Source organism: Furipterus horrens, unplaced genomic scaffold, assembly GCF_987537825.1.
Source record: "Furipterus horrens unplaced genomic scaffold, mFurHor1.1.pri manual_scaffold_3, whole genome shotgun sequence".
Classification (NCBI taxonomy): Eukaryota; Metazoa; Chordata; class Mammalia; order Chiroptera; family Furipteridae; genus Furipterus; species Furipterus horrens.
The window spans coordinates 57,708,168-57,852,346 of NW_028327173.1; the positions used below are offsets into that span (position 1 = coordinate 57,708,168).

Consider the following 144,179-nt stretch of genomic DNA (forward strand, 5'->3'; position numbering starts at 1 on the left):
TACTGCTTCAATTTCACTAGTTGTTATTGGTCTCTTCAGGCTTTCTGCTTCTTCTTGATTCAGTTTTGGAAGAATATATGTTTCCAGGCATTTGTCCATTTCCTCTAGCTTGTCAAATTTCTTGCCATACAGTTGTTCGTAATAATTTCTTACAATTCTCTGTATTTCTGTGGTATCGGTTGTGATTTCTCCTCTTTCGTTTCTGATTTTATTTATTTTGGCCCTCTCTCTTTTTTTCTTGATGAGCCTGGTTAATGGCTTCTCAATTTTGTTTATCTTTTCAAAGAACCAGCTCCTACTTATGTTGATCTTTTGAGTTGTTAGTTTAGTCTCTATGTTATTTAATTGTGCTCTAATCTTGATGATTTCCTTCCTTCTACGTGCTCTGGGCTTTGCTTGTTGTTCTTCCTCTAGTTCTGTAGCTGTAGGGTTAAATTTTTTATTAGAGATTCTTCTAGCTTTTTTAGGTAGGCCTGTATTGCTATGAACTTTCCTCTCAGGACTGCCTTCGCCGTATCCCATAGGTTTTGGGTTGTTGTATATTCATTATCATTAGTTTCCAGAAACTTTCTGATTTCTTCCTTGATGTCATTGTTAGCCCATTTATTATTTAATAGCATGTTATTCATTCTCCATGAGTTTGAATGTTTTTGAGTTTTTTCCTTGAGGTTGATTTTCAGTTTTAAGCCATTGTGATCTGGGAAGATGCTTGATATAATTTCAATTTTCTTGAATTTGTTGAGGCTTGTTTTGTGTCCTACCATGTGGTCTATCTTTGAAAATGTTCCATGTGCACTTGAGAAGAATGTATATTTTGCTTCTTTGGGGTGAAAAGTTCTATATATATCGACTAAGTCCTTTTGATCTAGAGTGTTGTTCAGTGCCTCAGTATCTTTGGTGTTTCTCTGCTTCGAAGATCTGTCCATTGTTGACAATGGGGTGTTAAAGTCCCCTACTATGAATGTGTTGCTGTCTATATCTTTCTTGGAGTCTTTCAAAATTTTTCTTACATATTTGGGTGCTCCTCAGTTGGGTGCATATATATTTATAAGGGTTATATCTTCTTGATGGATTTTTCCCTTAAGTATTATGAAATGTCCTTCTTTGTCTCTTTTTGTGGCCTTTGTTGTGAAATCTGTTTTGTATGATATAAGTGTTGCTACCTCAGCTTTTTTTTCATGTACATTTGCTTGAAATACTTTTTTCCATCCCTTCACTTTCAGTCTGTGTAGATCTTTTGTTCTAAGGTAGGTCTCTTGTAGACAGCATATATGTGGGTCATTCTTTCGAATCCATTCAGCTACCCTATGTCTTTTGATTGGAGCATTTAATCCATTTACATTTAAGGTTATTACTGATAAGTACTTATTCATTGTCATTTTCCCCCTTTGTACTCGTGTTTTTCTCTGTCTCTGTTTCTTCATCTTATTAAAAGCAGACCCTTTAGCATCTCTTGCAATGCTGGTTTGGTGGAGATGTATTCTTTTAGCCTTCTTTTGTCTTGGAAACTCCTTATTTCACCTTCCATTTTGAATGAGAGCCTTGCTGGGTAGAGGATTCTTGGTTGTAGGCCTTTGTTTTTCGTTGCTTGAAATATATTTTTGCCATTCCCTTCTGGCTTGTAGTGTTTCTGCTGAGAAATCTGATGATAGCCTTATTGGAGCTCCCTTGTATGTTATTAGTTGTTCCTCTCTTGCTGCTTTTAGGATTCTCTCTTTGTCTTTGAATGTTGCCATTTTAATTATGATGTGTCTTGAAATGGGCCTGTTGGGGTTCATCTTCATTGGGACCCTCTGTGCTTCCTGGACTTACGTGACTCTTTCTCTCCTCATGGTAGGGAAGATTTCAGTCAGTTTTTCAAAGAGGTTTTCTATCACTTGCTCTTCTTCTTCTCCTTCTAGAATTCCTATGATATGGATAGGATTACGTTTCATGTTGTCCTGCAGCTGTCTTAGAACATCTTCAGTCTTGTTCAGTCTTTTTTCATTTTGTTGAACTGTCTGTGAGTTTTTGTCTACATTTTCCTCCAGCTCGCTGATCCGATCTTCTGCTCCCTCTAGCCTGTTTTTAATTCCTTGTACTGTGTTCTTCAATTCAGAGATCATATTCTTCATTTCCTCCTGGCTCTTATTGATAGATTCTATGGCCTTTTTCATGCTGGTGTAATTCTCAGCAAGTTCCTTGTTGTTTCCCTGGAGTTCTTTGTAGTTTCCGCTGAGCTCATTGAGCTTCTCCATAATCCATGTTTTGAATTCCATATCTGATTGTTTGCTCCCCTCTATTTCATTTAGCACTCTTTCTGGGGATTCTACCTTTCCTTTCGATGGGGGGTTGTTTCTCTGTCTCCCCATTTTTGTGACTCCTATTGTTCGTTGGTGCTTCTTAGAATGATCTGCACTTCCTGGATCTGCCCCGTGTGGCATCAGATCCTGTACCAGTCTGGGCCTAGGCAGCCTGTTGGAGACTTCCAGGGATATACTGCCTTTGTCTGTCTTCTTTAGTTGTTAATCTATTCAATCTGTAATTAGTCGTCAGGTTTAAGGACCGTGCGTTTGGCAGCTTAATTCCTGTAGGCAGGGCTTTTGCTTCCCCTCAGGCTGATGCCACTTGGAGGGGAATGGTCTGCCTGCAGTACTATGGATGAGTGAGCACTGGGACCTGGTTGGCTGCTCCCCCAGTTCTCACCTCAAAGCCACCGAGCCAAACTCTCCCCAAGTGTCTTCAGTCTTCTCTGCCTTCCTTCTGCTTGAGCCCAGGGTAAGTGGGGGCCAAAATATTTTCATATGTGATCCACTTAAGAGCTCTTTTTCTCCAGCTGTTTCTCTCCGGCTAGCAAGAAACCCTGTGGCTTTTCGCTTTTCACAGCTGATACTACTTTACTTTCCACTCTGTTGCTGTAGGCTGGGAAGCCCAGCTGTGGGTTTAGGCCCTGCCCTTCTCAGGGGGAACCCCCAGCTGCTGAGCTGTTTCTCAGTCCCTTCAGCTGCCACCCGTGGGAGCCCAGCCAGCCCTTCCGTGTCTCCACACTCCCTACCAGTCAAGTTGTGATGTAGCGGCCTTTTCTGTCTCTCCGTGGTTATAAGACTTCTTTTCAGCTAGTGTTCAGTTGGTTATTCCAGAAGATTTCTTCAAAATTAAGTTGTAAGTCCAGACTGGTCCTGGGAGGAGGTTAGTGTAGCTTCCACTTACTCCTCCGCCATCTTGGATCTCTCTTAATTTTTTTATTTTAAAGCAAATAAAACATTTTAAGGTAGGTTACAATACTCTCTTTATTTTAAAAGACTGAAAGAAAAGAAAGTAAAATATTTAACTGTGATGATCTTGAGGTGATGGAATTAAGGGTGACTATTGCTTTCATTTTTATACTTACTTTCCATTATTTAAAAATTTTTCTCCAAAAGCATATACTAAATTTATAGCCATAAAGTTATTTTATAATGATCCCTGTTTAAAATCATATTGCATTGAGCAAGAGAGGGGGCCATTGTCTTCAGAGGTTAATTTACTCATCCAAAGTCACACAGCCAGTATTGGTTCAACAGATTTGGACTGGTACCTGTTCAGATGTCAGGTGAGGTACTGGGCAGTGGACACAGACAGTTGGAGTACACTTCTCAGCCTCCCTTGCAGCTAGGTCTGTACACATGAGTAAGCCTCACCTAGGGAATGTGAGCAGTGTACTACCTTTTAGGGCACTTAGAATTCAGCTTCTTTTTCTTCCCAAGACAAGAATTAGAACATTGCTGGGACCCAGAAGCATCCTGTGTCTTTCCCAATGTTAACCTCTTCCCTCCCTTCCTTAAAGGTAATCAGTGACCTGATTTTGCAATAATCTTTTTTCTGGCTTTTTACATACTTCCCTCTGCATTCCTTAGCAATATGTTGGTTTGCTTGCTTTTGAGTATTACATGATTACATTCATACTTTCTTTTGTATTTTACTATCACTTAACATGTCTGTGAGATTTACCTATATTTTGCCTGGAATTGGAGTTCATTTTCATTGCAGAAAATGTATGAACACATATCATGTCCATTTTACCAATGATGGATATTTGGGTTGTCTCCAGATCTTACCATGGACAATGCTGCTGAGAAGATTCCTTTTTAAAAAATCCTCACTGAAGGATGTTGCTTACTGATTTCAGAGATAGAGGAAGGGGTCAGTGAGAGAGAGAGAGAGAGAGAGAGAGAGAGAGAGAGAAAGTGAGGCAGAGAAAGTGAGAGAAACATCAGTCAGTTGCCTCCTGTATGTGCCCCCACCAGGGATTGAACATGCAAACTAGGTATGTGTCCTGACCAGGAATTGAACCCTCAACCTTTTGGTGTATGAGATGACACTCTAACCAATTGAAACACCTGGCTAGGAAGTTTCTTGTTTATATCCCTTGGCACACATATGCACAAATTTCTTTAGGATAAACATCCAAAAGAGGATGGCTGTGTCTTGGGATGTGTACAAGTTTAATGATAAATTGTTTTCCAAAGTAATTATAATGACATTGTCAGGCATCTTATATAATGAACACAAAATAGTCTCTTACTGTGCTCTTAATTTTCATTTTCTTAATTACCACTGATAGTGAGCATCTTTTTATCAATATATGCTTATTGTTCATATGTGTCTTCTCTTATCTTTATATTGGGTTCTTTATTGTAGCTTTTTATATATTCTGGATATTACTTGATAAATGTGTTGCAAATATATCCTTAAAGTTACTAGCTTTTCTTCTATTTTCTCCATGTTATTTGTATATTAATAGAAACTTAATTTTTTTTTTCTTTTTCCCTGGGTGGAGAGAGAGGTTTGCACAACTGAACCTAATTTTTAATATAATCTAGTTTCTCAACCTTTTCTTTTGTGGTTTGGTCTTTTTGTGCCTTTAGAAATATTTACCTACCTTGAAGTGCAAAAGATACTTTACATTTTCTAAAAGTTTTTTAAGATTTAAACAATTTTCACTTAAAAAATTAAAATGTTGTGTGCTTTCCCTCCCAAGAGCATGCCCACGCCTTTGTTACTGCACAGGTGTACATCTCCTAAACTGTAAGCATCCTACAAGACTTGCAACCAGGGGAGCAATGGGAAGTCGTCGCAGCTTGTCCTGGGTTAACCCTCTGAACCCGTCTTCAAGGCCCCTTTTTCTCTGACTTCTCAGTGAGCCAAAGCAGCTCTGCCTAGGCTCATTTCTTTCCTGTAACATTTCTAGGGAGCGAAAGCAGACCCACCTAGGCTCTCCCCTGTTGCTTCTTCTATCCTAAGCCCTTCCTTGTTTCACTGTCCCAAGCTTTAATACACATAATCTCAAAATAAAAATAAAAATAAAAACTTTAACCGATGTAGGAATGTTTTTTCTGTAAGAAATAAGGCACAACTCCAGTTTCATTGTTTCAATCTGGATAACTAATTGTTTCAGTACCACTTATTAAACAGATCATCTTTGCTTGGTTGATCAGCAGTACCACCTCATGTACTTTGTCTTCTGGAAATCTTGGAGTTTGATAATGAACATTGAGGTGATTCCATCAGCTTTCAGCTTCAGGTTCAGACAACAGGAAACTTGAAGAGATGAAGGGTTGGGGGAAGAGGTGGGGCAGCAGGAGCAGCAGGTAGGAGGGTATGGGGTGGGGTCATCCAATGGGTATTTGTGATTGGAATCTAGCCCGAGCTGGAGCTCATGATGACTTAAAAAACAAACAAACCTGGAAGTCATGGTATCGAATAAAGAATTTCATTTTTTATTTAAAAAAGCTCCAGGAGTCAAAATTTAGTTTATCAAATCACCTTTAGGTTTTAAGCAATATTTAAAACTCATGGTCTCTAACAAAGAATTGTATTTTTGAGATATGAATGTTTTCATTTTAAAAAGTAGAAAACATCAAAATAAAATGTACTTCTTATTATATCAAAATCAAGTATTTACTGAGAATACTGAATATATATCACTGTTGTAGGCTCTGGGGTTACAGTTCTACCACCAAAGATCTTATGTTCTAATTATAAAAGATAAACAATACTTGTGGTAAAATATAGCTGTTTTTTTTTTGGATGATGGTAAACATGCAGAAAAAAAGTTGGGTAGAGAGTGACTGGTGGGGAAACACAAGTGCTATTTATTTTAGCTAGAGGGGTCAAAGAATGCATCTTTGGGAAGAGTGACGTTTGCTTTTACACCTCAGTGATGCAAACAGGGTGACCCTTGATAGAAGAGCCTTTAAAGAAAAAGAAATAGTGATTATAAAATTCCTGAGATGGGGACTTTTATTGAAAAGAATCAAAATATATTTAATTAAGATTCTAAATTTCTTAATCTATTTGGTAGTATGTTTCTGAATACAAGGGGGCCCCCCAAAAACCAGAATTATGTTATGGAGGACAGGCCCCTTGTAGTACAGGCTTCTCTTGCTAGGTAAGTTTTCTAGGAACCCATCTGCTTCAGTGTACTAGCTGGTGTTGTGAGAGGCTGCATTCAGCTGCAGTGAATTATTTTTGAAGACTCTGAACACATTTGCCATGATGGGTGATTTACTGGCACACCTGCCCACACTGTGCTGAGTGTTTAGCAGTTTTTTAAAAAGTATATTTTATTGATTATGTTGTTACAGTAGTTCCAATTTTTTCCCCTTTGCTCCCATCTGCCCAGTACCCAACTTCCCTCCAGCAGTCCCACCCTCCTTAGTTCATGTCCATAGGTCGTGCATATAAGTTCTTCAGCTTCACCCTTTCCTATATTATTCTTAACTTCCTCCTGTCTAGTTTGTATTTACCAATTATGCTTCTTAACCCCTGCACTATTTCCCCATTTCTCCCCTTGCCCTTTCCCAGCTGATGACCCTCCAAATGATTGCCATACCTATGATTCTGTTCCTATTCTGGTTTACTTAGTTGGATTTTGTTTTTATTTTTTAGATTCAGTTGTTGATAGTTGTGAGTCTGTTGTCATTTTAGTGTGCATAGTTTTGATCTTCTTTTTCTTAAGTAAGCCCCTTTGACATTTCAGATAACAATGGCTTGGTGATGGTGAACTCTTTTAGCTTAACCTTGTCTGGGAAGCACTTCATCTGCCCTTCCATTCTAAATGATGGCTTTGCTGGATAGAGTAATCTTGGTTGTAGGTCCTTGCTTTTCATTGCTTTGAATACTTCTCACCAGTCCCTTCTTGCCTGCAAAGTTTTTTTTTAGAAATCAGCTGATAGACTCAATGGAACTCCTTTGTAGATAACTCTGCTTTTTTCTTGCTGCTTTTAATATTCTCTTTTTATCTTTCACCTTTGGCATTTTAATTATGACATGTCTTGGTGTGATCCTCTTTGGGTCTAGCTTGTTTGGGACTCTCTATGCTTTCTGGACTTGTATGTTTATTTCCTTCTCCGAATTTGGGAAATTTTTCTTCGTCATTTTTTCATATAAACTTTCGATTTCTTGCTCTTTCTCTTCTCCTTCTGGCACCCTTATGATTCAGATGTTGGCGTGTTTAAAGTTGTCCCAGAGGTTCCTAAGCCTCTCCTCATTTTTTTCAATTCTTGTTTCCTCATTCTGTACTGGTTGACTGTTTTTTTCTTCCTTATGTTCCAAACCATTGATTTGAATCTCGGTTTCCTTCCCTTCACCATTGGTTTTGTGTGGATTTTTCTTCATTTCATTTAGCATAGCCTTCACTTCTTCCCGTATGTGTTTGCCTTACTCAAGCACATCTGTCAAGGCTGTGAGCATCTTTATCACCAGTGTTTTGAATTCTGTATCTGTTAGGTTGGCTATCTTTTCGTCTGTTAGGTTGGCTATGTCCTCGTCACTTAGTTCTCCCACTGGGACCTTGATTCAGTCTCTCTTTTGGGCCATACTTCTCTGTCCCCTTATCTTGACAGGGTCCTGTGTTTGCTTGCCTCTATGTCTTAGGTAGAGCTGTTGCTCCTGTTACGTTGTACGGGGATGGAGCCTTAGATATTCATCAGTACAGTGTGACCCATTTCACCACATTGTAGCGCCGTATGTGGGGGAAGGGTCTGAGAAGGAACAATGCTGCTTGCTCAGCACTCGCCACTTTTCCAGGCACTTCTCTCACTTTCATTTGGCACTAGCACTTCTCTAGCTGTTGCCCTGGCTCTTCTCAGAGTGGGTGAGTCTGTGGACGTTCTCAGACTCTGGGGGCTCTTTAAACAAATGGACTATGCTGAGAGACTGGCAGTTTCTTTCTCCATCTCAACTCCTACTGGTCTGCACAGTCAGAATCAATGAGGCTTTATTTTCCCTTGCGCTGGGACCATGTGGTCTGGAGCTGGAAGCACTCCTTAGGTGTCCCTCCTGACTTTTAAAAATGTGTGACTGCACTTTATGCTGACCTGCTGCTGCCGCCACCACCACACGTCCTCTCCACCCCAGCTCCACCCCTCCCACCTGTCTGGGTGAGTGTTTCTTCTTTATATCTTTGTTTGTTGGACTTACATGCAGCTTGATTTTCAGGAACTTTTGATTGTCTCTAGTTTTGAGGTAGTTGTATTCCTTCTTAGTTGTGGAGGGAGATGCAGCATGTCTCTCTATGCCTACATCTTGGCTGGAAGTGTTTAGCAGTTTTTGACCAAAAACAGCATGACCCCCATGCCCCATACTCCCTATTCACCTGATCTTGCCCTGAGCGACTTCTTTTTTGTTTCCCCGGGTGAAAAAACTCATCAAAGGGAAACATTTTGCCAATGTGGGAGAGGTGAAACAAAAAACAGCAGAAGCACTAAAAGGCATCAAAATTGACGAGTTCCAAAACTCTTTTGAGCAGTGGAAAAAATGTCCTGATAGGTGTATTGCTTCAAATGGAGAATATTTTGAAGTTGTCTGAAGTTTAAACATGTAGAAATAAATAAATAATTTTTAATAAATAAATTCTGTTTTGGGGGTGTCTCCTCTCATATACATCAGAAAGACAGAAGATAGTGTCAGAGAAAGTGAATGAGATTACAAAACATCAAGTGTTTTCTAGCTTTTTGGACTGCGGCTTTCATGAGCTATAGAGCCTCATTCAAGTTTCTTTTCAGGCTTATTTTCATTATTTATAGATGGAGAACACTTACCACATGTAATTCCTAACAGAATATGGTACTGTAGAAAAAAATGCTAGGTATGGACAAGTTGATATTAAAAGTTTACTTAGACATTTTAAATTATGTTAAGTTACAAATTTATTGGCCAGAGTGTTTCAAATGGAGATTTTTAAGGACATACGTTTTTATAGGTCCCAGGATATTGATTTATATATAGACAACCTTCCTACATATTCTTGAAATTTGGAAATGCTTACCTCCCTAAAACTAAAAATAAAATTACTGAAAATATTTACAGTGACCCCTCACTTATCAGAAGTATTAACATTCTAGACACCCCGTGATAGGTGAAAATCTGTGAAGTATGAACCTTACATTTATTTTAGTATTTATATATATTTTAAGGCTTTATAAACCCTTCCCACACACATATAAACCATCCCCAGTCCCTTATTAACCTTTCCCACTTCCTTATTAACCTTTTCCACACTTTCATAACCACTATTTATGTCCTTAAACATATTCTACACTTTTAAACCTACATAACTTTAACAGCATGCATATGCCGTACAGCAAAATCCCACCATATAGCGAAAAATCTGTGATAAATAATTAAATACAATATTTTTAAAAATCCTGTGATACAGTGAGGCTGCGATAAGTGAACAACGATATAGAGGGACTATTTACTGTACAAATTTTTAAAGAACATGTGTATATTTTGTGAATATAATCTATTTTGTAGCCATAGTTGCAAACTTTCCACCCCAAATAAGCCTTATATTATATAATTTTTCCTTATTAAATCTTTCAAAGCAGTTTTTTTCTGAACAGACTGTACTAATAATGATTATTAAAAAATATAGAACAATAATACAACTGCTAGTGAGCTTCTGATAAATAAATAGGAAGTAAACAGCTAGAAACAAAAAACTTGATTTTTAAGGATTAACCTCAATAATCTGTTTAAGGATGTGTGATTCCCATTTATTATCTGGAATACTTCTAGTACTTCTGGAGATCTCTGATTAGGAGCCACTAGCCTTTGTCTTTGCTTGGAATTTTGTTGACTGCTGTTGGGTGACCATGACTCTAGATGAGGTCTATCCTCTTGTGGTTGTACCAAATTTAATTCATTAATATGTATTATTTATTTACTTATTTATTTGTTTGTTTATTTGTAGTGTATTTTATTGATTATGTTGTTACAGCTATCCCAATTTTTTCCCTTTGTCCGTATCTGCCCAGTACCCACCTTCCCTTCAGCAATCCTCCCCTCCTTCGTTCATGTCCATGGGTCACACACATAAGTTCTTTGGCTTCACCCTTTCCTATACTCTTCTTAACATCTGCCTATTTTGTACCAACCAATTATGCTTCTTAATCCCTGCACCATTTACCCATTTCTCTCCCTTCCCAGTCCCAACTGAAAACCCTCCAAATCATCCCTATACCTATGATTCTGTTCCTGTTCTGGTTGTTTGCTTAGTTTTTTTTTTTTTTTTTTTTTTTTTTTTAGATTCAGTTCTTGATAGTTGTGTTTGTTGTCATTTTAGTGTTCATAGTTTTGGTCTTATTTTTCGTAAATAAGTCATTTTAACACTTCATATAATAATGACTTGGTGACGATGAACTCCTTTAGCTTTACCTTGTCTGGAAAGTACTTTATCTGCCCTTCCATTCTAAATGATAGCTTTGCTGGGTAGAGTAATCTTGGTTGTAGGTCCTTGCTTTTCATCACCTTGAATGCTTCTTGCCAGTCTCTTCTTGCCTGCAAATTTTCTTTTTAGAAATCAGCTGATAGTCTTATAGTCACCCCTTTGTAGAGATCTCTCTTCTTTTCTCTTGGTGCTTTTAAGATTCTCTCTTTATCCTGAACCATTGGTATATTTTAATTATGATGTGTCTTGGTGTGGTCCTCTTTGGGTCTAGCTTGTTTGGGACTCTCTGTGCTTCCTGGACTTGTATGTCTATTTCCTTTGCCAAATTAGAGAAGTTTTTCTTCATTATTTTTTCAACTAAGTTTTTGATTTCTTGCTCTTCCTCTTTTCCTCTGGCACCCCTATGATTCAGATGTTGGCATGTTTAAAGTTGTTCCAGAGGTTTCTAAGCCTCTCCTCATTTTTTTTCAATTCTTGTTTCCTCATTCTGTACTGGTTGACTGTTTTTTTTCTTCCTTGTGTTCCAAATCATTGATTTAAATCCTGGTTTTCTTCCCTTCACCATTGGTTTTATATGGATTTTTTTTGTTTCACTTAGCATAGCCTTCACTTCTTCCCTTATGCATTTGCCATGCTTAATCTTGTCTGTTAAGTCTATGAACATCATTATCACCGGTGTTTTGAACTCTTCATCTGTTAGGTTGGCTATGTCCTCATCACTTAGTTCTCCCACTGGAACCTTAATCTGCTCCCTCTTTTGGCCCATACTTCTCTGCCTCATCAACTTGACTGTCTCTTGTGTTTGCCTGTGTCTTAGGTAGAGCTGTTGCAACTGTTACATTGTAAGAGGCAGAACTTAGGTATTTGTCAGTATGGTGCGACTGACCCATTTCACAACATTGTGGTGCTGTATGTGAGGGAGGGGTGAACGGGAACATTGCTGCTTGCTCAGCACTCACCCCTTTTCCAGGCATTTCTCCCTCTCCTCATATGGCACTGGCATCCCTCTAGCTGTTGCCCTGGTTGTGGTTCCAGAGTGAGTCAGTTTGCAGATGTTCTAGGACTCTGGGGGGCCCGCCAAACATACGAGCTCTGCAAAGGGACTGGCAGTTTCTTCTGCTGCCCCAACCCCCACTGGTTTTCACAGTCAGAAGCAATGAGGCTTTATTTTCCCCCATGCTAGAGCTATGAGCTGCCAGGCCTGGTCTGAGGCTGGGATCGCTCCTCAGGTATCCTTCCTGACTTTTATCCTGTGTGACTGTGCTTTCTGCCAGCTGGATACAGCCACTGTCCTGCCACCACTGCCACCACACTGTGCCCACTCCACCCCAGCTCCACCCCTCCTACTTGTCTGTATAAATATTGCTTCTTTATCTTTCTTTGTTGGACTTCCTTGCAGTTTAATTTTCTGGTAGTTCTGGTTGTTTTTAGTTTTTAGGTAGTGGTATTCTTATTGTTGTGGAGCATGGCAAATCATGACTACCTATGCTCCTGTCTTGGCTGGTAGTGTTTCCAGGTAGTTTTTGATTTTTTCCTTGATCTCATAGTTAACTCATTATTTAATAACATGTTATTAGTCTCCATGTATTTGAATGTTTTTGAGTTTTTCCCTTCTGATTGATTTCTAGTTTCATAGCATTGTGGTCAGGAAGATGCTTGATATTATTTCAATTTTCTTGAATTTGTGAGGCTTGTTTTGTGTCATACCATGTGGTCTATCTTTGAAATTGTTCCATTTGTGTTTCAAAAGAATGTGTATTTTGCTTTGGGGCTAAATGTTCTGTATATATCAATTAAGTCCAATTGATTTAGGGTGTCATTCAGTTCCACAGTATTGTTGTTGATTCTTTGTTTGGAAGATCTATCCATTGTTGACAATGGGTGTTAAAATCCCCTATGATTAGTGTGGTGCTGTTGATATCTTTCTTGAAGTCCTCCAAGATTTTTCTTATATATTTAGGTGCTCTTATGTTGGGTGCATATATGTTTACAAAGGCTATATTCTCTTATTGGACTCCTCCCTTAAATATTATGTAGTAATCTTCTTTGTCTCCTGTTATGGCCTTTATTTTGAAGTCTATTTTGTCTGATATAAGTATTGCTATGCCAGTTTTTTTTTTATGTGTTTGCTTGAAATCTTTTTTCCATCCCTTTACTTTGAGTCTGTATAGATCTTTTTTTCTGAGGTGGGTCTGTTGTAGACAGGATATGTACAGGTCATGTTTTCTTATCCATTCAACTACCCTATGTCTTTTGTCTAGAGCATTTAATCCATTTCTATTTAAGGTTATTATTGATAGGTACTTACTTATTCATTGCCATTTCCCCCCTTTGTACCTGTGTTACTCTCTCTTTTTCTTTTTAAAATTATTTTAAAGTATATTTTGTTGATTATGGTATCACAGTTGTCCCATTTTTTTGCCCTTTGCCCCTCTTTATTGGGCACCTCCCTTCCCTCCAGCAATCCTCCCACCCCTTATCTCATGTCCATGGGTCGTGCATATAATTTCTTTGACTTTTCCATTTACTTTACTATTCTTCCTGTTTATTTGTACCTACAGGTTATGCCTCTTGATCCCTGCACCTTTTCCTCAATTCTCCCCCTTCCTGCTGATAACCCTCCATATGGTCTCCATATCTATAGTTCTGTTCTTGTTCTAGTCGTTTGCTTAGTTTGTCAGTTTGTTTTTTTAGGTTCATTTGTTGATAGTTGTGAGTTTGTTGTAATGTTTTCTTTATCTTCTTAAAGCAGTCTTTTCAGCATCTCTTGCAGTGCTGGTTTGGTGGAGATGTGCTCTTTTAACCTTTTAATTTTTATTTTTTAATTTAATTTAATTTTGTTAGGGAAGTTTCTTATTTTGCCTTGTTGGGTAGAGCAGCCTTGGTTGCAGGTCTTTGCTTTTCATTTATTGGAATATATCATTCTATTCCCTTCTGGCTTGTAGTGTTTATGTTGAGGAATCAGCTCATAGCCTTATCAGAACTCCTTTTTATGTTACTAGCTGTTCCTGCCTTGCTGCCTTTAAGATTCTCTCTTTGTCTTTAAATTTTGTCATTTTTATTATGATGTGTCTTGGAGTGGGCCTCTTTGGGTTCATTTTCATTGATGTGAGAAACAGTCACATTAAGACAGTGGGATACAGGACTTCAGCAGCAAAGCAAGGGGTTTATTCACGATTCTGCAGAAATGGGTGCACTGCCAGAAGCAGGCACACCATTGTCAAGACAGACAGGGTGCCCTCCCATGTTTTCCCATTGGCTGGGTTTTCCAGAGTTAGATTCTAAACACAAGGTGTCTAAAACTGATAGGTTCCAATGAGTCACTATGGTGGTCAGCTCCAGAGTCCAGGATATAGGTGAAATAACAATGCCCTCTGGTTAGGGATGGTTGCTGGGGAACAGAAAGTCCAGGAGATTTATGGCCCATGTTCCTGGAAAGTACTCAAGGGCGGGGGGACAGGGGGACCAGGTCTTAGCAGGTTGCCTCTGACAATAGAGAACTTCATGATCAGGTACATGGCCAGTGATGGATTTCTCTGTTTTTTAGCACAGGTGTTGGCTCAGGTCCTGTGAGACTGCAGGCCATGTTTGTTTCATGGTTGCCTAATTCTAGGTCCACAGGGCATGTAACTCTTGGGGCAGGTGACAGCTAGCTTGGGAGGGGTGCTTAGTAATTTTCTACTCTAATTTTGAGAGGCACTTTGTTCTTTTTATGCTTATCACATTGGGATCCTCTTTGCTTCCTGTACTTGTGAGACATTTTCTCTCCTCATGTTTGGGAAGTTTTCTGTCATTACTTTTTCAATCAGGTTTTCTATCCCTTGCTCCTCTTCTTCTCCTTCTGGTATCCCTGTGGTGTGTATATTATTGTGTTTCATGTTGTCCTGCACATCTCTTAAACTATCTTCGTTCTTTTTGAGTCTTTTTTTTTCTTTCTTTCTGCTATGTCTGGGTGTTTTTTTTCTACTTTGTCCTCGAACTTACTGATTTGATACTCTGCTTCATCTAGCCTGCTTATAATTTCTTCTAATGTATTCTTCATTTCTGATATTGTATTCTTCATTTCCTCCTGGCTCTTATTAATAGTTTCCATGCCCTTTTTCATACTGATATAGCTTTCATAGAGTTCCTTGTAGCTCTCACTGAGCCCCCTGAGCACCCTTATAACCATTATACTAAACTCTATGTCTGAAATATTGCTTGCCTCAATTTCATTTAGCATTCTTTTGGGGGATTTCTCCTTTCCTTTCAATTGAGGGTTGTGTCTTTGTCTCCCCATTTTAGACACCCCCCCCCCTGCAAATTAGATTAATCTTCTTTGATTCCCTGTTTTTGTGGGGCAGCCTTCTGTGGTAGGGGACCTATGGGACTCAGTGGTGCCATTTCCTTTATCTTCTGAGCTGGAGGCTCTTGTGATGCTCTTGGGATGCTCTTTATGCCATTTATGTGAGCTCTCTTGTAATTGGGTTTGGTTGTTGTTAGGTTATTTTTTTGTGGATTATTCCATCTGGCTGACTGACTTAGAGTCAGACCACCCACCACGTCTTGTATGCTGTCGTACAGTCGCTGCCAGAACAAAACAATACAATCAGGGAAACAAAACCTGCACCTGCAAAAATAACCCCCAACCACAACCACCCTATCAAATAGCAAATGAGCAAAGATTAATAAGGGTGGAAAGGGAATAAGAAGGAAAAAAGAAAGAAAAAATGATTATGAGACATCAAAGGAAAGAAAAGTGATTTTGAGAGGACAGATGGAGAAGAAATAATAAGAGTGAGGAATGGAAACTAGGCTAAAAGAGGGAAAGAATAAAATTTAAAACAAAAAGAAAACAAAAAAGAAATGGCAGGAGGAAGGCAAAATGGAGTAGGAGAGGGGAACAGTAAAATTTGAGATTTGAAATGCAAAAATAGTGAACCTCTAGGAATAAAATTGAAGAAATGCAATCCCAACCATCATATCAACAACCAAAGAACAAAGATTAATAAAGGTGGAGAGGGAATAAGGATATTATAAGAAAGGGAAAAAGAATGTGAGATGACCGACAAGAAAAATGGTTTTGAGAAGCTGGAGGTAGGAGAAATAATAAGAGTGCAGAATAGAAACAAGGCATAGAAAGGGAAAAAATAAAATTTAAAACAACAATAAGAAGAGGAAGGAGGAAGGCAAAATGGAGTAAGAGAAGGAAGGAGTGAAATATGAGATTTGAAATAAACTCAAGAAAAAGTGAAATAATAGAAACAAACTTGAAGAAAAAGAAAAAATTTTAAAAAGCTATGCAGGAGACCCTGGCTGGTGTGGCTCAGTGGACTGAGCATCAGCCTGCGAACCAAGTGTCGCTGGTTCAATTCCCAGTCAGGGCACATAACTAGGTTGCATGTCAGGTCCCCAGTTGGGGGCGCAAGAGATAGGCAACCACACAGTGATGTTTCTCTCCCTTTCTTTCTCCTTTCCCCTCTCTCTAAAAATAAATAAATAAACAAACAAATTAATTAATTAAAAAAAAAAGCTATGCAGGAGAAAAAAAATAATTAAAATAATGAAGAAGACCATGGTGGAATTTGTTTCAGCAGAGTCTAGTGTTTGCCACTGTTTTCTCTTTCTAGATCCACCCCTGGAAATGTCGGATGGTGTCCTAGTCTAGCTTTAGGCAGCTTGTTTGAGGCTACAAGCAATCCATAGTCTGTGGCTGTCTCCTTCAGGGTTGGCTAGTTCCCACTGTCTATCCTGCAGGCTTTCCATCAGCACAAGGCCCAGGAGTGGCTCATCTAATGTCCAAGAGCAATTCCAGTACCACCTCCATCTGCCTCCAGAGGGGACCTTTGGTGGGATCAGGAGGGTTAAATCCCCAGGTCACCCCCGGGGAGGCACTGTTCAGTCTTCAGGGAAGATGGTGGGAGTGTTTCCCTGCCCCCCCCCCCCCCCGGGCTACCCCCCCCCCCCCACGCCACCACACATCTTGGTCTGTCCCAGATTATTTTCAATAATGTAGTTTCTGATGAAATAGCTGCCCATTTCCTATGAGGGGCCAATCCGTGTAGAAAGGGCAGGTCTTTCCTGCTTGGTGCTGATGGCAATTCTATGTAAGAGCTGAGGCTGTGTAGGGCTCTGAATACCCCTTGCTGCATCAATTTCTAATCTCTGCTTTGCTGGTTTCAGTGGACCAGGGCCTGAGGAAGCAGCATAGCTTGTAGTGTCTGATAGAAGTTCAGAAAGGGCCCTTTTAGAGCTTCTTCTTTCCCCTGTGGATAAGCGCTGAGCAAAGGGATCCTGAGCTTGCAATCCCACAGGTGGGGATTGGGCATGCCTGCGTGGAAGGGGACCTGCATGGCTACAAGGAATCTCAGGCATTCAGCTCCTGGCTGTCCAGTCCCCAGCCTGTGGCTGTTACAGGAGACTCAGGACTGAACTCTCCACTCTGAGCAGCCCCCTGCTCATGAGTTATGCAGTCCCCTCACCATGCCACTTTCCATTCTTTCTGTGCAGCTGGAATCAGTGCGACCAAACTGCACTTTCACTCTGTTTTTTTCTTTGTTGGCAGATCCGCTGTGCGTGTGCACGAGCACAGGGTCCCTGCCCAGTCTCGCCTCAGCTCCCCTTTTAAAAGAGTCTTTATGTGGCTCCCACACTGCAGCACCGAGCCCTGGGCCGGGTCTCTCCACGCTCCACCTCCCCCCAAAGCGCAGTATCTCTCTCAGGGCCGTCCACAGCCTGCCAGTGTGATAGTTTTAGGAGATAGAGTTTCTCTCTGGAACTCTCCTGGTTGGTGCGTCAGCTGTGGTCGAATTTCTCGCTCTGTGTGTGTAGCCTGTCTGCCAGACTTTGTGTATCCTTCCAAGTCTCTCCTGATTAGGGTTGGTGGTGTCCCTGTGTGGGTCCAGGGCTGCACTCCAGGAGGGAAGGAAGCCACTAAGCTGGGTTTTCTGTCTGTTTTCTGCTCTGCTGCAGGTGCCTTGCACAGGGCATTTCCCCCTTAACTTATAAAATTCTCTTAACCGGATGGTGCAAAGCATCCTCTGTACTCCTTGGCTTCACAAATTCATGTCAGCTGAGATTCACTGATTGTTCAGGTCACTTGTCAGAAGAGCAGCTGAAAATCCGTGCTGGGTGCACAAGCAAGTGGGTTTAGGTTCCACCTGCTTGGCCGTCATCTTATAAATCCTCTGCAGTTCAGTTTAAAACTTGAAATGCCTATTTGCTAAGTAAATGTCAGGATTTGATTTAATGAGCAGATAAAAATGTGGTAATTAGCATAATCAATGGTTGAACATTTCTATTATACTTTAAAATAATTGGATTGTGTTTTTAACATTTCTCTTTTAACATATTTATTATTTAAACCAATTTTTCTTGATCTAAAATGTTTGAAATAAAATGTTCTGGCTATTATTTTGAATAATTAAATATATATCATATGTAGATAGCCCATTTTCAACATTTAAGAATACAATGAAATATGCCACATGAAAACTATTATCTAACAAAGAACACATATTTGATTCAGATAATACTATAGGATTTATGGTATGTCATTAATTCTCATCATGAACAGCTATTGTGCAATAATCACTAATATTTCTTAATTGTTTACTATGTGCTGGGTACTATACCACTTGATCTACAAATGTTATTTCATGTAACCATCATAATAACCATAAATTAATATCTTTAAGTAAAAAAATAACAAGCCAAGAGGGATTCAAAGATTTGCCTAAAATCATAGTCAGCTACTATTATATAATAGCAAGAATCAAGACTCTTAACCCAAAACACAGGCACTTAATATCCTGAACAACAGCTTCCCTGATTTATAACAGTTGTGGAAGCTATAGGAAATGGTAATGTCTCTGTATAACATTCCCTTGGCTGATTTTCCCCGTATATATGTATCCACCATTCCTGTTTGCTTTCTTGAATTTAAAGGAAAGTGAAAAACAGGATGCCCACTTAAAAATTCCATCTGGATCTTCAGGTTATATCTATACCACGTAAATCAACATTCTCTGCATTCTGTTTGATAGATACAAACTTCAGACCTTTCTCTGCTAAAATTACAGTAAAACTTGAATTATTTTATCTTAAATTACTGAGAGTATATTATAATCACCAGTTTTCAGATTCAAATCTTAATTTTAAAAACTTTCTGGATAAGTTCAATGTTCTAATTTTAACTACCAAATGTGGCAAAATATTTTTGGATAACATGTACTAGTATAATTTTTCCAATAAAAATGAGGAACAAAACGACAAAATATTTAGTATGTTTGAGAACCTATCTTTTGCATGTATTTTAAGTTAAAAATGGAACAGTCAGAGACAATAATATCATTTGCTAATGATTCTCAGGTCCTGACAATCTTTTGCTTTTCTCCTCAGCAAATGGGTAGTAGAGTGATTTCATATTTTTAATATGTAATATCTTTACTTTAGAATTTCTACCCTTATGTAAATTTTTTTTCTTACAGAAGTTAGATTTCTTTTTGTCTTTGCTATATCTTGACCTTAAAATCACTATGATTACCTTCAAAGACCTATTTAGGTTATTGTTTTCATTAAAAATATTTGTTTTAGTCTATGTACTATTTGGATACTATATAAAAGAAATTATTTGCCCAAATCTAAAAGAACCATGAAAAGCTTATATTCCAACTAATTATTATTTTCAGTTTTGTATAACAGTTCTTGAATGATTAAAATATGTGACTTTTGAATACAGCTGCTTTCTAAGTCCCATGCAGTCCTTCTGTATTTATGTTATTGTAGAAGAACTTATGTTAAATTAGCTTTCTGTTCTTGCTTCTTTACTGTTTTATTTATCATAACCTTGGAGATGCAGAATAATTTGGATTCCTTGCCAGACAGTTTCCTCCAAGTATCCGTGGATAATAATGTACAAAAAATACTGAGTATTAAGCCAGATACACAGCAGGTGCTCAATAAACACCTACTAATTACTGATTATTAACTTCATACTTCCCACTATATCACTTCACCTCCATTTCTTCTTCCTATTTTCTAGTTCTTAATTTCCAGTTATTCCTTAAAAAGTCTTTAAATTTCAGCTATTTAAGGGTTATTTCCTTGCCCACTTGCCATCTTCAGCTGTTTATTGTTGCCATGCAACTATAAAACATGTTATCTTTAGTTCCTGAGAAAACTGGAGACAATTTAGAAAATCCTGTTGTTTCCCCCCCCACTATTTATTGGATACATACATAACTGGGGTAGAGGATGGGAAGGGTGTTGAGTCGGGGGCGGAGGGCAGTGTGCACTTCTTTAGAACTAATGTTACATATTGTAATTAGAGGCCATACTTGCTGGGAAAAACAAGTTAGTAAATTTATCTTATGATTCATTTGATGACTACATGTTTTCTTATAAACAAGGTAATATTATTGCTTTTGGCAGACATATAAGGTTATATTAATTTAATCCTAGTATTTTTTTTAAACTCATGCATATTTGATTTTATAGTTGATACTTTTAGGCTGTTAGAAACACCAAATGCTACTGAGTGGAAATAATCTGGGTTGAACTGTACATCTAGATGTAAAGTGAATACACTATTTTGATTAATTGTAATGAATTCATTTATCTTAGGTAGTAACAAATGTCACTTTATTTATATATTTAGATTTTATTTATTTACTTTTAGAGAGAGGGATAGGGAAGGAGAGGGAGGGAAACATCAATGTGTGAGAGATACACATATTGGTTGTCTCTTGCTCCACCCCAAGCTCAGATGCATTTGTCCTGAATGGGAATTGCAGGCTGGTGCTCAATCCACTGAGCCACACCAGCCAGGGTCACTTTATTTTATCCAATCATATTTACTGATATCTGTTACATACCTAATGAGAATCTGGAGAAGATATTCAAGAGGAATATGGAACATGGTTTCTACTGTAGGGACTCAGACTGAGCCACTCTCAAGATGCACTTTTGTGGATTGTTTTGAGCTAAGGAAATCAAGACTGTGCAGGCTCAAAAGAAACTCCTCCCATCCCCCTTAACTACCTAGAAGAATTTGAATTAGGGGCCTTGCCCATACTAAGAAATTATTGGAGATAGCTATTTTTGACCCATCTATAGTGTATGGCAAACTTCTTAGCTCATAATGTCATATATACCTCAATTTCCTTTTGTCTTTGAACTTGTCATGTATGTGGGGTTCCCATGTGCACCTAAGTATTAAATTTGGTTTAATACTTGTTAATCTGCCTCTCATCTGTTTGATTATTAGACTAGCCGAAAGATCCCTGAGGGTAGAGGAAATTTTCTTCCTCCCTCATACTATCTAAGAACTGTGCGGTTAGGTAGACAATTTACCATATGTGAGAAAAGTCAGCATACTTGCAAATACAAAACTCTGTTGTAAGGGGAACTATTTCTAGTATAATAGATGTGCATTAGGAATTCAGGAAAACGAGGAATTGTGTAGACTGGTGTGCTCTATTTAGTGTTTTCTGGAGGCATCTGCTGCCTGGGCTATGTCAACAGAGACTACCCCCCACCCCCAACATCTGATTAACTTTAATGTTGAGTTTGGGTAGGTGATCTGAGGGAGGGAAGAGAATGAGGCCATTTTCATTTATGGGACCTGGCTCAAGAGTACAAATGGAGGCCCAGATACCATATCCTAACTATTGAAAACTAATTGCTTAAAAACAAACTGTCAAATAATATGTTCTGTTCTACTATTTTGACAAATTTATTTTTATAATCATCCAAAAGGCTAAGTTCAAATTTACAGTTTATCAGAGTTCCACACTGGAATGTAGACATGGAAAAAAACAGGTTCCTGCCTGCAGCTTACCCCATTCTTTCCCTACCCAGTTTTGTTCTGTCACTCTCCCTTTCCATCATGTCAAAAAGCTGCTCCTTGGCCACCTTCAGGGATAGGGTTGTGCACACCTGTGGTGCTTCTTGCCTGGACCCTGGAATAGCCTATGCAGTTTCTGGAACCAGACTTGGGGCCATCTGAGTAGGGAAATCCCAGATCCTAAGTATCTAGAGCATGATCTAGAAGGAAGGGCATGAGTTCTGGGTGGCCATGCCCCTTGACCCTGTGGACGCTGTACCTTGTAGGGCTGGAGCAGGCACACCTGTTGCTCATTTCTAATGGTAATATTGGGTCAGATTATGTTATGACTGTACCTTGACAACCACCTGCCTACCCCTTTATTAAACAATCACCAACTTTTCTTGAGTATGCCATCTGTTTCCTTCTATAACTATAGCTGATACAGCTGGTTCCTTAAATGAGATTTACAGTAAATGTGAACTTGATGTAGGTTTAGAGGGAAGCTCACTTTCTAGGTAAAGGAAAATAAGATTTAAAAATTGAAGGGAAAATAAAAAAGAAATTAAGGGCTATAGAATTTAATGTGCCTACCCTATGTCAATACTTTTGTCCTATTTATTTGATATTTTATTTGACACAGCTTATAGACATTCTTCTTTTGAAGTTATTTTTAATGTCACACTCCTTCATGTTCCCTCTTATTGTTTAGGTATTGATAATGTACCTGCCATGTACTCTATGATGACTCACTTCTATTCCTACTTTTCTTTAATCAAACTTCAGTAAACTTTTTATCCATACACTACATTGTGAAGTTATTTGGCTCTTACTTGATGGGAATGCATCATTTACTTGTTAGGTTTCCTCTACTCTTTTCTCATTTGCCCAAGACAATTAAGGTAATACTATCTGTTGCTATAATAATTATAAACACAAAGGCAAATTCAGGCCCTGAGGTCCTGTAACAGTATTCCATTTTCAGTGAGTATGAACCAGAATATATTTATATTATTTTTTAAGCCGCAGAAGCATAAAACACAAATATTTAAAACTTTCTCTAAAGAAAATAGGCTCCCCTCCCCTCTGCCAGTACATCTGCTAACCGTAATTTGAGAAACATGAATTTTCAGAACTGAATTGATGTGAGAGGTGAGGGAAAAAGGAAAAACTTAGTATGATGACAAAAAATGTTTGGTGTGGGCCACTGGTTATATGACCCTATTTACTGAAATCAGAAGTAAAAAAAGAAGAAGAAGAAGAAGACGCTTTCAGGAGAAAGGATGATTTTGTACAATCTCAATCTGAGTTCCACAGTAGATTCCCTTTCTGTTAGACTGAACTGCGGATATAAATTTGGAGTTCAACAACAAAAAAGCCGAGGTCAAGCACTGAAACCAAGAGAACAGATGCGCTCATTTGGGGAGAGCAGCATGCAAAAGAGAGAAGATGACCAAAGAACACTAGCCTTGAGGAACATAGTTCTTCAGAGGAGCAAAGCAGGGAGAGGTAAGGAAGTCAAAACAGAGGTCTGATTTAAGAATGAAATGGTTAGTGCAGTTTCAGATACTCTAAAAGGTGAAGTAAGATAAAGACTGAAAAGAGTGACTCATATATGGTGATTAGAGAGTGCTAACCAGAATAAGAGCAATTTCAGTGGCGTGTGGGGGCAAAGTCTGATCAAAGCGAGTCTAAGAGTAAAATGCTGCTAATAATTCAAGAAATGCTGCTAATAATTCAAGACTAGTTTGATTTGTTTTGAAAATGTAGCTAGAGGCAATTGCAGGAATGGAGGGCTTGAAAACAGTGCAGGAGATTTGGGCTTTTGACTCTCAATAAGGCATCAGGTGGGGAAAGACAAGAGTCAACAGGTACAATAGTTTAAAAATCGAGATCCACAAGGAGTGAATACAGATCAAGGGGCAAATAAAAAAAAGAGACTTCTTCCTAGTTTGGAGAAGGGAGGTGGGTGGAGTTACAGACAAAGGGTGGGGAATTAAGGGAGCTCACTCATCACACTGAATGGCAGTGACTTTCTCTGTAGGGCCCTCAGTCAGGGTCCACTGCAGAGACTTAGAAGGGCGGAAGTGGAGCAAATTACTTGGGAAGAGTACTGAACGTTTGGGAGAGAAAGCTTCCCGCGGTGGGGTGGTGGTGAGGGAAGATTACAGAGAGGTCTTGAGAGTATTTGAATATGAATTTAATCGCAAAGCTTTTCCTTCCGATTCTGCCCTGCAGGCGCGTAAGGTAGATGAAGTGAACTGAAATTCATATCCCCAATGGCTCCCCAAAAGCCAGCAAGTTCTAATTCTAAGACGTGTACGTAGTTCTGTCGCTTCAGCATCCCAAAGCTTTTAAGAAAATCGAACCATTTTTAAAAGAAAAGGGTGGGAGTTGAAGGGAGAAACCCGGAGATAAGATGCCGGAATGGGTACAACGTTTCTTCTCTCCGTATTCGTCCGGAAGGATGCCAGATGGACACTTAGGGTCCAGATGCAGCTCCTCCGGGTGGAGGAAAGTCCTGTCCGGGAGCCACCAGGCGGAAGCACCTCTGCCATTGGTCCAGCCGCCGCTTTCACCTGCGCGGAGCTCCAGGTCCACGAGTGCAAAGTCCCCTGAGCTGAGCCAAGAGGAAGCAGTAGGCAACTCGAGTGGATCCCTACCCTCTGCCAGGCAAGATGCCCCTGAGGGCATGGGTGAAGAAGAAAGTCAAGTCAAAGACCTACGCGCTGGTGGAGAGCGAGCAGGCGGGCGCGGATGGTGACAGCCTCCCGGAGCCCCCGGTTCCCAGACCCAGGGTGGTTTTCCACGCGCAGCTAGCTCACGGCAGTGCCACGGGCCGAGTGGAGAATTTCTCCAACATCCAGGAGCTCTACAACAAGATCGCAGACGTGTTCGAGATCTCGCCGTCCGAGGTAAGGGCCAGGTGCTCAGGCTCAGCCCGTTGCGCCCTTTCCCCTCTCTCCCACGCGCTCCGCTGGCGGAAATTGGCCCAGCTGGTTGAGCCCCACTTCGGACGTGGCCGGAGCCCAGGGCGGAGAGCGCCCAGGGTAAGGGAGAGAGGCTTATCGGGTAGGGGAAAGGTAAGTCCCAGGAGCTGAGAAAGTTGTTTTCCCCATGCTCCAAGATCCAGTGGCTTGGAATCCGGGTGATTTTTCTTTCTTACGCAAATGAGCATGCTTTAGCAGTCCCAGATTCTGTTGTTGGGGCCAAAGCGCCTTCCCGGAGACCAGATCTCGCTGAGCAGATGAGCACCCTCCGCTTCATCTGGACTTTACTCTCCTGCTTCCTCCTCAGAGGTGAGAGAGCCACGTTGAGCATCTCCCAGATTAAGGGGGTGGGGCGGGGTGGGGAGACCGAAGTGCCTTTCCGGGGATACCAAATGGAGGACCACTTTGCACCTATCTGTCTCTCATATGCGCCAATACCAGTAACCCTTTGGTGAATAAGTTTATTATACCAAAGGTGGATAACTTAGAGAGTTATAATTAAGTATATGGGGCTAGTTAACACAATTTTCAGGGGGGAAAATCAGCCCAAAATTTTACACCATCTCCTTACAAAGGGACCAAAGTTTGTCTTAATTAGGTTGAACTAAAGTTCAGATATCACCATGATTTCAAAAGCACTAGTTTATATGGACGTTTATGTGACCATTTCATTTACGTTTGTTTGCCCAAGTGAGCCGCAAAAGTAGGTGCGAGAAGTTAGCCCAAGAAAGCATTTTGTCCACATTTCAAAGAAAAAGGCAACATCTTGTTGCCCTGGACTCCCGAGTACAGGGAACTGACTTTGAGTAGCATGAGCAGCCTTTGGATGTCTGTTCTTTAATGTGGTTTATTTGGTCTGTTCAAGCGAAATTCAGGTCAATGCAAAATTCCGAGAGGAGATGAAAGAGAGCTTGAAGTGTAACCTTTTGTTTTTTCAGGGTTCCCAGGCACTGAGGGGGGTAAATCACAAACCTATTTTGTGAGTTATTTATATTGATATAGACTAGTAACAATAATACTTCATATTTGTAACAGGATGTTTCAATTCAAAAAGCACTTTCACAAGAATATGTTCTTTGATCTTCTCTAGGAAAGGTAGCTGGCAGGTGGTTCACTGGGTCCCTCAGGGGCAGAATTTGAAGACTGATAAACCTGGATGTGGAGCCAGGTTCTACCACTTACTGGCTGTGTGGCCTTGAACAAATTCAACTTCCTCAGTTTCAGCTAGATATGAAATAGAGATAAGAGCATCTGCTGTGAAGGGTGGTTGTAAAGTGTGAAGTTTATTTAGAAGCTGTAGGGATTCAGAGACAGTAGTCCCAAGATATGCCTCTGTGGTACACAGATTATTTTGAGCTAAACACAACCAACACCCTTCCAGCTCAACAGAAGCTTCAGTCTTCCTTTAACTGCCTAGAAGAACTTGAATTAGGTGGTTATTTTCTCTTGTTAATCTGTCTCGTGCCTATTTCATTGCTAGACCAGCAGAAAGAAACTTGAGGGTAGAGGAAAGTTTCATTCTCCCACAAATCCTATCAGATTGCATGGTATATGGTCAGAGCTTAACAAATTGTAATTAATCTTATTAATAGCTAACACTTAGGTTGAGGTACAAAGTGATTGGACCTTGATCATGTTCAATGTTTTCAGTTTTGAATAAACTGACTTGCAAGATAAAATTCCAAGATAATATAAATAATATAGAGTTGTCCTCTATCAAAGTTCATAAATTTTTATAACCATAATTATATATGAACATTAGTCTGTTTATACATATAACAAATATTAATACAAGTTTTCCATTTGGATTAAAAAGAGTTAAGTATATTCAGGGTAAAGTACTATTGGTTATGATACAATAGTATAGTATGTCATAAGTATCTCAACAACTTTGAGCAGAAGTCATTTATTAAAATAAAATGCACACCAGTGAGATCCCATTTCTTATCCCATTCCCTCCTCAAGAGGAATAGTGATGTAAGCTTTTGAAATGTCACTGGGAGCAAAACAAACAATTTCCCCTCTTAATAGGTTATATACAAGGTTAACTCAGAAGTCCTACCTTTTTTCTAAAGAGGTGGCTATAAAGATATAAATAGCACTGTATAAAGAACTCTACTGAGAAAATAAGGGCAGGACTTAGCCTGACCTGATGTCTGGTGCAGCTGATGGCTAGGTATGTAAGTCTACAGTGTTCTCATTCCATTCTTACCATAGAAGAGAGGCAAGGATTCTTTTCATTTTACAGTTGAGCTAAGTAAGCCTTTGAGCACCTTGTCTAGGGTCACTGGGTTGGTATGGGGCAGAGCTTGGATTTGAATCTATGTTTTCTGATTCCAAGTCCATTACATAGCAACTGTAAGATTCTTGGTAACTGTATTCAAATTCCAAATAAAAACCCAGAAAAGCTTCTGTTTTTGAACAAATGGTCTCTTCAATTAAAGCTTCAGACTTATTGCCTCAAAAAGATGCTGTTGTGAAACTGATAATTGTGGATATTACCTATTTCATGGCCCCTGAAGGAGGAAATGAAATGTATGAAACACTTGCAGGGTGCAGTATGTGATCATTACCTTGAAACAGATGGCCAAGTGTGCACAAATCCGTTACAGCTGACATTGTTTTTCCTAAACAATGAAATGAGCAATTCCATAAAAAGAAAAAACAAAGTAAATTAATCTTGTCTAAAAGAATAGTTAACTCATAATTGCAGGAGAAGTTTTATAAAAAGTTTAATATTATTTTTAAAAATATTCAGGTTATGTGAGTTGAATATTAATTTCTTGAGCCATAGTCATAAAATTTATTGAAGAAGCATTTTGAATCATAGACCATTGTAGTTATTTAGCAAGTGTTTGTGTCATGACATGTTTTCTATTATGGGAAAAGATTATAGCAAAAGATAACAGATTTAAAAGAGCTTTTTAATAAATCAGTTTTTCCTTTTGGTTTCCTTTTAATTTAATTGATTGAGGTAACACTGGTTAAAAAATTCTACAGGTTTCAGATGCAGAATTCTACAACACATCATCTGCACACTATATGTGTGTTCACCACCCCTAGTCAAGTCTTCCTCCACCTCCCATGCCCCCATGGCCCCCTACCCCTGGCCTGCCCATCAATACCCTGTTGTTCCTGTCCATGCGTTTTTCTTTTTTTTCTCTTTTTCTCAATTCCTATCCCTCCCTCAGGTCCCCCTATCCCCTAACAGCTGTCAGCCTGCTCTCTATCTGTGAGTCTCTCTCTATTTTGCTTGTTAGTTTATTGGATTCCACATATGAGTGAAAGCATATGGTATTTGTTTTTCTCTGACTGGCTTATTTCACTTAGCATAATGTTCTTTAGGTCCATCTGTGCTGTTGCAAAGGGTAAAATTTCCTTTTTTTTTATGGCCAAGAAGTATTGTGTTAATATACCACAGATTTTTTCCACTCATGTACTGATGGACACTTGGACTACTTCCAAATCTTGGCCATTATAAATAATGCTGCAGTGAACATAGGGGTACATATACTCTTTTGAACTACTGTTTCAGGTTTCTTCAGATACATTCCCAGAAATGGAATTGCTGGGTCGTAAGGCAGTTCTATTTTTAATTGTTGAGGTATCTCCATATTGCATTCCCATCAACAGTGTGTGAAGGGTCCCTTTTCTTCACATCCTCTCCGACACTTGTTGCTTATTGATTTGTTGGTGATAAGCATTCTGATAGGTGTGAGGTGATATCTCACTGTGGTTTTATTTACATTTCTCTGATGAGTGACATGGAGCCTCCTTTCATGTCTATTGGCCTTCTATATGTCCTCTGTGGAGAAGTATCTATTTAGGTCTTTTTTCCCTTTTTTATATGGATGGTTTGGGTTTTTATGATGTTGAGTTGTATAAGTTCTTAATAAATTTTGGATATTAACCCCTTATCAGATGTATTGGTGAATATGTTTTCCCATTAAGCGGGTTGTCTTTTCATGTTGTTGATGGTTTCCTTTGTTGTGCAAGACCTTTTTAGTTTGATGCAGTTTTGTTTATTTTTTTCTTTTGTTTCCCTTGCCCAAGGAGATATATAAAAAAATATTGTGACTTCTGGTTAAGATGGAGGTATAGGTAGACACATTTTGCTTCCTCTTACAACCATAGAAAGAATTACAATGAGATCTCAAAAACAAATAACAATAAGAAATGTCAGAAAATGGAGCTATATGAAAGTCCAACAACCAAAGATTTAAAGAAGCCACATTCATTCAGATGGGTAGGAGGGATGGAATTGCGGAGATGGGGAAGAGAGGTGGTGTGACTGGGACAGTCAGTGGTGGTGGTGGAATAGATAGTAGATAAAAATAGGGAGGGATATGCTGGAGGCGAGTGATCCCAGTACTAGGGCAAACCACATAGCTCAGGGTTCCAGTACCATGAAGATAAACCTCCATTACCTCTGGCTGTAAAAATCAGTGGGGGTTGGGTGGTGGAAGAAACTGCCAGGTTTTCACCACTGAAAGGGCCTGTGTGGTCTTAGCACATAAGCAATCCCCAGGGCAGTAACTGGAAGGGTGCTAATCATATATGGGAAGTGGGTGAAGTGACTGGAAATGGAGCAAGTGCCAGCAAATTGCCAGAACCCAGGTAGTGGCATTGTCTGCTCTCTGAGCCCCCCATCACAAACAAAACCACAAAACAGTGAAGTGGGTAGCCCTGTCCTGGCAATTACCTAAGACTCTGCCCCACATAATTTACATACAAGTCCTTTGCTACATATGCCATGTTACTAAGACAGGGACTAAAAGCAGCCCTACCTAATACACAGAAACAAACACAGGGAGGCTACCAAATTGAGGCGGCAAAGAAATATGGCTCAAATGAAAGAACAGAACAAAACCGTAGAAAAAACAGCTAAATGAAATGGACATAGCCAACCTATTAGATGCAGAGTTCAAAATGTTGATAATAGGATGCTCAGAGAACTCGCAGAATATGGCAATTAAAAAAAAAAGGAATAAATGAAGGTTACACAAGTGAAATAAAGAAAAATAAACAGGGAACCAACAGTGAAGTGAAGGAAGCTGGGATTGAAAACAATGATTTGGAACAAAAGGAAGAAATAAACATTCAACCTGATCAGAAAGAAGAAAGAAGAATGCAAAAAAATGAGAGGCTGAGGAACCTCTGGGACAATTTTAAATGCACCAACATCTGTATCATAGGGGTGCCAGAAGAAGAGGAACAGCAAGAAACTGAAAAATTATTTGAAAATATAATCAAAGAAAACATACCTAATTTGGCAAAGGAAATAGACATACAAGTCCAGGAAGCATAGAGAGTTTCAAACACGTTAGACCCAAGAGGACCACAATAAGACATATCATAATTAAAATGCCAAAATATAAAGATAAAAGAGAATCTTAAAATCAGCAAGACAAAAGCAGAGAGTTACCTACAAATGAGTTCCCATAAGGCTATCAGCTGATTTCTCAAAAGAGACGTTGCAGGCAAGAAGGGACTGGCAAAGCTATCATTTGGAATGGAAGGGCAGATATTGTGCTCCCCAGACAAGGTAAAGCTAAAGGAGTTCATCATCACCAAGCCATTATTATATGAAATGTTACAGGGACTTATCTAAGAAAAAGAAGATCAAGACTATGAACAATTAAAATGACAACAAACTCACAACTATCAACAACTGAATCTTAAAAAAAAAAAACCACACCCAAATAAGCAAACAACCACAGCAGGAACAGAATCATAGGTATGGAGATCATTTGGAGGGTTATCAACTGGGAGGAAGAAGGGGGAGAATGGAGGAAAATGGTGCAGGGATTAATGAACATAATTGGTAGGAACAAAATAGATAGGGGGATTTTAAGAATAGTATAGGAAAGGGAGAAGCCAAAGAACTTACATACATGACCCATGGACATGAACTAAGGAGGGGATTGCTGAAGAGAAGAGGGGTACTGGGTGGAGGGGGGAAAAGGGGAAAATTGGGACTATTATAACAGCTTAATCAATAAAGTCGTCGTCGGCAGCCGTCCGTCTCGAGAGACAATGGTGTAGCTTCTTAAGAGTCTATCTGCACCGCCGAGAATGGCTGTGCAGTCCAACTCGGGAGTGACACGGTATCTGTCTCCTCCCGTGTTGAATCGACATCTTGCGATGACGCTGGAGTGTCCTCTCCAGTGAAGCTGAAGCTACAGAGCCTGGGCGGGGTGATATGGAGGGTCTGCTGTTGCCCATGCAGCAGACCCCCCCCCCCTCTCTTCGCAGCTGAAGGATCCAAGGGAAAGATGGAGTCAATACAGCTTGGCTTCAGGTGCGCGGCAGGAGTTGCCGGTGTTGACTACAACGTCAAACCGCCTTAGGGACTCCGGCTCTGGATTTTCTGTCGGGGTTTACTCCCTTAGCCTTTCCCCTGAAGAGGTATGCCGCAAGGCAGCGGAGGTTTTTTGGAATCAGAGTTTTCCTTCTCTGATGAATCAATAAAGTATACTTAAAAATATTGCTATAAGAGATGCTCAAGATTTTACTTCCTACATTTTCTTCTGGGACTTTTATGGTTTCAAGTCTAACATTTAAATCTTTAATTCATTTTTCTTTAATCTATTTTGAGTTCATTCTTGTGTATAGTGAAAGAAGTTCATCTAGTTTTATTTATTTATTTTTGCTCATAACTGTCCAGTATTTCCAACACCATTTATTAAGTAGACTGTCTTTACCCCATTGTATGTTTTTGCCCCCTTTGTCAAATATTAATTGACCATAGTGGTGTGGGTTTATTTCTGGGTTCTCTATTCTGTTCCATTCAACTATATGTCTGTTTTATGCCTGTACCATGCTGTTTTGATTATTATGTTCTTGTATTACAGTTTGGCATCAGGTAGCATGATTCCTCTAATTTAGTTCTTTTTTTTTTTTCAAGATTTCTGTAGTTTTCAGGGTCTTTTGTGGTTCCATATAAATTTTTTGATTATTTGTTATAGTTCTGTGGGATATGCTATTGATATCTTGCTGGAATTGCGTTGAATCTATAGATTGCCTTGTGGACACTCCCTATCCATAAGCATGGTACATTCTTCTATCTCTTTGTATCTTCTTCAATTTTTTTCTTCAGTGTCTTAAAATTTTCTGAGTACAGTATAGGTCTTTTACATTCTTGGATAAATTTATTCCTAGGTATTTTATTCTTTTTGAAACAATTGTGAATGGGGTTGTTTTCTTAGTTTCTCTTTCTGATAGTCCATTATTGGTGTATAAAAATGTTACTGATTTCTGGATATTTATTACGTATCTTGCTACTTTACTGAATTCATTTATCAGTTCTAATAGTTCTTTTGGTGGAATCTTTAAGGTTCTCTGTATACAATATCATGCCACCTGCAACTAATGACAGTTTTACTTCTTCCTTTCTGATTTGAATGCCTTTTATATCTTCTTCTTGTCTGATCACTGTGGCTAGAACTTCCAGTACTGTATTGAATAAGAGCCGTGAGAGCAGACACTTCTGTCTTGTTCCTAATCTTAAGGGGAACATGTGTAGGTTTTACCCACTGAGTATGATGTTGGCTGTGGGTTTGTCATATATGGCCTTTATTATGTTTAAATATGTTCCCTCCATTCCCACTTTGCTAAGAGTTTTTATCATAAATGGGTGCTGGATTTTACCAATGCTTTTTCTGCATCTATTGATATGGTCATGTGGTTTTTATCCTTCATTTTGTTTATGTGGTGTATCACGTTTATTGATTTGCAGATATTGTACCAATTTTGCATTCTTTGAATAAATCCCAATTGTCATGGTGTATGATCTTTTAATGTAGTTCTGGATCTGGTTTTGCTAATTTTTTTTGATGATTTTAGCATCTATATTCATCAGGGATATTGGCCTGTAATTTTCTTTCTTTGTAGTGTCTTTACCTGTTTTTGAAATTAGGATAATGCTGGCTTTGTAAAATGAGCTTGGAAGTCTTCCCTCCCCTTACATTTTTTTTTTTTTTTGGAATAGTTTAAGAGGGATGGACGTTCATTCTTTTGTGAATGTTTGGTAAAATTCATCTGTGAAGTCACCTGATCCAGGACATATATTTGTTGGGAGTGTTTTGATTACTGCTTCAGTTTTACTCTTTGCAATCTGTCTATTCAGATTCTCTGATTCTTTCTATTTCAGTTTTAGAAGATTGTATGTTTCTAGGAATTTATCCATTTCTTCCAGATTGTACAATTTGTTGGCATATAGTTGTTCATAATATTTTCTTATAATTCCTTGTATTTCTTTGTATTAGTTGTTTTGTATTTATATAATTTACATGTTCAGAAACTGAAAACTCAAATTTAACTTGAGTTTAACTTGGTTATATAAAATAGTTCATTGAATAAATGGATCAAGCAAATACAGCCACTTTCTCAATGCATAAAGGCAGTCAAATGAAGCAGTGTACTTGGGAAGCAGAATAGGCAAGATGTATGATTGTAATTTCAAGCCCTATATTCAGCATAAAGTAATGCTATTATTTCTCTGCAAAACAAAATAGACCTTGCCTTCTCTTGTTACCTGCCCCCATCCCTTATGCTATTACCCCATTTCTCCCTTAGAGCAAAACTCAAAAGTTGCTGCCTTCAGTGAGATACATGCTGTATCTCATCTCCCTGTTCAAAACTCTCCAATAGCTCCCCATCTCACATAGAACAAAAAGCCAAAATCTGATGATGGGCTATAGGCACTGTTCCCTCTCTGGCATCATTGTTCCTTCTGCTCCAGCCAGTCTCCTGGCTATTCCTTGAACTCTGGGGCCTAAGGGCTTTGGCACTGGCTGTAGTCTCACCAGAACCTCTTCCTGCACATTGCTCTTCCTTTATGTCTGCTCAAACGTCATCTTTTCAGTGAGGCTGGCACTGATCATCCCATTTAAAGTTACAACATCCCTGTTTCCTTTCTCACTGAATGTTTCTCCATGGCACACTAACACCCTATATATATTTAACCTATCTATTTTGTTTATTGTCTTTCTTCCCCCATGTACTATAATATAAGCTCCATAAAGACAGGATTTTGTCTGTTTTGTTTATATATGTGGCCCCAACGGCCTAGAACTATACCTGAGGCATAGATGGAGCTCAAAAAGTATTTGTTGAATAAAAGAACCCTCATAAACACAGTACCTAAAATCCTGTAGCTTTAGCACAAAGCTTTAGTACTGGTTACAATACCAGTATCTTATGTAGGTGTTAATATTGTAGTGTGAGGAAAGAGAGGAGTCTGTAATGGGGGTTGGAGTGAGCAGCATTATGAGCATCTTGAAGCAGGAGGAGGAGTAAGGGGATAAAGTGTGGAGCCTGGGAAGCTAAGTGAGAGGCATTTGTATCGAATGCATGGATTTCTACAAATTCCATAAATTATGAATTTGGGGGCTGTGTCTGCAAGCAACATTGCTTCTGAGATGAATTACAGTGTATGGAGAGCTGCCTTGTGAAGCTTCCCAGAAGTTGCTTCCTTTTCTCAACTTGCTGGCACCAGCACTGAGCTCTCGTGAAAGTCAATATTCTGTATTTATGTGGCACTTCTGGAGAACATAAACTGCACTGCAGACTTTACCATTTCCCAGCAAAGCAGAGACTTGGCAGGTGAAACTGTGTCTTTTTACTTTATAATGGGAAATCTTGGAAGAACAGAGCAAAATGGGGCTCATGGACTTACATATAGAACCCCAAGGAAAAGCAAACAACAAAAACACACCAAAAATGAAGGAACTGGGAATTCAGCGTGAATTTTAACATCGAGCTCTGAGGACTATGAGGCAAGCCCAACAAACCAAGTAGAGTGTGTGAGAGAGAAAAGCAGCCCCTCGCATATGGGAGCTGGCCTGGCACAGATAGGCCTTGGCATTCTCCTGTTGGACATCAATGATTTTACAGAACATCAATATCTTATAAGACCAGTCTGTGGCTGTGTCAGATCAAGACAAAAGTAAGACCATTCTGTAATGTCTGAAGAGAGACACAAAATGAGTGTTGTCTAAGCCACAGAAATGACCAGGTGTCCCCATTGGCCCCATTTCCTGGTGGCACCCTATCCAGAGCAAACCCATGAGTCCTTGAACCTTCCCCCAAATCATCTAACACAAGCCCAGTCCTTTCCCACACCTCCTACTGAGACCCTCACACTTCTCCATGGTGTGCGCAAGAGGCAACCACATGTTGATGTTTCCCTCTCTTTCTACCCCACTTCCCCTCTCTCAAAAAATAAATATATAAAAATAAAATCTTTAAAAAAAAAGGAGTTTATTTGAGTAAAAATCAGTTCAAATTGGGCAGTATCAAATGAGAATTGGTTAGGAGCCCTCCATAGACAGGAGCTAGGGGCAAGGTTTTTATAGAGAAAATGTGGAAGCAAAGCAAGGAAGTTATTTGATTGCCTATAGCTTAAGCAGTTACATTATTTAAGAAAGCTGCACTGGCTGTTTGTCCTTAGATTTTGGGCATTTACAGACTTAGGTTTTGGTTTGCTTCTGTAGGCTGCTGAAACCATCAACGTGCGATTGCCTCTTAACACACCCCCAACTGGGGACCAGGCCTGCAACCGAGGCATGTACCCTGGCTGGTAATCGAACCAGCAACCCTTTGGTTCACAGGCTAGTACTCAATCCACTGGGCCACACCAGCCAGGGCTGTTCAAATAAGCTTGTAAAGAGCCACCTCAGTCTATGCCCTTCTTGTTGAATTGATTTTAAGAACTCTTACTTAGGCTACGGGACTCAGAAGTCACTACCCAAAGCCTTCCCCCACCTCAAGACTGGGTCCCATGCCTCTCCTCTGAGCTTACATAACTCTTATCAGTCTGAATGTTGATTTACTCTTCCATAAAAATGACAGCTGCTCTGGAGCAGGAACTAGTAGTTAGCATGCTGTAAAATTTTTTTTTTCATTGGAACCTTTTTATTATGGAAATTTTAAATACATGCAAAAGTAAAGAGAATAGGGTAATTAAATTCCACTTGCCCAGCTTCAAGAGTTACCAACATTTGCAAACATTTTTTTCATCCCCCCCATTTAAAAAAGTTGTTATTATCAAATGTAACACAAGTAGAGAAAAGCACATAAAACTGATGTACAACTTAATGGGTAAGTAGAACACCTTTGTACCCACACCAATATCAGAAGATAGTCTTTGCCAGCCACTTCCGTATACCCTCTTCCCTCCTGCCCCTAAAAGTAACTATTATGCTGACTTTTATGATAATAAATCTCTTTTTAAAAATAGTTTTATCAATTTAAGTATGAATTCCTAAATACCATAATTTAATTTTGACTGCTTTTAAATCTCTTTTAAGTCTCTTGATCTATAGTTCCCCTTTCATCATATTCTTTCTTTTCCAGTGTAGATGTTGAAGAATCCAGGTTATTTAACTTGCATAGTTTACTTTTTTCACAGTGTATATTTTGCTGATTGCATTTCTATAATGTAGTTTAGCATCCCTTGTCACTGTATTTCTTATAAATCTATAGTTGTACATTAAGACTTAATCAGATGACGTTTGATTTTTTCCCCTTTTGATTGAATGAGGAAGTAAAAACCAACAGGGAAAATAGGGTTAGTCATTTTATGATGGTGTTACATTCCTGCTGGAATATACTAGCCCATTTTGAAAAGTCCCTTCTATATTCTATTTCTGTTCTCTGTACAGTGAAGCCACAAGGTCTTTCTAAAACCTTTGAAACTATGGCTAGGATTCTTTGGGAGCCCTTCATCTGAAATAAACCCTGCCAGCCGCAGCCTTGGCAGAGCCACATGGGCTTCTTCCTACCTCAGAAGGCTGACAGAATTTTAATTGTTAAAAAGGGATCACTGAGGAGATATTTTTTCCTGTACATGTATGTGGAGAACCAAATACTGGATAAAAAGAGACTGCAACCCTGCAATAAGGTATTCATCATACAAAAGTATATTTTTATTATTTGTATATTTATGAATTTGTAATAGGAGAGAGTAATTATACTTTTTAAGTAGGTACACATGTTAAGCCTATTCATTCTTATCCTTCATTAGAAAATTTGTTGATTACTAAGTTTGTGCTGGTCACTGCTCCATATCTTGGGACACATCAATGAACAAAGAGACAATAATCCCTGCCCATGTAGAGCTTCATTCTATCCCTCCTTCCTATGAGATTAGTGCTTATTGAGTCAATGGCCAATGCCAGCCAGACTAAGTACACTGGGCATTTGTTGGCCTATTATTCTTTGAGACATTATAATGTAGGGTTCCTTTTAACACCCACACATCTTGCATCTTAAGAAAAAGGGACTTAGAAACTTTCAAAGCAGGAGGAGAACATAAGCATGTTTATGCTCTTATTGGAAAACCCTGTATCATTTTTAAAAATATGTGTCTTGGAATATTGATCCAAGAAGTGTATGCAGAAAAAAAGGGGACAGGGCCATAGTCAAATAAATGTAGGAAATGAGAAACACCACATTTAAAAAAATTTCAGTGGACTTCTTATAACCTTTAATGTGTGTTACAAATTTACAACATACATTCCCCAAAGTTATTTGACAACTGAAGGCATTTTTCCATAATATTTAGACAGTGTTCCTTGGAACACATTTCAGGAAATCCTTCTAACTTAAGTAGAAACTCTGCTTTTGAACAGAACTCAACTGGAGGAAGGGGCTATGTCTTTTTTTTTTTTTTTTAACCTTTGTGTTTCCAGCATCAAGTCTAATACTGAACCCTTAGTAAGCTCTTAGATGGATAGATTCCCTCAGCAAAAATTAGTTAAAAGTAATCAGGCATGGGTTATTTAGTTGGTAGTTAAACAGATTAAAAGTTGGAGTACAATAAAGGCCCTTTCAACTCTAGACTATAACAACTAACATTTGATAAATTTCTACAGTGTACCAGGCCTGATCTGTGTGCTTGCATACATTATTTCATTTGCCCCTCACAACAGTCCTTTATGGTGGGTATTATCATTAACACCATTTTACAGAAGAGGAACAGAAACAGAGCAGCCTGTCACTTGCCCAAGGTCTCTCAGAGGAAGTGGCACTCCCAACCACTAAACTATATGGCAATTCAATGCTTCCAGGCAAAAGGGAGGTTTAGGAGTATATGGCACAGAGGAGACATAAAAGTGACCAAATAAATGATAGAAGGTTTTCCAGTAAGAGTATAAACAAGCTTATGTTCTTAAGTTACAATGTTAACTTTAAGTGGCTTTAAAGGGATACACTATAACAAGATTGAGAAATAGTAATTCTGTCTCCATTCTTGAAACAATTTACGTATCTACTTATTGCATTAATGTAGTAGTGGTTGTGTGATTGGTGTTAACACTATGTCCTTTGTGATCCAGGGCTAGAATCCAATTTAACTGCCTGAACCTTCTCACTAAAAGTATAAAACCTATAGGAGGTCTTTCTGCTGGTTCTGGGTGTGGGTAGGTATTAGGTGCTGGCATGATTCCTGTTACTCTCTTTCTACTCCTGTACCCTTTATACTTTCCCCTTCCTATATTAATTTTCCCACATACTTGTAAAGGTGATTGGGGAAAGGGAAGCATATTTTGAGCATTAAGGAAAAATAAATTATTGTTGAATACCTACCATTACCACTTAACCTGTGTTATTTTATCGGAAATAGTAATTCTTATCAGAACCACCAGAAATGATTACAATCTATAGACGAGGCACCTGGATCTCAAAGCAAAAGCAAATTACTCAAGTCACGTAGTTCAGAGAGATGTCTTTGATCTTAGGTTATTCTGACTCCAAAGCCTATGCTCTTTCCTTTACATAGTGGTTCTTAACCTTATTGGACCCAAATTTCCCCTCTAATAAATATTTTATGGCACCACTTTTACTATCCTGAAATAAAGTTTTAAACATTACCTACCTTTACACATAATTTAAAAAAGAATTAATATATTCCTTACCTTTAATACTAGAAACAAATACGGATTTCAATATGCAAATATTTGGAGAAACTGTCATAGAGGACATAATGTAGCAGTCAGGTGCTTGTACCTAACTTCTAGTGAAGAAGTTTGGATTTGAAAAATAAAAAATAAGACAATAGTCAATTGAATGTTGTTGACTCTTTCTTTACATGTTATATTTTGAAATAAGGGATAAATAATATTTATAGTTATGCATAGAATTATAGAATGTAATGATAATAGCAGATGGATATATATTTTTTTATGTTGAAAATTCAAATAACATGATCAGCATTGCTGTCAGTGACTTAATTTTCTGAAATTATTAAAAATTCTTGGTAAGGTTCTGCACAAACAACTACCTTGGTTGCAGTCTAGGAAAAGTCTTAACAAAATATACTCTATCTGTAACACATAGTTAGGGTCTAGGCTTAAGTAGTTATATACATATATAATGTTTTCTTTTCCCAACATGAATCTCTATGAGGACATTCGACAATCATGTGGGGCAACCAATTGATGGGTCTCTCTGACATCGATGATTCTCTCCCCCTCTTTCTTGCTCTCCCTTCCCCTCTCTCTATAATCAGCAAGCATGTCCTTGAGTGAGGATTAAAAACAAGGAAAGAAAGAAAATCATGTGGAATGCCAGACAGTTCTTCACTGAGTGGGGCCTCTGAGCATTAGAGTTCATACAGTGTCTTACCTCATCCCCTCTCCCCCAAATGCCAGTGGTGTCACACAATCACTGCAACAAGGAAAAAAGCCACCACAAAACTTCCAGCTGTTTCATTAGAGGCCAGTATCGCCCCATCCTTTAGCAACATTGCTTATGCCAGGTTGCTTGAGATTAAGTACTTGCTCTACACTGTGAAGTTAGGGGTAAGGGAAAAAAGTGGGCAAGCAACTAGAAGGCTTGGAAACCAGTAGAAACACCCCCTGTTGATTTTATAACTTTAGTTTTAGCATCAATTTTATGGAATTGTAATTATACAGAGTGGAACATGTGTTGATTTGTTAAATTTGTGATATTCCAAGCTTTTGTTATATCTTAAAGCTATGTATGTGGCAAATTCACAGGTTTCCTGGGTTCTGTGATAGATAAGAGAGTCAGGGTCGCATATAGAAAAGCTCTGAGGTCAGTCCAGGGGGCAGGTGAGCTTTAGGGAAGGGAGGCATACCCTGGGCTTGATGCCTGGAGATGCCACCTTACAGCCTCAATTTCTCATTGAGAAAATACACACATAATACCTTTTGTATAGGACTGTTGTGAGAATTGAGTGAAGTGGCATATTAGGTGTCTAGAACAAAGGTGCAATACATTTTAGTTCTCTTTCCTTCTTTTCCTCAAAAAGATGCTTTTGTGGGCATTTTTTTGGCATATATTTTTCTTTGTAATTTTTCTGTTCCAGATCTTGGCAATTTTCATTTTCCTACCCTTTGCCTATCCCCCCCAAATAAGCAAAACAAATTTAAAAGTATATCTTTATACCTGACCCTCGAACTAAACTATCTCAGTGTGGAATTCTATTTTATAGTAACTAATCTGGACTCTTCTGATGAAAGCTTCTTTGATAAAGTTTACTATAAACCTAATAAACTACATCAACAAACTTGAAGATACCAGTTAATATTGAGAAATATTAAATATACCAGTTTATTCAGAATTGTTTTGCATTGCATTTGTTAATACTTATTTCTTCTAAGCCCAAAATAACTCTTTAGTAATATCCATATTTCTTGTATAGAGCATCCCTGTGGCATAGTTTGTCTCTGCAGCTAATTCTATTGTGCTTCCCCACTGAGCATTTGGAGCTCGTTTTCAGTTCTCCTCACACTGATTAGGTCTCCCAGAATCTTAATTGTGCTGAACTCACGGTACTGATTTTTGCTTCTGGGGAACGTTATTTAAATGCTAAGGGACAGAGCAAGAACTCTACCACTGCCTTTCCTCAACGTCCAAATCCTAAGCTATTTTTCCTTTCTTTTTTTTTTAACCTACGCTGTCTTAGCCTTACCATTCTGAAATGTGAACATATTTATTTGATCACATAGAAGATGCATTACACACAGGTGGCCATGTCATTTATTTTCCAAACCCGGACACTTCCTAAACTGGGACCGGTGTCATCCTCATTATAACCAAATTGCCTACTAGAAAGCAGGAAAGAAGAAAAATATGTGAGGTTTATCATACATTCGTCAATTAAGCACCAACACTATACAAGCCCAGTTTCCTGGGCAGTAAGGAAGCATGAGGTGGGGAGAGGCGAGTGTGGTCATAAAAATAGAAGCAGGTAGTGAGGTTACAGTGTTAACCCCGAGCCTGGAGCCAGGAGACTCTGGTACTCCTTGTCCCGGCTCGGGCGTGGTGACACATTCCTGGGAGTTGAGGATGGAGCCCTGTGCAGGCCTGCCAGCTTCCTCGGGAAGCCTCCTGATACGGCTGGGCCCTCCTCCTGTCTTCTCTAAATGCTCTGCCTGCCCAGTCCCAGGAGTGACAGGCAGGAGCCGCGGTCATGTTAGCAAGGAGAGGGTGGGAAGAAGCTGCATTGAGCAGGGAGCGGCCTCTGGTTATAACTGAGCAAAGGTGATAGTTTTTCACCAGGGCTGTGCCTATGTGTCTTCAATTCTGGGACAGACTTCTATTCTTGGCAGTTCCTCTCCACCTCTTCCAGGTCTTTGTTTTTGGGGCTCTCTGTTCTGGGTGTAACAATTCAAAATTGAGCAATCCTGAGCCTAGAAGAATCGTCACACACAACTCTCCAGGTTTAAGGCTGAACAGTGGCTGAATCATAGGTGAATTGTGTTGTTGGTGGGCAGTGGATTAGGCTCCACCCCCTTCCCTTAAGAGCACTTGATCACCTCTCACCTAGGGAACCCTGTAGTACAATACATTTTCCTTTGTCATTTCTTACCCTGTCACTGTGGTGTACGTTTTCCTAATGTCTTTCAGGTGTCCTAGTTTAGAATAAAGATCAATTTCAGTCTTTCTCAACATGTTTACGGTTTCTCATACGCGCCCCCCCCCCTTTTTTTCCCATAAAGTGCTCATCTCTTTTTGTCAGAAATTCTGTTCTAGGGAATAGTAAGGAATAGACCACCCTCCCCAGTCACTCCAGCTTGACACCTGAGTGGCTCACCATGCTTGCTTTCCAATTTCCATAATTTATTTGGGTGGTTTTAAAATATTACATGCTTTGTAGACATTGAATTGTAAAGGTTATAAGTCTGCTTCCTGGGCTAATATGAAAATATGAGCATTGTGTCAAACAATTTTAAAATTTTGTTTAAGGCCTCTTTGGGATCTAATGACTATTTTGAAATAAATTATATTTGTATATATATTTGGAAAACTGGAAAGTTTAGTCACAAGTCTCTTTACTATTATTATAATTTATAATATTTTTTTTCACGACCCACCTTACTACGTTGTTCTCACCGTTTACATGGAGATGTAATATGTCTCCCTGTTACAGCCTCTCCTTGCCCTTTTCCATTTTCTTCCTTCCTAAGTGTCAAACAAGAGGAGGCTTTGAGAAAATCAGTGGTTGAGAAAGCTGGAAATTTTGAGACTGCACCTGACAAGGGGTAGAGCAGTGATTTATGATGTCTTTAAAATTGGCGTGTAACCTTGCAGCATTATTAGAGTAGGAAAAAGCTCAGATATTGCCTCTGACTGGAAGAATATTGTGGAAGAGGATGCTATATATAGCCATACACTTTTGATTTATCTTACTTGTTGGTTTAGTGCCTGTGTAACGTCCACAAGGCAAACCCTATCCCTATTCTGTTAACTTTTTCTTGTGGTTCAAGAATTGATTTGAGATTTTTGACTTTCTTTGAGACATAGTTGCTTTGATTAGATTTCATTAACAAAAGAAAGTTGTTTTTTTTTTTTGTTACTCTTGGGGGTCATTTGGTAGATTAAAAATGTGAATTTGATTTTCTTTCATTTTTTTGGATAAAGTTATTTCTGTCACATTATTTTGCTCATTAAAAACAGGGGGAAAATGTAGTGGTACTAAAGAAGGAGGAGTACAAAGGATGATTCACCTTTTATTTAAGACTTGCCACTGCTGACCCACAGCTAATTTAGAAGTGAATCATTTATAGAAATTTCTACACAGTTCGAGACAGGGCTTTGTACTATATCCTCATGATGGTCTAAATAGAGCATACAGTATCAGGTTTCTAAATCTCTGTCTTGTAGCCAATTTTATATCTTTTCTAAACTGTGAAACTTGTCTCTAGATGACTGCAGCCAGTGAGAAGGTTAAAGCAAAGGTACTCTATGATAAAATAATGTGTATTTTTAAAAACAAATCTTAGAAATTTATTGTGTATATCATTTTGGGAAAATAATAGGCATGCGATTTTAAATGTCTGTTTATGATACAAATAAATTAAAAAAAGATTTTATTTATGTATTTTTAGGGAGAGGGGAAGGGAGGGAGAAAGAGAGGGAAAGAAACATTAATGTGGTGGTTGCCTCTCACATGCCCCCAACCAGGAACCCAGCCTGCAGCCCAGGCATGTGCCCTGACCAGGAATCAAACCAGCAACCCTTTGGTTCACAGGCCAGTGCTCAATCCACTGAGCCACATCAGCCAGGGAACAAAGAAATTAATGTTAACAAGTCTTAAAATGATTTAACCAAAAGAAATAATTTAAAATTTACTTATTTGCAGTAAGTCAAATTAAATAACATTATTAATATATTTGTATTTATTAATCATCTAATGCCTTTGACTTTTGAAGTCCAATTACAAATAGCTCCTTTTTGTAAGCTGTCTTCACCTCTTTCAGGAAGTGGGTGGTTTATTAAATATACACAGTGTATTTGGCTCCCTATTGATAAAAAAAACTGTGTAGTCTCTGCCTTCTAGGAGTTTTAAATTCAAAGCTTAATTTATATTTACATCACAGGTACAGTATTATGAGTTAGACAAAGCCCAAAAGTCTGAATTCCAGTTTTTACTCTTTTATTTGCTAGCCATTTGACTTAGGCAGATTAGCTAATGGGTCTGAGTTAATTTTTCTACTGTGCATACAGGGCATAGCAATGCCTGCCCTTATGACCTGACTCACTAGGATTAGTTGAGGTAATGTTTTAGGAGGTGGAGAGGTAACATTGCAAGGAAAAGACCCTGGAGTTGAACAATGAGAGCTGGACTTACATTTGTACCAATACTATTTAGTCACAAGCCATTTTACCTTTCTAAATCTTTATTTTCAAATGTGTGAAAAATGGGTATCATAATATCACCCACAGAACTGTTGTAAATATTAAATGAGATAACATGTGAAAATACCTGGTACACGTAAATAATCACTTAATGTTTATTGGACCTTAATTTTGATTTTTTTTTTCGTTCTTCTAGAACTTTATCACCCCAGTTCCTTCACTTTCACACTACTTTTCTGGAAATGGGAGCCAGTATCCACACTGTGTGCAGCTAAGAGGGATGAGCAGGTGTCCCAGTCTGTGACTGTGATCGAAGAATTATTTGAGTTCTAGAAGTTCCTTGACAGAACAAACACATTTACCAAAGATTTTTGGGAAATCATATTGGATAAGACACCCAGAGCTTTGGGGAAGAATTTTGAGTAAAATAAGTCTGGCACTTGGCTTGGCTAAAGTTACTTCCTTGTGTTCAAGTATTCAGGGTAAATGGGTAATCTTTTCCCCCTAATAATTATTTTGTTCTTAGTTCCAGGTTATTTTTAATTCCTGATATTTTAAGGGTAATTAACTAGATGGAGGTAAGATAATCTTTTTTCTCTTTTTGAGACAGTCTTTGAGACTTAGATGATAAGAATAACCCAGATGAAATCTTAGTCATTAACGAAGGAAACGTAATCCCAGTGGTTTTTTTGTGTATAAAAATGTGGTATTAACTTCTGATGAAAGTATGGCTTAGTTAATTACTGGGTTTATTATAAGGTACTTCCTCTTTTTTACTTTCTGTAAGGACATCGGCTGATACTTTTTATTTTAGAAAACATGTAAAAAGTTAGCAAGTTTCTTGGGGTAGATTGAAATGTAGAAAAGTAGTTTTATTAAAATATTTAGTAATACTGCTGTTTTAGATGGCCACAAGATGTGACTGTTCCAGTTGCTTATATTTAAAATCATATCCACAAATAAAGTAATGCAAGCAATGCAAGCTACACAAACCCATGATTTCTTGCAGACATCTTTGGAACATGTAGCATCTTGGGCCAACTCTGTTCCTGTTTAAGGAAATCATTAAACAAAAGAAAGTTGAAAATTGACTTCCTGGAGTTTTAAAAATGAATTTTGATGTGTTTTTTGAGACATTTGTAACCTGTTTGTGGACCAGAATAGCTTTTGAAGCACTAATGAGAAATGATTTCTTTAACCCTATTCACAAAGCACATTTGTAGAATATATAATAGTGCCATCAGAGAAAAAGCAGTATTAATTTATGTTAATGGGCTCTACACAGTAGTTCAGACTTCATCACCCTAGCCATATTGAGTTTCAAGGGCAAGTAATCATTGACCATGTGAGAAGAACTAGATGATAGCAATGGATCTGTAAAGGCATGGTAAGTTACTGTCTATGAGTTATCCTTCAGTGACAAAGAAAGTTGAAGGATAGGGTAATTTATGGGGGAAAATGAAAGTCATCATGGTTAAGACATTAAAAAGGGAGCAAGTCATGTATCTTTAGGAGAAGTAATGTAATTTTAAGACGCTGTCGAGCATAGGTGTATTATTCAAGAAGCATTTGTATTCCAGGAATAGTAATAATAGCCTTTATGTAGAGCTTTTTAGTTTAAAAAGTGCTTTTGTATGTAGCCTTTTATTGTCTATGACTGTGTGGGCAGACCAGGTTTTACTGCTGCACGTGATCACCAAGGAGGTCAAAAGACCTGACTAAGCTCACTGTGAGACCAGAACTGGGGCTAGATCGAGGTCTCTTACCTCTTGTTCTATTATGTTTTCTCTTTCCTTGTATTATCTTTTCTTCCTTTTTAACAACCATTACAAGGACGACATAGCTCCTCTTCAGACATCCATTTATTTATTTTGCTGATATTGGAAATATGGGTACTTTTTTGGTGCCTAAAATTTTTGATAGAGGGGATAGAATATGAAATTAAAATAAGGATGTGTAATATCTCAATGCATTAAAGAGAACACAATTCACCATGTACCTCAGACTTTGTTTTTGAAGGAGGTAGAAAGCACTTTTAAACCATGAAGAATTATGAAGATCCAAAGGATAATGATTCTATGAGGCATGAATCTTTTAGTGGAAAACAACAGAAAATTCAACCCAGAATGGGCTGGTGAAATTACTGGCTTGTGTAATTAAACATTCTGGGATAGGACTGTGTAACAGGATGTTTCAGCTTCAAGTAGCACAAAATTATTTACTTAAAGTGGCTAAAACAACACAAATCATTATTTTACGTAGGGCTCAAGAGTTGGTTGATAGAGCAACTCACCAGTGTCAACAATCTAGGTTTATTCCATCTCTTTGCTTTGCCTTTCTTGACATCAGTATCTTGCTCAATTGGTTAGTAAGATGGTGCTGGAAATTCCTAGACCATATACAGATAAAGCAACATCCAGGGGAAGAAGGGGATATCTTTTACTGTGTTTGTTTCTTAGTAAAAAAAATATTTTCCATGAGCTTCCTGGATGTATTCCTCCCATAGCTTGGCCAGGATTGGGCCACATGCCAGTTTCTAAATCACCACTTAGATTAGTTTAAGTCTTATGCCTAAACAGGGGATATGAATCATTTTCCTCTAGAATACATAGGAGGTATAGATATCTGCTATCTGAAGGTTATGCTAGGAGGGGAAAGGGTAGACAATTCTCAGTGTCCACTACTCACTTTTTCAATAAGACACTGGACCCAGAGGCTCTGCCCTGTTCCATGTGTCAGCCTCATTCCCAGGCTTACTCTTCTAATGTTGCAGTGGTGGCTGCAGTCATTTTAGACTCCACATGAGTAGGGTGGAGTACAGAGGGGAGAGAGTAAGAAAGAAAAGAGAGAGGAGAGAGAGGAGAGAGAAGAGACAGAGAGACCTTTACAGTAGTTTCTATGCAAAAGAGAAGATTCTTTCTCCAGAAACCTGAACAAATTATTTCTTGGATATTGTTGGCCTAAATTGGATTATGAGTTCGTCAGTAACTGATTTAAACCTAACTATGATTCATTCCCCATGGAACTGAGGATGGGCTCACTCACACCCAAGCTACCATATGGCTTAAAATGGGGAAGGAAAAGTTTCCAAAGGAAAGTCAGGGGGAAGGAGAATGGGTACTGTAGATATTGATATCCAGCATGAAAACGGAGCTAAGGCCTCTGTCATGTGGCTCCGAAGGATGGTCACTTTCTCCTCCCATTAATCCATTTCTCATGTACATAAGGCATACAGTAAGACAAATAAGACAATAAGATACATCTATACCTACTAAAAGTATACAAAGGAACATATGAAAAGTCCCACAAAAGATGTGTAAAATTTAATAGGTATATAGAAGATGACAAAGTAATATTAGCCTATGATGATAATAAAGGAAAATGTAGTATTTTAGCTAGACTTGATTAGAGGGGGGAATTTTTTCTGACACACACACAGTGGGTTTAGAAGTAATATTTAAGCTGTGGCATTTTCGGGCAATGAAATGACATATGTAGATATATGGAGATAGAAAAAATAAAAAGTATAAAGTTGATAAAGACATGACACTCTAGAACTGAGCGGCTAGCCAAATATGGATAAACGTATCTATTTCAAATGGAGGGGTAAGGTGCAAGGGTAGATACACACCAGAGCCTAAAAACTTAATAAAAATGTAAGCTATCTCAATTTCCATATTTATTACATGTTGAAACAATATTTTGAATATATAGGGTTATATAATTGAAGAAATTAAATTAGATTAACTTAACCTATTTCTTTACTTTTGTTAATGTGATTATTAGAACATTGAAAATTATGTGGCTTGTGTTATGTTTCTGTTGGACAGTGCTGCTTTTAGAAATTCGAACAGTCATGATGTTTCTGAACAGCAGCTGGGGCCCTTCTGCCCGCTACCACCCTCTAGGCAAAATTCCAGAGGCAGGGGTTTGGGAATAAAGGAAAGGAGTCTTTCTTCAAAAGCTCCACAATTTTGGAATAAGAGTTTTCCATATGCATTAGTCACTTAAGCCTATCAATTAAGGCTAAACTCTTGAACACCTGAGTTCTCCTATCATTCCTCATTAGTTTTTTTTTTTTTAATTTTTTTATTTTGGTTTTTCAATTACAGTTGTCCCCTTTTCCCCCAATTTCTCTCCCCCACCCAACCCACCCCCTCTCCCATAATCATATCTCTCCCTGTTGTCCATGTCCATGAGTCTTTCATACAGGCTCTTTAATTAAACCCTTCCCTTACTTATCCCCCTTCTCTCCCTCTCCCCTCCCCCCTATTGACTGCTATTCTGCTCTTTGTTCTATTTAGTTCCTTTGTTTGTGTTGTTCTTTAGTTTCCTGTATTAGGTGATATCATATGGTATTTTTCTTTCTTTGCCTGGCTTATTTCACTAAGCATAATTCTCTCTAGTTCCATCCATGTTGTTGCAAATGGCAGGAGTTCCTTCTTTCTTTCTGCTACATAGTATTCCATTGTGTAAATGTACCACAGTTTTTTGATCCACTCATCTACAGATGGGCACTTAGGTTGTTTCCAGCACTTAGCTATTGTAAACAGTGCTGCAATGAACATAGGGGTGCATAAGTTCTTTTGAATTGGGGTTTCAAGATTCTTCGGGTATAATCCTAGTAGTGGAGTCATTGGTTCAAAAGGCAGTTCCATTTTTAATCTTTTGAGGTAATTCCATACTGTCATTAGTTTTTAATTATCTTATTTCTGTAGGGTTAGTTTACAAACTAAAACAACATAGGATACAAAAGCTACACAATTTTAGAAGAATGTCAGTCTTCTGTCTCAGAGCTTGTCCCCTCTAGAAAACCCAAAGTAGAATAACCCTGCCACCCTCTGCCAGGCCACCCTGATCCTAGGTTGTGCTCAGAGTTCCTTCCCATCCAAAATACTGTCCGTTGGGAAACACAGGCAGCTGTAGCACAATCATCCAAGCATCCCTAAGGAAGAAGAGAGAAAGCCAGTGAGCCAGAGGGGCCAAAAGCACTTCTCTTAGTTCAAATCTCCCAGCCCATTAATTCTAGGTGCTCTGGAGGCATTCAGTTTCTCAGCCAATCCCATCCCAGGCTGTTTGCTGTTGCCCCAGGCAGCCTCCTCCTCCAGCCCCTCCCTCCTCCTCCCCAGTAATCTGAGCAGATCTCTCTATCAATGAGTATCTCTATCTTATGAAACTTGGCAATGATGGTGGTGAAGCACCAAATATAGATACCCCAGAAGATGTTAAGGATTACATTTTACAATGAAAAACATCAGAAAGGTTTTTATCTAATGGATGGATCCTTTTCCTTATATGATACTTTGCTTTGAGTTTACTTTCTTTTGATTTAGTTTAGTTTGTTCACCAGGAATCAATGTTAAGTACTACATCTTACTACCTTTTATCTAGTATGATTATACTCTGGTAGCAAATTTTAAAAAAATATTTATTTACTTTTAGAGAAAGGGAAAGGGAAAGAGATAGAGAGGGAGAGAAACATCAATGAGCCAGAGATACATCCATCAGTTGCCTCTTGCACACCCCAACTGGGGTCCTGGCCCGCAACCCAGGCATGTGCCTTAACTGGGAATTGAACCAGTGACCTTTTGGTTTACAGATTGGCACTCAATCCACTGAACCACACCAGCCAGGGCAGCAAATATTCTTTTAAAGAAACATTGATAATATGACTGCCTCACTGTTTCTTTTCTTGTTTTTTTTATTTTTAATTTTTTAAATTAATCTTTCAACATTAAACATTTGTTACCTGTGTTAATTGGATAAAGTCATAATTTTCTTATCTACAACATGAAGATAATAAAACCTAATACACACGTATGTTGCATTAAATGAGATAAGTGAATGTGTATTGTAAATACCATTTGGATATAAACTGAGCAGGGCACTGTTAGACATTGTAGGAGAGAAAGATGACTAAGATCTCATATCTCTCAGAGTAAGAGTGACAAGCATGTGCTACACCAGTTGGACTTCAAGGCAAGGTGACTCAGACACTTGAATGAGGCACTAGATATAAATCATGTGAGAAAAGTGAAAAGAATGATTGAGTCTATCTGGGCAGTCATATTCGAACAGGGAGTCAATAGACAGAGCGTAGGAGTGGACTGGGCAGACAGACATTTTAGATTTTAGATTGAAGGAGATGTATGAATGAAGGCAGGAAAGTTCACAATATGTATTTGAGTTTCCTTTAGTTTAAATATTCATGGATTTTGATATATTACAACTGGCTCGCGTTGCCTCACGCTACCTCACTGGAGCATCTGCCAGCCAGGCAGCTCCTTGCATATAGGACTGGTCATATTCATTTTTGTGCACCCAGAGTGCAGCCCAGAACCTGGCAAAAGGCAGGTGTCCAATAGATAGCTGGTGAGTAGATGAATGAGCACCAACTTTGTAACATTCAGAAAATGGTGTATCACTTATTTTTCAGTTCAGAATACAGTACAGAGGATGTGTGTGAAATTCTAGACCTTTATCATATACTTACAGATATATTTGCTGATAGTTGTGCATTGAGATTGTGCGAGTGTTAGGTTTTCATTTTTCTGTAAAGAGCTGATCTGTAGCCATGGAGCTTTCTTTACTTCCTGCTGCAGAGGGCTGCGTCATACTTCACCTCCCAGGGACCATTACATTCCCGAAGGTATTCAACACAACTTCCTGTGGAGCTCTGTTCCATGAAGGATATAGCTGGCTCCACATGTTCTTCCAGAAAAAAACGAAGCCTTGCCTGCCAACGATGGGCTATCTGGAATGGAAGATTATTTTGCAGGAGAGGGAGCACAATGGAAAAGGGGTGTATCTGTAGGAAATCTAATTGTCCTTCAGTGAAGCATGTGAAAAATGGAAGGAAAGGAAGTGACTTCATAACTAGAATGCCACTTGTGTGGAATTTCCTTTTTGGGTTTTGCCCCCTGCTCTCTTATATTATCAGTATGTTTTAATGTTTTATTTCTTGTCTACCTGGTAAATTGCTTTTATATTTTTGCTGTTTTGGATTCACTATAAATACCATTAACAGATTCACTATTTAAAAAAATGAAGAAAACTATGTTTACAGTATTCCCTCACTTATTGCGGGTATTACGTTCTAGACCCCCCACGGAGTAGGAGCTTTACATTTATTTTAGTATTTATATATATTTTTAAGGCTTTATAAACCCTTCCCACACATTTATAAACCATTCCCAGTCCCTTATTAACCTTTTCCACACTTTTATAAACACTACTACGTTCTTAAACATATTCTACACTCTTAAACCTACGTAACTTTAACAACATACGTATACAGCACCACAAAATCCTGTGATATAGTGAAAAACCCTCAATAAATAATTAAATATAATATTTTTAAAAATCCTGCGATACAGTGAGGCCACGATAAGTGAACCGTGATATAGAGAGGGACTACTGTAGTTCTTCTCATGATTTTGAGAAAGAAGTGTTACAGAACCCCTGGGCTGCTCCAGTTGAAAACAAACCCATGGGCTCTTTAGTTAGGGGCCCGATTGCCCGCCGCCAAAATTATAACTCTCAATACCAGAGTTTGGTGAAAAGAAAAAGAATTGTTTATTTAACAGTTATATAGATTTAGTTACTTGCGAATTTCTGTTGTTAAGTCTTATGCTCTTTAAAATACCCACAAACACATATCCTTGCCTCCCCCCCCTTCCAAACCAGGCTAGTTTTAGGGAAGTCAGAGAAACCGTTTCCCTACTTTCCCAACACAGTTCAGCTTTACCAGCAGCTGCCAATCATTCAATCTGATTGGGGAGGTCCTTTCTGTGCTGTGGTGCCCTCCAGCTCTCAATGCAGAACCACCTGGATTCTCAGCCTCCTTGCAAACTGTCTTCTTCCTGCAAACTGCGCGGATCTCCTCTCCTCCTCAAAACCGCATGGCGAGAGCCTCTTAAAGCAGCTGGAGACCCCTTCTCCAAGCCACATGGAGAAGGCCCCTTCACCAAGCCACGTGGAGGGAGCACACAAGAGAGCGAGAGCGAGAGAGCCCGAGAGCTAGAGTGAGAGCCCGAGTCAGAGCGCCAGAGCGAGAGCGCGAGCCAGAGAGCGAGAGTCCCAGAGTGAGAGCCAGAGAGAGTCTGAGTCAGAGCGCCAGAGCGAGAGCCAGAGTGTCAGAGTGAGAGCATGAGCGAGAGCCAGAGAGAGTCCGAGCGCCAGAGCCAGAGCGCGAGTGAGAACCCGAGTCAGAGAGCCAGAGTGTCCGAGCGCCAGTGAGAGCCAGAGCCCGAACGAGAGCTTGAGAGACCCTCAGAGTGCCAGAGCGAGAGCCAGAGCCCAAACGAGAGCTTGAAAGAGTCTGAGCGAGAGTCTGAGCAAGAGTCTCCGAGAGCGAGCTTCTGAGAGAGAGTCTCAGAGCAAGAGTCAGAGAGAGTCTGAGAGAGTCTCAGCTAAAATGTCTGCAGCTGCTTATATATCCCTGACTGCATCATCTGACGCAGTGGGCGTTGCAAACAGTTCTGACCATTCACAGGTCCTTACGTAGGCTCTGTGTGCTTTTCATACCATCCCCTGGTTCAAGACTCCTCCCATCTGCCTGAGGCTTTGGATGCATTAAAGCCATTTGCATAAGAAAGACACTAGCCACCAGCCTCAGGCATGTGGAGGCATTCCAAAAGCTGCTTCCTTCTCCCCATCCCCCAGCTGCAAGCTCTGGGGATTTTTGGACTCCCCTGTTTCTGTAACAGAAGGTCATGTAAAGCTGTTTTCTACGCATACTCCCTTCACACTCTACCCATTATTAATGGTCTTTGTTAGTGGACTAATTAAACCATTGCTTTTACCATTAAAATATGATATAGTCATTCTTGGGTTAAATAACTTTTTTTTTTAATCTGCGCATAATACAATTTTTACACTAGAGAATATTTGCAAAAACTTAACAACAAAGTCAAATATATTGTCTTCCCTGTGAACACAAAGGGTTAAATTTAAAGGCCAAGCAGTTAACACAGCTCTTCAGATCTGAAAGAAAAGGGGAAAGGGTGGGGCCAGGATTCTTTCCTTCTAGGCATTTATTCATTTGTACTCTGAAGGGCCTCTTCCTTGACCTCATCACTAGCTTCTTTCACATACCCCTGGGATTTGGTCAGAGCTACCCCTAAGATGAAGCTGGACTTTTAATTGTATAGCTTGGGAGAACTGTTCCAATTTGGATACATTTTGATGTGGCTTAAAAAGCCATTTGATAAGTAGTGATTAATTATACCATTTATGAGATTCATGAGGCTTCTGAGATTCATGGATATATTAAGGCTCAAGGTTCCAGGGGGAAGTAGGAATATTGTGAAACTTGGAACTGTGAGGGTGGGGTGGGGGGAGACTTGGAGCAAGACTCAAGGATGGAAGAAGGACTAATAATATTTTTGGCAAATGTTAATAAAGAAGTTAAAAAGATTTTCATTTGGCCATTTTGGTATAAAACAGCCCTATTAAAATGGCCTTCTTTGGTTTAGTGCATTGAAGGTAATAAATATTTGTTGAACTTTATTTCTAAACCAATGCCATATTTTCAGCCTTCCTTCTCTTCTTCCATCATTTAGTATTTGGGCCCAGAAATTACCCAAATTATGATTGACAGACTCAAGAGTAGTACTGCAGATTTTAGTAAAATGGATCGTATTTATGAAGGAGGATGAGGACAAATAAAAACTTGGTAAACATAAGTCCCTTTAAAATCTCCACATGACTGTCTAGAGTTTCAGTTTTTTATTCTGTCCCTACCATCCTCGTGAGTTTGACATGTTGCGTTAAGCTCTCCAGACCTCAGTTTCCTCTTTTTTAGAATTCAGGGACTGGATTTGTTAGTCTTTAAGGCCCAATTTTAGACAAGCTTTGGACATTTTAATTTTAGCACCTCATCCACTAATTTAATTACTTTTCTCAAGCAGTACAATGCAAGATAAAGAAAATTTTCCTCATTAAAAATTTTTAACCTGTTTTCAGAAATAGTCTTGTCTTTATTTTCATTGTGGTCTATATAACATGACCTTACCTCAGGGAACACAACCTTTGAGTTCAGCATTGTAAATGGGAGGTAACAGAACTTGAAACCACTTTGCAGTGCGTGAGGCCTGAACTGAATCTTGACTGACAAGTACTGGTTTAGTGACCTCAGGCAAATTATTTACTCTCACTAAGACTCCATTTCCTCACCTGTAATGTGGAGATGGTACAGTATTTAAAAAGTTATTGCGAGGATTAAATAAGAATGGATGTACATTGCTTAGCACAGAGACTGGCTTATGGAAAACAATACATATTACCAAGTATTGTTGATGTAACTTTTTGTTGTTGTTGTTAAATTACAGTTTACATATAATGTTATTTTGTACGGCAGGGTGGCTAGACAATCACACAGCCTACGAAGCGTTGCCGCGGTATTTCCAGCGCCCGCTGGCACCATACACAGTCACCACAACACTATTGGCTACATTTCCTGTGCTGTGCTTTATTGATGTAGCCTCTTATGTCATGAATTAAGGACTATTTCACTCAAATATTTATTAAGTAAACTAATGATCAGAATGTTTGCCTTATGGAAACTGACCTAAAATATTTTTTTTCTTCTTGCAGATTTTATATTGCACTTTAAACACACCGAAAGTTGACATGGGAAAACTCTTAGGAGCACAATTAGGTCTTGAAGATTTTTTATTTGCCCATGTGAAAGGGATCAAGAAAGAAGTGACTGTGTTTAAATCTGAGGATTCTCTTGGTCTCACCATTACAGATAATGGTGCTGGCTATGCTTTTATAAAGGTAAGTCTTAAAAAATAACTGTGTGACCTAACTGAGGGTAACATTAAGAAAATCTACCTGGTCAAAGAAAGTTGGAAGTGGTCTTCAGAGTGAGAGTCAGCTCAGAAGGGATGGATAAATTGGTAATGTTTCATTTAAAAATGTTTTAAAGATGTCATTTTTTGCTTACCCTTTCCTTGAGTTTCTTCTGTTCGGTTTTGCCTTCTCTAGAAATTAGAAGTTACTGAAAACCTGGCCCTGGTGCCTACTTATTATCCATATGAGTTCTTGCAGGTCTGTAGGTCATTAACATCTGATGGCTTTCATGCTGATTTCCTGATTTAGTACATTTTCATTAAGAACTGAGGAGTGGTAAAAAGAAAAGTACATTCATCTCTTAAAACAGTTCTATTATTGTAATAAGTGGTTGTAATAACACTGACTTATCAGGGACTAGGCACTTTGATACATTTTCTCACTTTATCCTTATATTAGTTCTATTTGGTTGGTACTGTGTTTTTTATTTTATTTATTTCTTTGTTGAGGTGTAACAAATTTTTAATGTACAGCTTAACGAATGGTTATATACTTACACCTGTGTAACCACCACCCAAGTTAAGGAAAATTTCATTTCTGTCACCCAGAAGGCTGCCCTGTGCCCCTTCCCAGTCAGTGTTCTTCCCCATAAAGACAGTCACCTTTTTGACCTCTACTGCCGTAGTTTTGCTTGTTTTTGAACTTCATATAGGTAGAATCATATATTATGTACTCTACCGTTTCTGGCTTCTTTTTGTTCAACATAAGGTCTGAGATTCATCCAGCCTCTAATTTACAGATGTAAAAAACCAGATCAGGAGGTTGAAGTAGCTTGCTCAAAGTTTTGCACCTGGACAAATTCAGGATTCGAATCCAAGAGCTCTGACTCCAGAGTTGGCAGTCCTACTACTGAGCTAGAATAAGTGATAAACTTCATGCAACAGAGCATATTTTCTTGCCTTTATTTTGTCCAAACCCTTGCTTTGCTGAAGCATTGTTGTCATTAAAAAATAATAAAACAAAAACAGTCTTAGGAAAATCATCTTAACTGTAAATAGTACCTTATTTAACTTCCCATTTGAGTGAATGGCTATTTTTAGCTCCGCAGAAGATATGACTGTGCTGAAGGTTAAGAGGATGACCAAATGGAAAATCCGTGAGTTGGAAAGACATGTGAGATTATCTTAGGGAAGCTCAGGACATGAGGCACACGCAGCAATGCCTTTCTACTGTCAACAGGGAAGGGCTTGGCAGTTTTGCAAACATCCATGGATTTTTTAGATCTTAGTCTCTGATGTTCAGAGCTTGTGTTTCTATTTTTTTTTTATGCCTCGTGAAACATGTGCCTGCCTCAGAGCACTAGTCACTAGCCCTGCAGAGACAGAGAACATGGTGGCACGGAGATGTGGTGCATAAACTTAGCTGCTGACATATAATTCAACTCCGAAGAGAAATGAATATTATACTATGTACACAGTTGAGAGGATTTTTAAAAAAATCGAGAGGGGGATAATTTCAAACTTACTTAAGAAATGTAATAATAACATAAAAACTTCCATAAAATCCTTTACTCAGATCTCCAGTTTGTACCATATGCTGTATTTGCTTTCTTCTTCTCTCTGACACATGTACTGGGTGTATATACACCCACACAGACATATATGTAATTTTCTCTGAACCATTTGAAAAAGTGGACTGCTTATATCAATCATTTCTTTATTCCTTAATACTTTAGAATGTAGTTACTTAGAACAGGATATTCTCTTATATACAACTATGTAATTCAGAAAATCTATGAGTGATATAATGCTTTTAAACTAATCTAATATGTTTGTATTGCAATTGTATCAGTTGTACTAGTAATTTCCTCTATAGCAATTTTTCCCCGGGTATAGGTCCAATATAGGATCATGCATTTCATTTAGTTGTCATGTCTCTTTAGTTTCTTTGTTCTAGAAAAATTTCTCAGCCTTTTATAGAATATTCCCTCGATTTGGGCTTTTCTGATTTTCCCCATGTCAAAAAAGGATGGTGCATTTTTGGCAGGAAAAGTAGGTAAGTAATGTTCTGTCCTTCTCATTGCACTACATCAGAAGGTGCGTTCTGTTGTTTGTCTCAGTTATGATGTTAATTTTTGTCACTTGTCTAAGGTAGTGTCTGCCAATCTTATTCACTTGCAGAGCTATATTTTCCTTTGAAAGAATTTGTGGGGAGATACTTTGAGATTATGAAAATATCCTGTTCTCTTACTTGTACCCCACAGATTTCACATCTGTTGATATGTCTTGCCTGAATCAGTGTTTTACTATAATGATTGCAAAATGTTGGTTTTTTTCCTAATTCCATCATTCCTTATATATTTCTTTCAAAACATTATATGAAAAAAGCGCTCCACTTATTTACTTGCATATCTATTATCAGCAAGGGCACATGATTTCTTAATTTATTCAGTGGGTTATAGTCCATTACCATTGTTGATTTTGATGCTGGGATTCTCTGAGAGTAGCCTGTGGGAGTCCTTCTGGGCTGGCTCCTGTGTCCTCTTGACATGGCTCCTGTCATTTTAGCAAACAGTTCGTTCCTTTTGGCACAAGATGGTCTAGATTCATCTCACATCTTCTTTTCCTCAGGTCTAGAATTAACTATTTCTTCTAGGAGCCTTTTTTTTTTTTTTTAAAGTGAGGACTGATATTTCAAAATCCAGATCAAGAGCTGGATGCTAGTTGTGCTCATTCATTGTTTCCAGTCCTTTCAGTGGCAGGGTCAGAAAATGTGCATTTTAGAAGTTATGAATTTATAATTATGCTTCCAATTATACTCTTGCCCCACAGGGTTCTTTTTGTCTTCTCCATAATTTACTTTCAAAAATTATTGAAGTATTGACTCATTTGTTTAATCCTACAATGTACACAAAATAGTTATAGAATTGCTGTATCTACACTACATGCAAAATAAACCTATTAAGAAGATTTGTATGTATATGCTGTTTTTAAACTAAATGTGTGTATATAATCCAAGTATTCTATCCAAAGGTTACTTGGAATAGATTTTCTGCTGCTTCCTCTCCCCATGATTGTTATTCATTTGAAATACTACTGAATCTAGTTGCTTTTCTGAATTGAGTTTAAGTTATTCCTCATTCTTGTTGACTTATTTTTTTTCTGAATATGTAAAATATCATGATTCAAAAGTTAAAACTGTATTAAAAGATATGTTCAATGTGTTTCTCTTTCTCTTATCCCCTCTATCCCGTTACTCATTTCCCCCACTTCTTTGAAGTAATTAATTTCATTAATTTCTGGTTTACCATTCCTGAGTTTCTTTTTGCCAAGATAAGCAAAGAAAGAAAAAAAGGGACTTTCCAAGAATTTAGCATGGTCTCTGCACAAGGATGGTATGCAGCCTTCTCTGTATAGGTCCAGTTTTAGTGTATGTGCTGCTGAAATGAGTACTCAATATGCTTTTAGCCGTGGCTGGAAGTCAGGGTAGGTTGAAGTAAGAGTAGGGTGTTGTGCTGGGGCTTCAGATGAGAGAGAAAGGTAAGGAGGGAGGATCCTATCATTAGGAAGGCAGTGCAGTGTGATGCATAGGAGCATGACTTTAGAATCAGACAGGCCTGCTTTCAGTCTAGGTTCAACCACTTATTAACTTGCTGTGTGACCTTGGAAATGTCATTGAACTTCTCTATGCCTTGTCTCAAATGGGAATATCAGCACCTACTTCTTAGGCTTTTTTGGGTATAAAATGATGACACATATGAAATGTTTCCCAGTACTCAAAATAGGTAGCTAATACCTTAATAATAGCAATAATAACAAACCATCACATAATTAGGAGATGAGATCAACACATAGAAATGTATTTCATAGTATTGCATGATCCTCACAGATGAAATTCTTCAGACTTAAACATTTATGATTTTAGTATGCAAGTCTCAATATTCTCCAAGAAAAAGTATGTGGGTCCATTAGAAAATTGAGTATATTTGAATAACAATGTCTACAAATTCTTTATACATTTTAAGACTGGAGTTGGCAAACATTTTCTATAAAGGGCCAGATGGTAAATACTTTAGGCTTCATTATAATTTAGGGCCCCACAAGGTGTCGCAACTACTCGCCTCAGCCATTGCAGCACAGAGGCAGTTACATACGATACCTAACCTTATTTATGGGTGCTGTAATAGTGAATTTAGTATAATTTTCACATGTCACAATTATTCTTTTTATCTCCTGATCATTTAAAAAGGTAAAAATCATTCATAGTTTATGGGCTGCATAAAAATAGTGGCTATGTGGGCCATTGTTTGCAAATTTCTAGTTTAAGAGAAGACTTATACTTTGATTCAAAATAGAAAAAAGGGCTTATACCATGTAATTATGATATAAAGCTGAATTAACTTAAAAAACTTAAGTTTATTTTGAATTAAGTGATTTGTAAATAATCACAAAACTGTCATTCTCAGAATATCCTCTTACAGAAATCTAAGTAAGTTAATCACATTTCAGCATAATCTTTATTCTGAGGAATATGGTATTCCTATATTTCTAACTTTTTGATTACTTAATTATCCAGAATGAATGATCAGCAAGGTTGGAAATGTATAGTTCAAAGGGGCAGAGGATTCTAGGAAGGAGGCTAGGATCTGTGAGAAGAGGCATGTCAAGCCAGAATAGAAGCGGTGATCTGCGAAAATAGATGTTTGAGATCAGGAAGCCATAATAGAGATGAATAACAGCTGTATTAGAGGAGTAAGCAAAAGTAAAGTGGAAAGGTAGGGGTTGTCAAAAAAGAGACTTCAGAGTTCAAAGGTGATAGGTCATTTTCTTTCCCAGCTTTATTGTGATATAATTGACATATACCATTGTGTAAGTTTAAGGTGTAGAACATATTGACTTGATACACTTATATATTACAAAATGATGACTGAAGTCTAGGTCTTTTTGGATAGCTATAACCCAAAACTCTGCTCTTAGGGTCATCTCATCTAACTTTTCTTTCTTTTTTTGTTGTCTTAAAACAATTTTTTTAAACTAGCTATTTGATCTTGTGTTAGAGCTATCTGATTCTGTGTGTTTTGTGGAAAGAGCATAAATTTTATAATTATACCACCTTCATTTGAAGCCCAATTCTGTTGTTTATTAGCTCTGTTTATTTTGGTTAAGCCATGTTTCATTGTGTTTTGATTTCCTCATTCACAAATCCTAGGCTTGTTGTGAGGACTAAATGAAATAATTATTTACAACTGGTATATGAATGCTAGTCTGTTATTATGAACAAGGTTTGAGGACAGTGTTGGGAGGGTCAGCAGCGTCGATCTCTATGTTTCTGACCATGGGGCTGGGGTATGCAGCTCAGACATCTTTGAATCTACTGCTTAAGACTTTGGGGAAGGTGAGATGCCACCTTAGAGTTCTGCTGATATCTGTGATGAGAAGAAAGAGTTCTGTGAATATATGGGATGAAATAATGGAAGATACTATAATAATGGTCTGAAATGGTTGGGAACTTCTCAGTTTAATAAGGTTGTAAATCATTATCTTCCAAAAAGTATTTAATGTCTTCTTTGCTTTAAAAAAATAAAAATAAAAAATCCTCACCTGAGGATATTTCCATTGATTTGGGAGATGGAGGGAGGGAGGAGAAGAGGGAGGTGGGTGGGTGGGTGGAGACACACACACACACACACACTCTCTCTCTCTCTCTCTCTCTCTCTCTCTCTCTCTCTCTCTCTCTCTGATGTGAACCCACAACCTAGGTATATGTCCTGACTGGGAATTGAACCTGCAACCTTTTGGTGTTATGGACAATGCTCCAACCAACTGAGCCACTTGGCCAGAGCTCTTTGCTGCTTTGGGCATCAATCTCCAAAGTCAGATGAGAGAAAGTTCTAAGTGTTACAGAGAAAGATATTAAGTGGCTCAGTAAATGCAAGTGTAGAAATAATGCCTCATTTTTTTTTTTGCCTTCCTAGTCCTTTGTGCCTGAGTAGAACTTTTAGCAATATTATTAATCTCTATCAAGTTATTATGTGATTATCAAAGTATATTAGATTTCAGACATTTTTCTCAATTGCCATCTCATTCTTTATCTACTTAGGGAGCTAAGGCACAGGTAACATACAAGATATATATAATCAGTGTCTCCCACTTTGCTTCTATATCTGGTTCACCTTGTAGTGCTCTTCTCCAAGTTTATTATGTTGATTTTTATGTCTCTTCATCCCAGATCCTTATCTGCTGCCCCTGATGATTACATATGCTTTGACTTTTCTCTTGCCCACCTGGATGCTCACCTTGCTGCCTGCTGACTTCTGGTAACTGCCTCTCCTCCCTCTGCCTGGGCGCTATTCTGGTGATTTCTGTGGCTACTCCCAGGCCCAGGGGAACCTAGCTTTCTGTTACTCTACCCTTTAATTTACTGGTAAGATTCATGCATGTATTTGAAGTCTTTCACTTAATTAGTTTTATATAATGCTTATTTTAAATAAAATTATAACAGTGTCTTAAAAAATAATATATATGAAACTGAAATTTGTATGGTATAGTTGACTGAAGAAAGATAAGTTCAGACTATATCAAGAAATAGGGTAAAAATTGAGAAGAAAGTTAGAGTTACAGATTTTCACATTCTCTAATGATTTAAGAATGGTTAGGTGACAGAATATTACAGATTTTTTTCTTTGTTTCTTTGGACTCTGATGTTCTGTTTGATCTTGCTTATGTTTCTGTGAGTCATGCGTTGTGGTTACCGTTGTTTATTTTTGTAGTTTATAAGGCTTATATGAATTTATAATGGAACAATGTCAGTTAGATTATGAAATTTCTGCTTTATTTGCTTTATAATTGACTATTTGTAATGATAAATGATAAGCTCTATTTGAAGGGGCATTCTTGTGTCACTGACATAAAGCACATTAACAGTTACTACTGCAGTGAACATAGCAGTATTCTTAAAATCTCAGGGTGAAACAAAAACATATTGTGAGTTTTGGAATAATAGTAATAAAATTTAAAAAGTAAAAAATGCCCAACCTTCCCAGGTTAGTCTTTTACAAGTTTTTTTTTCCCCTCAATATTACGAAGATGCTGGGGTATGTGAGATCAGTTCTTCTCTTCTTGGACACAGTGATCACACAGCCTGCTGATTCAGATAGTACTCTTGCTTCTGTCAAGAGTGGAGAATACACATACTTTTAGCACATAATAGCAGCAACCCCTGATGTTTCTATCCTATCATTCCTAGGAAGGATTTGTGACGCCTGAGGCAGATCATGGCCTTTATTTTGCTCCATTTTTTACCTCTGTGGAGGAACTTGTACATCCTTTGTGGGGTGTCACTTGTGCAGTTTTCTAGAGTTCCTGTTCCTAAAATCCCCTCAGAAATTCTTAGTGTTGTTTTAGGGAGTTTTAGGCCTCATTTTGAGACTACAAGTAAGATAGATTTGTATACAAGTAAGATAGATTTAAAAAAAATCAGTTTGAAATTTCTCTTTGGGTCATAAGTTCTTCTCACCTAAAATATATAAATGTAAAATGATAGTATAAAATCATTCTTATTGGCTCCCCAAATGGTAACCACACCTGTCTTTTATTACGTATCAATTTTCTTAGCTAAGTTTCTACTAAGTCTTGAGTCACTATATTTGTAACTAAGGTTTAAAAATACATAGCCAGTAGTAAAAGCTCAAGCTCTATTCTTATGTAATGGGCTTCATGTTGAAATGATTCAGTAATAACTTATGGAGGGACTTTTCTCTGCAGGCATTGTGCTAGGTACAGGGCTTACAGTGGTGAATAAGACCATCTCCTTCCTCAAGGATATTACAGTTCAGTAATGGAGCTTGAGAAGTAAATGAACAATTGCATGGTGGTTACGTTGAACCTGGCAAATGACTTCCTAAGCCTCAATTTTCCTGATCTATGGCATGAAACTCTCATTAAGGTTGTTAAAATTAAATGAGAGAGTAAATGTAAAGTGCTTAGCTTAGAGCTCAAGAATATGTAGCAACAAGTACTATAGAAGCATGGTATCGTACCTAATGCTGGGGGAGTGGGCTAGTGACAATGTCAGGAAAAGCTTCTCAGAGGAGCTGGTGACTGTGATGGAGCTGAATTCTGAGTGGTAAGGAAGAAGAATGGTTGGAGGTGAGATGGTTGTCTTTTGCTGCTCAGTCTTCCATCTTTGAGCATTAAATTGCATTGTTAGTATGTTAATATATTGTATGTAATGCCTCAAGAGCATGAAAAGTAATGTTACGCAGTTCTATTTTATATTGTGTTACCCTTGATTTTCTTTCAGAAAATTAGAGATGACAGCCTAATTGACTCAGTTAAAACAATCTGTGTGGGGGATCACATTGAATCCATAAACGGAGAAAATATTGTTGGGTGGCGACATGTGGAGGTTGCTAAGAAGTTAAAGGAATTAAAAAAGGAGGAAGTCTTTACCATGACGTTAATAGAACCAAAGAAGGGATTTGGTAAGTTGGTTTTATGTGTGTGTGTGAAATGTTCCTTTCCCCTTCTTTTTCTTTTTTCCTTCTTTCCTTCCTTCCTTATCATTGTATTACCACTATTTATATCATAGTTATATTTTTCAAGACGTTCTCTGTGCTGATTAAAAACTTTTTTTTTCAATTCCAGTTTGCATTAGTATTATTTTATATTAGTTTCAGGTGTATAGCAGAGTGGTTAGACAGTCATATACTTTACAAAGTGTTCCCTCCGATATTACCCGTTTCCTGACTTATCTCTCTAAGGGAAATGAGGATTTCAGAGTGGTGAGTCTGCAGTGTGGTGATGTGTGGTAACATATGCCGCTGGTATATCAGTTAAGAACACAGGCAATAATAGATGCCCCTGCTTATAAGGAAAACAATCATTGAAGCAAAAAAATTGCCTAGAAGGACATTTTCTAAAAAAGGCATTTGGAGTTATGAAGTCTTTGAATTCGATGTGGCTGTTCCAAGCTAAGAACAGTGCATTGGATTGTGTTCATCCTCCCAAGCAGTAAGATTTTTATTAAGCTCTCTAACCTGTACCAACTGTCATTCATGGTCCTCAATAGCAAAATCCTTAGTTACATGCAGAATTGGCATTTAAAATAGTCATCTAGTCTATTTTAAAGACTTCCTTCAATACTTTTCCTCCATTGGCATTTTGAATTGGCAGGGTGGGACAGGATGAAATTATTTTGGCGTGACATCTGTACTTGCTTGGTTTTAGCCATGGCAGCTGTGTTCCAAGTCTTGTTCAAACCCCAAGGGTCATCTCATCTATAGGAAAATGTGCCAGCTTCCCTCATAACTCAGCACTATTTTAATAAGGCCAGTGGTGGTCTAGTGTTCATCAGTGTTAAAATATCTTCAGAATCATTCTGGGCCTGCCCTTACTCATCCATGACCCCACCCACTTTCTGTTCTTTCCTTTGCTCACAGAACACAAATACTCATTGTTATTTGTCTTTAATGGCTATTTTCTCGGGGTGGTTAATGACAGTGATGGGCGAAAGCAGTGGGTCTGGGGAATTGCACTTCTTTCTTTAGCAAGTAAGTGGCAGACCCTAGCCACATGGAACTGGAAAATTTTCTTCTGCTTCCAAGTGATTCTGTGCCCTTGAATAGAAATACAGTGTAGATTATTTTACTTGTGGGAGACAGAGTTCCAAGAAGATGTAAGAAAAGAATGCTTTATGCCAGTACTGCTCCTGGAGGCACCATTCCGGGAACCACTGCCGTGGACACTGTGGTGTGGCGCACGATGCATTGCAGCATGTGAGCTCACTTTGCACCGGGGAAGGTGGGCCAGGAACCCAGGTTGTTTCAGGAATTTGTGAACCAGGAACCCTTCATGGTACCAGCTTAATTGACTCCTTCCAAGTTTTTTCTTCTCTGATTTCTATCTAGCAGCTTCTTTTTAAGTGGTTTTGCTTGGTAACCAACTTCCCAGGTGTCATAGCATATAAATTGATAGGATATATCCCTGACTGGTGTGACTCAGTTGGTTTGGCCTCATTCCACAAAGCAAGTGGTTGCTGGTTCGATTCCCATCCAGGGTACATGCCTAGGTTGTGAGTTCGGTCCCGGTCAGCGCTTGTACAAGAGGCAACAAATAGAGGTATCTCTCTCACGTCGATCTTCTCTCCCTCTCTTGCTCCCTCCCTTCCACTCTTTCTAAGAATAAATAAATGAAATCTTTAAAAAAATTGATAGATGTAGGCAGTTTGAGAGAGATATTCTTATTTGATTTAGACTCTGTAAATTAAAGCCATTCTCATAGTATAGTCTAAGGAAGTCTCTACCACATAATCTTGTTTTCCAGAGTTAATCTTTTCCTATTTTCCTCTGTTGCCTCATAAGAATTCCATGAACAGACTTGAGAAGGACACTGGGTACAGTTTTCCTAATGAGGGTGTATTATTTCAGCATTCCAAGTTCTGTGGTGCTATGGGTTAGAATGCCTGGAGGTTGATTTGGGGGCAATGACAGGTTTTTATTTTCCAAGGTTTCCATGGCTGCTTAACACAACTCAAGTCTACTGGTCTACATGCAGTTTCCACTTGTGAGTTGGTCCTTGCCTCTGGGCCCCAGCTGGGGACTTTTCTCTTAGAAGTAGGCCATGCTGCCCTGCTCATTCTTCAGCCCTTAATCTTGCTGCTTATCTTTTTGCCTCTGAAATAGAGGCAACACTAGTTTGTTCCACATCATCTGACTTCGTCCCAGCACTTAGCTCTTTGCCAGGTAGGGAGTGTACATCAGGAGGAACCTGAGAGACCAGGCTTCCTCCAATTCTCTCAGACCCAATCTTGTCTTTTGCTATGTTTTCATCCTTCCTGTGTTTTTCTAGTTTTATTCTTGATGCATGGGTTCAAATTTCATAGTTTACTTTTTATGATCATCAGACTCTCGGTCATTTTGGATTTCTACCAGGAGAAAGGGCCAGTCTAAGTGAGGAAGAATTTTTTCTTCTCTAATTTAGGTAGGCCATCTTGGATGAAGCTAAGTATTTCTGGGATTTTACCAAAAGCTGTCAGAAATGGTCACATACTGTAGTATTTTTTTTCCTTTTTTTATTATCCTCACCAATAAGGCTTCAGAGAGCCTCATTGATTTTAGAGAGAGAGGGGAAAGGAGGGAGAGAGAGAGTGGGAGAAAAACACCGATGTGAGAGAAAAACATTAATTGATTGACTGTTGTATGAGCTCCGACCAGGGACAGAACCTGCAACCTAGGCATGTGCCCTGACTGGGAATTGAACTTGTGACCCTTTGATCTATGGGACTATGCTCCAACCAACTGAGTCACACTGGCCAGGGCACCACTATTTTCTTATCAGTATTCTTAAAGATTTAGCCTGCAGAGTCGTGTGGCCTGTGTGTGCCTCAAAATGCAGGAGGGAATAGTTAATTAACTGCCGTGTAATGATGTAACATGGATGATGAGCACACTTCTCAGCCATGAATAGGGACATCTTTACTACCTGTTCCCATTTCTATATTTAGGTCTAACCCTAGCCACATCCTACTTCTAGGGGCATTATATGTGTCAAGATGTCTTGAGAGCTACAGAATAAGCACTATCTAATTTAGGGGAAAGGCATTTTTTGAAAGTCTTAACAGGTAGATCTCAGAAACAAAGGCTGTTGATCCAGCCTTGGGAAGCTCAGGAACCAAGGTTGTTTCAGAGAAGTGTGAACCAGGAACCCTTCATGGTACTGGCTTAATTGACTCCCTTCAATTATTTTCTGCCTTCATGTTACTTTGTTCAGGATTCAAATTTCTAGGATAGAGGGAATGGGGTGGGGGGCTAATTAGGTCATATGATCATCTTGATAGCTGGGAAGGTAAGCTACATGATTGATAGACCCACCAAAATCACAGAGAACAGTGAATGGGAAGTTTCCTTTTGGGTTAGGAAAAAGGCAGATGCCCACATTACTGTTTCTTGTAAGATGGTACCTTGTACTTTAGGAAGAGCAGTGTTTGTTTTCTCTTGACTTTGAATGTGACTCTAGCCATGAATGAGACACTCAGTCTGGGTGTATCAGAATGGATCTGGAGGGATGAGGGTATTGTCAGTTGCCTTTGGGTGACTAGTCTTAAGGATTTTTATGCTAGGTATTGGATACTATAAACATGGTTGTCTGACAGTGGGCTATCTAGAGACCATGACTACATTAAAGATTTTTTTCTTCAGGGAGGGGTAAAGCCATATTGTTCTTTGTGCTGGTCACCAGATTTAGAAGGGGCCATGATTCACAGATATGGACTATACTTCTGGGAAGGTCCTTCACTTATGTATCCCATGGATAATCTGAGGATCTGCTATATTTTAGGTACTCTGCTAGTCATAATAGTTGCCAAGAAAGAAGACTAAGTTATAACTCCTGCCTTTTGAGGAACGGTTATACACTGAATTCTGTCCCTCTAAAATTCATATGTGGAAGTCCTAATTTCCAGTACCGTAGCATGTGACTGTAATTGAAGATAGTGTCTTTAAAGAAGTAGTTAAGTTAAAAAGAGGTGATTAGGGTAGGTCCTGATCCAATACAATTGATGTACTTATAATAAGAGGAAATTTGGACCTGGAGACATAGAGGGAGAAAGCCATGTGAACATGAAGACGGTCATCTGCAAGCCAAGGAGAGAGGCCTCAGAAGAAAGCAACCCTGGCAACAGACTGATGATCTCAGACTTCTAGCCTCCAAAACTATGAGATAATAAGTTTCTGTTGTTTATGCTAGGTGTTGCTTTGTTATGGCGTCCCTAGGAAAGCAATGAGGTCAGTAAGAAAAAAAAGTGCAATTTCTTTGACTATGGTAGCAGATCTTGGCCTCCCTAACAATCTGGAGGGTACAGGTTGGGTATCTTTGGCCTTGGGCAGATTATAGGAACATACTGGTATATTTTTATTCAAAGATGTTTGAATAACTAGTACATGTTAGTCATAGGGTGCTAGTTGTTGGGGTAAGAGTCACTGTTTATTGGAGAGCCTACTGTATTCTATCACTATACTTGGTATATCCATGAATAAGATCCAGTTCTTGCCTTCAGGATGTTCATGTCTAGTGGGAAGAGATGGATATGAAAAGAAATAAAGTCAATGAAGGCTGTTAGAATTGCTGAAATGTACTAGAGGTATAAAAGTGGAAGACGTCAAGTGTGCCTTAGGAGTTTAGGAAACACTTCCTTGAAAAGAAATTTGAGCTGAATTTTAAAAGAGGCTTGTTCAATGAGCAGGTCAGGGAAGGTTGTCCTAGGGAGTAGGAACAGATTAAGCAAAGGTGCAAAGGTATGGAGCAATGTTATCTGGGTGATGTATCTTAGTGTGATTGGAATACAGGTTATAGTGATTGTGTGACAAGAAATGAAGCTCAAGTGTCAGTAGAGACCAAATTATCGAGGGCTTTATTATGAAGATAAAGAGTAGGCAATGGAAAACTAACGAAGGGGTTTAAGTAGGAGAGTGACATGATGAGACTTGATTTTAGAAAGCTATTCTGGGGACTGTGCTGGATGGAGGGGTAGGTTATAAGAAAGGGGTTAGGACATACATAAATATTAATTTGTGTTAGTTGAGGAAAAAGGAGATGAAATCCTGAGTTAAAGTGAGGAGATCAGAAATAGAGGAATAGACAGGGGTGTGCTGGAGCCATTTGTGCACATCTCAACTCTGTGTTCAGTGACATCAGCTGGTTGTATGAAATTGGCTATGTTGGGGTGTTTGCATCACAGAAATAGGCAATTGCTGTAAGTCGGGGCTTTGTAGCCTGGAGAGGTGATTGTAAAACATTTACCCGCATACCACTGCGGGTATTGGTAACTCATTGGATGTAGAGGTAAAGGAAAAGAAATTGCAAATGATGACCCACAGATTTGTGAGAGGTTGAGTTTGGTGCTATTCTGTGAAATGAGGAATATTGAAAAAATAAAAAAAGATTTGGGTGAGGTGATAGGAAAGAGATTAAATTTATGCTGCAGTTTTGGGACAATTCAGGTGGAAATGTGTAAGAGATAGATGAGTCTTGAGAACTGGGGTCTAGAGAATGGGAGTCATGAGAACAGTCATGTGCTGCTTAACAATATGGATACGTTTGGAGAAATGTGTCATTAGGCAGTTTTGTAGTTGTGCAAATGTGGAAGTGCACTTGTACAAACCTAGGTGGTATAGTCTACTACACACCTAACTACTATATGTTGTAGACTATTGCTCTATAGAGGAGGGAAAATAATTTTTCCTCTATCCTGTTGAGTTGTTGGTTGAGACATCCTCTAATAAAGATTCACAGGAAAAAAAATAAGCAAAAGTTGAATAACATGTATACATCCTCTATATAGAGACCCAGGAAAACTGACCAACTCATCACTGTGGCTGAAACCACCGCCTTAAGTAACATCTTCAGCTGAAGACAAACGAAGATGTTGGGGTAAGGAGATCAGTTATGGGAGGCTACCAGGAAAGACACAGCAAACAAAGGGAAGGTTGTGCAAATTTAAGTCTTCTGAATTGATAAGCGTTTCTAGACATATGGTCACCCCCCTCTTGTGGTACAGCTTGAAAGACACCATTACAAATGGAGAATTTTCTTATAGATGTAAATATCTTCTGCAAAGAGTAGCTTCTACTTGGTTTTCAGAGCTTCTCCCATATCTACTGTTTCTTTAAATTAACCAGCCTAAAATAATCCTTATGCCAAACAGATATTTTGGGGTGACAGCTTCTGTTCCCCTACAGCTCCCAGGCTACAAATCTGTACAGCCTGTTACTGTACTGAATACTGTACCCAGCTGTAATGTAACTGTGAAAGACCCTCACTCAGTTCTCAAAGCCAAACTTGTGAGACGGGCACTGGGGAGAAGGAAAGTGGTTTATTTGAGATGCTGTCAATTCGAGAAGATGGGGGTACTTGTTTCCTCAAAAACCCATCTTAATAATCCCAATGCAAGCAGAGGCTTTTATAAGGATGGAAAGGGAAAGCAGAACAAAGAGGCTGGGGAGGGGAATGTGAAGTGCCACTTCTCTTAAGAATGGGGAGCCCGAGAGGGAGAGGGCTAAAGGAGTGTGAATCTGCTGCTTCTTGAGCTTCCTTTCTGCATTAGGCTGCTATCTCTCTTCAAACAGGAATTTGAAGATTTACTGTGGACACCTGTGTATCCTCAGGGCTGGCCTAAGCAGCCCTCCTCACACCCCAAACAGACTTCTTGATACTGTAAAAAAAGCTGGATTAGAAATGAAAACATAGGGCTTTATTTACATATGCTAAGAAAACAAAGGGTTGGCTACAGCCTTGAGAGAAAGCAGAATACACACCCTTGATTACTCAGTTGAAATGTTAAGTCATGGTTATAGTAACAATGATAAGTATTTGTGTAATGCCTTGTGCTACAACAATGTCACTAGGGACAGGAGTTTTTCAGCTCCATTATAATCTGTGGGACCCCTGTCATATATCTGGTCCATTGTTGACCAAATCATGAAACATGAAGTGGTGCATGACTGTAATTTGAGACCATGGAAATAGATCCAATTACTCAGAATAATAAGGGAAAATGACAAAAAACAGAGCTGTGGGGGAACCCCAGCATTTATGGTGTATAAATAAAAGAAGCCAGTGCAGTGAGGAATGGCAGGCGTGGAGGAAGACAGCGTCTAGGCCTTTACCCAAGCACTCAACAAGTCGCTGGTACCAAGAGCAGATGCTCCATTGCAGCTGTCCTAAGTTGGCTGTGGAGCTCTGAGGGAGCATGGAAGGCCTTTATAAAACAAATCTCACAATTCTCTGTGCTGGTTTATATCACTGCTTTTCAACCAGTGGGTCACAACCAGTGTGTTTAGAACAGAATTGAAAATTTCCTACTGCTTTGTGCTAGTAAGGATGGGTATTACTTTGATTACATTGCTTCAGTTTTATTTATATACAAGTGTGTGTTTATATATGTATATATTTACAGGTCAAGATATAATCTATATATGTCTCATTCTGTGTCATAGCAAAAAACATTTGAGAGCCACTGGTTTAAATGACTCCCTTGTTGAAAATCTGTGGCTTAATGGGAAATCTCTCCCATGCCTAGCATGGCTTCTTTTGGTCAGCTGCTTTGTGATCCAAATTTTCCTTCTTCTAGCCATGAGCTGATGGAAACCTTCCCAGTCCTTATCAAGTATCAGCTGGAATGTCTCTAGTGGTATTTTCTTTCTTTCTTTTTTTTTGGGGGGGGGAGGGGGTGCATGCATCACTTCCTTTCTCTTTTGCCAATGAAAAGAAACATGTCTCCACCATGAGCTCAGCCTGCAGAGTTTGCCCTGTAAACCTAGGTTTTCCCAAGGCTATGAAAATTCACTCTTCCATTTAACTGGCTTAAGGACCAGACTAATTAAACTGGTTTGTTTTCCTGTGAAGCCTTTTAATTTCAGAAAAGTAATTATTAAATGTATGAGGCTTTGATTCAATTTTACTTAGAGGTGTCTCTATATGGTTTATCTTGGAGATTGTTTTTAAATTTGTACTCGTTGCCCTTTATGGAAAGAAGTGTGTGAAAGGGAGCCTGAAATGTTTCCATAAAGTGGTTTGAAAATGAGAAATGAAGTCGAAAGTTGACTTCCTAAAGCATTGTTAGCCTTTATTTTGGGGTTAGATTTTATAACATACCTCTGGACTATGTCTTCTTTTAGAGGCTTCATTTCTGTGCTATGTGTCCATCAGAATAGGATGTTCAGTATGTGAATTATTTCTGAGTCCCTTGAGTCATTCACAGCTGGAAAACTCAGCCCTCATCTTCATGATTCAGCTTAACTGATGTACTCATTTTTAAGGATTAAGTACATTTGATTTTAGAGAAAAACTTTGGCTTTTAAGTTTTATACAACTTTTTAGGTATTTCAAACATATAAAAGTACTTTCTATTATTCATGCTATTTCAAATTACAAATGCTTTTGGTACTTTTTTCATATGTACTGAATTCCACCAAATATCCTAGGGGAATATGAAAAAAGTTACAAAAGAGACAACAAGAGTGCAAGTCATAAGGACCTAGACTCTGCAACATATGGCTGTGTGATAACATGACATTGGGTGAATTACTTAACCTTTCTGTGCTTTGGTTTCCTCACACATAAAACTGAAGACGATGATATTATCTACCGCTGTGGACTGTTGTGAGTTTCAAATGATTAAACATCTGAAAAAATATCATAGAACAGTCCCTGATGCATAGTATGTCTTTAATAAAAGTTAGCTGATATTTCTACTGTTATTATGAAGGTGTAACTTTTCTTTAAGGAATAATTTTAGGAACAAGATGAACCTACATGAAACAGAAAAAAACAATGTGGGTGAGTTGCCGATTAGCAAGTATTCATTGAGAATTCTAGCACACTCCTCTAGATTCTGGAACGATGGATGGTAAATATCACATCTCCTATCAAACAGTGAAATATATCAGGATATCATTGTCATAGCTGCAGTTCACTAAGTACTTGTTAAGTAGGAAATCATTTACTCCTTATAACCATTCTAAAAGGATAAGCAATTTGTTCAAGTTTTTGGAACTAGTTAGTGAGTGACAAGAGGCAGCCTTCCAACTATACAGTGAGTCTCCGGAGCCAGCTCTCTAACAACTGTTGTCAGCATGTTTGTTGGCTTTAAGGAGCTTACAATTTACTTAAAGAAGTGGGCACATTAAGAATCAAGTAATTCTCTTAATAGCAGTAATAGCTACCATTTATTAAATGCTCATTAGAAGCAATATGGTATCATGTTCTAGAGCATAGACTCTGAGCCAGGCTGCTTGGGTTTAATTCCTGTCTCTGCTGCTTATTACCTATGAGATTTAGGACTAGTAGTTACCTACTTCCTCTATGCCTGTTTACTTACCCATAAAGTGCAGTGAGGATTAAATGAGTCAATGTATGTGAAGTACTTAGAAAAGTGCTTGGCACACAATGTTACGTAAGTATTAGTCATTGCTATTAGGACTACTGCTGTTAGGGCCCGATTTAATCCTCATGCCATTCCTGTGAAGTTTTCTAGATAAGTAGACTGAGGCTCTGGGCATTTAAATACCTCACTGAGGTCACTCAGTGGTGGGCGGGAAGTGCAAAGATAATACTCCAGTCCTGTTTGCTCCCCAGGCTTTTGCTCTTAAACATATGGGTTATGCTCTCTTTAGAACTATGATACGTGCTGTAATACAGATTTAAACAAAATGGAATTTTGTTGAAAGCTGACTTGTTCATAATTGGGATGGGTTCTAAGGCTTAGAGAGTGAGGGTAGATAGGAGAAGTTGCAAGATTGGGAAGAACTTCCCCAAAGAGAAAGTCAGGAGACAGGATTTGTGGCAGGTCCCACTATTATCAGGAACCAGGGTCCCATTCCCATGTAGCTTCCCTTGAGAGGTGACAGGACACCTGATAGAGTCGCATAGGGATACTAGAGCTGTCAGAGCAGTGGCCTTGAGATCTGAAGTGAAAGACTGCTTGTGTCCTTGGCTTGGCACACTGCCTTGGACACAGAACTTCAGGGTGGAGTCTGTAAACTGAGCCTAACATCAGCCTCCAGATTTTTTTTTTTTTACATTGTTGTTCTATTACAGTTGTCCCAATTTTCCCCTGTTGCTCTCCCCTGCCACACCCTCAACAGTCTATCCCCATCCTGTTGTCCATGTCCATGGGTCATTTATACATGTTCCTTGACTAGACTCTTCCCCTTCTTTCTCCTTATTCCACCCCCCACCCCCTACCCTGGTCGCTGTCAGCCTGTTTCTTGTTTCCATACCTCTGGTCTACATTTTGCTTGTTTGTTTGTTTTGTTTTGTTCATTAGGTTCCACTTATAAGTGAGATTATATAACATTTATCTTTTGCTCCCTGGCTTATTTCACTTAGCACAATACTTTCCAGTTCCATCCATGCTGTTATGAGAAGTAGGAGTTCCTTCTTTCTTTCTGCTTCATAGTATTTTATTGTATAAATGTACCACAGTTTTTTGATCTATTTGTTTACTGATGGACATTTAAGCTGTTTTGACACTTGGCTATTGTAAACAGCACTGCTATGAACATAGGGGTGCATAGGTTCTTTTGAATTGGTATTTCAGGATTCTTAGGGTATAATCCCAGCAGAGGGATCACTGGATCAAAAGGCAGTTCCATTTTTAGTTTTTTGAGGAAATTCCATACTGTTTTCCACGGTGGCTGTACCAGTTTACATTCCACCAACAATGCATTAAGGTTCCCTTTTCTCCACATTCTCACCAGCAAACTTGTTGTTGTGCGACATGGTATCTCATTGTGGTTTTAATTTGCATCTCTCTGATGGCTGGTGATGTTGAGCATCTTTCCATATGCCTATGTGCCACCTGTATGTTCTCCTTGGAGGAGTGTCTGTTCAGGCCCTTTGCCCATTTTTTTGATTGAATTGTTTGTCTTCCTGATGTTGAGTTGTATGAATTCTTTATATATTTTGGAGATCAAACCCTTGTCCGAGGTATCATTGGCAAATATGTTCTCCCATACGGTCAGTTCCCTTTTGATTTTGATGATGGTTTCTTTGGTCATGCCAAGCCTTTTAATTTGTTGTAGTCCCATTTGTTTACCCTTTCCTTTATTTCCCTTGCCCAAGAGGATATATTGGCAAAAATATTGCTGTGTGGTATATCTTAAATTTACTGCCTATGCTTTCCTCTAGGACTTTTATGGTGTCATGGCTTATGTTAAGTCTTGTATCCATTTTGAGTTTATTCTGGTGTATGGTGTAAGTTTGTGGTCTAGTTTCGCTTTTCTGCATGTACCATTCCAGTTCTCCCAACACCATTTGTTGAAGAGACTATTTTCACTCCCTTTTATGCTCCTGCCCCCTTTTTCAAATGTTAATTGATCATTGAGACCTCAGTTTATTTATGGTCTCTCTATTCTGTTCCATTGATCTATGTGTTTGTTCTTATGCCAGTACCAGACTGTTTTGATTACAGTGGCCTTGTAGTTTGATATCAGGTATTGTGATCTCTCCTACTTCCTCAAGATTGCTGAGACTATTTGGGGTTGTTTTGATTACATATAGATTTTTGGAATATTTGTTTTAGATCTCTGAGATATGTCATTGATATTTTAATAGGGATTGTGTTGAATCTATAGATTGCTTTGGATAGTATGGACACTTTAGTGATGTTAATTCTTCCAGTCCATGAACATGGTATATGCTTCCATTTATTTGTATCTTCCTTAATTTCTTTCTTCAGTGTTCTGTAGTTTTCCAAGTATGGGTCTTTTACCTCTTTGGTTAAGTTTATCCTCATGTACTTTATATTTCTTGTTGTTAAAGTAAATGCAATTTTTCCCCTAGTTTCTCTTTCTGATATTTCATTGTTGGTATACAAAATGTCTTTGATTTTTTAATATTTTGTCTGATATAAGTACTGTTACCCCAGCTACCTGCATTTCTCTCTCTCTCTCACTTCATCTTCTTAAAACAGTCCCTGTAGTACCTCTTTCAATGCTGGTTTGGTGGAGGTGTATTCTTTTAACATTTTTTTTTTTTGTCTGGGAAACTCCTTATTTCAACTTCCATTTTAAATGAGAGCCTTGCTAGGTAGAGTAGTCTTGGTTGTAAGCTTTTGCTTTTTCATTACTTGCAATATTTCTTGTTATTCCCTTCTGGTGTGTAGTGCTTCTGTTGAGTAATCAGCTAATAACCTTATTGGAGGTCCCTTGTATGCTACTAGTTGTTTCCCCCTTACTGCCTCTAAGATTATCTCTTTATCTTTAAATTTTGCCATTTTAATTATGATGTGTCTTGGGGTGGGCCTCTTGGGTTCATCTTGATTGGGACCCTCTGTGCTTCATGGACTGGCATGACTTTTTCTCTCATCAAGTTAGAGAAGTTTTCTGTCATTACTTTTTCAAACAGGTTTTCTATCCCTTGCTCCTCTTCTTCTCCTTCTGGTATCACTATGATACAGATATTTTTCTGTTTCATATTATTCTGCAACTCCCTTAAACCTCCTTCTTCGTTTTGAGGTTTTTTTTTTTTTTTTTTTTTTTTTATGTTGCTCTGTCTGGGATTTTTTTCCTACCTTGTCCTTGTCCTCCAGCTTGCTGATTTGATCCTCTGCTTCATCTAGTCTGCTTTTAATTTCTTCTAGTGTAGCGTTTACTTCAGATAATGTATTCTTCATTTCCCCCTTGCTCATATTGACAGTTTCTATGTTCTTTTTTCATGCTGGGGTAGTTCGCATTCAGTCCCTCGTAGCTCACCTGTAATTCTTTGTAGTTCTCTCTGAGCTCATTGAGCACCCTTATAACCATTATTTTGAACTCAGTGTCTGATAACTTGCTTGCCTCTATTTCATTTAGCACTCTTTCTGGGGATTTCTCCTTTCCTTTTGATTGGGGGCTATTTCTTTGTGTCCCCATTTTAGGTGATTCTTCTTGTTTCTTTCTGCTTCTTAGATTAATGTGCTTTGACTCCCTGTCTTCTGTGGTAGGAGACCTGTGTAATTCAGTGGTGGAGTCTCCTTGATGTCCTGAACTTGATGCTCTTGGGATGCTCTTTATGCCATTTATGTGGGCTCTCTGGTTATAATTGGGTTTTTGTTCTTGTTGGGTCATTCTTTGGTGGGTCCTTCCCTCCAGTGGCCTGAATGAGAGTCACTCCATCCACCATGTCTTGTATGCTGTTGTACAGGTGCTGCCAGAACAAAACCAAATAGCTCAGGAAACCAACCCACACCCACAAAAATAACCCCCATCCACAATCCCACTACCAACAGCAAATGAGCCAATATTAATAAAGGTGTAAAGAGATTAAGACTATTATAAGAAAGGAAAAATGAATATGACATGACTAACTGAAATAAAAATGAGTTTTAGAGGGTAGACAAAAGAGTAGAAATAAGAGTAGGAAATAGAGACAAGGAGAAGAGAGAAAGTAAAATTTACGTCATAAGTATAAATGAGAGGGAAGAAGGCAGAATGGATTAAGTGAAGGGAAACACACAGTATTAAGTTTAAACAGAAATTTAAAAAAAATATATGACAGAGAGAAAAAAATAGGGACAAAATTGGAGAAAACTATCACAGCCCTATCAACAACAAATGAGCTAAGATTAAAATAGGTGGGATAAGAATAAGAGGGAAAAAAGAAAAATGAAAATCTTAAGAGATGTCTAGAAGAAAGAGCAGTGATTTTGAGAGGATAGAGGGAGAAGAAGTAATAAGAGTAAGGAATGAAAACCAGGCTAGGACAGGAAAAAATGAAAATGTAACAAAAAACAAAAAGAAAGGGCAGGAGGAAGGCAAAATGTAGTAAGAATGGTAAAATTTGTGATTTGAAATACAAAAGTAGTGAAGATCTAGAAATAAAATTGAAGAAATGTAACACTGACTCCTATATCCACAACCAATGAGCACAGAATGATCAAGGTGGAGAGAGAATAAGGGTATTCTAAGAATGGGAAAAAGAATGTGCGATGACTAATGACAAGAAAAATGGTTTTGAGAGGCTAGACAGGGGAGAAATACTAAGAGTGGAATGAAAACAAGTCATAGCAAGAGAGAAAAAATTTAAAATGAAAATAAAAAGGGGAAAGAAGAATATAAGAGAAAAGAGGAACAAAACATGAGGTTGGACATAACCTTTAATATAAAAACTAGTGACCTAATAGGCACAAACTTGAAGGACATGAAATAAATGTTAAAAAGCTATGGAGAGAAAGTAATGCAATTCATGAAGAAGACCGTGATAGAATTAGTTTCAGTAGAATCCAGTGTTTACCATTGTTTTCTGTTTCTGGATCCATCCCTGGGGATGTCAGATTGTGTCCCAGTCTGGCCCTAGGCAGCCTCTTCGAGACTACCAGCAATCCACAGTCTGTGGTTGTTTCCTTCAGTTGTTAATCTAGCCAATCTGTAATCAGCAGTCAGGCGTAAGCACCACAGATGAGTGGTCTTTTACCTTCTGGAACCACAGCCTGGTCACATGCTGCAGCCTCTGCTGCATCCCTGCCAGCTCCCCTCCCAGCCACTGTTTCACCTGCAGCAGGTGCCATAGCTGAGCCCACAGGTTCTGCTTCTCTGAATGACTTTGCTGCCCATAGGCTCTGTCACCCTTGCCAGTTTCAAGACCAACCAAGGGATCAATAAGGGAAAGATGCTCCCTGTGCAGGGTCTCCAACTCTTGGATGGTTGCTTTGGTGCTCAGCCCGCTCTCATCCTGGCTCAGTTTCTCCTCTTGCAGAAGCACCATTGTGGAATGTAGGCTGGTACAACCACTACAGAAAACAGTATGGAAGGTCCTCAAAAAATTAAGACCCAGCAGTCCCTCTTCTGGATATCTACCTGAAAGGTGCGAAAATATTTATTCGCAGGTATATGTACCCCTGTGTTCATTGCATTATTCAGTGTAGCCAAGACATTGAGACAATCAAAGTGTCCTTCCATAGAGGATTGGATAAAGAAGATGTGGTGCATATATACAATGGAATACTACTCAGCCATAAAGATAGATGAAATACTGCCATTGTGACAACATGGATGGATCTTGAGAATATCATGCTAAGCAAAATAAGTCAATCAGAAAAAGCCCAGAACCATATGATTTCACTCATATATGGGATATACAACTAAAATTCAGACATGGCCAACAATATGTTGGTTACCAGAGGGAGGGGTATGAGAGGTAAAGGGTAAAGGGAGCCAAATATACGGTGATGGGTGATTTGACTTTGAGTGGTGGGCACACAATGCAATGGGCAGGGAATGTGTCTTATAGATATACATGAGACCTATATGATCTATTGGCCAATGTCACCCCAATAAATTTAGTGGAAACAAAAAAGCTATACATGAAAAAAAGAAGTCTGAGAAATGTTTGAGAGAGGAAGGACACATGGAAAAAGGGAACATACAGTTAAAACTTTAAATTCTACATGATTGCTGAGGAGAGTGAGTGAAGGGAGTTAAAGGAAGGTAAAGGGGGATAAATGGTGATGGAAGGAGACTTGATGGGGTGATGAACACATGATACAGTGTACAGATGATGTGTTGTGGAATTGTGCATCTGAGATCTGGGTAATTTTGTTAACCAATGTCACCCCCATAAAGTCAATAAAAAGAAAGAAAAAAATGTTAAATTCTGGGATGTAAACTAGATTTTGTCAGCTAGTCTCAGAAAAGTGCACGTGTCTGTGTGTATGTGTGTTGTTTGTATGTTGGTGGTGAAAATCGGGTAGGGAGTGCATGATGTGTTTAGGGACAGTGCCATTTGTCTATGTCCAGGCCTTAGGAATGTGTCAGTCTTCAAAGAAACCTAAAATTGGAGTGTTTATGAGAAATCACCCAACTTTTAAATTAGATATGCATTAAAGTTTTGATTACATAAGGAAGGTAACAGAACTCTGATTTGTGCCCAACTTTTAAATATTGACAACTAATTAAAAAATCTGAAAACATTACACACTCCACAAACATATCTGTGGACCCCATAAAACTGAACTACCTGTCTGCAGCCTTTGCGTAGGAGAATTGGCCCTCATGCCCAAGGTCTTTGCTCTGGTGGCCTCTGCATGCACTAAGCTTCTCAGGCACCAAGAGAATTGTTCTCCGGAGGGGTAAAGACCTAGTAAACCAAGAGTCTTTGAACCCATGGCCTGGACCCCTTTCCCTCCCCCTTCATTTTCCTATGTAGCTTTGCTGTCTTAATCCTTGATGGCTGGGTCTCTCCTTGAACATCACTTCCTGCTAGAAGTTTCAGGCTCATGAGATGAAGGAGGAAAGCCCACTTGGACCTTTAATATTATCCCTCCAATGGATTAATAAATTGAAGTGATAACATCTGTTTCTTGTGAATTTTGTGAATATGAATCAATCCCTGAGATCCAGGTCACCTCTGGGAACACTGGGGGAAAAAAAAAAAAGAAAGAAAAGCATTTCTGGGCCTACCATGCTGAGGAACATTGGTGTACACATCCTTCAAAGTCCTGCCTGAGGTGCCATTTGGCCTTTATTTTGATGTTTCTCTTGACGGTGTGTAATTCCAGAGCTGGACATTACAGAAATAAATTAGTGAATTTGGTGAGGTAGCTTAGTTCACACTAGTGCATGGTTAGGGGAGGGGGCTATTTGTTTCCTTTTTTAGGATGGAGTGGTGAGAGGTTTGGTCACTTGCTCACATGGTGTCATGTAACTCTAATGGGGGACTTGTGTGTGTTCAGGGGCTGTGGTCCAATGAGATGGGCTCTGGAGGGCCTCCAGGGATTAGCTCCCTCAGGATGGGCTGGTCTGAACCCCAGCCACTGTAGAATCTGAATGGAGGAGTTGGGAAGGCCAGCTGTCATTTATGCCCTCCTGTAAATCGAAGGGGGAAAGTCATAGTTTTATAGAAAAAATAAAATACAATTAAAAAAGAGAACTTTGTATTTGAAATGACTATTTTCTGAACAATGGAAGCGAGACTTTTGCATGTTTCTCCTTCTAAGAGAGCAAACCAAAGCAAATGGTGTTGATGGGGAGGGAGTGGGAAGAGCAGGCCTCTCTCTCCAGCTTCCCTCTCTAATAAGAGCCAAGCCACTGGGCTAAGCACCTGTCAAACATTTGCTCCTTGGATGCTTAAAACAATATTGTATGTAGGTGTTATCCTTATTTTACAGATAAGGACTTATTCCTCAAGTTCACTCAATTTGTAAATGGAGGAGATGGGATTTTAACTCAGGTTCTCTGATTCTCCATCTCTTGTTCACTGAGCAACCCTTGGATACAGCTGTGTCCATCAGTGTCCACCTCCCATTGAAATCATGGCTCTGCCCCTCCTCTGAAGACTATGATCTGACTCCTGGCCATCTCAGGCTCTAGAGGGACCAGAACATGACCTTGTTCTGTGCAGAAGGAGGAGAATGCCTGGCTTCTGCACTGTCTTCCTGTGTCAGTTGGGGTTCTAAGTCATGTTACATGTGCTCCTCCAAAAACTAGGGCCTAGGGTTCAAGGTGGGGCTAGAAACATCTTTCTGCCTTCTCCATTTTCTCATCTCTCAGATACAGCAGAGACAGTGGGTTGGTCTGTTTATTGAAAATGCCGGTTGAAATGGAATATTATAAAGAATGTTATAAGTATTTATAAACATTTTAAGACATAAAAATATATATTCTTTTACAGCTCTTAAGATGTAACAGGCTCTTTGAGTAGAGGACACAAAGAGAAGTTCTGTTAACCTTATGTAATCACAACCGTAATGCAAGTCTGTGGGTTCTGTTTCATTATAAGAAGCCAGATATGTAAAATGATGGCTATTTAAAGATATTTTTTCTAATCTTCTAGCGTCATCTTCCCACACCTAATTTTTTTTTTTTTTTCAACTCTCATGGAGTTTTTCCAAAGCAGTTAACCTAGTTTTCCTAGCGATAATAACTCCTTGTTTCACACTTATCAACTCATGTACTTTTAAATTAAATTACATAATGAGAGTAACAGATGTAATTGCCGCAAAAGGGCTTGGGAACAAACATGACTGCTTCTTGGTGCCTGGGAGCAGCTGTGCACACCAGCTGTGAGTGTCCTGTGCTGTCGCTGACCCACAGCAGGCAGGTACTTAGTACATTTCACAGGGGTGGGAAACTCTGGGGAGCCTAGTGAATCCAGCCAGCTGCAGTCTACTGTGTGAACCGCATCCCTGTCTTTATTCAGCCCCTGGAGAGGCCCCGTGCAGATCCCCTCCTGAGGTGCAGTGACTGCTTTAGGGCTCGGCCTGGGTGGTTAGACATGCTTAGACAGGCCAGTATCCCCAAGGTAGGCCAGATTAAAAATATTCAGACTTCAAAAAATTCAAAAAACAAGAACTTGTTTTTCTCCCCTGCCTGTTCTCATGTATAAACTGGTTGATTCATATTCCTGAATCCACAGGATCAGAGAGAAAGATGGCTTCTCTTTCCTTGGCAGTAGAAACTAACTGCCTTTTTGGAGGCCTGCAAGCCAGAACTTAAATTTTAACTTTTGCTTTGGTGCCACCAAGTGGTTACTTGTGAGATATCACTCTCGAAGAGAAGGCTGAAGAAACAGTGATAGCGAGAAATCTGGATGAAGAGCCAGACAGAGCACAGAGGATTTTTAGGACAGTGAAATTATTTTCTTTGAGGTTATAATAGCAGACACATATCATTCTTTTTTTTTCCAAACCCACGGAATGTGCACAAGAGTGAACCCTAACCGAGACTATGCACTCCAGGTTCATTGTGTCACTGTAGTGGGGGCTGCTGATGAAGGGGAGGCTATCCGTATGTGCGGTAGGGGTTGTATGAGAAACCTCCGTACTTTCTCCTCACTTTTGTTGTAAACCTAAACCTCCTTTTTTTTAAAAAAACAAAAAAACCTCATTAATTTAACAAATTTTCTATTTTACATACATTTTCCCTTTGAGTAACTGGTATTGCAGGTAAGAGCAAGGTGATAGAGACATCCTCTAGGGAGGCGGGATGACTTCTCAAGCGTGGATGACAGTTCCTTCCTGAAGCCTCCACATGCCAGAGTCTGGGTCCTTAGCTTTGTAAATCCCAGAAACCTTTTATTTTTTTTTTCAGTGTATTCAGAGTTGTTCAGTTTTCCAGGTTTATATCATGCTCACCAAACTTATAAGAGACACGTTGCTAAGTTAGAATGCTGGCGTATTACTTTATAATTGGAAACATATAAGTAGTGGTTGACAAAAGCACATTAGCTGAGCAGTTCATTCCCCTACACCAGGAAACTTACACGGGATGACAAATTATACCGAGTAGGTAATTTGGTGAAATCTCAGTGGGGTGGAGTATATGTGTAAGGGGAGTGGGGAGTGTAATGCTGTTTCTCTTGAAGGTTGGCACCATTAAGTTGACAGTGTCTTGATCACTGTAGGTCTATATACAGCTCACTGGGAACAGTCATATTGCTGGGTGGTACAGAATCCTGGACAGTACAAATGACAGACTGACCTTGCCTGTTTCTCTGGGCCCTTTTTTGGAAAGTCTATGCTGGGCTCTTGCTTCTGTTAATCCATTCTCCTCGGGGCACAGTGTAACTGGCAAGACGAATGCTGTAGACTCGATGATGTACGTAGCTCTGGTCTCCTGAGAATCTGGTCACCTTGATTAGCATTAGCATCATCAGTCCCCATTTATAGGTTTTTGCTTAGGGGATCTGCTCTACTTACCTCATAATAATTTTTTAATGCTTTCATTCTCAGAGGAAAACTTATGATTTTGGCAATTCTGTCCCTGAATGCAGGTTAAAATTAATATGTAAAATCATTAATCACTTTGGAGTAGATTCTCAATAGCAACACAGTATTCGCTGAGGATGGGAATTATTCTAGGTTCTGAGTCAATAAGAATGCATCTGTGCAGTCAGTCACTGGCTGTCTTAAGTCTTGAGAACTTGTGTGACCCTCACTACCTACTTTTATGTACCAGCCTGTCCTATGACTCCCCGTTGGAGCTCAGTTATCTCCAGTTCTTGGTGCAGCATCTTCCCACCCCTGCCTCTGTTCTTGCCCCCACTGCTGCCACGGACAGTCCTCAGTCAAGCGGACTTAGCCCATGATCAGAATTTGATCCAAAGGTCTCCTTTATTTCTGCCAAAATGTTTTTTAAAAGTTTGACACAATTGCCAAAAGTTAAACATCAGGAGATTCATAAAGAATTCTTGAGTATTAAGTTTCTGTGCAAGCAAGTAGATCTGGCTATGCAGGGCCTATTGATAGATTCTCACAAAGAATATGTGATCGGAGTGGCCTAGGTAGGGCATGTCCTTTCTAGTTATCCTCAGTCCCCGCCCTACCTTTCATTCATTTATGTAACTGCTTGCTATTGGGGGGCAACTCTTCATGACTTGGAAAATCAAAACCGAAAATAAAACACAGACATAAACCAAGTATAAGAAAAAGAGTGGCTTCCCATGGACTCTGGCTCTCTGGCTCTTGCCTGCCTCCTGAGGGGGCTGCTTTCCTTGGAACCCATTTCCAGCCTCTTTTTCTTTAGAATCCTGCTTCTCTCATTATGTCACCTCTGAATTTATCCCTTGTGCTACCAAGAGGCATGGTGTTGGAGTGTTGTTGAGGAAAACAGATAGACTTGGGGATCGTAAGACTTGGATTTGAATCCCAGCTCTGTTCCTTAGTGGGTTTTTAGTTTCCTTTTCTGTAAAGTGAGGGCTATAACTTGCCTCACAGACTGGTATGAGTATTAAATGGAATTTTGTATATAAAACATCAAACAGAAGGTAGGGACTCAAATAATAGCATCTCTGTCCTTCTTTTTAAAAAAAAAAATTATTCAGATATGCCTCTTTCCCTTCACAACCTTGAAGAAGTCCAGCTGAACTTTTACCTCTGGTTTCCCACCATATATACCTCTTCACTTTTACAATAAAACTGACTATTTTATTTTTTATTGTTTATAACTTCCAGTCTTTCCCATCTGTACATTTCAAATATTTCCCTTTTCCTTTTGTAGCCAGATCTCTCATAGATACTCCCATGAGACTAACAAATGACAGGTGAATTTGTTTTGGGAAATTCTATAAGAAGCAATACTTTTAGTAAAATCTCTATAAGCCTGGCTGCTGTGGCTCAGTGGATTGAGCACTGGCCTGTGAGCCGAGTGTCGCTGGTTTGATTCCCAGTCAGGGCACATGACTAGGTTGCAAGCCAGGTCCCCAGTTGGGGGTGCGAGTGAGAGGCAACCACACAGTGATGTTTCTCTCTCTCTCTCTCCTTTCCCCTCTCTAAAAATAAATAAACAAACAAATAAATAAATAATTTAGGAAATCTCTATAATAATTGTACATAGTTTTGTGATGGAAACTACATGAACTTTTAGAGCAGTATGTTGGAATTATTTCTGAATAGATACACCTTTCCCCATCTATTGTATCTTTATAGAAGTAGAGCCAAGGTCAAAACCTGGAAATTCTTCAGCAGAAAAAATTGGTACTGGAAGGGAGACACTTCGCCTGAGATCAAATGGTTCTGCCACCGTGGAAAAAATGGTACGTTATGTTCAGTTACTCTTCATTCTGTTTGGACATGTGTGGACATTGATGGTTATTGGAGCTGGGAAGAAAGGTAAAACCCTGAGGTTAAGTAGGATGCCATACATTTCAATTAAAGCATGGACTTTTGATTCATTGCCTACTTATGGAAGGATTTAAGAAGGAGCTATAAAGGAACTAGTATGAATGACTCATGGACATGGACAACAGGGTGGGTATAAACTGTGGGAGAGGGAATGGGGTGGGTGGGGCCGGGTAGCGCATTGGGGGGGAAATGGGACAACTGTAATAGAACAACAATAAATTAATTAAAATAAAGAAGGAGCTATGGAAACTAAGTGCATGAGAAGAGATTGTGATCTATAGCAATCCTCAGCTACCTGCAGACAACTTTTTCTGGAGTCTGTTGACGTCTGGACTGGCTGAAAAATATTCAAGTTATCAACCAAAGATCTAGGAATCAAGAAAAAGTCTCAGAGCCACCTGTAGGAGTGAGCACACTTAAGATTTTGATAATGAAAGATAATATTCATGTATTTCAGTCTCCTCAGGTGAAACATTGTATAGTCACTTTGATTGTTCTCTGTCATGTTCCACACCTCGTCCATCAGTGAATCCCAGTGGGTCTGCCTCCACAATGGCCAGATCCAACAGCAGCTCACCACTTCTGCTCCTACCACTCTGTCCCAAGGCACCAGTGTCTTATCTCAAGCATTGCAATTCCTTAGTCAGTCTCCCCACATTCACCCTGGCTCTCTTTCCCTCTGTGTTCAGCACAGCAGCCAGAATCATCACTCAGAAACACCAATGAGGTTATGTTAGTCTTCTGTTCAAAACCCTCCGGTAGCTTCCCATGGCACTCTTAATCTAAGCAGAAGTCCTCAGAATGACTGATATGATCCGACACCGCATTTCCTTCCTGATCTCATTCCCCGCTACTCTGTTCCTGGCTTCCTGTGTGTCCTCCACATGGGTCTTCCTGTTATCCCCCTGCACTCCTGATGTATGCCCCCGTAAGGTCTTTGTATGGCTGTTCCCTCCTTGCCTTCTTCAGGTTTCTGCCCACATATCAGGTCCTCTAAAAGGATGCCTCTGAACATCTTGTATAAATAGATATTCCTGCTGCCCCTCCCACTGTCCAATCTTCCTTACCCTCGATTTTCTTCAAAGCACAAAACTCAATACGGCTCATTATAACCTTGTTTCCTTTTGGTCTATTGTCTATCTCATTTGCTCATGTTTTTTTTAAAAAATGTATGTTTTTGTTTTATTTTTTCCATCACCATTTATCACCCCCATACCTTCTTCTACCTCTAGCCTGTTTCATTAACTAGGGCAATAAAATAGTTCATAATGAAAGGAAAGAGCTACTTTGGTACTAATATTAAATTTGATACAAATGATTTACAAGCACAACCGCTGATGTTAATTAGACTCACTGTGGTGAAGACTTTGTGAATGATACCCCACCGACATACCTCATAATTTGTTCAATATGTTGTCCAGGAGCTGGTGATACAAAGACGAACAAAAACTGTGTTTTCTTCTAAAAGGAGAGAGGCATGGAAAGAAGCTGTTGCAAACTGGGGGGAAAGTGTTAATGTCACAAAGCAAGGGCTGATCAGCTGCTGTCAGGGGCTGGGAAAGAGGTGTGGTCGGAGAGAGTTCCCTCCAGAAGAAATGATCGAGTTGGTTAAAGATGGTTGTAGGCCTGAAACAATGATGGGCGTGGGGGCCTTAGGAGCGTTCATGGGATGGAAGGGTGGGTGCTGGAGGTACGTGGTGGGGGTTGGTGATGCAGGAGGTATAGGCCTGGGTCAGGCTGTGAAGGGCCTGTGGATAACAGGGGAGCCATTTAAGGATTGTGAGGGAGCTGCAGTGTTTTGCATTTTAGAAAATTCCTTAGTGCTGGGAGATGGGTTGTTGCGCATGCTGGATTTGAGGAAGTGAAGATCGTAGGCAGGGAGACAAACTAGGAAATCTCTGCAAATAAGAAAAGATTGAGAATATTATCCAACCATAAGAAATAAGGAAATTCTCCCATTTGTGACATCATGGATGAAACTTGAGGGCATTATGCAAAGTGAAATAAGTCAGAGGAAGACATACCATATGAATCTCACTTATATGTGCAATCTAAAATAGCAAAAACAAAAGAAAACAAACCCAAACCCATAGTTACAGGGAACAGATTGGTAGTTGCTAGAGGCAGTAGGGGTGGGGGGTGGAGATAGGCAAAATGGGTAAAGGTGTCAGTGGTACAAACTGCTGTTTATAATTCCTTCCTGGGGATGTAGCATACAACATGATGACTGTGGTTAATAATACTGTATTTTATACTTGAAAGTTGCTGAGAGAATAACTTAAAAGTTCTCATCACAGGAAAAAAGTAGTAATTATGTCTGATAATGGAAGTTAATTAGATTTATTGTGGTGATGATTTTGCGATACCTACATATATCATCACATCATTATGTTGTACACCTGAAACTAAAGTAATGTTTTGTCAAGTATATTACAATTAAAAAAAAGAAAAGAAAAGATGAAGCTGAACCCAGGCAATCAGAATGTGAATGGAAGAGAGGTGGTGAGCTCAAGAGCTCTTGTGAATAGTAAAATAGTGGTGGCAATTTTATGCGGGAAGTACTGATACTTGTTGTGATAAGTTACAAAATGGCTGGATAGATGCATAGGTAAACACCTAAGTTGCTTTGCATAGCCTGTTGCTTTACACAGATCATTCAAAAGACACTAAAGAAGTCAAGAGTGATGTATAGTGTCTGTTATTGTTTTAAAGTCTTAGTTAATATAAATAAAAACATGAGAAAGTTGTAATCATAACCTCAAAGAAATAAAAATAAAGTTTTATTTGCCATAAAATGCAAATATTTTAAGTAAGTTTTGAGGATACAAAGCAACATTAATAATACTATTAAAAGTATTATGAATTTCTTACAATGTAATTGTGAATTCAACATTTGCACTTACAAATTTTAAACATCTTTGGACATTTCTTTTTCAGCTATAAAGTCATTTAAAATCAAATATTGAAATAAATTGAGCATAGGACAAGATTTTATCAAATATGAAACTTAGATTTAAAAAGAATAATATAGGAGAAGGTGGCAGATGAGTGAGTGGAGGCTGCGCTTGCTTGCTCCAGAGACCAGCCTGTAGTTCCAGCTAAATGTGGACAGAGCATCTCAGTTAACATCTGGATACTGGTGGGAGTTGAATCTTGGTGCTGCTGGTGGCTGAGGAGGCTGCCTTGGAGCGACCTGTCTGGTGAGGATCACAGAGGAGAAAGGGGTAAGATGCAAGTTCTGGCTGGCTTGGCTCCTTGGGCTGTGGCTGGCAGTGTGCAAAGATTTTTCAATGTCCCTAGGTTTACCCTGCAAGGAGTCAGGGGGGAGAGCAAGGAGTTAGCCGGGTGGTGTCTGACTCTGGGAGGCCTAGAGCAGCGTGTGTGTGTGTGTGTGTGTGTGTGTGTGTGTGTTATTGTTTTTTTGCAGATTGAAGAGGAAAGGCTGTGGGGTGAGATTCCTGAGGAGCACAGGAGTAGGAGCACACCTGCAGGAGTGCACTCAGGGCTCTGCCCTGCCCTGGGGCATGTGCAGGAGTGCCCCCTCCCACCTGCCCTGGAGCATTGTACACCCCCCTCCCCAGGCCGCCCTCCCCAGCCCACGAGAGGGAGTACCCCAGATCTGCCCTCCCTGGCACATCCTTGGCCCCTGCGAGGGAGTGCATTTGTCTGGCTCGACCTGGGTTGTGGCCAAAGGAGGATGAAGTGAACTAGAGGCGCTTTGGAAAAGTTTTGGGCGCTGGTTTTGGAGAAAGAGCTAGGGGAGCAGCAGACTGGATCCCAGTGCATATGCGTCCCCAGTGCTATGGGAGAGAAAGCTCATAAGCAGACTACTCCCCTCCAAGAAGCATCAGCTGGAGGCAGCTCAACAACTGTCTACAAGGCGAGGTGGGCAGAGAGACTCTTAGTCAGCTAATTGGAGGAAAAAACCCACCAAAGAGCAACACAACAACAACCTAAACCAAAATACTACCAGAGAGTCCAAATAAAAGACATAAAGGGCATCCCAAGAGCATCAAGTTCAGGAGATCAAGGAGCCTGCACCACTGAATCACACAGGATTCCTACCACAGAAATTCACAACACAAAGGCAGGAAAATAAAAGCAGATCAATTTAAGAAGCAGAAACAAACAAGAATGGACACCTATAATGGGGAAGAGAAGAAACAATACCCCACCAAAAGGAAAGGAGGAATCCACAGAAGGAGGGATAGATGAAATAGAGGAAAGCAAACTAGCAGACATGGGTTTCAAAACAATGATAATGAGGAAGCTCAATGAAGTCAACAAACTCAGGGAAAACTACAACAAACTCCAGGGGAACAACCAAGAACTCCAGGGAACTTACTGAGCACTACACTAGCATGAAAAAGGACATAGAAACTATCAATAAGCCAGGAAGAAATGAAGAATACAATGTTTGAACTGAAGAACATAGTAGAAGGAATCAAAAGCAGGCTAAATGGAGCAGCGAACTAGAGGACAACATAGAAAAAAAAAAATCCAAGACAGTGCAACAAAATGAAAAAAGACTGAAAAAGAATTAAGAGGGTTTAAGAGAGCTGCAGGACAACATGAAACGTAATAATATTTGTATCATAGGTATACCAGAAGGAGAAGAAGAGGAGCAAGGGATAGAAAACTTGATTGGAAAAGTAATGACAGAAAACTTCCCGAACATGAGGAAAGTCTTACAAGTACAGGAAGCAGAGAGAATCCCAATGAAGATGAACCCAAGGAGGCCCACTCCAAGACATATCATAATTTAAATGGCAACATTCAAAGACAAAGAGAGACTCCTAAAGGCAGCAAGAGAAAAACAGCAAATAACATACAAGGGAGCTCCGATAAGACTATCAACTGATTTCTCAGCAAAAACATTACAAGCCAGAAGGGAATGGCAAAAAATATTTCAAGCAATGAAAAACAAAGGCCTACAACCAAGACTACTCTACCCAGCAAGGCTCTCTTTCAAAATGGAAGGTGAAATAAGGAGTTTATCAGATAAAGAAAGGCTAAAAGAATACATCTCCACCAAACCACCATTACAAGAGGTGCTAAAGGGAATGCTTTAAGAAAAAAAAAGAGAGAGAGAGGAACACAGGTACAAAGGGGAAAAGTCACAATGAATAAATACCTGTCAATAATAACCTTAAATGTAAATGGGTTAAATGTTCCAATAAAAAAATATAGGGTAGCAGAATGGATACAAAAATATAACCCACATATATGCTATCTACAAGATGCCCACGGACTGAAAGTGAAGGGATGGAAAAAAGTATTTCAGCAAACAGACATGAAAAAAGAAAAAGCTGGAGTAACAATACTTATATCAGACAAAATAGATTTCACAATAAAGGCCATATAAGAGACAAAGAAGGACATCTCATAATACTTAAGGGAACAATCCATCAAGAAGATATAACCCTGGTAAACATATATGCACCCAACATAGAAGCACCCAAATGTATAAGGAAAATCTTGGAAGATGACAAGAAGGAGTTCAACAGCAACACATTTATAATAGGGGGCTTTAACACCCCATTGTCAACAATGGACATATCTTCAAAACAAAGAAACACCACGGATATTGAGGCATTGAACAACTCAAAAACATTCAAACTCATGGAGAATGAATAACATGCTATTAAATAATTCACAGGTGAATTTTGCAAAACATTTAGGGAAGAACTGATTCCTGTTCTTCTCAAACTATTCCAAAAAATCCAAGAAAAGAGAAGACTCTCAAACTCTTTCTATGAACTCAATATTACCCTAATTCCAAAACCAGGCCAAGACATACCAAAGAAAGAAAACTACAGGCCAATATTGCTGATGAACATAGATACTAAAATCTTCAACAAAATATTGACAAACTGGATCCAGCAACACTTTAAAAAGACCATACACCACAATCAAGTGGGATTCATCCCAGGGATGCAAGGATGGTTTAATATTTGCAAATCAATAAACATAATACACCACATAAAATGAAATACAAAAATAACATCATCATATCAATAGATTCTGAAAAAGCATTTGATGAAGTACAACACCATTTATGATGAAACACTGATCAAAATGGAAATAGAGGGAGCATACCTCAACATAATAAAGGCCATATATGAGAAACCTGAAGCCAACATCATATTAAATGGGCAAAAACTGAGAGCATTCCCCCTGAAATCAGGAACAAGACAAGGATGTCCACTCTATCCACTCCTATTCAACATAGTCTTGGAAGTTCTAGCCACAGCAATCAGACAAGAAAAGGAAATAAAAGGCATCGAAATTGAAAAAGAGGAAGTAAAGAATAAACATATGGGACTACATTAAATTAAAGAGTTTCTGCTCAGCAAAAGAACACATCAGCAAGATGAAGAGGGAACCAACTATATGGCAAAACATATTTGCCAATGATACTGCAGACAAGGGATTGATCTCCAAAAGGTATAAAGAACTTATATGACTCAACAGCAAGAAGAAAAGCAACCCAATTAAAAATGGGCAAAGGACCTGAACAAACACTTCTCCAGAGAAGACATAAAGAGGGTCCATAGACATATGAAAGAATTCTCAACATCACTAGCCATCGGAGAGATGCAAATTAAATCCAAAATGAGAAACCACCTCATAGCAGGCAGAATGGCCATCATCAACAAATGAACAAACAACAAGTACTGGTGAAGATGTGGAGAAAAGAGAACCCTAGTGCACTGTTAGTGCGAATGCAGATTGGTGCAACCACTATGGAAAACAGAATGGAATTTCCTCAAAAAACTAAAAATGGAACTGCTTTTTGATCCAGCAATCCCATTGCTAGGATTATACCCCAAAAATCCCAAAACACCAATTCAAAAGAACCCATGCACCCCTATTTTCATAGCAGCACTAGTCACAATAGTCAAGTGCTGGAAACAGCCTAAATGCCCATCTGTAGATGAGTGGATTAAAAAACTGTGATATACAATGGAATATTATGCAGCAGAAAGAAAGAAGAAACTCCTACCATTTGTGACAACATGGATGGAACTGGAGAGTATTATATTTAACAAAATAAGCCAGGCAGTGAAAGACAAATACCATATGATATCACCTAATAAAGGACACTAATGAATTACACAAACAAATGAGCAAAATAGAACCAGAGGCAAGTAAACAAGGAGCGGACTGACAGCGACCAGTGGGGAGGGGTCAAGGAGAATTGGGGAAAAAAGGAGAAGGGTCTAGTCAAGGAACTAGTATAAATAACCCATGGACGTGAAAAACAGGGTAATGGGGTGAGGATGGGCTGTGGAATGAGGGGTGGGCAGGGTGAGGGGGAGCAATGGGAGAAAAGTGGGACAACTGTAATAGAAAAAACAATAAATAAATAAATAAATACAGGGCAGGGCAAAAATAGGTTTACAGTTGTGAGTATGTGAAACACAGTTTATTCTTGTATTATTAACTATTGTATTGTGAATATCAACAACTGTAAGCCTCATTTACCCCACCCTGTATATCTGATAATTGTTTTCACTGTAAGTATTTTGAAATATTGAGTTGTAACATTATATTAGTTTGAGGTTTCCAATATAATGACTTAATATTTGTATATATTGCAGTTCACTGAAACTTAGTAACAGGTTTAGAAAGAACAAAAATGTTTTGGTGGTATTAACACATAAGACAAAAATTACTTTAAATATTTTAATCAGTATCTTATCCTTAAAAAGTTCTGTTTTTGTGTATTTTTACTATGTGCACAATAGATTAATATGGTAATATGTGTGTATAATTTACAAAAATTGCAAGTAATAAAATTAAATAAAAAATAACCAATAAGTGTATGTGTTCAGAAATGTTTTACCCTGGGGTGAGCCATTAAAAGGTTTGGAGATGCCTTCAGGACAAAGACCAGAGCCCTTTGCATGGCATGCAGGTGCCCTTAAGGTCTGGTCATATCTGCCACTATGTTTCTCATCACAATGGACTTTTTTTCAGTCCCCATGACATGCTAGAGTCTTTTAGCAGACTCTGCAACCTCATATAGCCTTTTTGTATTTACTGCCTTTATGCAGTGTCCTTTCCTGCTTATCTGGCACCATTCATCTTTGAAAACACAATTCTTGTCAACTTCTTTTGGAAATCTTCCATGACTCTCAGAGATTTAAATTGACCTCCCCTATGATGTCTCTGTACCTTAAATATCCTTTAAAAATTGTGCCTATTATTGTCATATAGCCATTTATTTTCACATCTGTATCCCCTTCTAGATTGTTAGCTGCTTGGAAATTGTGTTCTTGGCTTTTCTTTGAATTGATAGCACTTACTGCTGACACTAAAAATAATTCCTTACTGTATAGAATTGTATTGAGTTGCAGAGCACATTCTAAATGAATTTTCATTCGAATTAGCTGAAGTAAACAGCTATGAACTAGCTCTGTCTCAAATTTTCCCCTATATATGCCTCGATATTCAAGAAATTTCATATAACAATATATCTTATTTCTCTCTCTCTCTCTCTTTTTTTTTTTTTTTTTTGTTAAAGCCCTCTGAGACCAAAGTTGAGGCAATTGAAAAGGTTGATGATCTTCTTGAATCGTACATGGGAATTCGAGATACTGATTTAGGTAAGATTATACTATTTTAAAAAGTCTTATATATATCTTTTAATGTGATGGAACTTAATGCTTATTCATGTCTTTCTTGCATTTGTAATCAATGATACTTTTCAAGATAAAAAGTATTTGTATAGTTTTTGATGAAAAGCATAATGAAAATAAAGATAATAAAGAACAATGAAAAGATGACCTGCCCTTTACCACTTACTAGCTGTGAAGACTCAGAGTCAAATCCCTCTTTCTAAACTTCAGTTTTTCACCTATTAACTCTAATAATATTTTCTTCATAGGCTTGTTTTATGGATTTAAAAAATACATATGAAAATGATTTTATAAATAATACATATAAAAGGTATTATTTGATATATTTGTATATCGGTTAAATTATTTAATTACATTACATTATATCACATCACATCACATTATGTTACATTATAGTTGTACACATTTATAAGGTTAATGAAACCCTGTGATAAATGAATCTTGGACAATTTTATTTACTTGCTATGAGGTAAAGTATTTAAATTAACCCCAGGTACAGTGTTTGAAGCTCAATTCTTCCTTTTCTACTTCTGTTCATCTTCCTTTTTCCTTAGAGAATTTATTCTTATTTTTTTACCTGTCTGAATATTTAAAACAAAATTTCTATGTTGGATGTACAGATGATACCTGTAATTGAAAAAAAAGTGGTACTTGGTTTAGCTTCTTGAAGAGAAATATAAAATTTACACATAATAGATTCTTGTTTCACACAGATAAGAAGTTAAAGCTGAGATGATTCTATAGAAAGCCAGTATCTTAAAACTTTTCTCCCCAAACTTTTTGTATTTGGAAGCCTATAAATATTTGTAAAAATGACGTGGGCCTGCAACAGTTATACAGATGCATATGCAAAAGAGGGTAAAGGAGTTTTAGAATTGTCAGTGTTTTTAAACTTAGATTAGGTAGTACTTGTTGGGAAGTAGCACATCAATTGCTGATCAGCTCAAACTTAGGAGAACCATGCTTTTCTTTAAAAAATTTTTAATTGAATTTATTGGGGTGACATTGGTTAATAAAATTATGTAGCTTTCAAGTGTACATCACAATTTATCCCCCTTTTACCCTCTTCTATCTCCCCTGACCCCCCTTTTCCCTCTTGTAGTCGCCATACTGTTGTCTGTTTCTATGAATTTTTTTTGCTTGATCCCTTCACATTTTTCACCCAGCCCCCTCTTCCTCTGACAGCTGTCATTGTGTTTGTTTTTGTTTCTATAAGTCTGTTTCTATTTTGTTCATCAGATTCCACATATAAGAAAATCATATGGTATTTGTCTTTCTCTGCCTGACTTATTTCACGTAGCATAATACTCTTCTTTCTTTTCTGGCCAAGTAGTATTGCACTGTGTAAATGTACCACAACTTTTTTATCCACTCATCTACTGATGGACACTTGGGTTGCTTCCAAATCTTGGCTATTGTAAATAATGCTGCAGTGAACACAGGGGTGCATATATCCTTTTGAATTAGTGTTTTGGGTTTCTTTAGATATATTCTCCAAAGTGAAATTGCTGGGTATTAAGGCAGTTTCTTTAAATTTTTGAGGTAACTCTATACTGCTTTCCACAGGGGCTGAACCAGTCTGCATTCCCACCAGCAGTACCTGAGGGTTGCCTTTTTTCCACATCCTTGCCAACACTTGTTTGTTGATTTATTGATAGCCATTCTGATAGGTGTGAGGTGATATCTCATTGTGGTTTTAATTTGCATTTCCCTGATGATTAGTAATATTGATCAACTTTTAATATATCTATTGGCCACCTGTATATTGTCTATGCAGAAGTGTCTATTCTGATCTTTTGTCCATTTTTAATAGAATTGTTTGTTTTTCTGGTGTTGCGTTGTGTAACTTTTTATAAATTTTGAATATCAACCCCTTATCAGATGTATCACTAGCAAATATGTTCAGTGGGTTTTCTTTTCTTGTTGTTGATGGTTTCCTTTGCTGTGCAAAAACTTTTTAGTTTGGTGTAGTCCCATTTGTTTATTTGTTTTCTTTTGTATCCCTTGTCCAAGGAGACATATCAGACAAAATGTTGCTACTTGAAATGTCTGAGACTACAGCCAATGCCTCCTTCTAGGATTTTTATGGTTTCAAGTCTAACATTTAAGCCTTTAATCCATTTTGAGTTTATTCTTGTGCACAGTGTAAAAAGGTGGTCTAGTTTCATTTTTGCATATATCTGTCTGATTTTCCCAACACCATTTATTTATTATTATTAAAAATATATCTTATTTATGTACTTTTAGAGAGAGGAAAAGAGGGAGAGGAACATCCATGTGGGAGAGATACATTGATCAGTTGCCTCTGAAAAACCCCCAGCTGGGGACCTGACCCACAACCCAGGCATGTGCCTTGACTGGTAATCAAACCAATGACCTTTTGGTTCCCAGGCTGGCACCCAATCCACTGAACCACACAAACCAGGGCTCAGCACTATCTATTGAAGAGACTGTCTTTACTCCAGTGTATGTTCTTGCCTGCTTTGTCAAATATTAATTGGCCATAAAGGTGGGGGTTTAGTTCTGGGCTATATTGTTCCACTGATCTGTATGTCTGTCTTTATGCCAGTACCATGCTGTTCTGATCACTGTGGCCTTGTAGTGTAGTTTGATATCTGTCTGTAGTTTGATATAGTTTGGAGAACCACAGTTTTCAAAAATGAAAAGTTAAAACAGTCCTCGACTTTAAAACTTAATTTTAGGTATAGGCCTTATATTTATTTAACTATGAATTGGGAATAGTTCAGTAAATTAGTTTTGCTCTTTTGTTATTAAAAATACACAAGTATATGGGGTAGAGCATTGGAAAATGGTACGGGTAATTTTAAATGAACTAAGAAACAGTTCTTTAAATCAATTTCCTTTCACTCGGACAAATTCAGGGAACTAAATGTCCCTCACAAATTCCTTGTAAGTTAACTACTAATTCCTTTACAATTAATCATCTGTAGCAAATTTCCTCCAATGACATAAAAAGTCATTATCATTATACATGATTAGCAATGTGATCAGTCACCAAGGGAGGTAAAGTTGAAAGGAAGTAATAATTTGAAGAATGCAACCATTGTTAAATTAGGCTTTCTCTTATTCAGATCTGATTAGCATAAAATGTAAATCACAAATGTTACACTGCTTCAACAGACGAATTATTTGTTTGTATTCCCTGTGTTTGTTAGTTTTCAGAAATGTTAATTCTTAATGAAAATTACATCGACATCATGTTATTCTGTAGTTGTTAATATAATTTTATATTAACTAAATAAAATAGCTAAAACCAAAACACTAACCTCATAAAAAGCATTGGGATATATTTACCATTTGCAAATGGAAAGTAATTCAAATGAGTTTATGGATCAAGTAACCCTGAAGATAAAAGTGCTCTGTTTGGTTGGAAAATTAAGTTGTGAACTATGACCCAGTGCCAAGGGGTTGCCTTGGAATGACACCTATTGGAAAAAAATAGGTTCTGGAAGATTTTGAGTTAGGACCTTATATAGAATTGACTTAACTTAATGGAAAGGCATATCATATAAGTTTCTTAATGAATGTTAAGACATAGTATAAATTGTATGTAGAACTAGAATATTTTCTGACGATACCAATTTAGGAGTTCGATGATACAACTTTGGAATGTTGGATTTCTAATTTATAAAGAGATCCAGAAATGTGTAGAAAGGAAATCTAAGTGCTATGTCTAAGTCATTTTTCATATAAAGTCCTTTTAGCTCTTTTAAAAATATATAATAATTGTATTTTAATAGAAATAATTACATTTCTTCCTAGGACAATTTTTCTTTTTCAGTGAATTTAAAACAATAAACATTATAAAACATTGTCTTTCTCAGATAAAGCCAATAAAGTTTTGGAAATAGATTTTATTAAAAGAACTATACTGGCTGTATTTTGAAGTTTGACTCATATGTGAATTGTTTGAAATGAGTTGAAATTTAAGATGAGCTTTAGGGAAAATAAGTGCTGAAGACCTTCCATGGAGATACAGTTACAGATTTAATGGTTAAATGAACAATGGTGATGATTAATCTTTATCTAAATTCTGCTATGTGCCATTTTATTAAAACAGATTCAGAGAAATTTGGTAACTTGCTCAAAGTCAGCTAACAATTTAAGAGCTGAGATTCAATTCTGGCACTTTGGTACCAGGATTTTTCACCTGCAGTAATATTGTATGTCTGAAGTTCTGTTTAAGTATTTAAGAATTTAGTGGAAAATATAGATTGATCAATGTCACCAAAATAAGTATCATTAATAATGTAAAAAATTGTTCAGCAGTGGTAATGATATAAAGATATTCTTAAAATAACCACGAGAGGTCAGCACTTAGCTGTTATATGTGGTATAACAATTCTTTTAGTGGAATATTTTTGCCAGCTTTTATTCAGATGTTAAAAAATATTATTGCAGTATACTGCGGGTCTATTATAGTTAACATATGAGAAGCATTTTAGCAGCTGTCCTTATGTTAATGTGATACATTTCCTAGTTCTTTTGCTTTTCTCTTAAATCAGAGATATAAACATATCAAAAATAATACAATCATACCAGTTTATTTCTCCTGTAAGGATGTTTTAAACATATGTACTAGCAGAAATTCATATGTTTAGTGCATGATGCATTATTAATTTCTATTAAAATTTTTGTAGCAAATTTATGGTTTTTAAAAGATTTGTGGAGTATGTATTATATACAATATTTCCAACACAATTATGAAGCTGCCTAATTGGTATTTTTGTTGCTTTTATAAGACCAGGAGTTGCTTGTAGGCAGATTGCATATCTTACTCAGTTTTTAATCCCAGTTCCTACCATAGTCCTTTTTCCATAGTACACACTTGCTGAATTTTTGTTTACAGAATGTCTGATGAGAGGCACAACAGGGGTGAGTTCAGAGGGAGTCTGAGTCCTAATTTCATTAGTTTGAAGCTTTAGCCTTTGAGCAAATTATTAAGCTTTGAGTCTTAATTTCCACATCCATAAAAGGGGTACAATAAAAACCTCATAGCAAAGCATTCAATCAAGTAATATGTATAAAGTTCCTCTCACATCATATGTGGCAATTATCATTACTAGCAATAATGGTAGTGGAGTTAGGACTGTGTAACTGGAGGTCTGACCAACTCCAGGACTGCATTGTGTTTAGGAGTTTTTCTTCACTTCTGAATGTGCCAGCATGAGTGTGGAAGTGAGATTATACAGTTTAGACCATGAGGTTATAGTCGTCGGCAGCCGCCCGTCTCGAGAGACGATGGTGTAGCTTCTTAAGAGTCTATCTGAACCGCCGAGAATGGCTGTGCAGTCCGACTCGGGAGTGACACGGTATCTGTCTCCTCCCGCGTTGAATCGACATCTTGCGATGACGCTGGAGTGTCCTCTCCAGTGAAGCTGAAGCTACAGAGCCTGGGCAGGGCGATATGGAGGGTCTGCTGTTGCCCATGCAGCAGACCCCCCCTCTCTTCGCAGCTGAAGGGTCCAAGGGAAAGACGGAGTCAATACAGCTTGGCTTCAGGTGCGCCGCAGGAGTTGCCGGTGTTGACTACAACGTCAAACCGCCTTAGGGACTCCGGCTCCGGATTTTCTGTCGGGGTTTACTCCCTTAGCCTTTCCCCTGAAGAGGTATGCCGCAAGGCAGCGGAGGTTTTTTGGAATCAGAGTTTTCCTTCTCTGAGGGGTTATAGTATGGGGGTCTTAAACCATCATTTTCTCATTTTGTGACTAAGGAACCCAAACCAGATGTTGTGAATGAGAACAGGCCAGGTCTGAACATAGTGTTCCTGGGCTCTGTACACTAGACAATGCTGCTGAGCTTCATGAGGTACTAGAAAACCATGTACCAAGTTCTTTCTTACAGGTGTGTGTGTGTGTGTGTGTGAGAGAGAGAGAGAGAGAGAGAGAGGGAGAGAGAGAGAGAGAGAGGGAGAGGGAGAGAGAGAGGGGAAAGAGAGAAGGAGAGAGAGGAGAAACAGAGAGACATAGAGTGGTTGATTCATTGTCCATCAGTGAACATCTGACCCCTGTAATTGTTTTCCTCACTATTCAAGAGCGTCAGTCATCTGCACTATTAGTTTCTTCTCTGAATGGTCTGTAGATTTTCTTATATCTTTTATTTGTGTGCATCTTGTTTCTTCCTCAACTATACTGTGTCTCACCTATATGTCACTATAATCTTTAGGTAACTGTCTCAATAAATGCTATCAGTAGGGCCTATGAGAAAAATTAAAAAATGGCAGACTAAGTAAAATTCTAAACTTGAGCCTTGCTTTTGCAATATTTATCTTTCAGTTTTGACTACTTTTTTGCACATCCTGACTATGAGACCAGGGCTTCACTTTCCCCTATACATGCTAACTGTGCCAGTCCTAAAATTATTTCAGTATAATGACAAAGGCTCCCCCTGTGTCTGTCCATCTATCAGGATTTACTGTGCACAGAAGCCTGAGTAAGCTATTCAAGATCCAGTGAGAGTTTATTTTCTAAGGGGACAGAAAATATGTAGGTAGAAATAACAATGATACAGACAATACAGAGCAAAGTTAAATATGTACTGTAGTGCCTTATTACTCAAACTGTGATCCAGGAACTGGGAGCTGTTGGAAATCCGAGGTCCCAGGCTTTGCTGCAGAACTACTGACCAGAATCTGCATTTTGCCAATATCCCAGGCAAATAGTTTGCACACCCAAGTGTAAAGAGCACTGGCAGAATGTTTAGGGAATGAGGATATCACTTCCTATTGTGGACATAGGGTTTCCTGGGGGAAGGAGCCTTGGAAGAGAGACAAGATTTCGATGGCGGAGCTAGTGATTAGGAGGAAGTTGTCCTGGGCAAAGGCAGGAAGCAAGAAGGATGGCATTTTGAGGGCATATCATTAGTGCACAGGAGCACAGCCATGTGGGAGCCAGGGGTGCTTTGGATCAGAATGCCAGGCTAGGGTTTAGAGTTAAGATAAGCATTGGTGACCCAAGGAATATCTTGCTATGTGGGAATGACACAGACCACCTCAGAGGTGGAAAGGAGCTTCCCAGTCCTTTCCTGTCATTACTTAATAGGATCAGAAACACGCTTTGGGAAGAGGAACTGAATGTGCCTGTGGGCGTGATTTGCTGACTAGATTGGAAGATTGGGAAAAGCATGGTAGTGGTGGGAATGCAATGAAAAGGAGCAGACTGCAGAGATGGCAAAGGTAAAATCAGGGGGAGGCGGAATTTAGTACACAGGCAAGGAGAGAAAGGTACCACTGGGGATGATTGCCCACTAATGATGGTGGTGGAGACAGGAGAAAGAGTAGGGATGATGATTTTTAAGTTTTGGACATGTTGACAAAACACCTGGGAAGACTTGCCTACTGTTTATTCAGAAATGGGTATTTGGAACTCATGAGAGAAGTTAGGAGTAGAAGCAAAGGTTTGGGACTTCTCTGGAGCAAGGTCAGTTAAACTGGGTTGTGGCTAAGGCCTCCAAGGCAAGGGTCCTAAGGAGAGGAACGACACAGACAGAACCTCCAGGGTTATGGGGAAGATCAACAGAATACTGTTTCCTGAGCACTTGGCTTCTTCTCTCACTGAGGGCAGCTTTCCTCCTTTCTTGACTATAATACTTTGTTGAAAGAGCTGAAACATTTTTTTATATATATTACAATGATTCTTTAAAAAAAAAGGTTTTACTTATTTATTTTTAGAGAGAGGGGAAGGGAAGAATAGAGGGAGAGAAACATTGATTAGTTGCCTCTCACATGTGCCCCAACAAGGGACTGAATCCACAACCCAGGCATGTTCCCTGACCAGGAATTGAACCGGCACCCTTTCACTTTGAGGAATGACACCCAACCAAATGAGCCAAGCTGGTCAGGGCTACCGTGTTTCTTGATTGCTTAGGAAATACTTTGCAAAATACAGTTAGTAATCTTGAGCATAGAGAGTAATTTTTCAAGTCACCCATAGTTTTCACCCATAGTTTTACTGCATCAAACAAGTCCTAACTTAACAACAAACTTTCTCTTTAATTTGAATGTATCTACTGTATTTTAAGTTTTCTTGTCTGTGTATAGGTTCCTCTCCCTAATATTATATTTTATTATGGAAATTTTCAAACATATAGTACAGTTGAAAGACTTTTTAATGAGTACTTCTACACCTATCACCTAGATTCTACTATTACTATTTAATTATAATTGCTTTATCATGTACTTATCCATTTAGCCATCCTATGTATAAAAACATAGCTGTGATTTTAATATAAAATTTACATATTACTTTTTCAGTAAGTATTAAAACAAAAAGATTTCCCCAAGTTATTATAAATTTATTCATAACATTGTTTTAAATGATTTCAAACTATATCATCAAATATCTTAGGTTTTTTAAAAAATACTGTTAGGTCCAGTTTTATGCTAAATTCATTTCTGTTTTTAAGATTATTAGGAACATATAGATTTCCTTTTATCTGCAGGATATAAAAGCACTCTGTCTCAGAAATATATGCACCCCCATGTTAATTGCAGCACTATTCACAATAGCCAAGACACAGAAACAACCTAAGTGCTTATGACAGATGAATGGATAAAGAAATTGTGGTGTGTGTGTGTGTGTAATGGAATATTCAGCTGTCAAAAAAGAAGGAAATCCTACCATTTGTGGCAACATGAATGTACCTTGAGGGTATTGTGCTAAGTGAAATGAAGAGACAGAGAAAGACAAATACTATATAATCTCACTTATATTTGAAATCTAATTAAAAAAAACCCCAAACCCAAACTCATAAAAAAAAAAAAAAAAAAAAAGAACATTAGATTTGTGGTTATCAGAAGTGGATCAAGGGAAAATTGAATGAAGGTGGTCAAAAGATATAAACTTCATTATAAGATAAGTATTAGTGACATTGTTCAATACGATGACTGTAGTTACCACTGCTGTATGATATATCAATATATGAAAATTATTAAGAGAGTAAATCCTAAAGAGTTCTCATCACAAGGAAAAAAATTTTTTTCCATTTTTTGGTGTTTGTATATGATGGGTATTAACTAAACTTTTTGTGATATTCACTTAATCACATATATAGGAGTGGGCAAAAGTAGGCTTACAGTTGTAATACAATTAAGTAACAAATAATTAATAAGTAGTAATACAGGAATAAACGCTCACATACAACTGTAAACCTACTTCTGCCTCCCTTGTGTTTGTGTGCTGAATCATTATGCTATATGCTTTAAATTTCTATAGTGATGTAGAAAGTTGGAAGAAAAATCCACATTTTCTAAAATATGGATTCCCAGAAATAGAAATATTAGTAGATCAAATGATATGAACATTTCAAAGGATTTTGGTGCTTGTTGCCTACTTGTTTTTCAAAAGCCAAACTCACAAAGTCAAAGTGTATCTGAGTGTTTACTTCACTATGTTCAGGCCAGCCTTGGCATATCATTTAAAATATAAAATAGTATATAAAAGTTTTAATAAATGGGGCAGGGTCCCTGGGCTGGAGCAGAAGGTCCAGATGCAGCTGAGGACTTCCCTCTTTTTGAAGTGTTAGCTTGTAGGTTAATGATAAGTGAAAAAGCATTTGGGTCATGGCAGAGGCTTGGGGCACGGTGGGAGAAAGGGGGATGATGGTAAAGAGAAGAGATTCAATTTCTCCTCACACTTTATGCTTTCAAAAGAACATTTTTTGAAGCAATCTCAAACAGAAAAGTTACAAATATAGTACAAAGACATTTTTTCTCTTGAACCATTTCAGAATTTATTACTTTAATGACATCCTGTCTCCCCAAATACTTTAGAGCGTATTTCCTATACAAAGGCGAAGGGGAGTAGGAAGCACAAACTTTCAGTTTTAACATAAGTCATGAAAATGTAATGTACAGCAGAGGGAATAGAGTCAATAATATTGTAATAACTATGAATGGTGACAGATGGTTGTTACTAGACTTATTGTGGTGATCACTTTGTAAGGTATATAAATGTTGATTCACTATGTTGTACATCTGAAACTAATACAATATTGTATGCCAAGTATAATTAAAGATGAATTTAAAAGTAATTAAAAAACTAAAAGTCATTCTCTTATCTAACCACAGTATAAACATTCATATCATGAAGTTAACATTGATGTATTACTACCATCTAATATTCATATCTTATTTATATTTCACCTAATGTCTTAATATTCATTACAGCAAGGGGGCATGTTAAAAATCATGTGTTGCTTTGACCTGATTTGAAACAATTTCCTACTCTTGATTTTCATGATTTTTATGCTTTTGGAAGGTACAAGCTGTTATTTTACAGAATGTTCCTCAATTTTGGTTTGTCTGTTTTTTTTTCCACTGTTCATTCAGGTTACACCTCTTTGGCAGAAATATCACAAGTGTGATGCATATTCTTTTCATTACATCTTATCAGGAGGCACAAGATTTTGATTTGTTCTGTTATTGATATTGCTCACATTGATGACTTATTTAAGGTGGTGTGTGTTAAGCTCTACTGTAAAGTTATTTTCTTTGTAATTAATATTTGGCAGAAATATTTTAAAACTATGTAAATATCCTGTCCCCATGAGTCAACGTCCTTCTTTACTTCAATCTATCCATCCATCAAACCAAATTTCATTTTGAATTCATGGTTTCCTGTTTTGTTCAATGGGATTATAATTTATTACCATACTACTTATTTTGATGCTCATATTGTCCCTGATTTGGTCAGTGGGAGCTCTTCACTTTAACTTCCGTGCCTTTTTCACATGTTCCAACCATTTCAACACTTTCTTGCTTTCTGGCAGAATATGTTCTTGGTTCATATTGTACTTAGCCTGTTCCCAGGTGGATTGAGGGATGTGTGTGCCGTGTGCCTGTAATTACCTCTATATTTTTAATTTCTTAGTTGAAATATATATATATATCCATTGATCTCTATAACTCCACTTCCATTCTAATTTTCTCCCTTTTTCGATTTACCTTTCTCTGACAGTGACAAACCTGGTTCCCGTGTGTGTGTGTGTATTTATGTGATCAGTCGCTCATTAGCATGGCTACTGTCCTTTCCCCCCACCTCATGCTGTCCTTACGTCACCTGGACCCTCCACCCTACACCAGGCTGTCCAGCCATATGGAAGCCCTCCTCACCTTACTAGGGCTTTGATCCCTTCACCAGGTCACCCTGTCCACATCTGACTTCTGCTCTGATTGTGGTGGCCTTCTATGGAATCCCCCCATAGCCTGTGTGTGTTAGTACTGAATTGTTTGAGATAAGGAACAGTTCATAAATGCTATTAAGAGCCCTAGTAGGTTTGAGCTGAAAGACCAGACCTCGTTGCTCATTCGGAGAAATTATACAACCTTTGATTTTTTCAACTTTAATCTGGGAGGAAAGGAAAGGCTGGAATTTGGTGCTTCCCTTTTACCTGGAGGTTCTTCACCTAAGTCCCAAATAACATCCACACTGTCTCTTTTTTGGTTGCTAGTGCTTTTAGGGGGCTGAGAAGACACCAGCTGAGCCTCATGGGCTCCCAGACAGTTGGGGCAGCTCCCATGGGAACGTGTACTCCTGGACATGCTGGATCCTCAGACATGAAATATAGGATCCAGGCAGCTTACTAGAAAAACAGAACAAGGGCACCCTCTTCATTTTCTATCCCAAACTGGGAAGGGGCTCAGAAAATGTTACCTTGATTCCATGAATAGAAAGGTATCTTACTGCCCTTCTCCCTGATTTGATTAACTCATTGAAAGCTGTTATCCTTTGTCTTTTTTCCTTTTGGAAGGGAGGACTAGGCACCATCATATTTTAGGGTAGGGGCTGGTAGAGGGAGCAGAGAGAGCTAGTGACTATGGGGAGGTGGAAGAAGGTGTGTACTCTGTTTCCTGGCAGGGTAGCCACGGTGCTGCCGTTCAGGATTTTTGCTTCACCCATAGGGATGCCGGAGTTTCCCATTGAAGGCCTCCAAGGTGGAGGAGAGGGCAGGGGTGGCAGCTGCAGACCTGGGTGCAGTGAACAGATTGTTGAAAAAGATCTTTGCTGCCTTAATATGTGACAAAGAGCATCTTATTGTTTAAATTGGTACTAGAAATATGTGATATCTATGCATGTGACTTTTAGAAAGTTACTTTTCTGGTGCTATTTTTCTCAGTCCTCTGATTTGGTCTCATATATCAATCATCTTTAAAAATTATTTTTGATAGCTACCACAATATTTGAAACTGGAAATGATAAACGCAATCCAGATGAATTTGCTGTGGCCCTTGACAAGACTCTTGGAGACTTTGCGTTCCCGGATGAATTTGTCTTTGATGTTTGGGGAGCCATCGGTGATGCCAGACGAGGATGATCATGATGTGGATGGTCCATCACTGGAGAAATGAACCATGGCTCCTTTTTGAAGAAAGCCTGTAAGATCTGCTTTTAGTCACTGTTATGGACTTTGGTTTGGTCTTATGTGTATGGAATACATTCTTTGAAATAACAGTTTTGACTTATGGATACTTTTTAGTGCAGTTGAATATATAATATTCTTAAAATAAATTACATAAAATTTGATCAATTTTAATACTCATTCAAAAGTTATTTTTAAAGTGATTTGTAGGGCATATTTCTATACTGGTGATACTGATCCCCATTAATACCCTTGTTCTCTTTCCACATGTAAAGTTGATTGCAATAGCTCTGCAGTCCTTTTGCAAAATCTTAATACAGTGGAAATTAGAGTGGGAGTATATTTGCTTCATAGCATTTTCATTTTGTTATACCAGCTTGAACACGATATGTTCAGGTCATGAAATGTGAATTATATCTACTGTAGGTCTAGAAACATTGTTTTAATTTTTAATCCATGGAGTAAGGGGAGAAAGATTCTTAAAGCCTATTGATGTCTATGGTCTACTTTCTCTCTGTAAAACAAGAATTGATTGACTTTTATTTTTTACTTCTTGTAAATTACTTCTTACAACCTGTTGTTGAAATGTACTGTGCTGTGTAATTGCTTGCATGTGTGGAAGAAGGGTGAGAAGGGCAGATAGAGTAGAAGTCACTTACTCTTGATATTTATAAAACAGTTCTTAAAACATTATTTCTTTTTCCACTCATGCCTACTTTTTATGTTAACCTTTATAAGCACTCCCGGGAAAGTTTTTATAGTCTTTGTAGAAGTTTTCTTTTGAAAGAGATTTACTCAGAAAATAAGTATATTTGAGAGCACTTTTGGGGTGAAAGAGCAATGCTTTTAACCCCCCTAAACTTTAGAGGGCCTACTGTCAGAAATAGATTTCCCTTGAGTGGAAGTAAAGGAGGAAGAGAGTATTAAGAAAATATATTTGCCTATTATTTTAGAGTTTTAACAGACCCTCTCTAAAATCTCACATTACTGAGAAAATTGAGGGCAAATGATTGTCTTATCACTTTTATTTGACATTTCACAGAAGTAAGAGAAATAGAAATGAATGGTTCCAACACAGATCATGTAATAAGGCAGCGCCTGGTGTGACCAAGCATTTTTCTAAAGCGTTAGATGGAGAGTACTGTGTGCTGCCATGCTAATCAGACACTAGAACCCATGAGGGATGTATTCTAGTTCACTTTTCAGGCTGGAGTAATGTTTCAATAACTCTTGTTTTCTGGTGCAACTTAACTTTTACTGCCATCCATTCCCCTTTCACATAAGTTTAATGCTATGTAGCTGATGCCCTCTGTCTCATTAATCCAAAACCCGCACCAAAGTTGTTTTAGTCATTCCTGTGTAACAAAAAGTAATTATGGAATGTGGATTGTCTTATTGCTCTTGCCCATCATTTGAAAATGGGGTCCAGCTCAGGCTGTAGTTTGTTGTTACTTGTTTTATGCTTTTTTTTCTTATAGAAGTCCCTGAATGCCTATTACTTCTTAATATCTCCTCTCTTAGAAGGCCACACACTAAAAGGAATTCATATTTTTAGGGATGGGAAAGTTATTGGATGACTTAGGAGACCCATAGCAACATTTTAGTTTGGACAACAAAATAAATTTTTTGGCACAAGCAGTTAGATTTGAAATGATAACTCATTGTTTATTATTGATGGACTCAGTTTTTTTTTTCCTTTTTGGGCATGCATAAAGACTGACACTTGGTGACGATTCCTTGTAAGTTATGGAATCTCAAATTCACAAAGTGATTGTGTGCACCATGATCTCTCTGTGACTTTGGTGTGTAAGGCACTGATGCCCCGGTACAGCAGTAACTGTAATTGTCAGCATTAAATGGGCAGTTATCAATGTTAAGGGCTTCGGCTGGCACAGGTGCTTTAATACTAATAGATTTTTTTTCCTTCAAATGTCTTAATCTCTTACCTCTATTGCTAACCTGATAGCAAGGTAAATTTCCTTATCTCATTATGTTTCTGTACCTGAAAATATATCTATTTGTGAACTTTGTGACTTTTGGTGACTCCCAGTGCACAAAAGGAGCACATGCTCTTTTTAGTTGTTATAGTTAATAGTGTGGGCTACCCTTCTGCTGCTACAATGAGACAATTCATATATTTTTTAAAACATGCCATTTCATTGGCACCACTAAACATTTTCAGAAGGCCTCTGCTGTTTTCCCTGGTTCTATAGTCCCCCTTTACTGCCCCCACCAGTGGAGAATGATAATTTTATCCTTGATTTCCTCCCATGCCAAATAGCATCTCTCAGTGTTCACTGAGAGCACACTGTATGTTTTCTTTGTGGCTGAGCATGTAGATAATGATTGGCTGTAGGCTCAATGTGGCCTTGAAGAGAGCTTCGTTCTCATAAAATGTACACATTCTGATGTTTACAAATAGGTGCAGTTTGGTTTTTTGTGATGTTTCAAAAATATAATTGTGTAATTATATGTTGTGCAACTTTTTAAGAATTCAATTATAAAAGCAGTAATCAGTTAATTGTGTGGGGTTGCTATATATAATCTGTTTGGGGCTGCTGTATCCAATGTTATAATATGACTAAGTAAATGGAGATAACTCAATTTTTCCAAATGATTTTTAAGTTGCAATATTTCCCCTGTAAGTTTAACAAATAGATATTTTTCAAGTAAAGCATGCTTTATTTAGGTCCATGTTATTGTTATAGACTTTCATCAAGTCTAGAGAGAGCTTTCCTGACAAGTCAGTCATTGCTGCTTATCTAGCATAGTAACAGAATGAATTTCATCTGCAAATGATGTTTTCAAAATGATGGTTCTTTGAAATTGAGCACAATTATCCACCAAAGATGTAAAAGATTGATCTTATAATGACCTTCTTGCTCTGATACATCTAAAAAAATATCGATACCAATAGCATTACTATTACTCTGCTGGAAGTAATAGGTGAGAAGCTATGAGTGAATAAAGAGGGAGGAGATGCTGTGAACTCCTAGTCCCAAATATTAGTGCTCTGTGTAAAATGCACATTTATTATCTTCTTGGCACAAACTAAAAGAGGTATCAGTGTAACTACAAGTCCTTACACATATCATGGTTATAAAATGTTTCTAAGATTGTGAAGTGTACAAATGGCACAGCCTGTCCCTACCTATTATTTGAAGACCTAGCTCTAAGAAATGACTTATGGTTATTGGTTAGGAAGATGAAAATTGGATATAACATCTATATTTTAATTGGAGACATTAAGTCTCTGTAAGACTTAAACACAGCCATAAATATTTTTGAAGCTGTAATATAAAAAGAAATAAAAAAATTCAGAAAGATGTTTTTAAGTAAACATTTAATATTTTGAACTCTTTGTGTCATGCAAAAGTATTGGCTATAAACAGGTTAAATATTCCACTTTTTTTTTGAAAAAGAAAGTTTTCCTCCTTAATAAAATTCATAGCATATACTTTAAAATATTTTTTGAGATTGAATTTTAGAAATCTATTAAGCAATATGTGAAATTGTAAATTATATTTTGACATTTAAAAACATTACTGTATTTCTACTTACAGATGTACAAATCTTCATGTATTGGTTAAAAGTAAATTACTTGTAAAGGTACAATAATTTTATATTTCGTATTTTTAAAATGACTCCTTAAAATAAAAAAACCTTTTCATTAAAAATGTGATGAATGTTTATATCATGGAAAAAATAAAGATTTGAGGTTTTAATTATTAGACCTTTTAGTTTTGATGGGAATAACACATGTGATTATTCAGTCTTTTATGTTTTTAATATATCTTTGCTATTTTTTTCTCAGCTTATTTTGTACAAGGTATAACTTCAAAGGTCTTTTAGTTTTAAAATCCCTCAATTTTTGCTTTGATTCAGTGAAGATACATGAGATATGCATTGCCACAATAATTTAGGATAAAATAGTCATAAGCTGTTTCTGTTATAAGATGGAGGTTTAGTCAGGGTGACACTTTTCACTTTGTCCAACCAATTTTAAGGCAGTAGTTTCCAAACATAATGTGAGTGATTAAAGATATATCAGCCCATAGCTCTTAGGTAGTTAAATATATCATTGGATTCATGATCTCCTTGATAGAGTTAGAAGGCCCTATCAGAGCTGTTACAAATATCATGTCTCCTTACAAATATGGTGCTAATTCCATATGTTTGGGGTGGGGTCCAGGAATCTGCATTTTGACACATCCTCTGATTATTCCAATGGAAGTAAATTATGGACCTTTACTCTGGTTTCCGATGGTCCTGACCTTGCATCAGGATAGAATTATAGATGTGACTTCAAGAACTCTAAACAGAGATATAGAAGACATCTCTAGTATAGTTAGATAAGTGGTAAAATGGATATTAAGTAGTTTGGGGAAAAAGCTGTATATGACTGTAGGATTTATTTTAATTTCTCTAAGTGGGTGATTTTCTAAATGTAATTTTGCATTTCAGAAGAATTTATCTGAGAGAAATAGACTTCCCAGAGATATTTGCCAACAATACATCTAATAAGAGGTTAATGTGCAAAATTTATAAAGAACTCACACAACTCAACATCAAAAAGAAAAAACAAAAAAACAAACAATCTAATTAAAAAAATGGGCAGAGGATGAGAATAGACACTTCTCCAAAGAGGACATACAGATGGCCAATAGACATGAAAAGATGATCAATGTCACTTATCATCAGAGAAATGTAAATTAAAACCAAAATGAGATATCGCTTCATACTCATCAGAATGGCTATCATCAATAAATCAACAAACAAGTGCTGGGCTATGACGTGGAGAATGACCGGCAGGGCGATGCTGAGTTCAACCGCATCATGAGCATGGTTGACCCCAACCACAGCGGCCTCGTGACCTTCCAAGCCTTCATCGACTTCATGTCCAGGGAGACCACCGATACAGACACAGCTGACCAGGTCATTGCCTCCTTCAAGGTCCTGGCTGGGGACAAGAACTTCATCATGGCCGAGGAGCTTTGGAGATAGCTGCCCCCTGACCAGGCCGAGTACTGCATCGCCTGCATGGCACCATACCAGGGCCCCGACGCGGTGCCCGGTGCCCTTGACTACAAGTCCTTCTCTACAGCCCTGTATGGCGAGAGCGACCTGTGAGGCCCCCACGGAGAGCCCTGACCAAACACCCCCTCCTCACACCCTCTAGGAGGAGCTGGGGGAGCCCTTCTCCCTGCTGCGGGACCTCCCTGGTCCTGTTCCTCTGACTATCTATGCAAGGCACTCTGTCAGTCCTTTCTGGGGGGTGGGTGGGGTGCAGGGAGGGGCTGGGGCAGGCTCTCTCCTCTCTCTTTGTCAGTTGGCCAGGAGGTTCTCTCGCCCTCCCCTTGGATAGGGGTACAGGAGACTTTTTGGGGTCAGCACTTCTGGTCTGGTAAATATATATGATGTATTGGGTTCTTTTTTTAACTATGTGGAGGGGACAGTGGATCCCCATAGCAAAACAGGTCCCCTCTGAGCCCTAGGAATACCTGCCACACCCTGCCCCATCCTTTGCTCCTGAGGTCCTTTCAAGGCCTCTCACATCCAGGCCAAAGCCCCACGTGGCCCTATGTGCCTTGTCCAGTTACTGCTCATGCCTGCGATGGGCCCAGCAGAGGGCGCCACAGCTACCCAGTAGGGAAGAGGACCCCACCCTGCTCCTTTCACCCCTCTCCCCTCCTCTGATTGCTGGGTGGGGGTGGGAGGTGGGCAGCTCAGTGCCCCCCTTTTCTGCAGCAGAGGAGTGAGAGCAGGTGGACCGGCCTTTGCCCCTGCCCCAACCAGCTCCCACCTTGCTTTGTCTGGACCTATGTCTCAGATTTTCTAAGGACCAAACCAAAAAAACAAAACAAAGCAAAAATCACAAAAAAAAGCTATAAAAAAAATTTAAAACTTTCAGAGAATTACTATTTACTTTATTAACTTACGGATTTATTATATAAATATATATTCACCTAGCAACACATCTTTACCGCCTCTTGCTCTCATAATGAAGACATAGCTGATTTGCTCCCTCCCCTCTGTCCCTTACTGATTTCTTTCTGTTGTCTGTTGTTGGACATGGGTCTCTGGGGACCCTCGTAACGTGGAGGGTGGGCTGCTGGCCTGGCTGCCTGTTAGTTGATGGTTTTGTGTCCCCCCCCCCATTCCCCTTTTCTTTTGGTTTATTCTGATTATTTTTTTCTTGGTTTCTGGATAAACCACCCTTCTGGGGACAGAATAATAAAACGCGTAATATTTAAAAAAAAAAAAGAATGGCTATCATCAATAAATCAACAAACAAGTGCTGGTGAGGATGTGGTGAAAAGGGAACCCTAGTTCCCACTGCTGGTGGGAACACAGACTGGTGGAGCCACTGTGGGATACAATATGGAGTTTCCTCAAATAGTTAAAAATGGAACTGCCTTATAACCCAGTGATTCCACTTTGGGGGAGTGGAAAGAAACCCAAAACACAAATTTGAAATATACAGAGCCTTATGTTTATTGCAGCGCTATTTACAATAGCCAAGATATAGAAGCAACTCAAGTGCCCATAAATAAGATGAGTAGATAAGAAAGTGGTGGTACTATATACAATGAAATATTAAACTTACTATTTGCGACAGCAAGGCTGGACCTAGAGGGTATTATGTTAAGTGAAATAGATCAGTCAGAGAAAGTCAAATGCCATATGACTTCACTTACATGTGGAATCTGTAGAACAAAATAAGCAAACAAAATTGAAACAGAATCATAGACACAGAGAACATTTTGATGGTTGACAAATGGGAGGGGGTTGGAGGGATGGGTGAAATGTAAAGGGATTAAAAAGTACAAAATAATAGTTACAGAATAGTCATAAGGATGTAAAGTATAGCATAGGGAATATAACCAATAACATGGTAGTAGCTATGAAATATAATTGATGATATTTAGTAACTATGGTGCTGGGTGGGTACTAGAAATATTGGGAGGGAACACTTTGTAGAGCATGTGATTGTCTAACCACTAGGCTGTACACCTGAAACCAATACAAAATAATATTGAATATAAACTGTAATGGAAAAAGTTAAATAAAAAAGAAATAGACTTCCCAGTTGGCACACTATGGATTAATCCTTATGATGGTTTTGCCGCAATTTACATTCAGTGTTTGATGCTTAATGTTGATACTAATAAATACTGGCTATTTATCTTATCCTTATGGAATAGGTGTTTTTATCCTCTTCTTGTTTTGTAGATGAGGATCCTCTGAAACAATGGTTTCTAAAGAACATTTTTACTTTTAGTAGAATGGAATTGACATGCATAATAAGAAGACCGACTTCTCTCAAAGGAGTAACTACAGTAAATTGGTGCTGTGGTTTTGATTAGGGAAAGGCTAAGTTTGCAAAAATGCTACTTGAATTCTCCTTGTATAGATGTTTTCTCAGTGAGATCTCTTTGAATAGGGGTAGAGTGCTGAACATGATTTTTAAAATTATTTTATGTGTCATCTAAAAATATGGGGGAAATGTGTATGATTTAAAAATATTATAGATGCAGTGAATTTATTTAGTGATGTGAAGTAGTTTTTCTATAAGTCAGAATATCTACCCTCTTATTGTTCAGATAGGTTATTATAAAAATAATATGATTTGTTTTAATTTTGATTTTAATAGCTTTCCAGTGAAAAGTAAACATAAATATAAAAATGAAATAAACCAAAAGAGAAATAAAAAGAAAACTTCCCCCTCTGCATTGGAGAAAAAAGAGAACATAAAATCCTGCACATTTGGTGGAATAACAACGGCATAGTTTAGCTTTGGGAGAAGAATAAAGGGAACATTGTAGCTGCCTTCCTTCAATGTCCCCTCCACACCTTCCATTCCTGGCTCTTTCAATTCTACCCAACCTCCATCCATGGGGTTCCTTAGGTCTTGGACCTGGGTTTTTATCCCCTACTCTATCCTCTGCTTCGATGATTCATCCATTCCCATGGCTTTAAATATCTTCATATTTACAACGCCCAAATATATATCCCCAGTTTGGATCTCTTTTCTGAGCTCTGTATTTAGATGTTCAACTGCTTTCTTGACATCATCTCCTGGTGTGTCAAAACTTTAACATGTCTGGGATTAAACTTTAGACTTCTCTTAAAAGTCTTATTTTCCTCAATTGTTTTTCTGATGGGAAGTGGCATCATAATTCACCTCATTGCCGCTTCACCTACTGTGTCTAATTTAGCAGCAAGTCCTTTTTATTGTATCTCCAAAAATGTGTCCCAAGTATATCCACTTTTTTCCAGTTTCCTGTCATCTGTTTACGTCACGCCTCATTTCTCATTAGGGCCGCTGCCCAGGCTCTGCATTGCTCTCCCTTTTTTGACTCCTAATTTATATTGCACGTACTAATGAGAGTGCTCTAAAAATGTTTATTGAAGGACATGAGTGTCCAGCTTTCTTTAAAATGAAAAAGTCTATCTCATTTTTTCTTCTCTGAAAGGCTTTGGCATTAAGCTCTTTTCAGTCTTCTAGAGAAGGGGCACTAGTTTCGGGATGATTTAGCTTCTATTGTATTACAGGCTCACAGGGTCTACCGTGAAAGAACCAGGAGGAAGGAGAAGGCAAGAGGAAGAACTTTCACAGGTGGAGACTAAAGACTGTGAAGGGCATGCATGTGTTGGGAAGGGGGAGAGAGGGATTATTTTGAGAGGCCCACACAGGAAGATTGTGCCTTGTTTTCCTGTAGGCACATTGTGGCTAGATGGAGTGTTTAGGCCCACAAGAACCAAAGCTTTCTGAAGATTCCTGATTTCTCATTATGGCACAGAAGCAGTAATGCCCACAGTGAAAGGTGGTGTTTAATCACTGAAGACCCTTGTGGAAGCTTGAGTCTATGACCAGAGCCTGCCAGCTGTCATAGAACCAGCACTTCCCACCCTGTTTGCTTCTATCACCAATGCTTGGTGAGAATTTGTCTGTCAACAGTCTTGCCTGCTATTGTCCAGCAAGATTGTCACCCCATCAGCCCAAACCACTAGCTTATTTCAGTGGCTACTCCCAGGCTCTTTCATGCTGTGATACGACCTACATACATAAACAAGTGGTCCCTTGGATATCTCGTGGAGTGGGGGCACCTTTGCTCTGTACTTGGGAGGTTGAACTGGAACTAGTTTAAGACCCCTGATTGGGACATGGGCAAATGACCCTTTGTGCTTCTTGTTAATGGAATCACATTACTCTTCTTGTAGCTCCATACAGTGGCTTCCAAAGCCCTGCCCACCTCACTGCCATACTCGCCCTAGCTCTGTGCTGTTTACATTGAACTTCCTTTTCACTTCTAAGCTCTTCCCTTTCTCAGAGCTTTTTCTCTTGCTATTTTTTTTTCTGTCTTGAACACCCTTTCTCATATTTGAATGATCAGGTCCTTGTCATCTTTCAGTTATTCATTTAAATGCCATTTCTTTGAAGAAGCCTTTTGTGACCTTTCCCCTTCCTTATTGTATGCTTGGTTTCAGCCCTTGTTTGTTTCCACCTAACACATCATTATTTGTAATTATTTTATTTGTTTCTTTTATTCTACATTCCCCACTTGAATATTGGCTTCTTGGGAGTAGGATTGTTTGTGTCTTTCTTACCACTGTATCCCCAGCACGTAGCACAGAACCTGGGATACATTAAGCACTAAAAAAAAAAAGAAAAAAAAATTATTGATGAGGAACTGTGACAAATATTTGTGGTGTCTACTGTGTGCACAGTTACAGGATCGCCTCACCTAATCCTCAGCAGCCTCTGAGGCAGGTAATGATTATCCCCTAAAGATGAAGAGACAAGCCCAGAGAAATTAAATAACTTGCTCTAAGGCACATACTTGGTTAGTGGCAAAGACAGGATTTGAATCTGGTTTTGAGTTTAAGTCCTGAAATCTCTTCAAAATTGATCCTGTTAATACTTGACCAAAGCAATGTTCTGAGTCACTCAGCTGAAGAATGTTGTGCAGGGGATTAAAGCCTGGAGAACAGGGTTAGAGATTCGGTTAACCGCTCTCCTCAGCCTGAGGAACAGCTATGCAAGGTCAGGCCAACAAGTAAACTTAAATGGCTAAGTGACAGGTTTTAGGTTAGAAACCATATGTTGAAGGATTTCAATGGTTCTTTAGTTTAAAAAGATTATAATTGGAAATAATTGTCTGGATTTTAAAAAAAATCTTAATCACTGGCATAATAAGGTTTTTCTAGATTTAAGAAAAAAATTTTAAAAAAGAAAGGTTCTGAGCATTTTTTGGAAAATAAATACTAGCTTTGGAAAACCTTCAAAGCTTCTGGTTAAAATTATTTCATGATTTAATTGTTTTGATTTGGGCCGTTAGGTATTTGCTTCTGGAGTCATTACTGGGTAGTTTATGTTTCAGAAAGCTACTAAGGGGTGATTGCTGTGTTGTTTTTTTTTAAATAGTGTAAAAAAATTTTTAAAAAGTAGCAGCTTGTTATCAAATGTTCTGTGTGTGACTTACTTTTTGAAAATATCATTAACATTTGATGTTTTATGGACCATGGAATCTCATCATTAACCATTTTAAGCCTTTAGTGGCCTTAGGACCATTGAGTTCTGAGAAATGAATTGGCAAGTGATATTGCCTCAGAAGGCCCATTTCTGGACAAAACTATATTCTGAAGGGGTGAGTATATTGAGATGATTATAAATCATCTGAATATATTCCTTTCTCAATTATTTTCTATATATAAGTGTGGTCAGTTTCAACATATTAATTTATAAATTGATGAATAGGGAATATTTGTGAAGCTCCCTTCAATAGTGAATTCCCCAAAATCTTACTCAGAACTGTGGGATTTAAAGAATGAATTCAATCATGTTCCTTTCCAGAGAATCAAATATTCATTGTAATTGGGACATGTTTTTTGAATTTCTACTTAATTACATCCAGAGAAAGTGTGAAGCAAGAAGTTATACTCACTGAAATAGAGGCAGGTGCCATTTTCGAGACTGAGCATTCTAAAATTCTATGGAGTATGTTTTTGGTCTCTTTTTTGACTTTCTTGATAAATGTTGTTGATCACCTTGGTTAAATCTTTTAAGACAAATTAATTAGCTTCTAGAAAGTTTCCTCCAGGTGATATGAAGCTTATTTCACTGACTAGAAGATGTCCCAACTCTCCACCACCTTATTACCCAGTATGACAGAAGTGAATTAAATTGGCAATTAAAAAAAATCTACCTTGGCTGACCAATGGGTAGCATTGCCTCCCCTGGCTTCTACCTTCAGTCTATCAGAACCTGAATAGAAAGTCAGGTATTTTTATATTTTCTATCTGTTCTGACTTGTCTAATTTGATTTTGAGCTCATCTGTGATTCCACTAAGGATAGCCCCTTGACAGCTCAAGTGTTTTTGATATCCAGATAGGTTCTCCTCAGAATCTTGGGGATTATATCATGGAGTCTCGGGGATTATTCAGAGCAAATGACTAATTCTATAAAACAAACCAAGGTTGCTCTAGACCTGAGAGGCAAAGAAATGACTGAACACTGAAATATTCACAGGTGATTATGGTTAATATTCTGTGAAAGTTATAGATGGCTTCATACCAAGCATAAAATTAAATAGGTACATTAAAAACTTTAAAGCCTCATTCTGACTTCAAAACTTTTAAATAAATTTCCAGCAAGCAGTTAATTTTGAACTTATTTGTTCTTTGCCTGAATAAATTAAACAGATTAAGCTTCTTTGCATTTAGTAATTAATATTATGTGGATAACATTGATTCATATATTACTGTTTCAACAGCTGTCACTTGAAATAACTTTTCTTCTCCAATGCTTTTGAGGTGCAATACTTTGTACTTATCATATTTTCCTTTTATTTATTATACATTAGCTCTATAATCACATGATATTACTTGAGAGAATCATTAGCTATAGTTAAATTAAATTTATTAGAAACAAGAGTTTTTAAAGTTGGAATTGTAATAATTTCCTTATAATTATACCATACAACTGCTTCCTTATAGACTGTATTTATCAATTTATGTCCAGGGTGTATATGAATGATTTCCTATTACTGTATGAGGTAGAGCTGCCCATGAGAGAAGCAGCTGAATAAAAAATCAACACCATCAATTCAAAATTTTATAGTTTATAACTTGTCATAGTATAATAGCAGCTCACAGAGAACAGCAGAAATGTAAAAATCAATGGAAAGATGAATCTGTGGCTTCTAGAGAATTTCTCTTTCCTAGACCTACTGAAAGGCACTGCATTAAGCATTAATCTTATTTTAAATGTCCAAATTTTTCATGTTGCTTTAATAAAGATCTCATAATCTCTGGGGCTTAGTAATTGGTTTCAGGAATAGCATGGACAATTAGATGATAAATATTGGACATTAAACTATTGTTAAATCCCTTAACATAGCTGATCTATGGTTCATTTTTGCACTACTGTTAGTTTTCTCTGTCCACAGTGTTTTATTAGGTATGGTAAGTTTCTCCTAGCTGTAACCAAGTATCCCAACCAAATGTTGGACCTGTATTTCAGTAGCCTGTGAGGGACCAAGTCTCCTGATTGACAGTCACAGGAGCCTATCTATGTGCCTCATTTTCTGCAGACCTGGAGGATTATGTACCGTCTCTTTGAGAGCACAAATAATTTCCACTTTGAGCAGCAGTCACCATTGCCCAAAGAATGTGTCTCTCCTGACTGATGATCTGGGACTCTCATTGTCTCTGGCCATTCTGAGCTAAATTTTATAAAAATCATCTTATTTGCAAGGATTCAGTTACAGAGAACAGAATCTTCTGTAGCTGTTTTAAGAAGAAAGGGATGTATATATAGATTATGACATAGGCCCCAGAATTGTCAGAAGGACTCAAGAGATGACTCTAAGCTGAGGAGGCAGGCAAACACCAGGATGAATTCCCAAAGCCTCACTGCCCAACCAGATTACTAAAGGATCTGATATCATGGTCAGAAAGCTGCTTCTGCTCAATCAGTACCAACCTGGGGGTCAACACTTCTGGTCTGTCTGCACCAGCACAAATGATGCCACATGCTCTGTCTCCCAGTTAACTTAGTTCTGAATTCAAGTCTTGAGTGCATGTGATTGGCAGAGCTTAAATCATATCCAGAACCCATAGCTACAAGGGAACTTGGAGTTGGGGAGAACTTTATGGCCACTATAGTATCAGAAGGATAACACAGAAATTGGAATCAATGATGAGCATGCCAATCCACAATATTTGCTACTAAGATAGTCTATATTTAAGTCAACAAACCCAACTTACTTCCCAAATTCATAAAAATCCATTCAACCGTTTTTGGCATGATGCATATTAAACTGATAGCCAGACATATTTACTTGGATTGGTAAACTATTCTTTCTTTCATCTATGCTGCCATGCTTCTACTTTTAGATCAAATCAGTAATTTAATCAATAAGAAATAGCTAACATCTTTTATTGTGGCTTATGTGAATCTTGGTGAAATATTGAACAAAAGATAGAGCAGTACCACACAAGCAGACCCCATTGTCTTCAGACAAAATCATTGACATTAGAGGGTATTAGTCTCAAAGGCATGATGTAAAAGTGAGATTCATAGATTAGTTGTGTGGTATGAGGCAACTTGTTGGTATACTCCTTCTGCATTTCTCTCTGGGGATGTGGCATGTATCAGGGCTACTTTTAGTTTGGGACTTAGTAATTGGGCAACCATCCACTGTGTTTTTGTTTCATTTGTGTTTTACTTTCCTGACTGGGTGATTGAAATGTCCTAATTCTCTTACTTTTCCTGTAAAAAAAAATTATTTCATCCTATACAAATTGTGGTTCACTTGAAATAATTTTATTAGGCTTGCTTCAGTATTATAGAGTATCACAATACAAAGGATATAGACAAATTACATTAAGGAACTAATAGCCTATTAATTGATCTGAATGAGTAAATGGCTTTTTTTGCTTTCCTCTGGTCCATGCTAAAGCATCTCCTCAATGAATTACATATTTATTTCCCGAATTGGGTTTTATAAACAATGCTAAATGGTAGTGATATTTTCCTTTATTTGCGCTGAGAACTCATCTAAGCAAATGCTTATTTTCTTTCAATTATTTTAGTCACTGATGCTTAATTAGTACAATTCCACCCCTGATAATTTGACTTTGGGATGCTAGTTCAGCTATTCTCATAATAGGCATTTTCACTTTTGTTTTAAAAATTATAGATAATTAATGTTTAGAAATTTTAACAATATAAAACCTTGGTAGTAAACTTGTGGGTGACTTGTGTGTTCTTCCTTGTACCTTTGTCTATTTTCTAACTTTTTTACTATGATTATATATTACTTCTATACTCAGCCAGGGACATTATTCAAAAAGAAGACAGTGGCTATATCAAAATGTAGGCATGAAGGATATAGTAAAATTAATAATGTTTATGAAAAAAGGTTGATTAGACAACTTTACATGGCTAACTTTGTCCTCAAAAATCTTTGAGAGGGACTTCCGGCCAAGATGGAGGCATAGACTGACATGCTCTGTCTCCCTCTACAACTAAGAAGGATTACAACTACTGCAAAACTAAAAATAATAAGAAGTTCCTGAACATAAAGCTACATGGAAGTCCAATGTATGCAGTCATAAGCAAGTGGTGTTCATCTAGACGGGTAGGAAGTGCGAACCCGCGGCTGAGAAAGATCAAACTGTGCTGGAGGCGGCAGCCGCAGCAGTGAACAGCAGGACCCGGTGAGCAGACACCTGTATTTGGGGGGAAGAAGTGCCTGGGAGCCAGCCCCGGCTGCAGACCAGATCTGTTGGCTCGTGATTCCAACACCCAGGAAGGCAGACACCATTGGGAGGTGGCCCTGTTCCTCAGTGGAGAGTAACAGCAAGAATCCATCTTGGACCCCCGTCCCCATGCAAAGTGCCACAGTGTGGTGAGAAAGGCCACCAGTTTGTGACGAACACATGGGGCTCCTCCCAATATAGCGTAGGAGGTGTGACAGCGCCCCACTCAAGAAGGAAAAATAAATAAAATGGTCAGAATGGCAGAATTAAGGATTGAAATACCAATCATACAGCTAATGAAAAACAAATAAAAGCCTTGACCGATGAACAAATAGCGAATCTTTCCAAGGATCAGTTCAGAGTATAGTTATAAGACTGCTTACAGACCTAACAGAGGGGCTTAATCAAGACAGGGAAGGAATGAAGGCTAGTCCTGCTGAAATGAACAAAAATACACACAAGACAAGTGGTGAAGAAGGGAAAGCCATGGATCAAATTAACAAATCGGGACATAGGGAGGGAACAAACAGTCAACCAGTGCAGAAAGAGGAAGCAAAAAGTGAGAAATATGATGAGAGGCTCAGAAACCTCTGGGACAGCTATAAGCGATCAAACATTCAAATTATCGGATTACCAGAGAGGGTGAAGAAGGAGAACTAGAAATTGAAAAATTATGTGAAAAAATAATGAAGCAGAACTTCCCTAACTTGGGGAAGGAAATGAACTTATAGGTCCAGGAAGCACAGAGAGTTCCGGATAGGCTGGACCAAGGGAGGACCACACCAAAACACATTATCATCAAAATGTCAAAAATTAAAGATAAAGAGAGAATCTTAAAAGCAGCAAGAGAGAAGAGAAGAATCATGTACAAAGGGGCCCCAATTAGACTATCAGTGGATTTCTCAAAGGAGACTCTACAGGCAAGAAGGGACTGGCAAGAAATATTCAAAGTAATGAAAATAAAAAACCTACAGCCATAATTACTCTATCCAGCAAAACTGTCATTCAGGATAGAAGGGCAGAGAAAGTGTTTCCAGGACAAAGTAAAACTGAAGGAGTTTGTTAGATCCAAAACACTCTTATACAAGATGTTAAAGGGACTTGTTTAGGAGAAGGAGGATCAAAACTATGAACATTAAAATAAAAACTGTATCACAACAACCAAGAGCAGAAGCTAGGGAATTGAAACAAAGGCAAACTAAGTAGACAATGAGAGGGGAAAAAGAATTATAGGTACGAGGAACATATTGGGAGGAGGTCAGTGGGGAGGGGGCAGGGGGAAAAGGGAGGGAGATGGTGCAGGAATTAAGAAGCATAGTAGGAGGGAGTGGAGTAGACAAGAAGATGTTGAGAAGAACTATATGCACAACCAATGGACACAGACTAAGGGGGAGGATTACTGGAGGGAGGGGGGAGCAGGGGGGAAAGAAATTGGGACAACTGTAACAGCATAATCAATAACAAAAAAATTATAAAAAAAATCTTTGAGAGGTTGCTCCTTTAATATTTTTCTTTATTTTCTATTTAGTCCCTTAAAAATTAAAAAAAAATTAAAGCAAATGAATTTTATCTGCTAGAAGCTGAGGAGGAACCTAACTTGAAACATAAGTGTTCTAGGTGATATTTTAATGTTGATGAGCTTTTTGTTTTAATTTTTCTATCTGCTTCCCATAATATGACAAAAATGGAAGAAAGCTAGTTTACTGAAAATTCAGTCACACATATCTTCTATCAAAAGTTTACGGTAGGTACATATAAATTAAATAAATTAATTAGAAAATACTATTAGACATTTAAAAATGATTAAGTGTTGCAAACAGAAAAAAATTTTTATGCTAACTTAGATTTTATGTTTCCAAACTGACAATTTGAATTTAGACCTATAGAGGTATCTCCCTGCCTGCACATAATAAACCCTCAAGTAGTAAAGGAAAAAAATGAATTTGTTAAAAAACTTTATTAATTTATACTCTACTCATTTCATGCTCCAAAGATATTTCATTTAGAATGAGTTTGAGTATTCATTCTCTCTTTTGTTTTTATGCTTATAAGATACTACTCTCACCAATGTGATAATATTCTCTACAGTGATCATTGTAACATTTTAAGTATTCTACATCTTTTAAAATTCATGTACAATACTTAAATTTCAAGATTATTTGCTATATCAGGATTATTTAAAGATTCTACTAGAAATTTGTGTATAATATTGGTCATATGAATTAACTAAATAGTAAATATCTATTAATTTTAGATATTGCTTTATTGAGGGAAAAGAAAATGCTTTTACTCATTATTTATAAGTAATAATAAGCATATTTAATAAATAAAATAACAATTATTAATATATTGATAAAATATTCAAATTCTGAAAGAATTATGAAGGGAGGAAATCATTTGAGATTTTAATATCCAAAGATAAACATTGTTAACATTTGGGTGTGTATACTTATATATTTTAACAAATTGTGAACATACTCTATGTATTGCTTTATGTTTGATTTTTTTGTTTAACATCATAGAAGGTGTTTCTGATGTCATAAATGTTCTTCTAGAACATGATTTTAGTGATTATTATTTCCTCAAATGACTGTATCATGTTTTTAATACGTTGAGTATTTAGGCTTTTAAAATAGCTTGCTGGTATGAATAACATAGTGCTAGGGTGTCTATCGTTAAAAAATACAAAAATCCCTTAGAGACATACACATAAAAAATTCATCAACATATTATCACAAGAATATGATGCTTAAATTATTTATTTTATCTGAAATCTTTAAAGTGTAAAACAAGAACTTGAATTTTGTTATATTTAGTTTTATAAATTTATAGACTGTAAATAATGAGATTTGATGTAAAAGAGAACTTATTTTAAGGTATATCAGAGAAATTACAAGAGAGCTAACTGGAAAGAATGAAGAGGGAGGCAGTCTTCTCAGATGGTTCCCAATGATTCTTCTCTATTGGTGTTTCTGCCATTGTCTAGTCTTCTCCTCTTGAGGGTGAGATGGATCTAATGACTTAGTTCTATGGCTAAGACTTAATTCTATGTCTTAGACTATGATGAACATGATTGGCTGTTACTTCTGTGACTGAGTTACAGCATATTTTGACATCCATCTTGCAAGCAGATCCTCCCTGTTGTCTTCTTGACTTGCATATTTTGATGAAGCAAGCTACTGTGTGGGTGGGGCAAACATGGCAAGGACATGAGAGAAGCCACTGGCCAACAGCTGGCAAAGAACTGAGGTCTTCAGTCCAACAGCCTTTGAAGAACTGAATACTCCCAATAACCATTGAGTGAGCTTGGGAGGCCAGTTCTACTCCAGTTGAACCTCCAGATGAGACTGTAGATCCTGGGCCAACCCCTTGAGTGAGAGACCATGAAGCAGAAGATGCAGATAAGCTGTGCCCAAGCTCATGATCCGTGAGATAATTAATATGCATTGTATTGAAACTACTAAGTTTTGGGGCAAATTCTTATGCAGCAATAGGAGGTAATACAGCTTTGACTAGACAAACCCATATCAGAATTCTCCAAATGACTGTCTTCCTACATGTTTACTGTACTTGATTGGTTTTTGACAAGTTTTTGTTTTTTCAACTTAAGCTGGAAGTAAAATTGCCAGTAACTTAAAAAATGCTAAATTCTGACTTTTTTTTAATGCTTTTTTTCCAAATGCATTTCATTAATCATAGAAAATGAATTAACAAAATATGGATAGCCATGTGTCTAATGCAGTGTTTTGCTCTGGAATCTAGATAATATATTACCTTCTCCAATCTTAAGATTCTATTAATTAGTAAGAGTGATTAGAAAATTACTGGGTGACTTCTAACCTTGGGGTTAATGATTTTCATTCTTCTCTGACCACACCTCAATTCTAAAATCTCTTTTTCTATATGTACTTTCTAGTGAACTTACTCTGTATCCACTCAATTGGCAGTGCTTATTCTCTCAGACAGAATAATAAAGTTTGAAGGATATTAAGGGACTTTTCTTGGATGTAAAGGTCCTAAGCCAGAAGTTTTGCTCTTGCTCAGAAAGCTTTGAGATGACAACTTTATTTAAATGGTGGTTCACATATACCGATTATGAAACTTTTGGGTTTCTTCCGAGGAAAGGTACTATATTAAGGGAAAATGTTCTTGAGTTGCTATTGCTATATGTGTATCTAGAAGAGAGTTCTGAGGTTTTGAAGGAGTGTCTGACCTCTGATTGCATCAGAATTCCTGGAATGCTTCACACAAAGTGAAGTTGACCTTGCATTTCTACTTAGAACTGAGATTGACAAAAATCTGTGTGTATGTGTTTCAAGAAAGATTTTTCAAGGTGAAAAACAAAGCTCAAATATTTAAGGTGGTTAAAAAAAAACATTACAAAAGGAGAGTCAGATATAAGACTTCTTTCTCCCTAATTAACTTAGGTTATTAGCTTTTTAGAAAAAAAGAACCATTTTTTCCCTTTTATTGTTGTTCAATTACAGTTGTCCCATTTTTCCCTGTTGCTCTCCCCTGCCCTGACCCCCACCCCCGCTCCCATAGTCAATCTCCACCCTGTTATTCATGTTTATGGGTCCTTTATACTTGTTCCTTGATTAGACCCTTCCCCTTCTTTGCCTCATTATCCCCCTCCCCACCTCCCCTCTGGTCGCTGCCAGTTTGTTTCTTATTTTCATGTCACTGGTTCTATTTTGCTCGTTTGTTTTGTTCATTAAGTTCTGCCTATAGGTGAGATCATATGGTATTTGTCTTTCACTGCCTGGCTTAGCATAACACACTTCGCATAATACACTCCAATTCCATCCATGCTGTCACAAAGGGTAGAAATTCCTTCTTTCTTTCTGCTGCATAGTATTCCATTGTGTAAATGTACCACAGTTTTTTGATCCACTCATCCCTGATGGGCACTTAGTCCATTTCCAGCACTTGGCTATTGTAAACATTTCTATTTTTTTCTAAATGGGAAAAATCTAGTTCTTTATTAAGTTAGGGGCTCTCTGCAAGTTAGGCCATTGACTGAACTTTGGTTCCTGTTGTAAAATGGAATGAGAAAAACATACAGAATTTTCATGTTCTCATAGCTCTGAAGTGGTTTTGCTAAATGACTTTCATTAAAAAGAAGAGATTAAAAGTAATAATCTTTTACTTAAGACAAATATTTAACTCTTACCGTAGAAATAGGAACAGAGCAATGATTTGGCAACTTGCTTTCATGTTAACTCTACTTCTTTTTAATCCAAATAAGCCTTGAAGTCAGCCTCAGTAACCAATAATATTGTAACAAAGCCACCTCATATGTCTGGACATCACATGAGTTTCTTTTTTCTTCTATTGCATTCTGCTAAATTGCTTTTCTCTAAATATCCATTGTTTTTTAACTTCAAAAACTTACAGAGCACCTGTTATGTGAGGCTTGTATTACACAGTGGCCTACGTGGTATTTCACAGTTCTTCAGGGGACCTTGCTCAACCTTTTCTCTCTTATGAAGCTCACCTCTTGTGATCCTCTTGACATAAATTATAATGGGCCAATGCTCTGAAAATAGTGATCTGAAATCTTGTAGTATCAAGAATAATTTTTTTTTAATGTAAAACTTTTATTTTTGCATGATTCCATCAACCGAGGAAACACATAATGACAAAAACATCTGAGGACTCAGGAACACTTTTAAGTGAACTTATATAAGAAACTCATATTGCCCAAGGCTCCCCAGTCCCTCAAGATCAGATTAAATTAGTCTAGACCTCCATATTCTGGGCCAGTAACAGGCAATGTGCTGCTCCTTTTTTTTCCTTGCGTTTCCTACATTTTAGCTCCTCATGCTCCCCTTTACTTCCACTGTCTTGCTGTTTCTGGGTCAAATTCAGAAACTCAGACACCTAAACATTTTCCATAAAATATTTAACCTGATTTTATGAATGTGGTAATTTTCCTGAAGATCTGAGAAGTTCCACTGCTTGCTAGGTAGCATTACGCTATCTTGCTGGCTGTACCTCTCTCCTTTCTGCTCGGGGCCTTTCGAAGCCCAGGCTCCCACTGATCACATGTCCTGGGTAATAAGTAGAGCCTCCTCTCTCCCTCTGTAGCTATTCCGAGTGAGTGTGTCCCTACTGGATCAGTCTTCCTGGCTTCCCCAACCTGTTTGAAAATTCTGTTACTCATCAGTAAAGCATCTTTGTGTTTATGTCAAATGGGAGTACATATATGTTAGGCATATCATTTGTATGCTCCATCGACAAGGCTTGCTGTGTATATGTATATAAGGTCTCATAATAATTACAGTGGCCAAGGAATCCTAGAACCTAACAGGTTGAGGACTACTTCCACAAAAATTTCTCTACTATCAATAAAATATGGAGATACTATTCACTGATTTATTTATATTTTCATTCTTATCTGCATTTGTCTCTTAAGTTACAATAACCTAAATTTATTCCCTTAAAAAACTTGTACCTATTTCTATTTGCTTTAAATTTGTCCACATTTAAACTTTAAACATATATCTCCTTTATTATATTCCAAATTTTAGTGAACACATTCAGTGTAGTTCAATATTTTATTGACATTGATCTCTTCTAATTTTGACTTTGGTCATTCTATACTGAATAATGATTTGTCCATATGTTTTAGCTTCAAGTTATCTTATATCACCAATGTGGGAACATTACAGATAATCAATATTTCCTCCCCACTCACCTGCTAATGTTATATCCTTGATGTCAATACCATTTGCTAATGGTATTGATATTAGAAAGGGAGGCAACTGCCCATTTTCTCCTCACTAGATGGTTTAAGAGAAAATGCTGATATGACATTTTCAAATTTAATTGAGTTTATTCTATAAAAAAATAGTTTTACAGTAAAGAAAACCTGTAGAAATTGGATTTCAATTTCTTCTAATCAGTAAACTACAATATTGCCTCATTGGACAGTCTTAATTTTTTTTGATATGACCAGGTGCAATTTTTATTTTTCCTGTTCATTATCACTAAATCCTCTTAAAAATTTCCCTCCTCCCATGAGAAAACATCACCTGTTACCCAAGAGTTAAGCTCCGGCTACTGGTGTGTGCAGAGCCAGCATCTCCAAGGAGTGGGAGCACAGTTTAGAGTGAAGATCAGAAGAGACCAGCAGGTCAGAAAATAGCTATTATGGGAAGCAGAGTGGTAACTTCCTGAGTGACAGAGAAAGCTGATGGACTTCAGAGAAAGTAGAGAAACCACCCCACTGGAATCAGGTAGGATTTCACAGGAGGAATCTTAGTAGCACTGTACACAGTTGCTGTTTTTGGTAATGTTAACAGAAAACACATTATAATTTTATATTGCAATTATCTGTCAAGCAATGAGGGTAGAAAAATACTCACATACACATTAGGTTGAATATTATTTTTTAAATCACCGTTTTCTTTTACTAATTTAATATAAAAAATTAAAACATATGCTTAAATCTTATTCTAGTATTCAAAAATGTTTGGAAAACTTTTTCTTAATTTTTAGCACTGCAATCTAGCCTAATGCCTTCAGAAACAGTCATTGTAACCCAATGACATTGTAACCCAAAGACTGATTTATATTTGAAGGTATATGAAGTAGCCCCATCTTTCCAATTTAAACATTTATATGATCTGAAATCACAGTTCTGTGCAGTGGATGTGTTTTCTCTCTGTAAAACCATAAGGTTCTTTGGAAAATATAGGCTGAGAGGTGGGAAGAAAAATCTTCTGAAATTCAGCTTGACATATTGAACAAATATCATCCACATCTGAACAAGTCTCTCCATAATGTGTCTGAGTAAAAAATAATCACAAAACCTGTTCTTAGATACCCCTCCATCTCAATCCCAAACCTTTAAAATTAAGTAGAACAAAGCCAATAATATCTCAAGAATCTATCTAGTTATATCACCAAACTCTCCATAGCCAATAAGGTAATGAAAACAAACTGATATGTGAACAAAATTTGGGAACATTGATGTAATTCTTCTAAAAACATACAGCAGCAACTCTTGGATTTAAAAGGCACTATGAAAAAAAAAAAAGCGTCAATAAAATAAAGCATTTTGCACTTATGAAAAGGAATTCCAGAATGCAGTCTAGTTCCAACAGTCTAAAGTGCTTCCCAGAAGTCTGAACGATCTAAAGTAGGACTTTAAAAGATTAAGTGGTAATGAAGTGACAGAATGAAAGAGAGCAGAAGGTTCTGCCAAGGACACCAGTAACCAAGCATACTGAATCTTTGAGCACCTACCTCTCTCTTAGAAAAGTCTGGTGTACAATGTCCTTTATTTTTCTTGCATCAATAGAAGTTGTTAGAGGCCAATTGTAAGAGAAATCCCAGGTACTTCTTGAGCTTAGATTTTCAGCGCATCTTTTGGGTATGGAGTTTATTTGGGTGTGAACATCTCCAGAATGGAGGCAAGCCTGTTCTCCCAGTCGTCTCAGTGTATAGCTTTGGTACAGTTTTCTAACCAGGCCCCCAATTTCTGGATCCTCAATTTCTGCTTGCAAAGTAGCCAATGTTTTACTGAGCTAGTCTCTTGTAATACTTTGCCTGAAGTTCAAAGTAAAAGTGAGCTCACTGTTATTCTCTGGCCAACAACCTTTTCTTCCAGAGTTGTGGCCTGCTTTCTCAGTTATTTCAGACAATTCCACCAACTATTTTGCCCCTCTTATAATTTGGATATCCATCTTTACAGCTCTGTTGTAGTTTCCTTTATAATAATTATTGAAATTAGCCCTGGCTGGTTTGGCTCAGTGGATTGAGCGTCGGCCTGCGAGCTAAGTGTCGCTGGTTCGATCTTCCAGTCAGGGCACATCAGAGAAGGAAAACTCTGACTCCAAAAAACCTCCGCTGCCTTGCGGCATACCTCTTCAGGGGAAAGGCTAAGGGAGTAAACCCCGACAGAAAATCCGGAGCCGGAGTCCCTAAGGCGGTTTGACATTGTAGTCAACACCGGCAACTCCTGCGGCGCACCTGAAGCCAAGCTGTATTGACTCCGTCTTTCCCTTGGACCCTTCAGCTGCGAAGAGAGGGGGGGTCTGCTGCATGGGCAACAGCAGACCCTCCATATCACCCTGCCCAGGCTCTGTAGCTTCAGCTTCACTGGAGAGGACACTCCAGCATCATCGCAAGATGTCGATTCAACACGGGAGGAGACAGATACCGTGTCACTCCCGAGTCGGACTGCACAACCATTCTCGGCGGTGCAGATAGACTCTTAAGAAGCTACACCATCGTCTCTCGAGACGGACAGCTGCCGACATACGACAATTATTGAAATCAAATGGTGTAAGTCTTCCAACTTTGTTCTTTTCAAAGCTCTCTGACTTTAATAGGATCTTTGAAGTTCTAGATAAATTTTAGGTTCATCTTTTTCAATTGCCAGAAAAAACCATGCCAAGATAAAAAACTGAAGCTGGAGAAGTACAGGGTCTGGGATAAGAGTTGACAAATCATGGCTGTCGCTAGGTAACCCTCCTGAAGCACCAGCATCGTGGACAAGGGAGAACTTGAAGGGTATCTGCTGAGAGAATCTGCAAAAGAGCCTGGTGTCCAGGTCAATGGAAGGCTGCAACCTGGTCCTAGCCCTTGCCTGTGAGTTTGCTGTCAGCACCTGGTGGTGGGTGGGTTGCTACTGGTCAGCAGGGTGGGCAGCGTGGGGAGAGGAGCTGGAAGAGGCAGAAGAGGGTGCAGAGTGGGGAAGAGCCAGGACAGACTGGAACCTGCTGGCAACTCTGCATCTATTTCTCCTCACCTCGAACCATGACAACCTTCAGAGCGTATTGGCTGCTGCTTGATGTCACTTTCCAATTCTTGTGCAAGTTTCTGTTTTGGCTTCATTTAATCCAGAACTGAATAGTAAATGTAGTTTTGCCCTGACCAGTGTGGCTCAGGTGGTTGGAGCGTTGTCCCCTAACCATAAGGTGGCCAGCTTGATTCCCAGTCAGGGCACGTACCTAGGTTGTGGGTTTGATCCGCGGTCCAGGTGCATACAGGAGGCCACTAATTGATGCTTCTCTCTTACATTGATGTTTCTCTCTTCCCCTTCCTTTTGCCTTTCTTCTCATTCTAAAAGCCATGAAAAAATGTCCTCGGGTCAGGATACAAAATAAATAAAATATAGTACCAACTTAGCGAGACTGACTGAAAAAACCAAACAAACCCACTTTCTCTTTGCTGTCTCTGCAACACCATCGTCATCCAACCAACCATCAACTCCTGTTAATCCTGTATCATTAAGAGCATTACATTATGACCCTTTCTCTTCTCTGTCACTGACCTTCTTTATTTAGACCCACCCTTCATACATTTTATGTCTGGACTACTGTAATTGCCTCCGGATGTGCAGTTACATTAAATATGGCCATGTAGGTTGGTCACTGCACAATTACAGGGCTGTCACTCAGATCTAGCCTCAGTTCTTCCTCCCAGTAACTTGGGCTATACTTTTAAAAGGTAAAACTGACCATGTCATTCTCTTGCCTCAAATCCTCCTTGGCCTCCTGTGGTCTTGAAGGTGAAGTTTAAATTCTTTAGTGTAACATAAAAATCCATCCATGATTAGCAGAGGAGCCTAAGCTCTGGGTTCAGAATATTTAGTTGGAATATACCTTAGTCACTTGCAAGATATAAGGTCTTGGGCAAGTTATTTAATCTCACTGGGCTTCTGTTTCTTTAACTGTGAATTGAGGGAGGAGGGTAAGAATAGTCCTTTCCTCCTCAATTTTTTATCAGCCTATATTGAGATGTAAGGACTTAATGTAATGACTAACACATGCTAACTTTTCAGTAATAAAATTTGAAATGTTATTATTGTTCCTTCTGTAGTGCAGTCTCTCATCATTGTCCATCCCTACCCTAACTGTATGCTTTAGCTAAATAGAACTGCTTGTAGTGTCTTCATGTCATGACCATCCTGCATCTGTGCCTTTACATGTGCCTGAGTTACCCTTTTTTCCAGTTAGAACCTGCTCATTCTCTAGGACTCAGTGACTCTTCACTTCCTCTTGGAAATCTCTTCTTATTCCCTCAGTTTCAGTTAGTGACTGCTCCATTGGGTCATCTTAGCAGTCAGTGCTTGGTTATGTCACAGTAAATTCTAATTTTCTTGTTATTTACCCATCTACCCTATTATGAAAGATACAGACTAACTATTTACCCTGCTAGACCATAAACTCTCTAGACCATGTTTTCCTGGAGGGTAGAAACTTTTTACTTGTCCTTGTAATCTTAGCTCCTAATGTAGCCTAGACTAAGTTTTTCTTTTTAAAGATTTTATTTACTTAAATTTAGAGAGAGGGAAAGGGAGGGAGAAAGAGAGGGAGAGAAAATCGATGTGAGAGAGAAACATCAATGAATTGGCTCTCATATGCGCCCTGACTGGGGACCTAACCAGCAACCTAGGCATGTGCTTTGACTGGGAATCAAACCTGTGAACTTTCAGTTTACAGTGTAACCAATTGAGCCAGACTAAGTTCTTAAGAATGTTTGTGAGCAGATTCTTAAAAATGTCTATTGAAAAAAATATTTATTGTATTAATGAATGGCAATGCATGATGAGGGTTCTAATAGGTGTTGTTATACTTTATGGAGAAATAGAAACATGATGGAGATAAGAATTTGGGCTAATGCTTAATTGCAGGAATTCTAAAATTTAGTGCTCTGTAGATTTTAAGGTGTAACGTTTCTGTTAAGAATAGACATTATCTTAATAGGAAGAATGACTGTAGAAATTTTGGTCAAGGCATTCTTTACTAGCATTTATTCAATATTCATTACTTTAAGACTTCTTACAAAAATATTATTGAATAATCCTTTCTTTAAAGAGTATTCTGTGTATCTGTGGTCAATTGTAATGCCTAAAAATAATAAAGTGTTATTCTTGGCAAATTCTGGGTCAATATCCTGGGAACTATCTGTTAATTCTATGTCTGTATGAGTTCGATCATTCTAACAGTGCACCTTGCCTCAGTCAATAGTTTTTATCTGAAGTTTCTAGCAATCTATTAATAAAGAGAACAAGTAATTCCACTGAGTTTTTCTTCAGGATTTCACATTTTCATGTGCTGAATATGCTTGAAATAAAGTACATCTGTAATAATCAAATTTCTTAAAATTTGGGATAAAAATGTCAGTGCATAGACTTAATATCAGAAGATATTAAGTCTAAGCACTCTGTGGGCTATAGATATTGACCTTTTCCAAAAACCTGTCCCTTTTTTCAAATAGATTCTTGCTTTGTTATAAGTAAAATTTGTAATAAATATGGAAATAATCACTTTCAACATCACTATCATGCTTTATTAGGCTTTTGATTCTAACTGTCTCTCAATGCATTACAATTCTAAGATTAAGAACAGTGACTTGCTTAATATTTTTTCATTTTACAAAGGAATAAGAACATGATGAAAATACCGCTAGAGGAATGGGCAAAGGGCATATCAAGGGAGTCAGAAAAGAATAAAAATGATCAATAAGTATATAAAAAAGAATTTAACCTTACTAGTAAAAAAATACCACCCCCCCCCAAATGATAAGATAGCATTTTAATCTCTCACAATAGCAAAGAGTTCGAAGAAGTGGACGCTTTCACCCATTGCTGTTGGGAGTGTAAATCTGCAGTCTTTCCCTGCAATTTGATAGAAATGCTTTTAGCTTTGATTTAGGAATCTCACTTGCAGAGCTTTGTTCTAAGACAATAACAGGACACCTGCAGAAAGGTGTAAATTTAAGCATATCCACTGCAGCCTTGTTTTTAAAGTGGCATTGGGTTAGTAACTTCCTTTTGCCTGGTTCCTGTGTGGAAGGACAGCCACTTCTGTGATACTTCTAGTCCCTCTCCCACCACCCACTCCCCTCCATGGGAAAAGGAGTCACTTGTTTGACTGAGGAGTCAGGACTCTGCTGCCTCCATTCTCACACTTTGGATCTGTCTGCCTGCAGAGAGCATATGCTCCCACTGGCTTCTGGCCACGAGGAGCTTTTATGGGGAGGCCTGTGGTTTTCCCACTCTTCTCTCCATCTTTTATTCTCCTCCTCTTTCTTCTCCTTCCTCTTCTTCTCTTTTTTCTTCCTCTTCTTTTTTTGATAGAACAAGCCTAACAAGAACTTTTAAATTGATATTTAAAATTTTTTGTTGAATTTATTGGGATGACATTGGTTAATAAAATTACATAGGTTTCAGGGGTACAGTTCTATAATATATCATCTGTATATTGCATTGTGTGTTCACCACCCAAAGTCAAGTCTCCTTCATCACTCTTTATCCTCACTTTACCCTCTTCTACATCTCCCAGCCCCCTTCCTCTCTGGTAAATCACCATACAGTTATCTGTGCCTAGGAGTTAATTTTTTCTTAACCCCTTCACCTTTTTCACCCAGCCCCTCTGCCTGTCTGGGGAATTCTGTTTAATTCTAGCTACCATGTTAGGAATCTTATTAGGCTGCACACCTGATTGATGTCCTGCATCTAACTTTTACAAAAATAAGGCTATTTCATTTCCATCTGTCATGATGCCTCTTTGTCGCTCAGTTAGTAATGAAGTAAGGTTCCCGATATCCCTAGGAAATAACAACAACAACAAATAAAATTTGGATATCCAAAACTATGGGATTGATTAAAAAGTTATGTCTATAAAATTGAATATGATACATCAGTTCAACATGATCACATAGATGTGTATATTAATAAGAAAAAGATTATAATATAGCATTTTGCATATAAACAATCTTAATATATATTTATTGTATATAGTCACTTAATATATATTTATATAGTTTGTTCCTTTCCTCTTTTTTACCTTACTTATATTTTCTAAAGCTCTGTAACAATGTAAAATAAGTTAATTATATCTTTGCCTCAAATAGGCTGTATTTATGGCTGTGTTTACTATGTTAATGGTGGCTGCTTTGTGCTTTCCTTTATTCTTTTGCCTCTCAGGCAATGTCCTTGGAGGGGTAAACAGGGCCTTGGTCACTGGTAGCAGATCTGGAATTGGATAAGCTTTTTCCAGCTGGACAGCTTCTTCTTTCTTCTTCTCCTCCTCCTCCTCCTCCACTTTCTTCTTCTCTCCCTTCTCTTCTCCTTCTTCTCCTACTTCTCCTCCCTCTCCTTCCTTGCCTTCTTCTTCTTCTTCTCCTTTTTTTGAGATAACAGGCTTTAAAAGGACTTTTAAATTGATACTTAAAAATTTTTCATTGAATTCAATGGGATGACTTTGGTTGATAAAATTACATAGGATTCAGGTGTACAACTCTATAGTATATCATCTGTATATTGTATTGTGTGTTTAATACAGAGAAATCTGATTAAGGTCACTGGGGAGAAGTAGGAGGGCCTGTAGGAGGAGTTTGCCGAGGCAATGAAAATCAGTCTAGGATGGGATTGGCTGAGAAACTGAATGCCTCCAGAGCCAATGGAAATAAAAAGAGGGCTGGCTCTGTAGCTCAAGGGCTTTTCTCGCTCCTGAGCTGAGTCTCAGGTTTTGGCTTTGGCTCTGGCTCAGGCTCTCAGGTATTTTGTATGGGAAGGAACTCCAGCCTGGGATCGAGCTGGCCTGGCAGAGGGTGGCAGGTTTGTTCTTTGGTTGTTCTAGAGGAACAAACTCTGAGGCAGAAGCCTGCCATTCTTTCAAAACTGTGTAGCAATTGCATATTATGTTGTTTTAGTTTGCAAACTAACCCTACATATACTAACAGGGGAATGCTAGGAGGACTCAGGTGTTGGAGTTTAGCCTTAATTGATAGACTTAAGTGATTAAAGCTGTGACTTGATGGGTTTAAGTGACCTTTTGAATAAAGACTCCTTTCCTTTATCATCAAACCTTTGTCTCTGGGATTTTGCCTAGAGGGTGGCAGCAGGGCTTCAACTTGGTGTTCAGTGCTATGTTTACCACCCAAAGTCAAGTCTTCTGTCACCATTTATCCTCACTTTACCTCTTCTGCATCTGGCCCTTGGCTGGTTTGGCTCAGTGGATTGAGCGTCGGCCTGCGAGCTAAGTGTCGCTGGTTCGATCTTCCAGTCAGGGCACATCAGAGAAGGAAAACTCTGACTCCAAAAAACCTCCGCTGCCTTTCGGCATACCTCTTCAGGGAAAGGCTAAGGGAGTAAACCCCGACAGAAAATCCGGAGCCGGAGTCCCTAAGGCGGTTTGACGTTGTAGTCAACACCGGCAACTCCTGCGGCGCACCTGAACCCAAGCTGTATCGACTCCGTCTTTCCCTTGGACCCTTCAGCTGCGAAGAGAGGGGGGGTCTGCTGCATGGGCAACAGCAGACCCTCCATATCACCCTGCCCAGGCTCTGTAGCTTCAGCTTCACTGGACACTCCAGCGTCATCGCAAGATGTCGATTCAACACGGGAGGAGACAGATACCGTGTCACTCCCGAGTCGGACTGCACAGCCATTCTCGGCGGTGCAGATAGACTCTTTAAGAAGCTACACCATCGTCTCTCGAGACGGACGGCTGCCGACGACCTCTTCTGCATCTCCCCACCCCCTTTTCCCTCTGGTAATCCCATACTGTTATCTCTGTGAACTTTTTTTTCTTAATCTCTTCACCTTTTCCCCCCAGCCCCTCAACTCTGATCCCTTCTGACAGCTCTCTTTCATCCTCCAGGGGACCAGCCTGGGTGTCTCACAAGGTTGCAGAAGGGTTTCCACCAGCAGGAGAGGGAAAACCCCCCAGACTACCTGTGTTTTTTAAGCCTCTGCCTGTGTCACATCTACCTATGTCCCATTGGCCAAAGCAAATCACATCAGCTCCAGTGCGTGGGTACAGAGAGGCCTGATTCATGGGGGTCATTATTGCAATGATCTATCTAACCCTGCAGTTCCCAAACTGTAGCCGAGGTGCCTTGGATGCCGTGGTGAATTCACAGGGGGTGTTGTGGGATGTGATTTATATTTTGAGGGAAACATAATTTTACTCTATGACTATTGGACACCATGCAAACTACTAGCTTGAAGTAGGTCACAGTATCAACATTATAATGTTACAGCCACTTTGGTGCTGTTGAATCTTTGCAAAGGTGGATTTTTGGTGGTTGCTATGATAAAAAGCAAGTACTACATGAAAATCATTGTGAAATAGGGTGGTGGTTTCCAATTTGATTCCAAGATTACAGGAGTTGTGCAGTGCCCAACAGGTGTATGTATGCTTTAATTATGTAAATGTGCTCAAAGAATAAAATATAATATTATTAAAATTTATGTGCATTTTTTCACATGTATTTAAATTATTAAGACATACAAACTTACCAAGTTCTTTGGACCTAACCATTTAATAAATGGAAGTATTAAGTATTTCTTTTGGTGAAAAACTTTTTTTGTATGAAAAATTAGCAAGATACTAGGGATGCTGTGAACCAGGAAAGGTTGGAAACTGCTGTTATAATCTCACTTTCTACTGATGATAAAAGCATAAAGTAAGGAAGGAACACTAGTTTGGGGGAAAGGAGAACACATACAATTTTTTGGATATGATGAGTCTGAGGACCTAGTAGGCCATTAGGGAAAGATAAAGAACTGGGATTCAGTTAAGAGGTTTGGAGTGGAGCTAATTCCATCCCTGAATAGTCATGTGCAGAATCCCTTTCTTATTGTTTTAGATATTGCATATACTCAAGAATTAATTGTAAAAAAAACCATAGGGTTTCTGAAAGGGCCTAAAAACCAAAACTCAACACGAAACTGCAAAACAAATATTCTTGGTTTAATGGGTTTGCAAATGTTAAATGGATGCATTTTAATTTCCTTCTTATGTCGTGTTTTATTGCAAAGATCAGACCTCTGAAGGGGAGCCATGGGGTTTAGTGTCCTAGAGAAAGAGAAGGTGAGCTCTTGACCTTTTAGCAAGGTGTTGTGGAGGTAGAGGGTTTGCTAAATTACTTCATTTCCCACATTACTACCTGAGCCCAGGAAGCTCGGATCATAGAGGGGTTCCCACTGTATAGAGAAGACACTCTGTACACAGTTTAGGCCTATAAAGATCAGCATCAGGAAGCAGGACATTTGGCCAAGGAGATTGTGGCAAAGAATATGAAGGGAAGATAGTGATTTGTATCTTATAATATCCCCATGTCTTGGAAAGGAGTCATGTTACAAAAATGAGAGCAATAGTAAGCACAAAGAAAGGAGATTAGCCATTTCCAAGTTGGGGGACTCTGGAAAGCCGATCTCTTGTTCTGTTCACCTGTACCAACTTGGGAGTATGACCATGACAACTTGGCCATGCACCAAGGACAGAAAAAGATCTTATGGTTTTGTTTTCCTCTGCTGCTCCTGATTCCCATGTTTTATGGACAGTGTGACAAATAGCCAGTAGTCCTTCCAAGTCACCATCTGCCAACCCTGCCCTGACTAGGCAGGTGGACTGCCAGGCCAGTGGACTGCAGCCAACATTGATTGCATAGCTAAGCCATGCAGGGGTGTTACTTGCTTCCTGATGAAACAGAAAGCCCCCAGTGAATAATGCTCATTGTCTTGACATCTGTATTAACCTCCCAGTGCATACCAGTGAGCCCCAGAAGGTCCTTCCCTTAGTGTCATGAGGACCCATCAGCACCTCTCTGCTCAGCTATCTAGATATCAATTTAGGGAGAGAAACAGGGGAAGGAGGCAGCTGTCAGAGGGCCAGCATTAGCTACTGGCCCCAGTGCAAAATGAAAATACAAGCCCTTTGTTCAAAAACGAAGAATTTTACCACTGTGACAACAGAGCATTAAACCAGGTGTGGGGCCCCTTTAAGGACAGGACCCTGTGCAATGGCACAGTTCTCAGGCCCGTGAAGCTGCCTGGGCTGAGAGCCTAAATAGCTTTTTCTCTTAGAGATTCTCAACATGGCCCAAAGGGATTGGTTAAATGATCAGATTGAATTAAATTTTAACTGCATTGGACATATAGTTAATTCTTTCCCCATTAACCAATGAATGGGAGTCTGGGAGAAATGCCAGGTTAGTTTATGGACAATTAAGACATTACTGAGTTGGGTGTGAGTTAAATTTGTGGTCCTGCTGTAAAAACATCATTTTTCCTTTTTTGTAGAAGAACTGGTGATCAGGGAGGTTGAAGGGTTGCTCAAGGTCCCCCAGGTCGTTAGTGGTGAAATTGAGGTGTAAAGTCAGGTATGACTCCAAACTCAGACATGTTTCCACTCTTCTGAAGCAGACGACACTATAGTCAAAGCTAAGTTGGAAAAATTGAATTTTAAAGTAAAGTGTCTTAAAATGTGCTTGTTTTTGTAAGTGCATGGGTAAAAGTATAATCTTAACACAAATAGGAATGATACTGTCCCTGGATGGTGTTTTCGAAGATTGAGGGATATTTGGTTTTCTAAGGGTATGCTATAAGCATTTTATGAAAAAAATCACAATCCACAGGATAGGCCTGCACAGGGAAGAACTGTTTGCTTTTCTGCATAATTTTTGAATTCCTCACTAGTCACTCAGAGGTAAAAAACTTGTTCTAAGTCTAGAATCTAATAACATTTTATATATAAACTCATAGTGTTTTTTGCAAGGTTTAAAAATAGGCTGAGCCCTGGCTGGTGAGGCTTGGTTGGTTGGAGAGTCATCCCGTGCACCAAAATGTCACAGGTTCAATTCCTGGTCAGGGCATATACTTAAGTTGTGCGTTCAGTCCTCAGTCAGGGCGCTTAAGGGAGGCAACTGATCAATGTTTTTCTCTCATACCAATGTTTCTTTCTTTCTTTTTTTTTCCTCTCTCTCCTTTCCTCTTTCTCTAAAATCAATAAACGTATCCTCAGATTAGGATGTAAAAAAGAAAAAAAAAAGACTGCATTTTTCATTATTACAATAACTGTATAAATTGAAGAAAGAATATACTTGATTTGTCTTGACGTTTACCAATAGTTGTTCCTTATTTTTGGAAACCACATAACCAGAGACCAGGCTGCCTTTGGCATTTGAATCACCAATACAACACGCCCAAATCATTCGATGTCGGTAGATGTCAAATTCCCATGAATTCCACATATAGATGCATTGACTGCTTCACTAGTCTTCTGGTATAGCTGTGCCTAAGTCCACTGACATGAACATTATTTTGTTTTAAATTTCATTCATTATATTTCACCTTTGTGTGGTGGTCAGAATATTATGTTGTTTTGTTTAAAAGTTGTATGTGTTATGGTAGGTTATATTTTGCTTGAATTTCATTTTAGGACAGTCATTGGGATCAGTAAAGAGCAAATTTGTTTTTGCAAGAAAATCCCCAAGTTATTGACTTTCCCTGAAGGGTTTATTGGCTCTGAGAACAATATTACTGGGCCTGATGTGAAAGAGTTATTAAATCTTTCAAGAGACTATATTCTGTGTGTTAGGCGTCAGAATACTTAACCTAATTTATCTAGGGAATCAGGCTTTTTAGTTGACTTTTTTTCCCCCCAAAGTTAATTTTTGTCTTCTTGACTGAGTAAAGTTGTATTTTTCATTAGAGGGACCAACCCTGGCAGGAAAAATAATAGGAAAACTCTTTTGATTTAGTTTTTCCTTTTTCTTTTTCCTTTTGGGAAGAATATTCCTTAGGAGGTAAAAATAACTGTCTGAGATATTCATATAGTAACTCAAAAGGCTCCCTGTTATTGTTCTGAAGAAACCGGAGTCAGGAGAATTTTGGTCAAAATGTCCCAACTTGCTGAGTTTCTTTTTATAACTACAAGACCTTCCTTTTGTGGGAGGAAGTGGCTACTGCCTATTATCAACAATGCTACATTTGTCAGTCGATGATAAAAATTGCTGAGAAGGTAAAAATACTTTCCTTTGGGTTTGAGTCTTATCTTCCAACCTGGGGGCTGGGACAATCCTAGAACAGCTGCTCTACTTGATTGGACTTACCCAGCTTTTCAAAGAGAGTGAGTTCTTTGTTCTAGACACTTGGAGTCACTCTGTGTTGTGATGTCTATTATGGTCATTAGGGAGAAATCTTTCTCTGCCTCTTTTTGGCCGTCTTTCTTCTTGAAACCTCTCTGCTGCCCTCACCTTGCTCCAGGGGACAAGTGTTTCTGCAGGGACTTGCCTCTTAGTCTGTTCAGGCTCTGGTCTGGGTGATTGGTCAACCAGGATGAAGGGAAGGGATGGGTCAGGAAAGTACCTGTGCATCTTTCAGGCAGGATATCTACCCCTTAGTATAAGGAGTTTATTGTACAATGTGTAAGAGCTCAGTCTCTGGAACCAGATGGCCAGCATTTCACTTCTGGCTCTCTGATTTATTGTTGCATAAATGAAATTCTCTGTGCCTCAGTTTTCTCATTTATAAAATAGGAGTTATAATAATACTTAATCCTTAAGGTTGTGATAATTAAATATGTTAGTATGCATAAATTGGAAGCAGGGAGGGGAAGAAACCTTTTCATCACATTGAGACATTTAAACAAAAGAATGTTTTGTTTGCCTGCTCTCTGGTGTTTTATTACAGATTGGTTGAATTTAATTGACTTTTTAAACCTTTGGATGGTGAGACTAGGAGAGAAACTGGGTAAAAGCAAAGTAAGAATCATCAGCTTGGGCTTCAGATTTAGAGATTGGGCATGTTGAAGTTTGCACACCAGGTGGATCCATTTTAGCCCAGACAGATTAGTGACTGGTAGGCACTGACTGCCTTGGTGAACATTCCTTTTAATGATGAGCACCTGCAACAATTCAATCACTGTGCTAAGCCCTGTGGATACACTGGGGACTAACATAGACAAGGAAGGGAGACAGACCGTAAACAAATACGGAAAAAGTAAACAAGATAGCTGCATGTGGTATACAGTATTTCCTCACTTATCGCGGGTATTACATTCTAGACACCCCCTCGAGAGGTGAAAATCCTCGAGGTAGGAACCTTACATTTATTTTAGTATTTATATATATTTTAAGGCTTTATAAACCCTTCCCACACACTTATAAACTGTTCCCAGTCCCTTCTTAACCTTTCCCACTCCCTTATTAACCTTTTCCACACGACTTATGTTCTTAAACATATTCTACACTCTTAAACCTACATAACTTTAACAATATACGTATACAGTACTGCAAAATCCTGTGATATAGTGAAAAATCCATGATAAATAATTAAATATAATATTTTTAAAATCCTGTGATACAGTGAGGCCACAATAAGTGAACCATGATATAGAGAGGGACTACTGTATAAATACTTTGAAGACAATAAAATCAAATTACTACTTTAGTTGGAAGGGTCAGAGAGGGCCAAATAACCCTTGACCTGTGTGGTGAATTTAAAGATCTGGGGGAAAACATTGGAGATACAGTGAACAGTAGATGTAGGACCAGTCAGGTTATCCATTTTTTCTTGAGTGAGCTTTGGCAGTGTGATTTTCAAGAAATTTGCCCATTTTATTTATAGGCATAGAGTTTTTCATAATATTCTTTTACTATCTGTGGGGTCTATAGCAATATCTTCTCTTTCATTCCTGATATTTTTTTATTTGTGTCTTCTTTTCTTGATCGGCCTGGCTAAGGAGTTCACAAATGTTATTGATCTTAAGAATCAGACTTTGTTTTATTGAATTTTTTTTCTATTGCTTTTCTTTTCTAAATTTTATTGATTTTTACTGTTATCCTTATTCTTTTGTTCTTTCTCCTTGCTTTGGGTTTACTTTGCTTTTATTTTATTTTTTTCCTCAAAGCAGATAATTAATTTGAGAATTTTCTTATTTTTTAACATAAGCATTTAATGTTCCAAATTTCCTTCCAAGTTCTGTTTTAGCTGTAGCCCACACATTTTGATATGCTGTGTTTTCATTCTCATTCAAAACTTTTGATTAAAAGCTAGACATCTAGAAACAAGCATATTTACTCTTTTGCTGGAACTTCACTGTGGGGACTTGGGTTAATCACAAGCTTTCACATTACCTCCCAATCTCTCTGTCAGGCAGATAGGGAGAAGGGTCTGGTCAGGGCTTTCTTCCTTTTTGGTCTCACGAGTGTTTCTTCTCAATCTCCCTTTGTGGCTCCTTCTCTTCTCCATCTATTTAGGGTGGAAAGCTCTCTTAGTTGTCACTTCTCTTCTCTTCTCTATCTCCACTTACCCTTGGAAATCTCACCCAGGCCTGTCATTTAAAATACCCTCTGCCTGGCAATGATGCCCCTATTTTTATGTTTAGCCCAGAACTCCCGGTGTTCCTTCATAAATTTGGTCCAGCCTCAGCTGCCTTCTCAGTTGATGGCCACTTCATTTTTCTAGTTGATCAGGCTAAAATTTGGGACGCAACTTTAACTTAAAATCTGCATCCAACTCATAAGCAAATCCTGTTGCCTCTAACTTTAAAATACACCCAAAATCTGACCCCTACTAATGGCCTCCACTGCTACCATTGTGGTACAAAACATCATCTTTCCTTTGAGTCACTGTAATAGCTTCCAAATTTGTCTTTCTCTGTCTGACTATCCACTCTACAATCATTCTCAACACAGTAGTCAGAGTGGCCCTTTCAAAATTGAAGTTATACATGTCACTCCTCTGTTCAAAAGCCATTGAAGGGTCCCTATTTCACTCAAAGTAAAATCTAGACTTCACAATGCCTACAAGGTCTTGCATCATCTGGGCCTTGTGACTTCTCTGACCTTGTCATCAACTGCTTTCCCCTTTGCACACTCCACTCCAGGCATGCTGGCCTTCTTGCTAGACCTCTGACATACCAGGTGTGCTCCTACCATAGAGACTTCACTCTAGCTGTTCTTTGTGTCTGCAATGTTTTTGTGTTTGACACCGGTGTGGCTCTCTCCTACACATCTTTCAAGTCTTTCCTTAAATCTCACTTTCTCAGTGAAGCCTAGTGTCATCATTCACTTTTGGTATTGCAACCTGCTCCTTACCTCTACCACAGGCACTTCCATTTCCTTTTCTCTGCTCCATTTTTTTCCCTTAATGCCATTAATTTTCTAATGTACCATGTAATTTACCGAGTTATTATATTTGTTGTCCCTGATCTGTCTTTCTCTACTGGAACAGAAACTTCAGAAGGATAGGAGACTGCTTTTTCACTTGTGTACTTAGTCTTGAGATTTTGGCACATAGGGAGATACTCAATAAATTTTATAGAATGAATGTATGATTCATGCACAGAAGCTGAGCATACTGCTGGTCAAATCAAGTCAGGATTCTCTTAGCAAGAAAGAAGGGAGAATAGCTGTTGGATGGGCAGTAAACATGGATTCTTAGATGCCCAGCTATGCACTAGGGAAAGTTGGATTATGGACTGATTGAGGAGTTATTTGAGTCTCTTCCCAAATCTTGTATGCAAATTAAACAGAAGCTACATTTTATTTCCTGAACTTATTTTATTTTTAACAAGAACAGTAGGCCATCTATCTTATGGATTGCATGAAAAAATGGCAGAATTGAAATGACTTGTCTTGCAGAGATGGCATATTACCAGGGATGGAGTAATGTAGGGAATATGTGTTAAGGCACATGGTTCCTGGCACATGGGAAACACTCTGTAAATATCTGCTGAATTTTGTTCAGGGCTATTTTTACCTGTAAAAGTAATCAGAGGAATATATAATAGAATATATTGAATATATCAGAGACTCTTACTGTTGGAAAGGATCGGAGTGATGTACATACTCTTCAGTGTCCTTCACACATGAGTAAAAATGAGCACAAAAATGAGCACAAATGAGCTGAAATCTGTCCTCCTTTACACTTTACCCTTTGGCACGTCAGATCAAATCTTTTCATTTTTATACATGAGATCCTTTCTAATACTTGAAGGTGGCCATCATGTCCTTTCTTCTGCAAAGTAAACATCCTCGGTTTCTTATTTAGCTTAGTTTCAAGAATCTTCACCATCTTGTACACCTACCTTGTTTCAGATGAAATACAATTTCAAAATGTAGTTTTAAAAAGTTAGTGGCCGCAGTG

At 38.4% G+C, this 144,179-nt stretch overlaps 1 protein-coding gene and 1 pseudogene across 2 annotated transcripts; one reads left to right on the forward strand and one right to left on the reverse strand.

Annotated features, from left to right (window-relative positions):
- The first annotated feature begins 24,060 nt into the window (after positions 1-24,060).
- On the forward strand, positions 24,061-105,674 carry GIPC2 (GIPC PDZ domain containing family member 2). 2 transcript variants are annotated; one of them, XM_090269662.1, is made up of 6 exons: positions 24,061-24,412; positions 54,194-54,379; positions 62,696-62,876; positions 84,293-84,399; positions 93,018-93,099; positions 95,380-95,768. In XM_090269662.1, the coding sequence occupies exons 1-6, from the start codon at positions 24,176-24,178 to the stop codon at positions 95,439-95,441; spliced, it is 855 nt and encodes a 284-aa protein (XP_090125788.1). In that variant the 5' UTR covers positions 24,061-24,175; the 3' UTR covers positions 95,442-95,768. The 2 variants fall into 2 exon arrangements, with proteins under 2 accessions (XP_090125788.1, XP_090125787.1); XM_090269661.1 differs by lacking the exon at positions 95,380-95,768 and adding an exon at positions 105,320-105,674 and having other exon boundaries at positions 24,075-24,412.
- Positions 105,675-127,772: 22,098 nt separating this feature from the next.
- Positions 127,773-130,126, reverse strand: LOC150015143 (E3 ubiquitin-protein ligase RNFT1 pseudogene; annotated as a pseudogene).
- Positions 130,127-144,179: the final 14,053 nt, after the last annotated feature.

Coding starts and splice junctions, on each gene's coding strand:
- GIPC2 (XM_090269661.1), top strand. CDS start 24,176: ATGCCCCTGAGGGCATGGGTGAAGAAGAAAGTCAAGTCAAAGACCTAC. Junction 54,380..62,695: donor CTGGCTATGCTTTTATAAAG/GTAAGTCTTAAA, acceptor ATTTTCTTTCAG/AAAATTAGAGATGACAGCCT. Junction 93,100..105,319: donor AATTCGAGATACTGATTTAG/GTAAGATTATAC, acceptor TATTTTTGATAG/CTACCACAATATTTGAAACT.